The sequence below is a fragment of the Mobula birostris genome, chromosome 8 (assembly GCF_030028105.1).
Source record: "Mobula birostris isolate sMobBir1 chromosome 8, sMobBir1.hap1, whole genome shotgun sequence".
Classification (NCBI taxonomy): Eukaryota; Metazoa; Chordata; class Chondrichthyes; order Myliobatiformes; family Myliobatidae; genus Mobula; species Mobula birostris.
The window spans coordinates 50246279-50371805 of NC_092377.1; the positions used below are offsets into that span (position 1 = coordinate 50246279).

Genomic DNA, 125527 nt, shown 5'->3' on the forward strand with positions numbered 1-125527 from the left:
TGGCAGTACAGGTAGCTAGGATAGTGGAAGTGGCATGCTGGAAGCATGCATTCATTAGTAAGGGCAAAGAGTGACAGAGCTGGGACAACTTGGTACAACTTAGTAAAACACCGGATAGACCACAGCTGAAATTTTGCATGCAGTTCTAGCCACACTCCAGAAAGGGTGAGAGTACAACAGAGAGGGTGCCTGGAGTGAAAGATTACAGTTATGAGGAGAGACAAGAAAGGCTGGGCTGCTTCATTGCAGCAGAGGGGATGGAGGCTGATAGACATTTATAGTAATGAGAGAGACATATATAGAAAGATTCTTTACCATACAGGGAAGATTACAAGAACAGGTGAAAAAGTAGTTGATTTGGGGGGGGGGGGGGGGGTAATGTGTGGGGAAGAGACTGAAGTAAGTAAGTAAAATATCATTCAGTTTGCAAGAAAGCAAATTTCAGATAATCACACACCAGGCCTATACATCTCATCCTTATATAACATCCACTTAATTTTCCTTAACAACTGAACTTCTGTCAATCAGCTAAATATGCAAACTGATAGTTAAAGAACATTCAGCAATGAGTGAATATTAACTAACTGAGTACTCACCTTTATACAGAGAGCACTGTTGACCAAGGCCTTCCTTCCATGGTAATTCACTGCAGGCCACAGTCACTTTATATCTTTACCAAGTACTCGGTATCCTGCTCCAGAAGAAAATGCTTTACCTCAAACACTACCTGACTTCTATAAAACAAATAAAAGAAAGTGAGGTTAAGAGGGAGAAAGCTGTCTGTCTGTATCTTGTTTTACAGCAGTTAGCATCCAGCTTAATGGTGCATTACCACCACAACAGGGAGAAAACCTCATTGCCTTGTAAATTTATACCATCTGTTAATGGTTGTTATCATAATTACCTTCACCTGTGCCTTTCTGAGTCAATTACATCTTGTGGCCAAGGAATGCCCCACTTGTTTTTCCAACATCAACACTATCATAAACAGAGAGTCCATTTTCCTATTCATTCGCTCAATCATTAAACAAGTAATACAGATAACATTCTTACCACCCAGAATGGATTCTTAGGAATAAAAACGTTATTGGGATCTGAGACAGTCCATCAAATTGAGCGTGAGGTATTAGATCTCCAAATTAGATCTGGAGATGATGTTGTCCAGAAGGTTCTTAGGAATTCAAGAATGAGGCACAGATTGCAGCTGTTTTATTTGATGTTTGTCATCTGACAGGTCTGCCTGTACAAACAAGCAAGAAGTAATAAAGGAACTTGAGCTTTTCTTTTAAAATGCAAACCTATTTAGATAAGAAACCAGAGAACAAATATGGTCTGATTCCTACTTCAACTTTGCAAAGAAGCTACTGAAGTGTAGGATCAAATGTATGACAAGTTACTAGAAATTTACAGACAAATGGGTGATTATACAAACACTAAACAAGTGTAAAGAAAGCTAAAACTACAAGGGAGAGCACAATAAAAACAGTCTGGATCCTAATCCAACACTGTAGTAAGAGGAATCAGGTAGTTCATTATCTAAATGTAGAGAAGTTTAAGACGTATTCTAGTGCATGAATTACAAAAAGTTAAGTAGATCCAACAACTATTAGAGAAGGTTATCATCATATTGGCTTCCATTTTAAAAGGGATGGATTTAAAGTATAGGGTGGTTTGCAGTGTGTTAATGAGACCATACCTGGAATATTGTGCGCAGTGTTGGACCTCTCACTAACCAAGGCCTTTGCAACATTGGAGGCAGTCCAAAGAAGATCAACCAGGCTGACTCCTGGAGTGAAGAGTTCTCTTGTCAAGAAGGACCAGGCAGCTTGGGTCTGTATTCCTTGGAGTTTAGAAGTAAGAGGAGTGACCCTATTCAAACGTACAAGATCCCGGGAGTGTTTCACAGGATAGATGTTGAGACGTTTTCACTAGTGAGGAAATCTCAAAGGAAAAAGACAACAAAGTTAAGGGACGCTCATTTAAAACTGACGTGCATAGAAATGTCTCCCCTGAGGGTGGTAGAGTACAGATTATAAACTGTATTCAGGTGGAAATAGATAAATATTTATAAAATCAATTAATTTAAGGTTTTTGGAGAACTGGCACGGGGAGGAGACATTCCCATTCTGACATGTCTATCCACGGCCTCCTCTACTGTAAAGATGAAGCCACACTCAGGTTGGAGGAACAACACCTTATATTCCGTCTGGGTAGCCTCCAACCTGATGGCATGAACATCGACTTCTCTAACTTCTGCTAATGCCCCACCTCCCCCTCGTACCCCATCGGTTATTTTTTTCATGCACACATTCTTTCTCTCACTCTCCTTTTTCTCCCTCTGTCCCTCTCACTATACCCCTTGCCCATCCTCTGGGTTCGCCCCCCCTTTTCCTTCTCCCCCGGACCTCCTGTCCCATGATCCTCTCGTATCCTCTTTGCCAATCACCTGTCCAGCTATTGGCTCCATCCCTCCCCCTCCTGTCTTCTCCTATCATTTTGGATCTCCCCCTCCCCCTCCAACTTTCAAATCTCTTACTAACTCTTCCTTCAGTTAGTCCTGACAAAGGGTCTCGGCCCGAAACATCGACTGCACCTCTTCCTACAGATGCTGCCTGGCCTGCTGCATTCACCAGCAACTTTGATGTATGTTGCCCATTGTCAGAATGTTTGGATGTGGCCCACATACAGAGATAGACACTGGGGCAGGTTGACAGTTCACTGATTTTTATCAGAATTGTTGCAGGATTTAAAGGAAAAGTAGAATAATAAACACTAGGCCAACAGGACCGTTAACTAAAATTATCAAACTGAAAATTAAATGCCAACACTGCAGCTGAAAGCAATACCTAAATAATAACATGAGAAACCTTCCAGATTCTGGAAATATAATGCAACGCACACAAAATGCTGGCGGAACTCAGCAGGTCAGGCTGTATGGGGACTGAACTTCCTTGGGGTGGTCAAGGCCTGGGGATTGTAAATTACTGAGAAGATCGAGGTCATGACAAGTGTCGCGGATGTAGGTGGGAAGGTCTGTACCGAGGGGGATAGAATGGAATCGAGTACTAAATAGTAAATGGTAAGTGAATATTACTCCTTTCCAGTGTCAGTCGAAGCGGTAGTCCTCTTTCCTAGTGCAGGATGAGGATAAGCAGAGAGCATAACATTGCTGTGGTTTTGGACAAGTCTCAACAAGATTACAATGAAAAGAAGGGAGTTAAATACTGCCATAATGAAACAGTAGGTAGCTGGGATGTGCATGCTCACAAGCACAATTGCCGAACCTGTTGTGCAGCCTGCCTGCCGGGGCATATAGACCCCACAGCAGAGTCCATGGTTGTGATACCCATGGTTTCACGTGACCCTGATCTGGGGGCTAAGCAGCTGCTACACGTTGCTTATGGGTGGCTTGCAGGGACAAGCAGAGCATCCATTGTTCAAGCAGCTTCAGCCATTGTTGGAGTGGACCAGTGTTGGACTGGGGAGGCTTTGACTCATCAGGCTTTGGCAAGGTACGTATCTGGTAAGTTTCTTCATCATTCTTCCTTTGTTGGTACATAGTTAGTGCAGTGAGAACGGTTCCAGGTCCTGTGTTGTGTTCTTTGTGTGAGATACAGGAATTCTGGGAGACCTATAGCCTCTCAGATAAGCACATCTGCACCAGTGCAGCTCCTCACAGAAAGCGTTAAGGAACTGGAGCTGCAGTTCGATGACCTTCAGTTCACACGGCAAACTTGAGAGATGATAGATCGGAGCTACAGGAAGGTGATCAGCCCTAATTAGTAGGAGGCAGCTACATGGGTGACTGTCAGGAGAGAGAAAGGAAATGGGCAGCCAGCACAGAGCATCCCTGTGGCCCTTCCCATCAATAATAAGTATCTCACTTTGGATACTGTGGTGGGGGCGGGGTGGGGGGGAACTACCGGGAGAAGCTGCAGCAATCAGATCTCTAGCACTGAGATCTGGTGCTGTGGCTCAGAAAGGACTGCCGTAGTGATAGGGGACTCCATAGTTAGAGGAGTAGAGATAAGATTCTGTGGACGCAATAGAGACACCTGGAGCGTATGTTTCCACCGAGGTGCCAGGGTCAGAGACGTCTCTGATCGAGTCCACAGCATTCTAAAGAGGTTGGGTGAGCAGTCTTGGTGTATATTGGCACCAATGACATAGGTAGGAAAAGGGAGGAGGTCCTGAAGACAGAATCTAAGGAGTTAGGTCAAAAGCTGAAAAGCAGGACATCCAAGGTACTAATATCTGGATTGCTGCTTGTGCCACATGCCAGTGATGGCAGAATAGGATGATTTGCCAGATGAATATGTGGCTGAGGAATTGGTGCAGGGTGTTGGGTTTCAGATTTCTGGATCATTGGGATCGCTTCTGGAGAAGGTAGAATCGTTGTCTGCAGAGTTAAGGAACTGCAAGGGTAAAAAGACCCTGATGGGGGTTATATACAGGCCTCTGAACAGGAGCGCCTTGTAAGGCATTATGATGACAGACAACCCAACAAACCCTATACTTCCGGAGCCAGGAGTGCTCAGGAACTCTGTGGAACACCCAGATCCTGGCCTAGACAGGCAGTATGAAGATGCAACCTCAAACCCCACAGGGAGGGTTGAGTCCGACAGGGGGGCCAAGCGAACTGTGCTTCTTTTGCATTGTAAGGTAAAAACAATCATCTCAACCTTCGACGCAAACACCATCCGCCTCTTGCCTCGATGCACAGAGTTGGCATCACAGGCAAGCAGATACGAGATCTCCATCCTGGGGATCCAAAAACACCGTCATGTACACCCTGATGAAGAGGTAAGGTTCACAGAGGTAGAGGGAATGCACCTCATCAACTCGTTTGCATGGAGAGAGCCGACAGCGATGTCAGCACAAGATGGAGTAGGGCTGATGTTGAACCACAAGGCGAAGGAGGCACTGAGGGGCGTAGTCTCAGTCAGTGACAGAATCCTTACTGCGGAATTTGACGGAAACCCGACGACCTCTGTCATCATGTTACTCCCCGCACAACTGCAGCGAGGAGTAGGAGGTGGAGGCCTTCTACAGTAAACTTCACAAAGCTGTCATTTCAATACCGGCACATAACTTCCTGGCTGTGCTCGGCGATTTTAATGCCCAGGTCGGACTGGAAGATGTTGCATACTCATACCAAGACTTTACTAACAGAAATGGACAATATCTCATTGATTTCATCCAGGAACATAGACTCATTGCTACCAACACACAATTCAAGAAGTGAGCTGGTAAACTGTGGACATAAGAAAACAGAGCCTCCATTTACAGGAAACAGCTCAACTACATCCTCCTAAGAACAAAATGGCGTAATTGGGTGATCAGCACAGAAGCATACAGCACCTTCAACTCGGTCAGTTCTGACCACAGAGAAGTGTCAATGCAAGTGAGACTGAGCCTGCGGCAACCCAAAGCCACAAGTCCCAACGAGAAGATAGACTGGAAGGCATTCTCCTCGCCACCTATTCGTCAAGCCCAGTACACACTGGACAGCGGGGAGGAAGAGACTGCCACCGACCGCTATCAACGGCTCATAGATGTACACACAGATGCAACAAAGAGTTTGCCTACTGTGAAGCGAATCAAGAAGAGCCGGATCTCAAAACATCCTGACGTCGTCGCAGCAAGAAGTGTGGTCAATGCTTGTCATGCCGAACTTAGAAGGAGCGAAACAGAAGAGCTAAGAGACAAGTTCAAGACAGAAAAGAAGAATCTCTTTGCCACCTACGACCGACTGAAGGAAGAGGAACTAGCTGAGAGGATTAGAGAGGTAGCGGCTGCTAATGAAGACAAGCAGCATGGAGAAGCATGGCGCCTAGTCAGCGAGATCAGTTGACGGAAGAAGTCCCCGTCAGGTCAAATAGGTGGTAAAACAGAAAAGGACCTGTCCTGACACGGTTTACCCACTTGAAGAACCTGTTGGGAAGCCTTCCAATGATCACAGAAAAAGAAGAAGACACACCCATGATACTAACGCAAGTCAACATCGATGACGGCCCATTCACCATTGAGGAACTGAAGAAGGCTAAATATGTACTCAAACAGGGCAGGAGTGCTGGACCAGATGGGATACCACCAGAGTTCCTGCAGAACTGTGACCTGGACGACGTCTTGCTGGACATATGTAATACGGCACTAATGAAAGGCGACAAACCAGAACAGTGGTCACTCTCAAACATCATCCCAGTCCCCAAGTCTGGATCCCTCACAAAGACAGATAACTACCGCGGTATCAGCTTGACCTGCAGCTTATCAAAGCTATACAATTTGATGATCTTGAACAGGATTTGCACCGTCATTGACCCTAAGCTAAGATTCAATCAGAATGGTTTTCGGCAGAAGCGCACAACAGTAATGCAAATACTTGCTCTCCGTAGAATCATCAAGGAAGTCAAGAAGAACAACCTACCAGCTGTGCTTACTTTCATCAATTTTCACAAAGTTTTTGACTCCATTCTTCGAGGTAAAATGCTGAAGATCCTGAAAGCTTATGGAGTACCAAACCGTCTACTGAGAGCAATAGAGTCCAGCTATACCCCTCCTCACAGTCCCTCACACTGCTCTCTTCACTATACCTCTTCCCCACACGAAACCACCACTGTGGGCTTCACAGCTGAAGAGGTGAGAAGACAGCTGAAACGTCTCAACCCAAGAAAGGCTGCAGGACCGGATGGTGTCAGTACCAGGGTGCTCAAAGCCTGTGCCCCTCAGCTATGTGGAGTACTTCGCCATGTATTCAACCTGAGCCTGAGGCTCCGGAGGGTTCCTGTACTGTGGAAGACGTCCTGCCTCGTCCCTGTGCCGAAGACGCCGCGCCCCAGTGGCCTCAATGACTACAGACCGGTGGCATTGACCTCCCACATCATGAAGACTCTGGAGAGACTTGTTCTGGAGCTGCTCCGGCCTATGGTCAGGCCACACTTGGATCCCCTCCAGTTTGCCTACCAGCCCCGACTAGGGGTTGAGGATGCCATCGTCTACCTGCTGAACCGTGTCTACGCCCACCAGGACAAGCCAGCGAGCACTGTGAGGGTCACGTTTTTTGACTTCTCCAGTGCGTTCAACACCATCCACCCTGCTCTGCTGGGGGAGAAGCTGACAGCGATGCAGGTGGATGCTTCCCTGGTGTCATGGATTCTTGATTACCTGACTGGCAGACCACAGTACGTGTGCTTGCAACACTGTGAGTCCGACAGAGTGATCAGCAGCACTGGGGCTCCACAGAGGACTGTCTTGTCTCCCTTTCTCTTCACAATTTACACCTCGGACTTCAACTACTGCACAGAGTCTTGTTATCTTCAGAAGTTTTCGGATGACTCTGCCATAGTTGGATGCATCAGCAAGGGAGATGAGGCTGAGTACAGGGCTACGGTAGGAAACTTTGTCACATGGTGTGAGCAGAATTATCTGCAGCTTAATGTGAAAAAGACTAAGGAGCTGGTGGTAGATCTGAGGAGAGCTAAGGTACCGGTGACCCCTGTTTCCATCCAGGGGGTCAGTGTGGACATGGTGGAGGATTACAAATACCTGGGGATACGAGTTGACAATAAACTGGACTGGTCAAAGAACACTGAGGCTGTCTACAAGAAGGGTCAGAGCCGTCTCTATTTCCTGAGGAGACTGAGGACCTTTAACATCTGCCGGACGATGCTGAGGATGTTCTACGAGTCTGTGGTGGCCAGTGCTATCATGTTTGCTGTTATGTGCTGGGGCAGCAGGCTGAGGGTAGCAGACACCAACAGAATCAACAAACTCATTCGTAAGGCCAGTGATGTTGTGGGGATGGAACTGGACTCTCATGGTGGTGTCTGAAAAGAGGATGCTGTCTAAGTTGCATGCCATCTTGGTCAATGTTTCCCATCCACTACATGATGTACTGGGTGGGCACAGGAGTACATTCAGCCAGAGACTCATTCCACCGAGATGCAACACAGAGCGTCATAGGAAGTCATTCCTGTCTGTGGCCATCAAACTTTACAACTCCTCCCTTGGAGGGTCAGACACCCTGAGCCAATAGGCTGGTCCTGGACTTATTTCATAATTTACTGGCATAATTTACATATTACTATTTAACTATTTATGGTTTTATTACTATTTATTATTTATGGTGCAACTGTAATGAAAACCAATTTCCCCTGGGATCAATAAAGTATGACTATGACTATACCAAAACCATGGTGAAAGTTGTATCATCAGACGGAGAAACAGCAGTGTTCGAACTCCTAGCTGGTGTGCTGCAAGGAGACACTCTGGTACCCTACATCTTTATAATCGTCCTTGATTACGCTCTGCGTCAAGCTACCAAAGATCATGACAAGCTTGGTTTTACCATAAAACCAGGACGAACCAAAAGGGTCAGACCAGTTATGCTCACAGATCTCGATTTTGCAGATGACATAGTCCTGCTCTCTGACCAGATGGAGGAAGCACAGCAGCTACTGACAAAAGTGGAAATTGAGTGCAATAAAGTTGGACTTCACCTAAACGCTAAAAAGACAGTGTACATGGTGTTTAACTGTGACAAAGGTACTCTCAAGACTGTAAAGAATGATACCATTAAGAAAGGCTTTGACGACAAGTACCTCGGGTCAAGAATGATGAGTTTGGAGAAGGACATAAAGATACGGAGGGTGCTGGTGTGGAGGGCTATGAACGACATGAAGGAAATCCGGAAGTCGAACCTGACCAGAACCTGAAAAGAGGATCATCATAGCAGTCATAGATTCCATTCTCACGTACGGTTGCGAGATGTGGACACTCACCAAGACTATGTGAAAGTCTCTAGATGGTTGTATACACGATTGCTCTGGATGGCTCTTGACGTGAGTTGGCAACAGCACATAATGAACGTTGAGCTCTATGACGACCTACCGATGCTCACCACTAAAATCAAGGTGAGAAGACTGCAACTAGCGGGGCACTGTCTACACCACCCCGAGCTACCTGCCAGCCTAGTCATCATATGGGAGCCCAAACACGGGAGGATGAACCCTGGGTGCCCTCCCAAGACTATGGTCAACACGCTCCTAGAAGACAGCGGCACGGCTAATGTAGATGAACTGAACACGCTGATGAGGGAGAGGGAAAAGTGGAGAGTCCGTCATCGTGCCCAACGCCGGCCCCCTAGGCCTGAGTCGACGTAGTAGTAGTAGTAGTAGTAGTAGTAGTAGTAGTAGTAGTAGTAGAAGAACAGGAGCCAGGATGTTGGTTGTAAATTACAAGGGAAGATAGAAAAGAAAATGCATGTCAAAAGGGTAATGTTACGATAGTCATGGGGGATATCAATATGCAGGTAGATTAGGAAAATCAGATTGGTGCTGATTTTGGATCCTAAGAGAGAGGATCTGTAGGGTGCCTATGAGATGGCTTTTTAGAGCAGTTTGTGGTTGAGCCCAATAGGGGATCAGCTATTCTGGAATGGGTGTTGTGTAATAAACTGGATTTGATTAGGGGGCTTAAGGTAAATGAATCCTTCGGAGGCAGTGATCATAATATGATAGAATTCATCCTGCAATTTGAGAGGGAGAAACTGGAGTCAGATGTCAGTATCACAGTGGAGTAAGGGGAATTAGAGGAACATGAGAAAGGAGCTGGCCAAAGTCGATTGGAAGGAGACAGTAGCGGGATGATGACAGAGCAGCAATGGCTGGAGTTTCTGGGAGCAATTTGGAAGGCATAGGATAGATATATCCCAAAGATGAAGTGGTATTCCAATGGCAGGATGACACAACCGTGGCGGACAAGAGAAGTCAAAGTCAGCATAAAAGCAAAAGAGAGGGCATATAATAGATTAGATTAGATTATTAGATTATGAGGACACACAGTCCTCTTTTATTGTCATTTAGTAATGCATACATTAAGAAATGATACAATATTCCTCCGGTGTGATATCACAGAAACACAGGACAGACCAAGACTGAAAAACTGACAAAAACCACATAATTATAACATATAGTTACAACAGTGCAAGCAATACCATAACTTGATGAAGAACAGGCCATAGGCACGGTAAAAAAAGTTCAAAGTCTCTCGAAAGTCCCACATCTCACGCAGACGGGAGAAGGAAGAAAACTCCCCCTGCCATGCCCGACCACAGTCCGACTCTGAGTAGTCTGAAAACTTGAAGCCTCTGACCAGTCCTCCGACACCGAGCACCGTCTCTGCTGAGTGCTTCGACTCCAGCCCTGGCCGCCAGCAGCAGGCAAAGCTGAGGATTTGGGGCCTTCCTTCCAGAGATTCTCGATCGCACAGTAGCAGCGGCAGTGAACCGGGCATTTCAGAAGTTTCTCCAGATGTTCCTCCGTGCTTCTCACAGCTGTCTCCACCAAATCAGAATTGTGCACGGCCCCTATTTAACAAATACGATATCATTTCACCAGAGAGGCTAGGCGTGCTGTGTTGCGCCGCCATCTTCTCCTCCCGCCATCTAATAGAGCAAAATTATTAGGAAGTTAGAGGATTGGGAAGCTTTTAAGCTTCCACTAATGCCCCACCTCCTCCTCGTACCCCATCCATTATTTATTTATATACACACATTCTTTTTCTCTCTCTCCTTTTTCTCCCTCTGTCCCTCTCACTATACCCCTTGCCCATCCTCTGGTTTTTCCCCCCTCCCCCTTTTCTTTCTCCCTTGGCCTCCTGTCCCATGATCCTCTCATATCCCTTGTGCCAATCACCTGTCCAGCTCTTGGCTCCATCCCTCCCCCTCCTGTCTTCTCCTATCATTTTGGATCTCCCCCTCCCCCTCCCCCTCCCCCTCCCACTTTCAAATCTCTTTCTAGCTCTTCTTTCAGTTAGTCCTGACGAAGGCTCTCAGCCCAAAATGACGACTGTACCTCTTCCTAGAGATGCTGCCTGGCCTGCTGCGTTCACCAGCAACTTTGATGTGTGTTGCTTGAATTTCCAGCGTCTGCAGATTTCCTCGTGTTTGCGAAATTATAGGCAAGTTAGCCTGACCTCAGTGGTTGGGAAGATGTTGAAGTCGATTGTCATGGATGAGGTTTTGAAGTTCTTGGAGGCACATGATAAAATTGAGCCAAAGCCAGCATGGTTTCCTTAAAGAAAAATCTTGCCTGACAAATCTGTTGAAATTCTTTAAGGAAATAACAAGCAGGATAGACAAAGGAAAATCAGTGGATGTTGTGTATTAAGATCTTCAGAAGGCCTTTGACAAGGTGCTTTGCAAGGTAAGAGCCCATGATATTAGAGGGAATATACTAGCAAGAATACAGCATTGGCTGATTGGCAGGAGGCAAAGAGTGGGAATGAAGGGAGACTTTTCTGATTGGCTGCTGGTGACTAGTATTGTTTTGCAGGAGTTGGTATTGGGTTTGCTCTTTTTACATTATATATCAATGATTTGGATGACAGAATTGATGGATTTTTGGCCAAGTTTGCTGACGATAAGAAGATGATGGAGGGGCATGTAGTGTTGAAGAAGGAGGGAGGCTGCAGAAGCACTTAGACAGATTAGGAGAACGGGCAAAGAAGTGGCAGATGGAATACAGTGTCCAGAAGTGTGTGGTCAGGCACTTTGGTGAAGGAATAAAAGTGTAGACTATTTTCTCTATGGGGAGAAAATTTAAAAATCTGATGTGCAAAGGGACTTGCGAATCCTCGTGCAAGATTCCCTAAGGGTTAACTTGCATGCTAAGTCAGTGGTGAGGAAGGCAAATGCAATATTATCATTAATTTCAAGAGGTTTAGAATATAAAATTAAGATGTAATGTTGAGGCTTTTAAAGGCATTGTTGAGACCTCACTTGGAGTATTGTGAACAATTTTGGGCCCCTTATATAAGAAAGATTCAAAGGAGGCTCACAAAAATGATTCCAGGATTGAAAGGCTTATCATAAATGAAGACGATCTATTTGAAGTTCTCCTCTGCTCTGCAGAGAGATTTCCATTGATCTCTTCAGCCTCATGGTTTATCCATACAGATGCAGGCCAATTTCCCAGCATTTTCCTTCTCTTTTAATTCCAGTCCTTTACTGATTTATTAGATGGTGTCTGTCAAAGATCAAAATGGTGACACATGATAATCCTCAAACATACCATGATCCCAGCCGGCAATAATCATAATTGCACATCCAATTCTATATTTTACTGCGGGAGTTACATGCCACTACATTATAAACTGAAATATGTTAGTCTGGACTGATTTGGAGCAGAGACACACTCTGGAAAGATCTCCTTATGCATCATTACAGCAATCAGTCCAGTTACTGATGAATGGCAAAAGTGCAACTAGACCAATTAGGGTCTTAACGAGGATTTGTTTTACTTTTCATATTTTATAGAATGGACATCAGTTTTACTTAAATCTATGTTCACTTCTGCATAAAAATTACCCAGCTTTTATATTTGCAATTGGTGTCATCTTACTGGGTCATTCAGCTGACCATGTAAAGGACAGAAATGACAAGAGAAATGCACAGAAGAATGTGCAAGATCTGCAGTACAAACAACAGACACATCGTTGAATCCTAGGAATGTCTTTTTGCAATAAGGTAAACTGCTGTCTCTACCACTGGGAAATTAAAACAATACCAGTTGTAGATCTGCAAATTGTGGTACATCACACTCAAAGAAAACCATGAGCAAACACAAATTAAAATCCAATCACAGTCCTTAGCATACTGAGCTGGATCAAGCTACATGTGGATTATCCCTCCTGAATTCCAATTCAAATCAAGGGGAATTTCAATCCTTGGTCTGACGGTTCCCTGTGTGACTGGGCTCCATATGGAATTCAACAATGAAGTGGAGCGACAGAAGTGAAGCAGCTGGCCTTGAGGGTATCCTGGGCATACAGGACCTCACAGGTAAATGCTTCTTGTAACCAAAGGCCACAACCAACACGAGTTTGCCCACTTAAAGTACATTGGCTGTATAATTAGAAAAATGCAACAATCTTCCTTTTTAATTTACAGCCTGCTTTACCTTCATGGAGATATATAGCATAGGAAGAGGTCATTAAATCCCTCTTGTCTATGCCAAGTTAAAAAATCTAGCCTAATTCCACTATCCACATCATGTTTATCAAATGCTTCTGATTCTATACCCCTTTCAAATTCTGAGTTTCAGACTGCCATGTTCCTCTGGGTGAACATATTGACTTCATAAATGCAAACACGAGGAGATCTGCAGATGCTGGAAATTCAAGCAAAACACACACAAAAATGCTGGTGAACGCAGCAGGCCAGGCAGCATCTATAGGAAGAGATCACTCCCCCTCCTGTCTTCTCCTATCATTTTGGATCTCCCCCTCCCCCCTCCCACTTTCAAATCTTACTATCTCTTCTTTCAGTTAGCCCTGACGAAGGGTCTCGGCCCGAAATGTCAACTGTACCTCTTCCTAGAGATGCTGCCTGGCCTGCTGTGTTCACCAACATTTTTTGTGTGTGTCGCTTGACTTCATAAATGCTTGATTAGTCTTAAAACTTAATGCTATATTATTTTACCAAGGGAAATATCTCTGTCCTAATAATTAAGCCTTAATTATACACAGCTCAATTAATTCTCTCCACGGCCTCCAAAGATTTAAAATTAACAACCACAGTCCAGTCAAACCTCTGTAATAATTATAATGCTATTGTCTGGCAAGATTCTCAAATCTTCCAATATTTTCTTTAGTATCACCCTAATCCTTTGAAAAGTGCTGTCTACAATTGTATATAGTATTCCAGTTAACCAGTAAGTAATGTTAATCTGGTTGTGATGTATCCTCCCTGTTCTTGTTTTCTATTCCCCAGACAATACAGGTCAACACTGGGTTATGAACACCCAGTTCAGGCACCCATACATCCAAATGGCTTGCATTGTATTATTAAATTCAGAAGTCCAACATACGTCCACACGTTCATTCCTACAAATGAAAGAACTTTCCCCACTCTCTCTCTCTCTCCCTTTGTTAGACCATAAGACATAGGAGCAGAAGTAGGCCATTCGGCCCATTGAGTCTGTTCCACCATTCAATCATGGGCTGATCCAATTCTTCCAGTCATCCACACTCCCCTGCTTTCTCCCCATACTCTTTGATGCCCTGGCTAATCAAGAACCTATCTATCTCTGCCTTAAATGCACCCAATGACTTGGCCTCCATAGTCACTCGTGGCAACAAATTCCACAGATTTACCACCCTCTGACTAAAGTAATTTCTCCACATCTCTGTTCTAAATGGACGTCCTTCAATCCTGAAGTTGTGCCCTCTTGTCTTGGACTCCCCTACCATGGGAAATAACTTTGCCATATCTAATCTGTTCAGGCCTTTTAACATTCAGAATGTTTCTATGAGATCCCCCCTCATTCTCCTGAACTCCAGGGAATACAGCCCAAGAGCTGCCAGATGTTCCTCATATGGTAACCCTTTCATTCGTGGAATCATTCTTGTGAATCTTCTCTGAACGCTCTCCAATGTCAGTATATCCTTTCTAAAATAAGGAGCCCAAAACTGCATACAATACTCCAAGTGTGGTCTCACAAGTGCCTTATAGAGCCTCAACTTCACATCCCTGCTCTAATATTCCATACCTCTAGAAATGAATGCCAACATTGCACTCACCTTCTTCACCACTGACTCAACCTGGAGGTTAACCTTTAGGGTATCCTGCGTAAGGACTCCCAAGTCCCTTTGCATCTCAGCATTTTGAATTCTCTCCCAATCTAAATAATAGTCTGCCCATTTATTTCTTCCACCAAAGTGCATGACCATACACTTTCCAACATTCTATTTCATTTGCCACTTCTTTGCCCATTCCCCTAAACTATCTAAGTCTTTCTATAGGTACTCTGTTTCCTCAACACTACTTGCTCTTCCACCTATCTTTATATCATCAGCAAATTTAGCCACGAATCCATTAATCCCACAGTCCAAATCATTGACATACATCATAAAAAGCAGCAGTCCCAATTCCCACCCCTGTGGAACTCCATTGGTAACTATCAGTCAGCCAGAATAGGATCCCTTTATTCCCACACTCTATTTTCTGCCAATCAGCCAATGCTCCACCCATGCTAGTAACACCCCTGTATTTCCATGGGATCTTACCATGCTTAGCAGCCTCATGTATGGCACCTTGTAAAAAGCCTCCAAGTACACCACATCGACTGCATCCCCTTCATCTACCCTGCTTGTAATTTCCTCAAAGAATTGCAGTAAATTTGTCAGGCAGGATTTTCCTTTCAGGAAACCATGCTGGCTTTGGCCTATCTTGTCATGTGCCTCCAGGTATTCCGTAATCTCATCCATAACTATCGATTCCAACAACTTTCCAACCACTGATGTCAGGCTAACAAGTCTATAGTTTCCTTTCTGCTGCCTCCCACCCTTCTTAAATAGTAATAATTCTCTGTTATCAGTCTTACGTGCTTTTGATGCCATTCATTACAATACTGCAGAGGTGTGTTTCTCAACATACAGTCAGATCAGTTTACAGATGTCTGTTAAAATGGAATCCATCCATTACCCAGGGAGAGCCTGTAAAGCCTTATTTCTTCTTGATAGACTTTAACTTCTTACTCTCTGGATATCATAAAAAGGAGAAAGCCAAAAGGTCAAATGGTTAAGAATTATATTCCCTATAATTCTTGTTTCTATTATAATCCAGAGATTTATCTAATCTTGAACATACTTAATGAGTCATCATTCACAGCTGATAAGGACAGGAAAAACTTTCTTACGCCTTAGGTGGATGATTCCTCGTTTAGAAAACACCTCCTAGTTCTAGATTCTATCACTAAGGAAATACCCTCTTTGAAAAACACTCTGAGAATTCCACGCTTCATTATTCCAAGCTCCAAAGTGTATAAACATTCAATCTGCCCAATTTGATTCTTTGGTAAGTCTTTCAGTCTATGAATGAATCTAGTTATGGAGTTGCACTTCATAGGCTATGTCCATACTACGCCGGATAATTTTGAAAACGCCGGTTTCGAGTAAAAACGACAGGCGTCCACGCTAAGCGTTTTGCAAAATATCTCCGTCCACATTAGGCGGATATTTGGGCGAATCTCCTCCTACTGGGCATGCGCAGGACACACAGAAAACAACCGAAGAGGGAGCGGTATACTTAGTGCGCGTTCGTCTAGTTACAGAGTAGAAAAACTTTAAAGGAATTGCTCTTGGCTCTCGTGCAGGACTTAAAACTTAAAAAAAAAACAAATACTGGAGCGTATGGAGGCAACCGACAGGGAGTTCACGGACAGTATGACCGCGCTGACGACGAACAGTGAAAAACTGACCAACTCTGTTGCATTAATAAAGCACCTTGTTAAAGGTATAAAACGTCTGCATCAGCGTTATCTTGTATTTCCATACAATGTTACATTAGGCTGTTACACATCTATTGTCAGAGAAGTACTTGCATAAATAGGTAAACCACCTTCATACAAGCAAGGACAGAAAACAGGGCAAAGTGAGTATATTCAGTAGGCTATGGGTCAAGGTATTTGGTGAGCACATTTCTAACCCTCATGGCTTCAGTCTCGTCCGTCTGTTCTGAAATTGTTAGGTAGTGGCGTTCAAGAAAACAACGAACATCTGTTCCGACACGTCATGACAGCGTTTTTAAATAGTCAAAAAAGCTCACTTTACAACTTAACTCTCACGCCGTTCACACCGACTGCGCGTTCTAACAGCTTGCGCAGTTCCAAGCAGAAGCAGAAAAAAGCATTGTTGTTCTGGTGTTGTCATGACAGTGTTTTTAAATCTCTCCGGTTACCCCGTACACACTACGCCGGATATTAAGCGTTTTCAGATTTATTCACTCTGGAGAGTGTTTTCGAAAATCTCCGTTTTCGGGGTCTGAAAACGCCGGCTCAGTGTGGACGGGAGGGCAAAACGAAGAGAAAAAGCTTTGTTTTCAAAATTTTCCGGCGTAGTTTAGGCGTACCCATAGAAACAGCCCCTTTGGCCTATCGCCTCTAGGCTGGCCATAATGCCTATTTATACTAATCTCATTTGCCTGCATTAATTCCATATGCTTTAATGTTTGGCTCATTCAAGTGCCTGTTCAGATGCCTCTTAAATGTTGTTACTGTTTCTGCCCCCACTACCACCTCCTGAGATTTGATTCCACATACTAACTCAGTGTAAAAATATTACCCCTTCATGCCTTCTCATTCTCACCTTAAACTCACCAGTTTTGGACACTCTACAATGGAAATAGACTCTGCACTTCCCATAATGTTATATAACTCCATTATGCCACCACAGCCTCTTTTGCTCCAGGGAAGACAGACTAGGTCCTTCAACCTCTCCTTGTAACTCAAGCCCTTTAGTCCTAATTGGCCATAAACCAGAAACTTCCAAACTCTTCCCCTTCATGTACCTATCCGAATGCCTCTTAAATGTTGTAGTTGTATCCACCTCAATTACTTCCTCCAGCAACTCATTCCAGTAACTCACTGCCCTCAATGTAAATAAGCTCTGTATGCTCAGTTTACTTTAAATCTCTCTCCTCATATCTTGTATCTGTGACCTCTGGGCTTTGGATTGCCCATCTCTGGGTGAAAGACTAAGAATGTCCATCTTATCCACACCCCTCGTGATTTTATAAACCTATGAAGTCTCCTCTCAGCACTCCAATGAATAAAGATCCATGGCTCAGGCCCTCCAGGCGAGGTATCATACTCTTAAATCTACTCTGTTCCCTCTCCAGCTTGACCATATCTTTCCGATAACAGGGTGAAAAAAACCTTACTCAATACTCCAAGGGTTGTCTCACCAGTGACTTATAACTGCAACATGATGTCCCTTCTCCTCAGCTTGTTGCCCTGACTGATGAAAGACAGCATGCTAAATGGCTTCTTCACCACCGTCTATTCGTGTGGCCACTTTCAGTAAACTGTGCACCCGTACTCCCAGGTCCCTCTCTTCCACAATGCATGTCAGTGCCCTGCCATTCATGCTATCAGTCCTACCTTTCTTTGAATGTCCAAAATGCATCACCTCACACTTATCTATGCAAATTGAAATCCATTTGCTGAAATGAAACTCACATCCTATTATTCCAATACCCATCTCTGATTTTGCTGTATGTACGTCCCTTAAATTTCAGTTATTTGGGGTCCTATTACATAATACCAAAGTGATCCAACCATATGATCTCACTGGATATTCCCCAGGATATCCCCTCTAAGCATTTCCATGATATTCTCCCTAATTATTAGTAAAACTCCCCCTCCTCTCCTACCTCCATATCTGTCACGTTGGAAGCATCAATACCCCAGAAGGTTGAGCTGCTTGTCCTGTTTCCATAATAACCACAATATCACAAGCCCTTGTGTTGATTCATGCTTTGAGGTCCATGATTTACCAGTGAGGCTCTTGCATTTTGTTTAGTCCATCAATCCTTTCATGCTCCATGCATTGGTCCTGTCTGGCCTGTTGACTAGACTTGCTTGTTTTAAGTTCTATCTTCATCTTTCTCTCTGATACATGACTATTTTGGGTCCCACATCCTTTGTTAGACTGGTTTAAACTTTCCCAAGCAACATTAGCAAACCTTGTCACAGGATATTGGTTCCCTCCAGTTCAGACGCAACCTGACACTTTTGAACAAGACAGCCCTGCTCTAGAAGAGACACCAATGATCTAAATAACTGAAGTCCTTCAACCTGCACTAGGGTCTTTTGTCAAATGCTCATTTGCCATATCCTCACTAGTGTGAGAGGTACAGAGAGCAATCCTCAGAGTAGAACCTGGACGTTCTGCCCTTCAAATTTCGGCCTGATCCCCTATATTCACTATGGAGGACCTTATCACTCTTCCTGCCCTTGTAGCTGGTACCAATATATTTCATGTCTTCTACCAGTTCACCCTCTTCTTTCAGAAAGTCTTGTGCCTGCTCAGAGACACTGTTGACATGGGCAACAGGGTAAGAACACATCATCCTGGAATCTGCTCAAAGACACAGATCCCACCCCTACCTCCCACCAATCTAGTGAACTTTCTCTGCAATGACTCCTCAGATAAAACTGTACACAGTTCTTTCAGTTTGACTCCATCAAAGTCCTGCACATCTGACCAAAAGGTCCTTACTTCTGCATTCTATCCCCTTTACAATAAAAGCTAATTACTTTCTGTAGTTATAAGCCAGATTTCCTGTTTTCTTTGGGGGTTCTGTGGACAAGAATCCTAAAATCCCCATATTATTTTTACACTTCTCAGTATTACCATGTCTTGTTTATTCTAACTAAATACAGTACCTATTTTTTTTTCTGGAATTAAATCCTTTCAAGATTTGTGTGCCCTCCAAACCTACCCACAGATATTTTCCTATAGAGCACAGCCTTCTGTCAGTGATACAGAAACAAAAGCTGACGTCACTTCTCTTAATCATGGCTTTTACTTTTAGCAAAGTTTTTCATAGATGTCACAAAAATTGAAACAGCACTAAGTTCTGCTGAACCCTTTCCCATTACTTAGATGCTCTATTCATCGTTACCCTTTGCCTTGTCCATCAATGCAATATGGGACCCCTCATCCCTTTCACTTGAGTACACTGCCCTGTGGGATCTTGCAAAAAATCTCATGTCGTCTACACCAAGCACATGACTCTCCTTGGCTGCTTTTTAATACTCGAGTTAGAGATGACCTTTCCTTCATGAAACCATTTTAACAACTTTGATAATCTGCACTTTCCAAGTAACAATTTCTTCTGTTTCTGTCTTCACTGTTGTTAGGCTGACCTGCCTATCATTATTTATGCTCCTTCACCCTATACAAATGATATCATTCCTTCATAGGCTGCAGGCTAAACTTCTGGAAGACAAAAGCCTTTCACAAACTTTCTCCAATTGCAAAACTTCATCTCCTGGCAATCAAGATGGACAACACAATCATAAGAGATTCTGCAGATGCTGGAAATGTTGAGCAATGCACGCAAAATGCCAGAGGACTCAGGAAGTCAGGCATCATTTATGGAGGTTTTGGGCCGAGATTCTTCATCAAGACTTGACACACTTAAAACTGCATGACACACTATTCAATCCATCATCATCTGCAAGGTCTTCAGTTGCCTCTGGAAAAGTATTCAAAAATCAAGACTTCAGATCCAACACTAGGCTATGGTCTACAGCAGAAATGAATCCAACATTAATAAACCAGTCTGATGGACAACAATTCTCTGTGGAAAAGCCAGCTACAGAGACCCCTCGCCTGTTCCTTGATGTGGGGTGCAAGTCCACAGCTCTGAGAAAGTTGTAGCACAAGTATAAAGTGTGGTAAAAGTTGAGTAAAGCGCAGGGTTTCTGTTTCTCTTCCCACACGTGCTACCTGATCTGCTGACATTTCCAGTATTATCTGTTTCTATTTTATTTTGCCCTTCCAACAGAGGTCTTAATGTAATGAAAATTCCTCTCTCTCTCTATACTGTACATCTCTCTTTCAGTTAGCAAGGTACTTAACACCCCATCCTCCCATGTTATTTCCCTATTATTGTACCACAGAAATTTGCAGAGATATTTGCAAACATCTTCTGCTTCTCTCTTTTCCATTCTGATTCCCATTACCTCTTCTCGTCTTCTCACCTGCCTATCGCCTCCATCTGGTGCCCCTCCACTGTCCTATCAGATTCCTTCTTCATTAGCCCTTCACCTTTCTACCTATCAGCTCCCAGTTTCTCACCTCCTCCCCGTCCCTCCCCCACCTCTTATTCTGGGTCCTTCCCCTTTAGTTTCCTGTCCTGATGAAGTCTTGGCCCAAAATATTGACTTTTTATTCCTTTCCATAGATGCTGTCTGACTTGCTGAGTTTCTTCAGGATTTTGTTTGTTATTACCTTGCATTTCTAGCATCTGCAGAATCTCTTGTTTGAGCAGATATTTGCTCTCTCATTACCCTTTTAATATATGTCACTATATCCTCTACAAATATTGACTTTAATGAATGTACACTGATTGGCTTAGCATGTATGGCCTGATCTCTAAATTGGTAAAACGACTTAATAAGGAAGTGTGTGTCACTGCTACAATTTAGGACCCTGCTTTTCACTCTCGTTAATAACTTATGCCTGCAGAATATCATTGTATTATTATGTCATTGCTAAAGTTATGGAGCATTTCCTCTGCCTATTCACTTCAGGAGTGGCTCTTCATCCTATCGCACTGCTCCCATTTCTGATCACCTTTGGAGAAGGCTTGTTCTGTAAATGACTGGGTTTTTATTCTGCCAACAGCTTACTTCCCATAGTAACAATGATATTTTGTCTTTATCTTTATGCAACACCTTCAACATGAATCTCTAAGTCTGAAATGACAATAATTGATTGGCTTAACCACAGTCCATGAATGAGACAATGGGAGCAGAGATCAACACTAAAGGGGGGGAAAAAAAACACATTCATGTGAAGTCAGGGGAGGGAGGAGAGAATGGATTAAGATGGAGACTGAAAAGAAAAAAGTTTTTTTTTGTGCTGATGCTAAGGATGATGATACCACTGCAACCAAAGATACATTGGAGTGGTCCATCAAAGATTTTGAAGAATTGCACAAGAAATGATGCACAGGAGGAAATAGGAGAATAACACTAAGGTACAGCTTTGTGACTAAGATCATCTCTCCACCTGATTGATCATGATAGGTGAAGTAAGAGAGTCATGGTATCTCCACGTGAACAACCTTTCAGTGGAAACTACACCACCAATGTAATCAATGAGAAAGGAAAGGATGTCCCTTTAAAACAAAGATACTATAGGCTAAGTGTGGAGAAGAGATATGATTAGTCTGCTCTCAGAAATGTTAGGTTGGGAGAATGGAATCGAAGATGTATTTGGTAGTGCTGCTTGGGTGGGTTTACCTTGTTGGTTCATTTAGAGAATTTCCAGGCTGTGGCTGTGATCTTACAGGATGAGGGAATGAACACAGGAATATGAAAGGAGAGAAATGAAGTGTCGTGACACTGGTGGAAACAGACTCAAGGACTTAATAGAGGAAGCCAACAGAACAAAAAGGAACTAAAAGTACTGTGTGTGTGTTTGCTGCATCACACAAAATACATGAAGAAGCCAACATCGAGCATCAATGAATCAATCAACAAATTGGAGAACAACTAAAAACAAAACAAGGCTCCTTGATGAAATGAGGCACAAGTATTCACTTCTGGATGTTTTTAATGCATTATTTTATTAATATCCTTTCTGTGCATATTGTAATACACAATAGTTGTAAAACAGTGAACACAATTAAGTACAAAGATTATCAAGAATTTTTGCAATTTAACATTGACAATAAACTGGTCAAAGGCTATTGTCAAATTCATGTTGTGAGATTAAAATCGTAAACAGCATACTTAATGATAACATGGCAGGGATAAAATGAGAACGTAGCTGTCAACTGTGCAGAACTTTTAAAAAATAAAGAATAATATTTAAATTCATATGCTTCAGATTTGTAGCATTAACTCTTTTACAAATTCACCCATTAAGTTGCTTGGAAAACAGATCCAGATTTGGCAAGCCCTCTCAAGAAATATTCCGTTCTGTCTCTTTGAATGTTCCCCGTTGAATTGCTACATGCCTGGATACAGCCCAACTCAAATTTATCCATCAATGTTTTGGATCTTTCAAGAGATTAACTTTCATAACTCTAAACCTCACAAGATACCGTCAACTAGGAGCATTAATAGCATATTTCACAGACAGCCAGTATTGGGTTGAGGAAGGAAATTTCAATTACTATCCCACTATCCCTCTAACCCCAAGGAAATAAAACTCAATTGTTCGAGTACAAATACGCTGATGGGATAACAATGTCGCTTTGCAAAGTCAAATACTGGAAAAGAGCACTTTTACAAATATTAGACAAACTCTACATCAGATACAAGACATTTTCTTCGTTGCAGTCTTTCCACAAATGGAAACATTAAGTTGTCCATCTTGTTAAATATATCTTTGTCTCCTGAGATCTTTCTGCTGCTCACTCCCAATTTCTATTAAAACCCAGGCCTCATGAGAAAAACCTGTAAATTGGAGGGTGGCCAATTCTCAGTGAAATTCAGAAGACGATGATTACTATTCATCTGGGTAAATGAATAAAAAGCTTAAACTGCTCTCAATTTTCTTTTCTGAAGGACTACTACCAGCCAGTTTTGTTCATTTAATAGATCTTATAAGTTTGCATTTTTTACAGACTTCTGCTGCCTGCACATGCTTCCAGATTGTCTTATTGTCTTTCCTGAACTGATTTTGAGGCAGCCATCCTCACACCAGTGTTGCAGGGTGGGATAGTATAAAGACCCATTTCAAGGCACCTAGGAACTAGGCATGAAGAGCGATCTAAACATCACTGCTGATTGCCAATTTACACAGGCCAGCAATCCCTGCAGATGAAAGACAAAGATAAGCCACTACTCCAAAAGTTCTGCCTGCTTACTTTTGTTTCAGGATTATTTTAGAAAACTAAAAGTTTATTCCAATAGGTTACTGAACTAAAATGGTACCTTCATTTCTCTCTCCACTGAGATGCTGCCTGATTCACTTCCAGTTTTTGTTTTATTGGTTTGCTTACATTCGGGATGAGGACTGATAGAGCCTACTCTGCTTAAATTTGGGTGTCATTAGTCTATGTTAACCAATTGCAAATACATAGGATGAAGTGTGCTGAATGACTGATGTGCAAGTGCAAGTACTTGGCATACAAAAACTAGACAGAAGTCATTCACAGTTGATGCAGGTGAGTTGTCACAATGTTTTCTGCACCCCTCAGCTTTCTCCTTATTTAATTGTACCATTGTCTTTTAATGCAGTCTCACTGCTGAGAACAGCACCCAGCTAAGATTGTACCTGGTGCAATTCCATTAAAGATTTCCACAGTAAACTTTAAATAATGGCAAAAATGGTCATATTGCTTCTAAACTAAAACCTATCTATTCCACCAACTGAGAGAAGACAGAGGCATATATAAACAAATAAACTTTTTTTCCTATTTGTTAAAACAGGAAACTTGATATTTGAGAACAACTTAAAAATAGCAGAATGTGATAGAACCTCACATCACATATACAATAGCCAAATATAAAGATGTTTTAGCAAGTTAGACTTACTGAACTTATTCTGTCATGTGTTGACGCTCTCAAAATTACAAGATAATAGTACAGAGATACCTGTAGAACTCAGCAACATTTTATTTCTGGTATCTGTGCGTTCGTACTGCACACTTACAATCAATAATGTGCATCTGATAGAACTAAAAGAAATTCAGACTAGCCCAAGAAACAACAATTAACAGTGAAACTAAAGTATACAAGCAAGGCCAATGCACTGACCACACAATTCAGTTCAATACTGTTTTTCTTTGTATTTAGATATAACCAAGATCCAACACGTTTACGTCAGTGCTCAACTAAAGTTAAAAATTGCCTCCTTACAGAAAATACAGGGAATATTGGAAAAAGTAATCACATCATTTAATGCATTTCATTGAAAAGATGTCAACATATCACCATCTGCTGTGCATATTCTATAATTTATCTTTTTTTAAAACTATTCTATACTATCCTTAATTAGCATAACGGTTTCCCATCCTGTTGAGCTTCTAGTTTCAAAATAAAGCAGTTTGTTCAAAATTCTGAGTTAAATATTTTGCTTAATAATTCATATTCATTTACAGTTTTCCTGCTGACCAGTTTCTAAATCAGCAGTTTAAAACTGTTGGCTTATTGAAACAGGGTATTTTATTTTAAATGTGGCCTCCATGGTGTCTAATTCCCCAGTAAAATGTTGAGAGGGCTATCCACAGCCTTCAACACAAACTGTATCATACTCGTCCAGTAGCACATACGGCATGAAAAAGAGTACGTATAGGAACAAGCCACAGTTTAACACCCCACTATATGTGTTCCCAGAAATGTATATGAAAACAGATAGCTCCTACCTCCCCCACAAAAAAAATAGGCAGAAGAGGGACTTAAACATAAACATTTCCTTGAATTTAGACTGTAATTCTTAAAAACTGTCAATTGACAATTCTTTTGCCAGTGTGATGTCAGAGATAATTATATTTTTAACTCATGGGGTACATTAATGTATCATACATGCTATCATACTCAGAGTCCTAACTAATCCAGTGTGTCTACCTTCGGACATCAAATATACATGTATATTCACATGCGTTTCCCTTTTTCCAAAGTGAGCTTTTTTTCCTGATCTGAATTGCCTCTGGAACAACGGAACTTGTCACTGGTGGCAGAATCCAGTGACAGGCAGCAAAACATCTGTCTATATGTCATGTCACAAGCCTATTAATTGAAACTTAAAACATTGAACTTAAATTAAATTAGACAAATCTGAACACTTTTTTTGTCTCAACTTTTGAAAATCAAGTCATAACTTCCAAATAACAAATTCAACAGCCATAAATATCCTGCTGAAACTTCAGACTCAGATTGATCGACACAATTAAAAATGATTTGCATCATATCATACAATCCGGTGATACTGTACCCACAAAAGTTGAATACACAGTAGAGGGTGTACAATAAATGATGCAGCCAGAATCTGAGTACAATAAAGGAACAGAGTAAATGTTAATCAAATGACCTGTACTTTCAACTAGTTTGTAAACTTATTTTTTTGCTGTTTCTAGTCCATTAAGTCAAGTCTTTCATAACATTTATTTAATGCTATGCAACAGCCTGGCTATTCTGTGACGTTACAGCTGTAATTCTTTACTAACTACGACTAGCAACTTCTTACCAAGTGCAAAATACTAACATGATTGGCTGTATCACCATATTTGGTCATTTCAACTAAACCATACTCAGATGTACTGCATTGTATGTACTAGAACTAGAATGAAACATTACTTCTGCTTTTATAACTATTTTACCAGTAACTATATAAATATTATTGACAATTAATGAACTGCACTCACTAGAATTTTAGATGCTTTAGACCATGCTTTAAAAGTGGCCTTTTAATTAATCACAAAACAAAATATTGAATAACTGCTTAGGGAAACAAACACTTCCCTCTGTCAACACCAGACAAAATTGTGGCAGCTCTGACAGGTTCCTCATCAGTGTAATAGGTAGATGTGGGCTTCTTCCATTGAGATTCATCTCTGGGCAACTTTTGCCATCTGAAGCAATGGTGAAAGATGTGACGTTTACTGCAATAGATTGAAATACTCTTCAGCAGTATCCCTCCAAAAGAGGACATCTGAGGATATGCAGCATAATTAAACAGTGCGGATGCTTAATGAACATGTAAACTCGTCAGAACCCTTAACATCAAGTTGCAGACTTGATGATGCGAACTAAATGTTTTAGACTTGAGTTTAAAAATCTCAGTGAACATGACAGGAAATGAATCCATTCTTCTTTTCTTTATCATCATTCAAGAAATATTGGTATTCACGCATGGATACTGACACAAACACTGGAGTTCATATCCTAATTCAATGTTTTAGTTTTCAAAATTCCTAGAGCCCCAAGCAATGATACAAATAGTACAGAACATTATACCACATGTAGCCAGAAAGAAATCCCATTAGTTGTACTAGGAAGAGCCAGAATGAGTCAAGGACCATAGGTCTGGAAGTCGCCACTGTCTGACCTTTGGTAGGTGGAAATGCTCCTGCAATTATAAAAGTATTTTAGTTCCACTAATAACATAGTAAATAAATGTATTATTCATTTAACTGTTATCCAATGAATAATCCACTTCAACAGCCAACATTCCTTCCTTCTGCCAATGAGGAGGTAAATGCTGCAAGAACTACAGCATTGACTATCCGATTCAATTTCTTCCCAAGATCCCTACATCATAAAAGCCAGTTATTTAGCCAATTTGATCCATTGCTTGATAAATGGCTCAGTTCTTTTCTACGTCATTTCTGGTGCCGAGGTCAACTCTAGGTGATTTGTCTGGTTTTATTTCCAAGAGGATGATCACAACTAGATGCTTTGCGAGGCCATTTCAGAGACAAGCACATTGCTGCAGGTCTGGAGTCACACAGGCCAGGCAAGGCAAGGAGGGCAATTTTGTACAATACCTTGGCCAGGACATATTTACAATATTATGGTTGAAGCAGGTACAGTGTTTAAAAACAACCTGGAAAGGTACATGATAGAGAGAAGGCTTAAGAGGAATATGGGGCAAATGGGACTAGTGAAGATGGGAATCTTGCATGGCATGGACTAGATGGGAACCTTGCCCAACATGGACTCAAGACACCTCCTGTAAAAGGCAGAAATTTACCAGCACCTTCAATACACAAACACAGTCTTGAGGAAAAGGATATTAGAAGATCAATTCACCATCCTGGCACAACAGATATCCCTGCCCTCCTGTGTGTGCCTGAGATCTGGACAACTTCTAGCAAACATTAAGGCCCTGGATAGATGCCACTGTTTCTACAATAATGCAGGTTTGCTGGATCTGTTGGGGAGGGTTTAAACTAGTTTGGCGGGGGGGTGGGGATCAGAATGTGAGTGCAGAGATTAGGGTAGAAGGACAAGGGCATGATGCTATGTGTTCTGAGTTGGTGAGGACGGACGGGCAGGGGACAAAACATAAATGTAGCCAGTCAGAGGGGTTGAAATGTGTCTATTTCAACGCTAGGAGTATAAGGAATAAAGGGGATGAACTTAGAGCATGGATCATCAGTACATGGAACTATGAAGTTGTGGCCGTTACTGAAACTTGGCTGGAGGAAGGGCAGGATTGGCAGATGCAGGTACCGGGGTTTAGGTGTTTTAAAAGGAACAGGATGGGAGGTAGAAAAGGCGGGGGGGGGGGGGATGTAGCATTACTGGTCAGAGATAGTATCACGGCTATAAAAAGGGAGGACGCTGCAGAGGGTGTGTTCACTGAGTCAGTGTGGGTGGAAGTCAGAAATAGGAAGGGATCAATCACTGTGCTGGGAGTAGTCCATAGGCCCCCAAATAGCCCTCGGGACACCGAGGAGCAGATAAGCAGGCAGATTTCAGAATGGTGCAGGAAATACAGGGTTGTAGTTATGGGTGATTTCAACTTCCCTCATATTGACTGGCACCTCCTGACTGCAAGGGGGATAGATGGGGCTGAATTTGTCAGGTGTGTTCAAGAAGGATTCCTGACACAGTATGTGGACTGGCTAATGAGAGGAGAGGCCATACTGGATCTAGTTCTGGGTAATGATCCTGGTCAGGTGGCAGACCTCTTGGTGGGGGAGCATTTTGGTGAGAGTGACCACAACTCCCTTAGCTTCAGCATAGCTATGGAAAAGGACAAAAACAGAAAATGGGGAAGTGCTTAACTGGGGAAGGGCTAACTATGAAGGTATGAGGCAGGAACTAGCGAGAGTAAATTGGAAACAGATGTTCAAGGGTGAAAGCACAGAAGTAATGTGGAGGAAGTTTAGGGACCACTTGTACGAGGTTCAGGATAGGTTTGTCCCACTGAGACAAGGAAGAAAGGGAACCGTGGCTGACGAAACACGTGAGGCAACTCGTCAAGAGGAAGAAGGAAGCATATGTTAGATATAAGAAGCAGGAAGCAGGAGGGGCTCATGAGAGATATACGGTAGGCAGGAAGAAGCTTAAGAAAGGACTTAGGAGAGCTCGAAGGGGGCATGAGAAGGCCTTGGCATGTAGGATTAAGGAGAACCGCAAGGTGTTCTATGTGTATGTGAAGAACAGAAGGATGACAAGAATGAAGGTGGGGCCACTAAAGGATGAAGAAGGCCACATGTGCCTGGAGGAGGAGGAGGTTGGGGAGGTCCTAAATGAATACTTTGCTTCAGTATTCACAAGTGAAAAGACACAATTTATTGATCCTGAGGGAAATTGAGTTTCGTTACAGCTGCACCAACCAAGAATAGAGCATAAACATAGAAATACAAAAACCACAAACAATCAAACAACAATATGCAAACTATGCCAGATGGAAATAAGTCCAGCACCAGCCTATTGGCTCAGGATGTCTGACCTTCCATGGGAGGAGCTGCAAAGTTGAAAAGGACCTTGATCAGGGTGAGGTCGAAATAGAACAGGCCTGTGTGCTGGACAATGTGGAGATTAAGGAAGAAGAAGTGTTGGATCTTCTTAAAAACATCAAGATTGATAAGTCCCCAGGGCCGGACGTGATATACCCCAGGTTACCCAAGGAAGTGAGAGAAGAGATCGCTGGAGCAGTAGCTATGATCTTTGAATCCTCTTTGGCTGCAGAGGAGGTGCCGGAGGATTGGAGAATGGTAAATGTAGTTCCCTTGTTTAAAAAAGGTAATAGGGAGAATCCTGGGAACTATAGACCGGCGAGTCTTACGTTGGTGGTCTGCAAACTATTGGAAAGGATCCTTAAGGATAGGATCTACGAGCATTTGGAGAAGTACAGTCTACTCAAGGATAGTCAACATGGCTTTGTGAAGGGAAGGTTGTGCCTCCCGAGCCTACTTGAGTTTTTGAAGAGGTAACAAAAGAAATTGATGAGGATACGGTGGTAGATGTGGTCTAAATGGATTTTAGCAAGGCATTTGACAAGGTCCCCTACGACAGACTCATCCAGAAAGTCATGAGGCATGGGATCAATGGAACCTTGGCTGTTTGGATAAAAAAAAACTGGGTTACAGGAAGAAAGCAGAGGGTAGTAGTGGAAGGAAAAAAGTATTCTTCCTGGAGGTCGGTGACTAGTGGAGTGCCGCAAGGATCTATCCTGGGACACCTGCTCTTTGTGATTTTTATAAATGACCTGGGTGAAGAGGTGGAAGGATGGGAGAGTAGGTTTGCGCACGACACGAAGATTGGATGGAGCTATAGGTTGTCGAAAGTTACAAAAGGATATAGACAGGATGTAGAGTTGGGCAGAAAAGTGGCAGATGGAGTTCAATCCAGATAAGTGTGAGTTGATGCATTTTGGAAGGACAAACCAGAAGGCTGAGTACAGGGTTAACGGTCGGTTACTTAAGAGTGTGGATGAACAGAGGGACCTTGGGGTTCAAATCCATACATCCCTCAAGGTCGCTGCACAGGTTGATAGGGTAGTTAAGAAGGCTTATGGGATGCTAGGCTTCATTAATAGGAGGACTGAGTTCAAGAGTAGAGAGGTCATGTTGCAACTCTACAAATCTCTGGTGAGACCACACTTAAGAGTATTGTCTTCAGTTCTGGTCACCTCATTATAGGAAGGATGTGGAAGCTATGGAGAGGGCGCAGAGGAGATTTACCAGGATGTTGCCTGGATTGGAAAACAAGTCTTATGAGGCAAGGTTAGCAGGAGCTGGGACTTTTCTCTTTGGAACGTAGAAGAATGAGAGGGGACTTGATAGAGGTCTACAAGATTATGAGAGGCATAGATAGGGTGGATAGCCAGTACCTGTTTCCCAGGGCACGAATAGCAAACACCAGAGGGCACATGTACAAAGTTAAGGGAGGGAAGTTTAGGGGAGACATCAGGGGTAAGTTTTTTTTGCACAGAGGGTTGTGGGTGCCTGGAATGACTTGCCAGGGATGGTGGTGGAGGCTAAAACATTAGGGGTATTTAAGAGCCTCTTGGACAGGCACATGGATGAAAGAAAAATAGAGGGTTACGGGGTAGTGTGGGTTTAGAACTTTTTTTAAAAAAAGGAATATATGGGTCGGCACAACATCGAAGGCCGAAGGACCTGTACTGTGCTGTAGTATTCTAGTGTCTAATCTTTGGTTCATTTGGAAGGATAAGCAAACTAACATCTATGTCCTTTCCCAGATCAAGATCCCCAGCACTTAGGCTCTAGTTACACTCAGTGTGCTATAGTGGACAGGCTATTCTACACACTTGCCTGACACAAGATTCTAGAAACAGGGTCTCTCTATTCCAGTTTCTCCCATGAAAGAGAATATCCACGTGGTCAGAGGAAAAGATTCAAAATCATGCTGAAGGTATCCCTGAAGAAATGCGACACCAGCACAGTGTTGAGAACCTCTGACCCAAGTACCACACAACCTCACAAAGCTGCACTCCCTTCCCACCCCATCGGTGAGTGAGCCAGGGGTCCCCTCTCTGGTCTCAGCATTCACAAATCCAGTGTGAAGCAAGTTGTGAGGAGATGCCAAAGGAGAAAACTCACCAATAACCTGATCATTAATATGAAGCTTTGTTTCTGTTTTTGCATTTTACTCCATTCCTCATTTCAGTAAGAGTCCGAATATGGACCAGAGGGTGGAACTCCAGAGGTGGAGGGGAAAGTGGCTGTGTATGATGTCCAGGCAGTATTTGACAACGTGTGGCATCAAACCTTGCTGTTAGAAATGAAATCAATGGGTTTTGAAGGGAAGACATTTTATAGAGCATCCAAAAATGCCGACTGGAGGTCACTGATCCCATGCTTGGGACAACGCTGCAGTCAGGCATGTGAGAAATATCCTAGGCCCAAGTCCTGCAAGTGCTTTAGTAAAGGGTTTTCTTTCATTGTAAGGTCAGAAAGAGAGACAGTAACTGGTGACTGTGTAACACCAGATTTCATTCACATTTTCTCAGGTGAGAAGACAGCTGAAACGTCTCAACCCAAGCAAGGCTGCAGAACCGGATGGTGTCAGTACCAGGGTGCTCAAAGCCTGTGCCCCTCAGCTATGTGGAGTACTTCGCCATGTATTCAACCTGAGCCTGAGGCTCCGGAGGGTTCCTGTACTGTGGAAGACGTCCTGCCTCGTCCCTGTGCCGAAGACGCCGCGCCCCAGCGGCCTCAATGACTACAGACCGGTGGCATTGACCTCCCACATCATGAAGACCCTGGAGAGACTTGTTCTGGAGCTGCTCCGGCCTATGGTCAGGCCACACTTAGATCCCCTCCAGTTCGCCTACCAGCCCCGACTAGGAGTTGAGGATGCTATTGTCTACCTGCTGAACCGTGTCTACGCCCACCTGGACAAGCCAGCGAGCACTGTGAGGGTCATGTTTTTTGACTTCTCCAGTGCGTTCAACACCATCCACCCTGCTCTGCTGGGGGAGAAGCTGACAGCGATGCAGGTGGATGCTTCCCTGGTATCATGGATTCTTGATTACCTGACTGGCAGACCACAGTACGTGTGCTTGCAACACTGTGTGTCCGGCAGAGTGATCAGCAGCACTGGGGCTCCACAGGGGACTGTCTTGTCTCCCATTCTCTTCACCATTTACACCTCGGACTTCAACTACTGCACAGAGTCTTGTCATCTTCAGAAGTTTTCGGATGACTCTGCCATAGTTGGATGCATCAGCAAGGGAGATGAGGCTGAGTACAGGGCTATGGTAGGAAACTTTGTCACATTGTGTGAGCAGAATTATCTGCAGCTTAATGTGAAAAAGACTAAGGAGCTGGTAGTAGACCTGAGGAGAGCTAAGGTACCGGTGACCCCTGTTTCCATCCAGGGGGTCAGTGTGGACATGGTGGAGGATTACAAATACCTGGGGATACGAGTTGACTATAAACTGGACTGGTCAAAGAACACTGAGGCTGTCTACAAGAAGGGTCAGAGCCGTCTCTATTCCCTGAGGAGACTGAGGTCCTTTAACATCTGCCGGACGATGCTGAGGATGTTCTACGAGCCTGTGGTGGCCAGTGCTATCATGTTTGCTGTTGTGTGCTGGGCAGCAGGCTGAGGGTAGCAGACACCAACAGAATCAACAAACTCATTTGTAAGGCCAGTGATGTTGTGGGGATGGAACTGAACTCTCTGACGGTGGTGTCTGAAAAGAGGATGCTGTCCAAGTTGCATGCCATCTTGGTCAATGTCTCCCATCCACTACATAACGTACTGGGTGGGCACAGGAGTACATTCAGCCAGAGACTCATTCCTCCGAGATGCAGCACAGAGCATCATAGGAAGTCATTCCTGCCTGTGGCCATCAAACTTTACAACTCCTCCCTTGGAGGGTCAGACACCCTGAGCTGATAGGCTGGTCCTGGATTTATTTCATAATTTACTGGCATAATTTACATATTACTATTTAACTATTTACGGTTCTATTACTATTTATTATTTATGGTGCAACTGTAACGAAAACCAATTTCCTCCGGGATCAATAAAGTATGACTATGACTATAAGATGGAGAATGTATGACTGCAGACTGCAAAATCTTAGCAACATCCAAGTATGGACTGAAAAATTGTAATCACGCCACAGAATTTCCAGGCAATAACCATCTCTGACAAGGAAATCCAAAACCTACACTTGACAAGGGCACTAATATTCCCAAGTTCCTAGGGAAGGCATCGTTGACCATAAACTTAATTGTGACTGCAACAGGGATTAGGGATTGTGTTTCCCACAGCACGTTGCTCATCCTTAACTCCCACATCAAGTACAAGGCACAAATGAGAAACTTGATGGAATACTATCCACTTTCCTAGCTCCAATAATGTTTAGGAACTCTATCCTAAACATTCACTCTCTCCACCATGAGTACATCTTGACTATAGTGTACACTAAGCAGTTCAGTTCGTTCACAAGCAGCTCACTACCCACAACCTCTTCCTCCCAAGAAGTCTAGGTAGCAGAGACACAGGCATATCATCTCCATCAGGCTCTCCCCCAAGGTGTACACCTCTTGTCTTGGCAACCTACGGCTGCTCATTAATTAGTATTGGATCTAATCTTTGATCTCTGTACCACTTTGGGGGTATTTTCACTAAAAAGACTGCTATAATTCAAGAGGCAGTTCACCTCCATCTCCTCAAGGGAATTCAGGTATGAGCAATGAAATGGCACCTTTGTTGGTGACATCTTCATCCAGCAAATTCATTAAAATCAAAGTCAAGGTATGTGTTTTTGTTCCAGAAGATGCAAGTAAAATAACTTTAACAGCAGCAGTATTTAAAACCTCAGTATTCAATGTAGTTCACATGGAGTACTATAAATTACAGAAGGAAAGTTGCTGTCTTCCTTGTTTTTATAATAGCAACAAGATTCAGTGAGAAGCTGAACCTTTAAGACCAGATGGAATAAGCAAGTTTTGGATAATGGTTCTGCATGTTGATCACCTTTAATGTGGTTAAGTAATGTTTGCGACTGGAAGATGTAAAAACTGTGTGCAGGGGTGCTTGCTAAAACTAACGGAGCCAGGTCCAAGTCTACAAATTGTCTGTACGACAATGAGTGCTTTGGTTATGCAGCAACAACAATATAATGTTGAATATAAAAGCCTTGCCAGAGCAGGGAATTCTATGTCAAGTTCCTATTCCACATAAGGAATATTAGAAGGTGCAGGAAAGGACAACTAATTATGCCTAGTCTTGACGGTCTAGCTGTAAGGAATTCATGCCTCAAGAAAAAATCAAACTTAAACTTCTGGAGTAACTGAGAACACCTTACCTGTTTCATAAAAGTGTGCCAGGAGTTCCTCTTTTTCTACAAATCGTTGATAGAGCCAGCTGGTAAGTGCCTCACTCTCTACAGGAACATCTTTAATAGGATAGATCCTGTAGGAGAAAAAAAAAAGGTTGGCAGATTGCTCTTTACTAACAAGAAGCAAAAGTAACACAGGTATTTCTTTTTACAACTGCAATTATATGAGACCAATGTAATGGCATTCCTCCTGCAATAAACAAGCAGACCCCAGAATGTGTGCTCCCAGAACAAGAAATAAGAAAAATCTCAAACATTTTCCCAGTTTTAATGGAAAGGCTGTTGCGTCCCCACCATCAACTTCTGGTATCAATATTAATTCACTGTATTCTGAGTTCAAGGTAATGATATTATCTCATACAACAGCAGCATCACCAGGCCATATTCAAAGCTTAGCTTTATTTGTCATATGAACATCAAAACATAGAGTGAAATGTGTTGTTTGCATCAATGTCCAACACAGTTTGAGATATGCTGGGGGCAGTCCACAAATATTGCCATGTTCCCGACGTCAACACTGCAAGCCTACGTCAGACTAACCCTAACCTGTACACTTTTAGAGTGTGGGAGGAAACCGGAGAACCTGGATAAAACTCATGCAGTCACAGGAAAAATGTACAAATTCCTTAAGGGAACTGAACTCCAGTCTTACAGCTGATGCTGTAAAGCATTACAGTAACCACTTTGCTAACATGCCACCCAATTTATAACCATCTATTCCCAGTCTTAATCACAGGATACAATCCCTGAATTATCTGTCCAACCTCATTGTCGGAATATCAGGAATGATTTAATAAAAAACACTATAATCATACAATGAATAAAAAACCTGTATTTGTGAATAATTAGCAGATTAACACTTCGCAAAACTGCTGTGTTGAAGACTGTTTTGTGTGGGGGGGGAGTGAGTGGAACAGAGAGAAGGTGAATTGATAAAGGACTTTACACATAGTCCCAAAACATGTCAGATGCACTAATATTATCACATGGTGGTACTCAAGCCAAAAGATGAAGTGGCTGGTAAAAACAAACCGAATCAGAGATAGCATGACAACCACAAAAGGAGAAGTACCAGCCTTTTTTATGAAAAAGCTGCATATTGGAACTGTGGCTTGCGATCAAAAAGACACTAGCGTGCGACGTGCATGAATCCAAAATGTGGCTGAGAATGGAATTGAAAGCATTGTTTTCTATGCTAATAACCAAAACGGTGGTGCTCATTTTTAGCTCCATAAAAATGAGGATCGATCCGGGAATGGATATGAGACAAACCATCTGAAAACAGAGAGAGGAAAGAGCTGATGAGGGATGGGAGAGTGTCAGAGTTGGATGTCATCAGCATACATACGAAATCTGGTCTCTCAAGTTACCAAAGGGTAGTCAGTATGTAACTCAGAGTGCAATGAAATTTCTTGCTTAAGTATGGCTTAGAATAAAGATGGTAATAATAAATATAGCATTGAGTGCAAAAGAATGAATCAGAATCAGAATCAGATTCAGTATCATTGGCACGTTGTGAAATTTGTTAACGTTACGGCAGCAGTACAATACAAAATAATAGAGAGAAAACTGGATTAAAATGTGTGTATTTTACATATATATATATATATATATACATATATATTATATATGTCTAAAATAGTTAAATTAAATAAGCAGTGCAAAAGATTAGAAATAAGAAAGTAGTGAGGTAGTGGCAGTGTTCATGGTTCAATGCCCATTCAGAAACCAGATGGCAGAGGGGAAAAAATGCCATAGTTGTGCAATAGGAAAAGGTGGAATAAAAGATATGAGACCATGGCAGCATCAAGAGAAATAGAGAAAACTACAAATTTCACGACCTATGCCGATGATATTAAACCCGATTCTGATTCTGAGAAACATTGATGCAAAGGATAAAGCTCTGTGGGATTCCAGAGCAGCGACTGTAAGCGACGCCGCCACTACAGGTTCCAGCTACAAACAAGCGCATGGAAGATGGCCTAGAGGAGGAAAGGAGAGCAGTAACTGTAGAGACTGAATATGACACAGTACCGATGGGACAACAGGTAATTTATCATCTGGTTTCAGTGCTGGGGAATTACAATCCTTGGGGATTTAGTGGGCAGGTACCCACAAGGAAAGGGTCGATAGGTTGAGCTTATTCTCACTGGAAAATAGGAAATTGAAGGTGGGTTCACAAAATTATAGGGCAGAGGGGAGAACAGATAGAATAGAGATCTCCCCAGAGATAGTTTAGAATTAGAAGGCATAGGTTCAGGGTGAGAGGGGAAAAATTTAAAAGAGATCTGATGAGTACATTTTTCTACATAGAGGGTGCTGACGAGCTGCCAGAAGTGGTAGAAGCAAGTAGAATTACAAATTAAATTTGGACAGGTACTTAGTTAGGGATCCAGGGCCAAATGCAAGACAATAGGATTGGTACAGATTAGAAAATTGGTTGGCATGGAAATGGTGGGCCAAAGGAACCCTTTTGATATCTTTACTGATTTAGTATTGGTAGATGTACCGAGACACAGTGAGAAGCTTGTTTTACATACCGCTCATACAGATCAGATCATGACACCCTGCACTGAGGTACAGCAAGGTAAAACAATGTGGAATAAAGCGCAACAGCTACAGAGAAAGTACAGTACAGGTAAACAAAATGGCGCAAGATCATAACAAGGGAGGTTGGTAAAGTCACGAACCCAACTTATCATACTGGGGAACCATTTAACAGTCTTATAACAGTGGGGTAGAAGCTGCCCTTGAACCTGGTGGTACATGATGAGAAAGCGTTTGGGGTGGATGGGGCCTTTGATTATTCTGCCTGCTTTACCGAGGCAGCAAGAAGTCCATGGAGGGCAGGCTGATTTCTATGATGTGCTGTGCTGAGCTGTGTTGTCAGCTCTGCAGTTTCTTGTAGTCACGTGTGCAGTAGCTACCATACCAAGCAGTTATGTATCAAGATAGAATGCTTCCCATAGTGCACTGGTAAGGGTTGAGGAGGGCATGCCCAATTTCTTTAGCTTTCTGAGGAAGCAGAGGCAATGGTGAGTTTCCTTGACCGTAGGTTGGTTTGACTAAAGCAGGCTATTGGTGATGTTCACACTGTACTGTATGATTCTACAAACGTAACCAATTGTGACTATGCCATTCAATCCATCTGGTCCATTTTCTGGCTCCCAGCAGAGCAATCGTGCCCGTCTCACTTCCCCTTTACATTTAATTGGTAATTCTGCAATTTAAGTCACTCTCACACACCCAACAATTTCTTGTCTTTTTTGTTATTACCTGCACTAGGTGGCATTTTACAGAGGTTAATTAACTCATCAGTACACCTTCAGAATGTGGGATGTGTACGTTATTCATGTAAGTGCCAAATTCAGTAGTGAACCCAGGCCCCATGTGCTACAAGTCAGCAGCACCACCTGCTGCATCTCCATACTGACGGCAGGCATTTTAAACTGAAGTCACAATGGCAAGAGGATCTAAGTGAAGCGCTCAATTTCATAGTAAGATTATACAAGACAGTACTTTATTAATGGGAATACCCTGGACATTGTTTTTTGCTGCTTCAAGACCAGTTAAATAATGAGATAAACATTATCTCCATAAGAAAATTAATTGTCTACAAAGGATTTTCTCAATTTATAATTCTCAACTTCAGCGCACGTAATTCTCATTACTGAATGGAATGAATTAAGTGTTTTATGGTAACTAAAATACTCAATATGTAAACAGATGGAGAGAGTCATTCTGACCTCAGTCTTGAATGTGATGTTGAACAAAGTCCAGTTTGTATTTTATTCATAATCAATTGTTTTTCTTTTTAAGCTGTTAAAACCCAAGTACAAAGTCAAATAAATTCTTAAACAGATGAAAGAAAATATTAAACATTAAAAAAAAGTAGGCATAAATTATACAGTTCAAACTTTTGAATAGTGTAGAAATTTGTTTTCAGGTCTAGTGGATTTTTTTTTTTTGCGGCAAATCCAGGAACCAATTCATGCACATTTATGGTGACAGGACAGTGCAGAAATCCTCCTTGTGACAGGGCAGTGTGGAAATCTTCCTCCCCATGTTTGAATCCGCCAAGTAGAGCTTCAGGTTAGCCATTCCTGCATTGTAACGAATAAGCACACTGCTATTTTCCCCTCATGTATGTTATGCATCTTAATGAACATTGAAACTAACCAAAAATCATGCCCTAACAGGGAAATCATAATATAGAAGCCAATCTTTCAAAAAAAAAATCTGACTACAGAATTATTCAACAAAACACAGTGCAATGCTGGATGCAAAACACTGGTCAGAATTATATGCATTTTATTCAATGTAGCACCTTGGCATAAAGAGTATTCCTTCTTGCGGAGATGTAACATAGAATTCACTGTTACTAGATGTGTTCTGAGTTGGTGAGGACGGACGGGCAGAGGACAAAACATAAATGTAGCCAGTTAGAAGGTTGAAATGTGTCTATTTCAACGCTAGGAGTATAAGGAATAAAGGGGATGAACTTAGAGCATGATCAGTGTGTGGAACTACAACTATGATGTTGTGGCTGTTCCTGAAACTTGGCTGGAGGAAGAGCAGGATTGACTGATACGGGAACTGGGGTTTAGGTGTTTTAAAAGGAATAGGATGGGAGGTAGAAAAGGGGAGGGGAGAGTTGCAATACTGGTCAGGGATAGTATCACGGCTATAGAAAGGGAGGACGCTGCAGGGGGAGTGACCACTGAGTCAGTGTGGGTGGAAGTCAGAAATAGGAAGGGATCAATCACTGTGCTGGGAGTAGTCCATATGCTCCCAAATAGCCTTCGGGACACCGAGGAGCAGATAAGCAGGCAGATTTCAGAATGGTGCAGGAAATACAGGGTTGTAGTTATGGGCGATTTCAACTTCCCTCATATTGACTGGCACCTCCTGACTGCAAGGGGTATAGATGGGGCTGAATTTGTCAGGTATGTTCAAGAAGGATTCCTGACACAGTATGTGGACCAGCCGACGAGAGGAGAGACCATACTGGATCTAGTTCTGGGTAATGATCCTGGTCAGGTGGCAGACCTCTTGGTGGAGGAGCATTTTGGTGAGAGTGACCACAATTCCCTTTATATTTAACTACTTATGGTTTTATTACTATTTATTATTTATGGTGCAACTGTAATGAAAACCAATTTCCCGCAGGATCAATAAAGTATGACTATGACTATTAGGTTCAGCATAGCTATGGAAAAGGATAAAAACAGACAAAATGGGGAAGTGCTTAACTGGGGAAGGGCTAAACATGAAGGTATGAGGCAGGGACTAGCGAGAGTAAATTTGGAAACAGATGTTCAAGGGTGAAAGCACAGAAGTAATGTGGAGGAAGTTTGGGGACCACTTGTGCTGGGTTCAGGATAGGTTTGTCCCACTGAGACAAGGAAAAAATGGTAGGAAAAGGGAACCGTGGCTGACGAAACATGAGGCAACACGTCAAGAGGAAGAAGGAAGCATATGTTAGATATAAGAAGCAGGAAGCGCTCATGAGAAATATAGGGTAGCCAGGAAGAAGCTTAAGAAAGGACTTAGGAGAGCTCGAAGGGGGCATGAGAAGGCCTTGGCATGTAGGATTAAGGAGAACCGCAAGGTGTTCTATGTATATGTGAAGAACAGAAGGATGACAAGAATGAAGGTGGGGCCACTAAAGGATGAAGAAGGCAACATGTGCCTGGAGGTGGAGGAGGTTGGGGAGGTCCTAAATTAATACTTTGCTTCAGTATTCACAAGTGAAAAGGACCTTGATCAGGGTGAGGTCAAAATAGAACAGGCCTGTGTGCTGGACGAAGTGGAGATTAAGAAAGAAGTAGTATTGGATCTTCTTAAAAACATCAAGATTGATAAGTCCCCAGGGCCGGATGTGATATACCCCAGATTGCTGTGGGAAGTGAGAGAAGAGATTGCTGGAGCAGTAGCTATGATCTTTGAATCCTCTTTGGCTGCAGGGGAGGTGCTGGAGGATTGGAGAATGGCAAATATAGTTCCCTTGTTTAAAAAAGGTAATAGGGAGAATCCTGGGAACTATAGACCAGCGAGTCTTACGTCGGTGGTCTGCAACTATTGGAAAGAATTCTTAAGGATAGGATCTACGAGTATTTGGAGAAGTACTGTCTATTCAAGGATAGTCAACATGGCTTTGAGAAGGGAAGGTCGTGCCTCACAAGCCTAATTGAGTTTTTTTGAAGAGGTAACAAAAGAAATTGACGAGGATAGGGTGGTATATGTGGTCTACATGGATTTTAGCAAGGCATTTGACAAGGTCCCGCACCAGAGACTCATCCAGAAAGTCATGAGGCATGGGATCAGTGGAACTTTGACTGTTTGGATAAAAAAAATTGGCTTACCGGAAGAAGGCAGAGGGTAGTAGTAGAAGGAAAGTATTCTGCTTGGAGGTCGGTGACTAGTGGGGTGCCACAAGGATCTTTGTGATTTTTATAAATGACCTGGATGAAGAGGCTGAAGGATGGGAGAGTAGATTTGCGCACGACACGAAGATTGGAGGAGTTGTGGATGGACCTGTAGGTTATCAAAAGTTACAAGAGGATATAGACAAGATGTAGAGTTGGGCAGAAAAGTGGCAGATGGAGTTCAATCTGGATAAGTGTGAGTTGATGCATTTTGGAAGGACAAACCAGAAGGCTGAGTACAGGGTTAACAGTCGGTTACTTAAGAGTGTGGATGAACAGAGGGACCTTGGGTTCAAATCCATACATCCCTCAAGGTCACTGCACAGGTTGATAGGATAGTTAAGAAGGCCTATGGGATGCTAGGCTTCATTAATAGGGGGATTGAGTTCAAGAATAGAGAGGTCATGTTGCAACTCTACAAATCTCTGGTGAGACCACACTTAAAGAGTATTGTCTTCAGTTCTGGTCACCTCATTATAGGAAGGAAGTGGAGTCCGTGGAGAGGGTGCAGAGGAGATTTACCAGGATGTTGCCTGGATTGGAAAACAAGTCTTATAAGGCAAGGTTAGCAGAGGTGGGATTTTTCTCTTTGGAGCATAGAAGGATGAGAGGGGACTTGATAGAGGTCTACAAGATTATGAGAGGCACAGATAGGGTGGATAGCCAGTACCTGTTTCCCAGGGCACGAATAGCAAACACCAGAGGGCACACGTACAAAGTTAAGGGAGCGGTTTAGGGGAGATATCAGGGGTAAGTTAGTTAGTCTTCTTTTAAAACACAGAGGGTTGTGAGTGCCTGGAATGACCTGGATGGTGGTGGAGGCTAAAATATTAGGGGTATTTAAGAGCCTCTTGGACAGGCACATGGATGAAAGAAAAATAGAGGGTTACGGGGTAGTGTGGGTTTAGAACTTTTTTTAAAAAAAGGAATATATGGGTCAGCACAACATCAAAGGCTGAAGGGCCTGTACTGTGCTGTAGTATTCTAGTGTCTAGTGTCTAATGCTTTGCTTCATTATTCACCAGTGAGAGGGACCCTGGCATTTGTGAAGATAGTGAAAAACAGACCGATATGCTGGAATATGTCAATGTTAGGAAAGAGGATGTGCTGGAGCTTTTGTAAAACTTTACGACAGACACAACCCTGGAGTTACTACAGGAAACCAGGCAAGAGATTGCTGTGCCTATGGTGATTATCTTTGCATCCTCACTGGCCACAGGAGTATTACCAGATGGTTGGAGGGTGGCAAATATTATTCCTTTGTTCAATACAAAGTGTAGAGACAACCCTGGAAATTAGGGAGCAGTGAGTCTTAAATCAGTGGTGGGCAAATTATTGGAGAAGACTGGATTTACAAGCATTTGGAGAAGCACAGTCTGATTTGAGATCGTCAACATGGTTTTTTTCCCTGAGGGGCAGGTCATGCCTCACAAGGCCGATTGAATTCTTTGAGGACATGACAAAGCACATTGATGAAGGCAGAGCACTGCTCTTCATACATATAGACTTTAGTAGGCCGATTCAGAAAGCCAGGAGACATGGGACCCAGGAAACCTTGGGTGCATAGAGACAGAATTGGCTCGCCCATAAAAGACAAGGGTGGAGTGTATTCTGCTTGGAGGTCAGTGACCAGTGATGCTCTGCAGGGATCTGTTCTGGGATCCTTGCGCTCCGTGATTTTTTGTAAATGACTTGGATGAGGAAGTGGAATGGTGGGCGAATGAGTTGACACAAAGGTTGAAGGAGTTGTGGATAGTGTAGAAAGTTTTTGTAGGTTACGAAAAGGCATTGACAGGATGCAGAGATGGGTCAAGAGGTGACAGAAGGAGTTCAACCCAGAAAAGTGTGAAGTAATTCACTTTGGAAGGTTGAATGTGAAGGTAGAATACAGAGTTAATGGTAGGATTCTTGTCACTGGAGATGAAGAGGGATCTTGGGGACCACATTCAAATACCCCTTAACGTGCCGTGCAAGTTGATAGGGTGGTTAAAAAGGTACATGGTGTGCTGCTGGCCTTCAATAGTTGGGAGATTGAGCCACAAGGTAATGGTGCAGCTCTAGAAAACTCCTTACAGCATTTGGAATATTGTGTTCAGTTCTGATTGTCTCAATATAGGGAGGATGTGGAAGCTTTAGAGAGGGTGCAGAGGAGGTTTACAAGAATGCTTCCTGGATTAAGGAGCGTGTCTTATGAGGATAGGTTGAGCAAGCTAAATCTTTTCTCTCTGGAGAGAAGACTATTAGAAATTATTTGATAGAGGTGTACAAGATGATAAGAGGCATATATTGAATGGATAGCCAGAGACTTTTCCCCAGGGCAGAAATTACTAATATGAGGGGACATAATTTTAAGGTGATTGGAGGAAAGTATAGGAGGGAATGTGAGAAGTAAACTTCTGTGTTTGTTTTTATTTTTAAAAGAGTGATGAGGACGTGGAATGCCCTGCCAGGGGTTGATGGTGGTAGAGGCAGATACATCAGGGTCACTGAAGAAACTCTTAAGGTAGGTACATGAATGATAGAGAAATGGAGGGCAATATGGCAGAGAAAGGCTAGACTGATGTTAGAACAGGTAAAAGGTCAGCAAGTCATTGTTGGCTGATAGTCCTCCACTGTTCTATGTTCTAAACTTCATCCGAAAACATAAGCATGGAGCTCGAGGCATTTGAGCTATTTGATTTGGCTGAAATAAAGTCAGAAGAAATTACAATAATGAAAATGCTGCTCTGGAAATTAATGGCCACAAAGTGGAGTGGAAACAAAACTAATTCTGGAGTGGTGGAAAACTGAAATTAAAAAAAGATAAACATACTCAGCAGTTCTGGGAGAATCTGTCGTGGAGTGGACAAAATGAAGTTGATGTTAATTTTGGCCCAGAGTAGATTCATTCACAGAATGACATTTCCGTCTTGGTAGGGGTTAAAAGGTTGACCTTCTATAAAAGCTGGCCAGCCCTGAGACTTGTTATCTCAAACTGCAGAACTCAACATTAAGTCCTGAAGGATGTGGCTGTCCTCCATGGAAGATAAGGTGTAGTTCTCAGCTTATGATGGGCAACAATGGAATAGTGCAAGAGACCAAGACTGAATGAGAATGGAATGGAGAATTAACTTCAGAGGAACTCCTGCTGACTGAATGAATGGAGGAGTTTCACAAGAGAACCACCCAAACTGCATTTGTTTTCTCCTACCGACCACATTGTAGGATCTAAAACTGCTACTTTAAATTGGATCAACAACAGGAATTCTGCAGATGCTGGAAATTCAAGCAACACACATCAAAGTTGCTGGTGAACGCAGCAGGCCAGGCAGCATCTCTAGGAAGAGGTGCAGTATCTGCTCTCGGGATGAGGCTTTTCATTCTAGGACGAGGGAGATGTCTTCATTCTTTAAAGAAAGGGGCTTCCCTTCCTCCACTATCAATTCTGCTCTTAAACGCATCTCCCCCATTTCACGTACATCTGCTCTCACTCCATCCTCCCGCCACCCCACTAGGAATAGGGTTCCCCTGGTCCTCACCTACCACCCCACCAGCCTCCGGGTCCAACATATTATTCTCCGTAACTTCCACCACCTCCAACGGGATCCCACCACTAAGCACATCTTTCCCTCCCCCCCTCTCTCTGCATTCCGCAGGGATCGCTCCCTACACAACTCCCTTGTCCATTCGTCCCTCCCATCCCTCCCCACTGATCTCCCTCCTGGCACTTATCCGTGTAAGCGGAACAAGTGCCACACATGCCCTTACACTTCCTCCCTTACCACCATTCAGGGCCCCAAACAGTCCTTCCAGGTGAGGCAACACTTCACCTGTGAGTCGACTGGGGTGATATACTGCGTCCGGTGCTCCCGATGTGGCCTTTTATATATTGGCGAGACCCGACACAGACTGGGAGACTGCTTTGCTGAACATCTACGCTCTGTCCGCCAGAGAAAGCAGGATCTCCCAGTGGCCACACATTTTAATTCCACATCCCATTCTGACATGTCTATCCACGGCCTCCTCTACTGTAAATATGAAGCCACACTCAGGTTGGAGGAACAACACCTTATATTCGTCTGGGTAGCCTCCAACCTGATGGCATGAACATCGACTTCTCTAACTTCCGCTAGGCCCCACCTCCCCCTCGTACCCCATCTGTTACTTATTTTTATGCACACATTCTTTCTCTCACTCTCCTTTTTCTCCCTCTGTCCCTCTGAATATACCTCTTGCCCATCCTCTGGGTCGCCCCCCCCCTTGTCTTTCTTCCCGAACCTCCTGTCCCATAATCCTCTCGTATCTCCTTTTGCCTATCACCTGTCCAGCTCTTGGCTCCATCCCTCCCCCTCCTGTCTTCTCCTATCATTTTGGATCTCCCCCTCCCCCTCCAACTTTCAAATCCCTTACTCACTCTTCCTTCAGTTAGTCCTGACGAAGGGTCTCGGCCTGAAACGTCGACTGCACCTCTTCCTAGAGATGCTGCCTGGCCTGCTGCGTTCACCAGCAACTTTGATGTGTATTACTTTAAATTGGATGCTCAGATGAATTGTTCACTTAGGACAAGAGCTCCCAACCTGGGGTCCACAGAATCCTCAGTTAATGGTAAGGCTCTGAGCCATAAAAAAAAGTTGGAAACCCCTGACTCAGGATATTTTGGGTCCTGGATGGTGGGAAGGGAAGGGATAAATGGCGGTATTGCACCTCCTGCTATTACATAGAAAGTGTCGTGAGGATTGGGTGCTGGAAAGATGCACAAGTAAACGATCGAGTAAGAGAGAATATTTAAAGGGGAAAGGAGTGGGAAATGTGTTCAGGTGCAGCAACACATTGAAAGTGGCAGCATCATGAAGGATGCTCCATTAAAAGTGGAGGCCTCATAATATGTAGGGCTGGGGATAAGAGGAACTCCATTCCTCTTGTGCAAGACAACAAAAGGTGACAGCAGAAAAGTTCAAGTTTATTGTCATCATTCACACCAAGGTGCATAACATATTACATACACCTCACACACGTAACATTTGAAGTAATATTACCACTGGTAAATTAATAAATAATAAGGAGCATTTGCAAAACAAGTTAAAAGGTACTGGCCTTTCACGCATGATGAGACCTGGGTTGTAGCAGGAAGTTCAGTAGTCTTACAGCCTGGAGGAAGAAGCTGTTTCCCATCTCCCGTCTGATGGTAGGGGGTCAAAGGGATTGTGGGATGGACGGGAGACATCATTGACAATGCTAAGGGCCCTGTGTATGAGGTGTTCCTGCTAAATATCTCTGATAGGTGGAAGAGAGACCCCGATGATCCTTGCAAACCTTTCCAGGGATTTACAGTCAGGTGCCTTACAATTTCTGTGCCAGACGGTGATGTAGCTGGGCAGAACACTCTCAAAGGTGCCCCTGTAAAGGTTGGTTAGAATGGGGCAAGAAGAGTGAGAGATACATTTGCCTCAATTTTCTCGGGAAGTGGAGACGCTGCCCTGCTTTCTTGACTGAAGAGGTGGCGTTGAGGGACCAGGTGAGATCATCCATCATGTGCACTCTCAGAAACTTGGTGATCCTTACTCTCTCCACGGATGATCCGTCTATGTGCTCTGAGGAGTGGTCAGCCTGCACCTTTCCAAAGTTCACAATCATCTCTTTCGTCTTGTTCACGTTGACACTCAAGCTGCTGAGCTCACACCATCCTTACCGGCTGCTCAACCTCCTTTCTGTACGCCATCACATCGTCGTCGCAGGTGAGGCCAACCACTTGTGTCATCAGTAAACTTGATGATTGGGCTTGAACTAGATCCAGCAGTACAGTTATACATCAGCCACTCCAACAGCAGCGAGCTGAGCATACAGCCCGCGGGGGGGGGGGGGGGGGGGGGAGTGGACGGTGAGCGCGATGCAGCTAGAGATGCTTCTGACTGTGGCCTTTCTGTCAAGTCGTCCAGGATCTAGTTACAGCGAGAGGTACTGAGACCCAAAGAGGAGAGTTTAGCCACCAGCTTCTGAGGGACGATTGTATTTCATGCTGAGCTAAGGTCGATAAAGAGCAATGGAGCTCATGTACAAATTCAGCACCTCAGGTACAAATTTCCAGGTGGGATAGAACAGAGTGGAGTGCAGAGGTTATGGCATCATCAGTGCACTGATGGGATTTAAAGCAATCCATAACCAGCACTACAGTATTTTGAGGTCAGTGCCAATGGATGATAGTTGTTGCGGCAGATTACCGTCACCCGCTTGAGCACTGGGATGATGGTGTCTACCTTGAAGCCCAAGCGGAAAGTGGACTGCTCCAAAGAGATGTCTGATAGAACCTCTTAACTGGGCTGGTACCAGGTACTTTATCAGGTCCCACAGCTATATGTGCATTGACCCTGGCAATCAACTGTGGCCAGACAGAGTGCCTGGTCCTCGGGGATGGGGGAGAAGAGGGCCTTCCTTGTTGGCACATCGTTCCGTGCATCAAACTGAGCATAAGAGGCATTCAGCTTATCAGAAAGAGAAGTGTTACTGCTGTTGACATGCAGGGTGGACTTTTAGTCTGTTATAGTCTGAATGCCCAGCCACATTTGCCTCATATCTCTAGTGTCACAGAAATGGCTGCATATTTTCTGTGAATAATCCTGTTTTGCCTTCCTGATTGTGTGGAAAGTGCAGCTCTTGCTGACCTTATCACCGATCTGCTCCTTAGCCATGCCCAGACCTCTGCTGTCAGCCATGGCTTCCGATTTACCCTCACAAAATCAGATCAAATTTAATTATCATTCAATCATAATAGATACAGTAAACAGTGTGAAAACAAACATTGCACATTCAAAATAGCGAGCAAAGAAGCATGATCACACAAAAAATATACATATTCCAAGACCCTCAGCGACATGCCCTGCAGTCTCCTGGCAGTGCACAGACGCACGCATTCCATCTGTCAAACACAGGACGGTAGCATCGACGGGACAGGCCGAGTACGGATGCCACGCTCCACTGTTTCCTCACCTGGTCTGTAGCAGTAAGGCAAGTCTGTGGCTTGGGGCCCAGTCCTCACTACAGCTGAGGCTACACAGCTTCCAGGTCATCTGATGCACCACCAGACAAGGGTAACAGGCCTGCAGCAACTTATGTTTTCACTGTGCAATAGAGTCTTGCGATCGCAAGTGAAATGTTTGAGACAATCTCCCACGGTTATACTGCACACTGCCTTTGCACACTATGGATGCCTATGCATAGCAGGCAGCAACACGGTCTGCGGCTGCTCTGACACCCCGACCCGCTCCTCCAATCAATGAGCAGCTCACTGATGGCGTATCCCTGAAGTACCCCAAGTTCTTGAAGTAGAATTGTCTTGCAATAGTAAAAGAACATTTAACAAAGAAAGAAAACACATAGACGTGTTTAGCAACTGTGGCGTCCTCAGTGCATTTCTCTATATAACCAGTCAGAAATTGTGTATGTTCAATGATATTAACACAATGGCCATAGGTAGCCGTATCCCTGAACATGCACCAGTCTGTTTTCAAAGCAGTCTTGTAATGCTGAGGTTGCTCCTTCTGTCCAGGTCTTCATCTCCCTTTTTAACTGATTTAACTTATTTAATCAGAGGCCGTATGCAGAATTAGCAGAACAACTAAGTGGCCAGACCATGCAAGGTGAGAACTGGGAACAGCTTTGTGTGCACCAGGAACATTGGCATAAACCCAGTCTAATGTGTTCTCACCTCTGGTAGCAAAGTCTCAACACGCTGAAAGAATTTAGGCAGGACAATTTTTAAGTTAACATGTTTGGCGCCGCCAGCAACAAGAAAGATCGGGGCGTGTGAGTTTGCAAGTCTCTGATGGTGCCGGAGAGTTCACACAGCACTTCCCCAGTATTTGCATGAGGGAGGGGGTGGGGGATGTATACAGCCACAATTACAATAGCAGTGACCCCCTTGGTAAATAGAAGAGCCTACAACTTCACCGGTAAGTACTCTACCATAGGGGAACAGTGGGTCATCACTAGCGGAGTATTCACGCTCCAGTTCCCATGAATGTAGATACATACGCCTCATACGTTTCCGTCAGGATGAGTGCACTGCAGTCCTTCATCTCACACTGATTCAGTCTCAGACACAGGGAATCTGGTTTAATTTCTTGCAATCAAACACCTGAAAGCAGAGTCATTGGGACAGCTGGCCGGCTGGGCTTCACCTTTAGTCTTGTACAAGAGCAGTGTGCTTTCCACACATTTGTTTTCATTCTGCCGGCATCTCGCCCGGCTGGCTGCAGCAGGTGACAACACGGAACACACAAGTCCATGCTATGCAGGAATCAGGATGGGAGGTGTTGTCAAGAAATCTACAGAAACCTGCAGATATTAATCACTACCCCCAAGATGGAGATAGAGAATGCAAAAAAAAAAAAGAAAGTCGGAGATGGACTACAGAGAAACTGTCAGCAAAAGTGATGACACTTTCAAGTTCAATACAAGAGTAGGAAGCAGCTGATACAGATCATCAATGTACCATCGATGGATCGAGAGAGAAGTGCCCGAGTAGGGCTGAAAGAGCAACTCTTCCACTTGTACCGAAAAAAGGCAGGCACAGCTTGGATTCATTCAGAGTAACACTCTGATATGGAGTAAGTGAAAGAAGCTAAAAGGACAGATTGTTCTTAATAACCCACGCCCAAAAGTTAAAAATATCTTATTTCTTACTTTGCCAAGTTCATTAACCTTGAATCTGAGCCCTGTGGTTCTCTCCAAAAATGTAACCTAGCTTGGTTTTCTGGTTTTGCTTTATGTACTTGTGGATTTGGATTATCTGGAATATAAATCTATTATTTGCCAATCCGAAGAGAGTATGCAAGTATCATTAAAATTGCCTTCCCCAAAAGACAATTTTTTTCAACATTCTTAGGTCAAGACGACCAAAGCAAATGCCAATTTTATGATCTGAATGGGTCTTGTATCTATACCCTTCTTAAAAAGGTTACAGTCTGTCAGTTTTCTATAAAGCACTGAATCACTGAACAGGCTCCCCTTGCACACTACTCAGCAAACATGTCATCCCAAATTACAGATGCCTATATTTCATCAATCCACAATTATTAAGTGCTAACTGAATGACATTACAGTTTTGAATTAGAAGAACCTACCTGTAGTGAACATGTGTGATGGTTGGTTCTCTGTAACCAATGATCCACGTCTGAATGTCTATTGGCTTTGCTTTATGATAGGCAATGGTAATGTCTATGACCCACTGGAGACCTTTGTGTTTGGCCACTACATAAGATAGAGATAAGGAAAAAAAACTTAAAATCAAGAAAATTTACATTATTACTGCTGTGCACGTCTTTGTGAAATCACTAAGATAGTGGGAATGCTCATGTATTCTGGATATTTTTATCCAAAATAAAAATGATTAAGCCTGTATCAAACCATAGTCAGAGCTGGCTGCATTAAATGCCAAGTTATGTGTGTAGAGTTCTGCCCTTTAAGTTAGTATAAATAACATTATTTCATTTGGTTGGGAAATTATGCTAGTTGTGAAATTCCTTATTGAAATACTTGCAAAGGCTTGTAGGGGATTGTCAAGTTTACCCATTTCCCAGATGCAGAGAACACCAAAATTAGTCAATTAAGAAAAAGACATATCAGCATTGCAATTATGAGCGGCTTTATTAGATACAGCACAGATTAGTGAAAAGTAATCCACATTTGTGTAGGGCTGGAGACCCCAGTGTTAAAACAGACAAGAGAAGTTTCTATATTTAAAGTACATTATCAATACTTGTGTAATCTTACCTTTGAATTTGAGAATTATGATAAACAAGAAAAAAAACTATTGCTCGATCCACTCTGCTTCATACAGTTGCGATATATCTTTTGCCCCACAAGACATTACTTTATGGCAATTCAAACATCTTACATTATAAGTACATTTATTTTAAACAATATATGCAGTACATAACTCTGAAATTAGTCTTCCCACAGACAGTCACAAAACAAAGAACCATGGAACCAACTTGTTCAAAGAAAGACAAACTTCAACCCCGGCCCCACTCCAAAAAAAAATTTGTATAAATGGAAACCAAAAAAAAGAGCGAAAACACAGAATACGAAAACACAAAATCAGAAATTTCTAGAATTAATTCAAACTCTCAAAAAGCCATGGTAAAATTTTAAACAACAGGAATTCTGCAGATGCTGGAAATTCAAGCAACACACATAAAAGTTGCTGGTGAACGCAGCAGGCCAGGCAGCATCTCTAGGAAGAGGTGCAGTCGACGTTTCAGGCCGAGTCCTGATGAAGGGTCCTGACTGAAACGTCGACTGCACCTCTTCCTAGAGATGCTGCCTGGCCTGCTGCGTTCACCAGCAACTTTTATGTGTGTTGCATAAAATTTTAAAAGTTATTCTTAGTCAGGATCTCTGATTTAAGACAGTAGTTTCATAACCTCCACACTAATATATTCCAGGTATTAGTAAAAGAAAGAAAAATATAATTAAGTTGCAACTATAAATCAAAGTTTCACGGAGAAAAATGTAACTTTCCTTTAAAATATTCTGTTATTATAGCCACATAACTTGTTCAGGTAATATAATAATCAATGCAGTAAAGTATAATTATATTCCTCCACTCTGCATACAACATTGTTGCAGCAGTTACATGGAGCAAGTACATATTTAGTCTGCTTTTCCAAGCACCCTTAATCAAGCAATTTGTATTACATGTAGAAAATAGAAAGCAACGTCAGCATCATCATAACATTTTTTAAAAATATACAATTGCTGACTTTCCTTCTAAAGTTCGAACTGCAGAAAGTACCAACTCAGTGGCTTTGAAAACCCATACAAGCTATACTAGAGAGTGACAGAACTCAGTTTTACTCAGTAGTTCAGTCTGTCTATTTAAAAGTAGTAAAGCTTTCTGAATTGTGGGTTCAAATTCAATGCCTAAAATATGATCTCAGTCAATGCAACTAATGAAATGCTGTAATTGTGTTACGCAGATGTCAACAGAGGACAGTTGGCTGCAAAACCAATTAACCAGCTTGCCAACACTTACCATTGTCTGACTGCAACACTTTGAGATCACCTACAAATCATTGTGTCTTTGGGCAGAAACCAGAAGGGCTTAAGGCATGGTCTCAGGCAACTGCCAAATGTCTCAAACACTTTTAATATAAGTCCATAAAAGTTTTTGTTCGCATCACCCTTAGAGGCAGTGGACAATATGCATTTCCATCGAGCAAAATAAAGGGATAAGCCTTCTATTTCGCCATTCATCTATTTCCCTGGATTGGCCCCTATGAAGATTTACTAGCAACTACTACTGTAACCTCTCTAATTGGAGGTCACATGAATGCAAGTCAGTGGTACCTCATCGACTTTGTGTTGTCAGATGGGCCCTACTACTGGTGGTGCAGGCATGTGAAATAAAATCCCAAGTTGTAGCCTACCTCATCTTCTGCCTTCTCTCGCCCTTCTAATCTCCAGTTTTCTCCTCACCTTCCATTACCAAAACCCATCTCCAGCCTCTTCCCAGATAGCAACCCCCATAACCCATCTGCCTCCCTGCAGCATGTCCCTGCCACCAGCCTCTCCTCAGTAATCCTCTGTCACTCCCAGCACCGTGACGGTTCAGTGTGTAAAGTTCAGTAACAGAAAAACAAGTCAATTACTAACTTCTTGAGATAACGTTCTTACATTAATAATTTTTATCTTTAACAGACAGCATTGAAGCTAATCAAACATGCCACTCAGGGACCTGTGCTAATATTATTCTGTGACCGCATGTGCTGGATTGTAACTATACGTACTGTGTGTGGCTAGATGTCCCATGCTTTACACCTTGGCCCAAGTGAAACAACTTTTCACTTAGCTGAATAAATGTGTGTGGTTGAATGACAAGAAAATTGAACTTCAACTTGAAGTATATCAAAATTAAAGGGGAGGCGGGTCTTCAGTTGGGTAAAGGAACCAAGGACTGGTAAATGTATTCAATCCAGGTAAGTAGATTTTTGGGTAGTCAGACAAGGCAGGATTTGTACAGTGAATGCTGTGGAACAGAGGGATCTACAGTCAGAATTCTTGCACTTACTCTTTTTTGGGAACTGTTAAAAGCACACAAGATGGTGAAGAAGGCCTTTCTCATGCTGGCCTTCATCAATAAGGGCAATGAGTATGACAGACTGGACATTATGTTGTAGTGGTACAGATGTTGGTGAGGCTGCACCTAGAAAACGGGGGACAGTTTTGGTCACATATATAAAAACTGGAAAGCAGGCAAAGGAAATCTACAAAGATGTTGCCAGAACTTAAGACCCTGAATTAGAGGGGATGGGCAGGCTAGACTTTATTCCGTGAAGTACAGGAAACTGAGAAGTGACGTGATTGAGGTGTATAAAATCATGAAAGGCATTGGTAAGGTGAATACACGCAGTCTTATTCTCGGGGAAATGGAACCAAAATCTAGAGGGTATGCAGATTTATAAGGGATCTGAGGGGCAACTGCTTCATACAAAGGGTGGTACGGTACGTACATGGAATAAGCTGTCAGAGAAAGTAGTGAGGCAAGTACAATAGCAATGTTAAAAAATATTTGAATAAATATATGGATAAAGTTTAGAGGGATATGAGCCAAGTGCGGGTAAATGGGCACGTTGGACAAAATGGGCTGAATGCCTGTTCCTGTGCTATACTACAGTGTGACTATAAAATGAACTATATGTTACTGATCAGTTATATGATGTTGTATAAAAAGCAAGCAAGCTTGGTCTTGCATTTGTCATCGCAGAAGGCACATTTTTGGGTTTTCCCTCTGCATTTGAGCTGCATCAAGCTGCAGCGTTCTGTTTGCAGCATAAAAAGCAGCAGTGCCTTTCTTTACAACCATCCTGAGGGAGGGACTGTCGCTGTCCTGCCGGGTACTGAGCTCCATGACTGGGACATGGCCAAAATAAAGGACTATTGTCAGGTTGGTATGCAACTTTGTAGCTGGTGGTATCCTTGTCCTTCTTGGTGGCAGAAAACGCGAGTTGGAGAGGTGCTTTCAGGAGTGGTCCAGGCAAGAGACTGCTGCCCAATTTGTCAGATACACAATGCAGCCACCCTGCATCAGTGATGGAGGTAATGACTACTTGGTGAAATTTAGGGGCAGACCATTCCGAGGGGTGGGGGGGGGGGGCTGCTTTTTGCTGAATGACACTGAGTTACTTGAGGGTAGAAAGTACTCCTTCATGATCCCAATCAGAGCTCGGACCATGGGGTGTCAGGAGGCAAGTGGCTCTCTGCAAGATTCCCAGCCTCCGACCTGTTGTCATATGATATTGACGTGGCTGGGCAGCTGAATTTCTGACCCTCACGAGGCTGAGTGTGGGGAATTTGGCGATGCCATGGTCATCTGGCAGGCACTCTCTTGTTGGAAGTGGTTGTTATCTGGTACGCTTGCAGCACCAACATTACTTGCTCCTGTTAACCACTGTTTGTGCAAATGTAGGTGTAAACCACATCACCAGATCTTGCTTTCTTGTGAAATTGGACACAGTAACACAAACCTCCATGCAGACACTTGAAGACTGTGACAAAGTAAAATTAGTTATCCCGCAATATTAATGCGATCACCAAGTCTCTTCAATACTGCACTACGTAAACAAGTCTTTAGGTAATTCACTGGCCAGAATGTAGGATCAATGCCAATAACTTAGTGTTGCAGCAAAACTCACAAGATGAAACTTTTTCATGTTGCATGTTTATAAAATGTACCTGTGTTGGACCATAGGACATTGGAATGCAATTAGGCCATTTGGCCCATCAGGTCTGTTATGTCATTTGATCATCAGAGATTTATTTTCCCACTCGACCCTATTACCTGGCCTTCTCCCAATAACTTTCAATGCCATTACTAATTATGTACTCATCTCCGCTTTAAATATACCCAAGCATTTGGCCTCCACGGCTGTCTGTGGCAATAAATTCCACAGATTCACCACCCTCTGGCTAAATAAAATCCTCCTCATCTTTGTTCTAAAGGGTCACCTTTCTATTCCGAAGCTGTGCCCTCTAGTCCTAAACTCCCCTAATATAGGAAATATCTTCTTTACATCCACTCACTCTAAGCTTTTCAATATTTAATAGGTTTCAATGAGATCACCCTTCATTTTTGTAAACTCCAGTGAGTACAGGCACAGAGCCAACAAACACTCTGTGTACATTAACCACACGGTCATTTCATAAATCTCCTTTGGACCCTCTGCAACGCTGGCACGTGCTTTCTTTGATATGGGGCCCAGAACTGCTCATAATACTACAAATGCGGCCTGACCGATGCCTGATAGAGCCTCAGCTGATAGAGAAAACAAAGATGTGAGAACAGGAACAGAAAACACTAAAACGATGATGTTACTAACAAAATATATTTAAAACTGCCGATTGAATGTCATGAACATAAACCCAAGTTAAAATTATTTTCAGAACAATTGATTTATTATTTATTGTTAATACTTAATTCTTCTCTTCACAGAAAAGAAAGAAAATAGATGACTGTGCCCTGGGACAAAATAGCAAAACATGCTAGTTTCAGAATCTAAGGAAATGCACTTTATATAAGTAAAACTTCTTTTTCTGTATTATCTGACACTCAACTGGGCAAACAGAGATAAACTACACTTGCTAAGCATTGAGATTATGAAGAATTTACAGTAAATAAGATGGAATATAGTCTTAAATTTGTAAGTGCAGTGGGTGAGGGTGTGGGGAAAAATTTGTTTTAAGACCGTAAGATAGTGGGAGCAGAATTAAACCATACGGCCCATTGAGATTGCTCTGCCATTTTATCATAGCTGATCCAATTTTCCTCTCAGCCTCAAAGTCCTCCCTTCTTCCTGTATCCCTCCTTGCCCTATTTTGGCATGCATTTTCCATCTCCCATTGCAATTTGTAGGCAACATCCTTACTACTGTTCAGGGGGTGGGGTGCATACAACTCCCAAAGTCTTTATACCCTTGCAGTTCCTTAGCTCTATCCACAATGATTATCACCTTCCGACCCTATGTCATCTCTTTTTAGTGACTTGATTTCATTTTTTTGCCAGAGCATCGCCACCCCCTATCGTTTCAATACAATGTGTATCTCTGGATATTAAGCTCCCAGCTATAGTCTTTCAGGCATGAAGCTGTGATGCCTACAACATCATAGCTGCCAATCTGCAACTCTGTTGCAAGGTCATCTACCTTATCCTGTATACTGCGCGCATTCAAATACAACACTTTCAGTCCTATATTCACACTTCTCAATTTTGATTCCTAACTTTGTCTGAGGTCTTACCAACATTGCCTCCATAGCCTACTTCTCCACTAACTGCTCTGGCACTCTGGTTCCCATCCCCATGAAACCTCAGTTTAAACCCCACCGTGCAGCATTAACAAACCATCCTGCTAGGATATTAGTCCCCCTCTAGCTGAGGTGCAAACAGTCCCTTGTCTACAGGTCCCACCTTCCCTCAAAGAGAGACCAATGATTTGAAAGTTTTACGCCCTCCCTCCTACACCAACTCCCTAGCCACGTAATAAACTGTATAATCTTACTAGTTCTAGTCTCACTAGCACGTGGCATGGGTAGCAATCCTGAGATCACAACGCTGGAGGTCCTGCCCCTAACTCCCTGAACTTGCCGTGCAGAATCTTGTCACTCATCCTAACCAGGCCATTGATACCTACATAGCTGTTCACACTCCTACCTAAGAATGCTCAGGACTTGATCTGAGATAGCCTGGACCCTGGCACCCATGAGACAACATACCCCCTGGGAATCTTGTTCTCGCCCACAGAACCTCCTAACGATCCCCTATCACCACAACATGCCTCTTCTTTCCCCCTTCCCATTTGAATCACTGACGCTGACTCAGTGCCAGAGACCTGACCACTGAGACTTTCCTGTTAGGTCATTTCCACCCCCCCCACACCGACAGTATCCAAAATGATATACCTGTTGTCGAGGGGTACTCTGCACTGGCTCCTTAACCCCTTTCCCCTTCCTGACTGTCACCCAATATCCTGCATCCTGCACCTTGGGTGTACCTACTTCTCTATATGTCCTATCTATCAAATGACAAAATTATGTCAGCAATACTTTTTAAATATTATGTTTATGCCATAGCTCAGATGTAGCTATTGACCGAATATGGGGATTGACTGGCATCTTGACATTTCTTCACAATGTCATTTGTAGGATTGACATTGAGGCTTTGATCAAGTATGCTATCTTACAAATATGGCCATGCTCTCTTCTCACTGCTGCCATCAGGAAGGTGGTACAGGAGCCTCAGGACCCCCATCACCAAAGTTCAGGAACAGTTACTACCAGTCAACCATCATCAAGCTCTTGAACCAGAGGGGATAACTTCACTCTCCCCGTCACTGAACTGCTCCCACAACCTATGGACCCACTCTCAGTGACCCTTCACCTCGTGTTCTCGATTGATTCTTTTTAATCTATTTCTTTCTTTCTCTCTCTCTCGTATTTACACAGTTCATTGCCTTTTGCACATTGGCAGCACGTCTGTTCTGCTGGGTGTGACATCTCATTGATTCTATTGTACTTCTTGGATTTACAAGCCATGCCTGTAAGAAACCGAATATCAGAGTTGTATATGATGACATAAGGAATTTACTTTCAAGCTTGAGCTCCGGCTACTTCAGGCCAGTCTTTTCTTGTAAGGTTGAAATGCTGTGATTCAGCAAAGTTGCCTGTTTCTGAGCTATATGTAGTGCTCTGCGACTCTATGATTCAGAAAATGAAGCATGTCAAATCTGTTCAATGAAAGCCAAAAAGCTCTTGCTGCTGTAACATCGCACAGGTCAAAGCAAGCTGAACATGACTCTCTGTTACTTCAACAGCAATCGAACTTCCTCCCTTTCGTTTTGGATTGTCTAATGTTCAAATGCCTACAATTTGAGAATCACAGCAGATACATCTTTATCACATTATCACAGTGTATTTTATTTGTAGAAATGCATCCATTTATCTTAAATGCAGTCACTGTCTCTGCTTTATCATTCATTTGTGGCAAATTTTTTTCATAATCTGATAACAATTTGTCTTAGAATCTTTCCAGTTACCTATTCTAATGCGAAACCAGCACTTGTACACTTTCTCAGTTTCATACGCAAGTACAAATATATTTTCTTGTGTATACACAACCAATTCATATTTTTAAAGTTTCCTCCAGTATACAGTCTAAAATGTTTGAAGTCATTCAGCAAATTATGTCCCATTCACATGACCTGATGATATCCTTTTTAAACACTATATTCAAACTTACAAAATCACCTCACCTCCATTTTACTTCTCCGTAACTTCTGCAAACATTATTGCCAACAAGTACTTCTCACGGCATAGTGAACACCATTACTAAAGGCCAGTCTGGTAAGAGGGGAAGCCAATGTTGTTTGGAAACCTACCAAGATGTGCCATGGAGTTTTCAGTGTACAGTGAGCAACTGAATCCCCATCCGATACCAACCTGACCAGTCTGTGTTTGTCAAGTGGGATTGTACTGTTTGAGTGGGTTAATTGGCAACTGCTGGAGGGAGATGGTGGGTATGTAGAAATTCCAGCATTGGGGAGGAGGTAAATTTAGCAAATCCTTACGTAAACCAGACCTGTTCCACAATACAATTCTATACAGACTTTTTAGTTGAAACATCCAACTCCTCTCCCTCACCCCCTCCCAAAGAGGCGTTCAATATTACAGATATTATTAGTCAAAAAGAGTACAAGTTTATGCAAACAATCATTTTAGCATTTTAAATAGGGCCAGCCCTTTCCCTTGGAGAATGGCAGCTATCCAACTGCTGCCCTCTTCTTCCCTCTCCACCATAGTTCATTTTGGGGGAAGAGGGATTAAAATTACTTTCAGCACTACTTCCAAGTTACCCTGTGCAAAATTGTTGACTCATTAATCCATCTCCTCCTCCTCACTGAATCACAACTATACAAAAAAAAACCCATTCAATAAATCTAAGGAAAGGTCTTCATTGATAAGATTATCCAACAGGACTGAAATCTCCTCTCTGAAATGGACCTTTAATATCAAAATTATCACTACCCACATTCTAAAAATGATTTCTAATGCTGGACCCAGAATTTTATTTTTCCAGCATAACACATTACATGAAATATCTGCAACTGATAGCATGGACTGTAACCCAGCTAACAGCAAGCCAGTCATCAAGTAACTATTGCTATTGTCAGCAACAGACACAAAATGCTGGAAGAACTCGACAAGTCAGGCTGCATCCATGGAAGGGAATAAACAGTTGATTTTTTTGGGCAAACCATTTCATTTGGACTGAAAGGAAAGGGGCAGAGCTAGAATAAGATGGGGGGAGAGAAGTACATGCAGGGAGAAGTGGATAGGTGGGGAGGGGAGATGAAGTAAGAAGCTGAAAGGTGATCAGCAGATGAGGTAAGGAGCCAAAGGAATCTAATAGGAGAGGACAGTGGACCAAGGAGAAAAAGGGAGGAAGAGGGGAACCACAGGGATGGACAGGTGAGAAGGGGTAAGAGGGTAACCAGAAAAGGGAATGGAAGAAGAGAGTAAGGGAAGTGACGGGAAGTAATTACTGGAAGTTAGAGAAATTGATGTTGATTCTATCTTCAGTTTGATACATACCTTGACCACTAGCATCACCAATTGCTCCATTTTCATGCTGTGCACACAGGGTTTGCAAGATCACTTCAGTAGCTCCCTGTCGAGGCAGAGTCACGTGTTTTAGAAATGGCAAGTTGTTCTTCTTTGCAAATAATTGGCTTGTTTCTCGCCTCTTCCGCAGGAAACCTCCTTCGGGAAACAATACAATCCACTTTCGGCCCCTGCTCCTGTAGTACTTTTCTAAGTGCTGCCGAAGAAGGATCAGCTGCTTGTCACGGTGAGCTTTACCCTAGAAAGTGCAGCAGAGAGTTTATAGGTGAAAGTTAATGAATCGAGGCCATTTGGCTCCATTACATGAAAAATTTTCCCTCCAGTAAAACTTAGACATTTCTTAATAACAAGAGTACAAACTTGCAAAAATCACAGCTATGATTGATGAAGCCATTTGCATTAGCCTTCCAAAATAAACCTCAAAGTTCAGTATTACTCAGATCTGTTATTAATAATTCCAATAATTTAATATCCCAAACACAAAGCAGCAATCTGTATTTATAACATTAAAATCAAGAACTTCCCAATTCTCAAATTTCAGTGGGAACTCAGTGGGTCAAGCAGCAGCGACAAAGGCAAAAGATGCACAGCAACCTTTCGGGTTGAGACCCTGCGTAAGTCCTGAAGCAGAGCGTTGACCCGAAATGTCGACTTAAACCATTTGTTGTCACAGTAGTTGCTGGACTCGCTGAGTTCTCAGTGTTTTGAGATACTTCCCCATATTCTAGCATATTTTATCTTTCTCAAATCTTTCACATTTTTTTTTTTTAAATGCAATGCTCCCTTTATTTTTTTCTTGACAGTACTCCCTGTGCATCAACAAAATAGTAGCAGGCGTCTCATGAAAATGATCAATAATGAGAGGCAACACATCCCTGGTCCAGCTTCAGCTGAAGATATTATTCTCTAGTTTCTGCAGAGGCTTGAACCTTTGTTCAGTATGCACTAGCTGAGCAATAAAGCTGGAGATAAGGCAACTCCTGTACAGCTCTGCACAAGGATAAAACTGAAACCTAACCCAGCTAGTCAACCCAAACCTGACCCAAGCACTTACAATCTCCCCCCCTCCACAAAAGGAACTTGCAAACAGGCAGAAAAAAAAAAATGACTTTTTAAATGTTGCACACACTCTGTTACTCATCAAGCCAAGGACATGTGGAGCACAGTGGATTCCGGTTAATTGAGACACAGTGGGACCAGTACATTTTGGCCCAATTAAGCAGCTGCTCTAATTAACCAAAGTTTCATGGAAATAGTTAAAAAGGTATATTAAAGACAAACTACTGTTTAACTGAGTAATAAATTATGTATTTAAATGAAATACAGAACAAATAGAACACTACCAATACGCCAACAGTACTAGAAAACATATTATTTCCTAATAATTATTGACAGAGAAATTCATCCAGTGTACCCTATGTTCTTTTGATTGATTGTAAAGAAACATATCAGTGCAGACACCTAGTGTCTGCCTGAATTGCCTTCATGTTTTCAAAAATTGCATACTCCAAATCTTCATTTTCATTGTAATGTTCAAGATGATTGTCAATAGCTTCAATCTCTTCATAGTTCATAACTTGAAGTAGAAAATCGTTTCATTCTCACTCCCAGCCGTTTCTGACATCTCCAAGCCTGAATACTTGAAACCGCAGTGAGCAAAACAGTTCTGAATTGTCTCCCTGCTTATTTGTCTGTAACTGTCAGTGACCAAGATCACTGCTTTTTGACACAAACACATGCAACTGATGTTATTTAAAAACTGTTCAGTCCAAACACGGGTGTCTAATGGCCATGACAAGTACGCGTGACTCTCACTGGTAGAAACTGTTCCACACATCTCCGGTTAAGTGGCATAGTGACCCAAATAAACAAAGGGAATCCCGTCTATTTTCTCAATTAGATGTTGTTCTTTAAAAGTTGTCCCAAATAAATGGCTGCCCTGATTAACCATTGGCCCAATTACCAGAATCCACTTTAGTAATAAAGAAAGGCTCCTGACTTGAACAAAGAACACGCTGACTGACCTGAAACAAAATGGAAATATTTTAGACTAGACATCCACATCAAACAGTCAAAAAACAAACACGTTTGGGTCAGATGGCCCAGCTCAAAACAGCCAGTAGACCAACAACTGCAGAAGCAGAGTAATGAATGAAGAGCAGTTTCTTTGATGCACTTTGGATGGAACCCAATTACAATATTTTATTACCATTAGCTTACTATAGTCTACAAATATCAACAAGAACACAAATCACACCACTCACAGTGCATGATCCATCCTGTGACAGCAAGGAAATTGTAACTGTGATCAGGAAGTTACAATTCTGATTACTAATGAATTTAATTAGGCATCACTCATGCCGTGCTTGTGATGCTGGGGCTGCAAGTGAGCTTTCCACCGCACCTGGCGTACATCCATGCAGTTCTGCACGACAGTAAATGTGACTTTGATGCTGACCAGAGACCATCAGTCATCAGGAGAACACAAAGGAAAACAATCATTCGCTTAGGTAAAGGTCTTGCCGAATCAATTAATTTTGTCAAAAACAACAGGCCATCTGCTGGCTTTTCAGCATTTTATTTGATGTTAATTGATCTGTATTTCAGTGCTTTTAACCAACTCTTCAAAACACATTGCATATATTTGTATTGCAAACAAAATGCTCGCCAATTGTGTCTTGAAAATTTTGAATGGCCTCTATAACTATTGTATTTTGATAAAATCTCAGATTTCCACAACCCTGATTCCATTATTGACTGGTCCAGGCCTGATTTTAAGATTTTAGCCCTTCCTTTATCTTGCATTAAGGGAATCTGATTACTAACAGTGAAGAGGCAAGCAAGAAAATTCTAAGAGGAAAATTACAATGATAGATAAACTAATCTGAAGGTTTTACAACAGCTTTCTCAAATATTTTTATAACATTATTTTCAGATTGAAATTAGGTTAGAGTATTTTCTCTATATTCACCAGTTCAACTATGATTATTCCATCAGTTATAATTGAAGCACCAACAAAATTATGTTTCCACTAACAAAGAAAACCAACTATTTCTTTCTGATGCAAATCCACTTCCATAAATCCTTTGTCATCTTCACAATGAACCTAACGGCTGAACATCACCTACCATCATGCAGAATACATACAACCCGGCAGCTCTTGTTCACATCGCCAAAATTCAAGAAACCTTTCAGCCTGAGAAGTTCCACACATCAAAGTTGCTGGTGACCACAGCAGGCCAGGCAGCATCTCTAGGAAGAGGTACAGTCGACATTTCAGGCAGAGACCCTTCGTCAGGGCTAACTGAAAGAAGAGCTAGTAAGAGATTTGAAAGTGGGAGGGGGAGGGGGAGATCCAAAATGATAGGAGAAGACAAGAGGGGGAGGGATGGAGCCAAGAGCTGGACAGGTGATTGGCAAAGGGGATATGAGAGGATCATGGGACAGGAGGCCCAGGGAGAAATACAAGGGGGGGGGGGAACCCAGAGGATGGGCAAGGGGTATAGTCAGAGGGAGAAAAAGGAGAGAGAGAGAAAGAATGTGTGTATAAAAATAAATAGCAGAGGGGGTATGAGGGGGAGGTGGGGCATTAGCGGAAGTTAGAGAAATCGATGTTCATGCCATCAGGTTGGAGGCTACCCAGACGGAATATAAGGTGTTGTTCCTCCAACCTGAGAGTGGCTTCATCTTTACAGTAGAGGAGGCAGTGGATAGACATGTCAGAATGGGAATGGGATGTGGAATTAAAATGTGTGGCCACTGGGAGATCCTGTTTTCTCTGGCGGACAGAGCGCAGGTGTTCAGCAAAGTGGTCTCCCAGTCTGCGTCAGGTCTCGCCAATATATAGAAGGCCACATCGGGAGCACCGGACGCAGTATATCACCCCAGCCTACTCACAGGTGAAGTGTCGCCTCACTTGGAAGGACTGTCTGGGGCCCTGAATGGTGGTAAGGGAGGAAGTGTAAGGTCATGTCATGTGTAACACTTGTTCTGCTTACAAGGATAAGTGCCAGGAGGGAGATCAGTGGGGAGGGATGGGGGGGACGAATGGACAAGGGAGTCGCATAGGGAGCGATCCCTGCGGAAAGCAGAGAGATTGGGGGAGGGAAAGATGTGCTTAGTGGTGAGATCCCGTTGGAGGTGGCGGAAGTTACGGAGAATAATATGTTGGACCCGGAGGCTGGTGGGGTGGTAGGTGAGGACCAGGGGAACCCTATCCCTAGTGGGGTGGTGGGAGGATGGAGTGAGAGCAGATGTATGTGAAATGGGGGAGATGCGTTTGAGAGCAGAGTTGATAGTGGAGGAAGGGAAGCCCCCTTTCTTTAAAAAAGGAGGACATCTCCCTTGTCCTGGAATGAAAAGCCTCATCCTGAGAGCAGATGCGGTGGAGACGGAGGAATTGCGAGAAGGGGATGGCATTTTTGCAAGAGACAGGGTGAGAAGAGGAATAGTCCAGATAGCTGTGAGAGTCAGTAGGCTTATAGTAGACATCAGTGGATAAGCTGTCTCCAGAGATAGAGACAGAAAGATCTAGAAAGGGGAGGGAAGTGTCGGAAATGGACCAGGTAAACTTGAGGGCAGGGTGAAAGTTGGAGGCAAAGTTAATAAAGTCAACGAGCTCAGCATGCGTGCAGGAAGCAGCGCCAATGCAGTCGTCGATGTAGCGAAGGAAAAGTGGGGGACAGATACCAGAATAGGCACGGAACATAGATTGTTCCACAAAGCCAACAAAAAGGCAGGCATAGCTAGGACCCATACGGGTGCCCGTAGCTACACCTTTAGTTTGGAGGAAGTGGGAGGAGCCAAAGGAGAAATTATTAAGAGTAAACCAGCAACTTTGATGTGTGTTGCTTGAATTTCCAGCATCTGCAGAATTCCTATTATTAGCCTGAGAAGTTCCTTGACTTACCAATTGCTTACAGCTCCTTTTTATAATTATTTTTATACTTCAAATTTCCACCAACTTCTATCTTGCTCAGAGGTTTCAAGATTCAGGTTTGGAAATGCCAGAAACGGCCAGGAGTTAAAATGAGATGCTTTCACTCCTTCAATAAGTTAGGAACTATGAAGAATTTGAAGTCTAATTGCTTTGAATGTTACAATGAAATTTAAGATTTGGAGGATGCAAGCGTTGAAAACATTGTATAAGGGAAGTTCAAGTTGATCATTTTCCCTGAATAACATCATTTGCTACATTTTAAAAATAACTGGTCAGCTGCATGTGTTCAAGGACAATCTGGTTCAGAAATATAAAATAGTGTGGATAATGAAAGTGGGCTGTTGAAGCAGCTCAATTGGGTCAGGCAGCATCTGTGGAAGGAAATGGACAGTCAACAGATTGGGATGAGACCACTCATCTGAGCTGGACTTCCAGATGATGGATACTGATCAACTGTCCATTTCCCTTCATAGATGTAGCCTGATCTCTGGAGTTTCCACCTGCTTGTTGTTCTAATCCAAATGTAACACCTGCAGTCTCTTGCGTCTGTGTAAGATGATGTGGTTGCCAATTAATGATACAAACACGTATCCACAGTTAGTCATCCATCATAATGACAGTATTTTAGTTCAAATAAAAACTGTTAATTTACAAGACAAAATGGAAATGATGTAAATACTCAGCAGGTCAGCTGGAATAGATATTTTGATGGCACCATAAATCTGACATAATCATGACCAGTCTATACATGAGCACTTCCGAACTGCTTAGTACCCGACCCAAATCCAATAAATAAGTCAGGTCGTGTTGGACAGGGGTTCAGTGACCAGATTTCAGTCTTTCTCGTGGATAGACCTTGCAGCTTAATAGTACAAGCTTAAGTTTATCTGATGCAGGAGTGCATTCACCAATCTACATAACTTTATAACTCTTATTACACATATTCCAGTATAATTTTCATAACTGTACAAGCAAAATGCTCCACAGTGAGGAGAGGCTCTTTATTTAAAACTTCGAATAACCATAAACATTTGTGCAACTAATTAACAAGAGACGTATTTCTCTCACCTGCTTAATAAAGAAGTCCCCATGGATGAGTGAAACGATACCAAAGTTTGTAAACTTAAAAATATATTCCATTAGCCACATCATGTGGCAAACTACCTGTTGGATGAAGAAAAACAGACAGTTCAGTATCACAAAATAATGGCTGTGGAGGACAATTGCTGGAAATAGTCAGTAAATCAGAGGATATTGGGACAAAGGGTTTAAAGTTCCCAGAAGGAGCTACTTTGAAAGTGTAAACTAATTAGGAATCCTATGAGGATAAATGCAACAATCTATTTACTTGCTCAACAGCAACCACTTCTAATGTATTTTCCTATATAAATCATATGCAGTCCCAAAGGATAGTTTAAGTTTTCCCACTGGCACCTCTAGAAACAAAGCCTGTTTCTTGTTCTACCACCGCATGTCCGTTCACTAGCACCATTGATTATGCTGTCAAAAAAAAACCCTTTTTCACCTTCCATTACTTTTCAGATCAGCCATTTTGTCTTTTTTTTAAACTTTGTCTTTTTTTTTTTAAAAACCCAACCTTTCCCCAACTTTGTAACTACTGAAAACTGGGTTTCATCTAATAAGGAATGGTGTTTTACTCCATGTTGATAATGTCCCGTTCAATATTTCTGGTATTTTTTGTTTTACCAAAACCCTTCTCACATTCCAGCTGGTCTAATCTGGTGATATACTTCCAGCAAGACAAAGTTAATCTAAAAATACTAGTCTGGAAATTAAATGGAAAGAGGAGAATTATTGAGGAAGCCAAAAGGTTTTAATGCTCTAGAAAACAATGAAGAGTAGAAAGACATTGCTTATATCAAAATTGGAAGGGCAAGAGGGCGAGAAAAAATATAAGGGCAGTTATTGAGAATGTGAGGAGACTAAAGTAGGATTACATAAAATGGAGGTGCTTGGTAATAAGTGAGGACTCAGTGAGTTAAAGGGTCTGTTTTCTTGGTGCATGACAAACTCAATTTAAGTACAGTACCTCTTAACAATGGCATTTATCTGATAATATGCCATTAATCAGGTGTGTTTGACCGTCAAAATGCAAGGTAAATCCAATCCATCCAATCTCCACTATATAAATACTTATTTTGTTCACATTTACTGATCTCGCAAAGACAACAGATTTCACACCGTACAAATCAGTGATGATAAACCTGAACCTGACTGGTTCTACATTTTGAAAGGCAGTGATACACTCTCCGACAAGTGGCCAATATTCCTCACCCATCTGATCTTGTATATGATGAAGAATCCAGACACCCTTTGGGTTGTTATGTGCTGATGCATTCACACAGAATACCCAGCCTGTTACAATAAACACATGATTCATCAAGTTAACTTCAAAGTCAATGCTGACATGCCACTTTATTAATTGTAGCAGATTACACAGAAGCTGCCAACTTGAACATCAGTGAGAGGGGCTCAGAGTCCATCTTGTTGGAAAGGGCTAGTTCTTTGCACTTGTGGTAATCTTCACCAATAAATCTCATCCAGTCATATGTGCCAATTAATCCTTGACTGCAATGTTGAAACTTTAGAAAAATCGGATCTTTTGTGGGGATAACTTGGTAAGCTTTCTTGTTAGCTTTAAGAGTGAAGTAACACAAGCATGAAAAAACACCAGACGGAACGGTCCTGTTATTATTGCACATCAAATTGATTTCCCAGACTTACAGTAAATAATGTTTCACTTCATTCAACAACAACAATTAAAAGGATGCACAAGCAAGAGTGAAGATCAATACATTCTCTTGTAAATACTGATAATTTTTGCTGGAGATTATATGGTCATTGTTAATGCAGCCTGCCAAAAGAATTAGACCACAAGACTATAAAACACAGGAGCAGAATTAGGCCATTCAGCCCATTGAGTCTGCTCCACCATTTCATCATGGCTGATCCCGGATCCCATTCAACCCCACACACCTGCCCTCTCTCTACATCCCCTGATGCCCCAATCAATCAGGAATCTATCAACTTCCGCTTTGAATATATCCATGGACTTGGTCTCCACAGCAGTTGGTAGCAGACCATTAAACAGATTCACCACTCATTGGCTAAAAAAAAAATCCTCCTTACTTCTGTTCTAAATGGCTGCCCCTCAATTTTGAGGCTGTGTGCTCTAGTTCTGGGTACCCCCACCAGAGGAAACATCCTCTCCACATGCAGTGTTGCTCGTCCTTTCAATATTCGGAAGGTTTCAATGAGGTCCCCACACATTCTACTATACTCCAGTGAGTACAGGCCCAAAGATGTCAAATGCTCCTCATACGTTAACCCCGTCATTCCCGGAATCATCCTCGTGACAATTGTGAAAAGTTGGCCATAGATTGGAACTTAAGAGTAACAGGAAACAATATAATGTGATATTTAACTATGTTAAACCTCTTGTTCAATGATCACGAAAAATTCTCATGAAAAACCCATCCTGAAAAGCAATTTCATCAGTTACTCTAACATTCAGCAGCTTTTCAACAAAGCAGCTTAAATGAACAGGAAAGGCAGTGTCAAGTTAACTAACCTGATGCTTCACCGAGCATTAAAATACTTCCACCACTGAGATTTACAGGTCATATCCGAGGATAAAACTTAAGCAATGGAGAACCCAGAAAAACTTAATGCAATTACATAACAAGGTGAAGTCTTTAACAAAAAAAAACACTGACTAAAAGTAGAAGATATACTTTTTATACACCTCAGACCTTGTGGAAAGCTAATGCAGAAATTGCAGGGGCTTTGGCAGAGGTAATTAAAACATCCTTTGCCACAGGTCAGGTGCTGGAGGACTGAAGGATTGCTAATGTTGTTCCATTGTCCAGAAAGGAACCAAGAATAAGTTGGGAAACTTTAGGCCAGTGAGCCTAAAGTCAGTAGCAGGTAAGCTATTGCAAGGCATTCTGTGGAACCAGATATACAAGTATTTGGATAGACAGGGCCTGATTAGGGACAGTCAACATGGCATTGTGCATGGCGGGTCATGTCTAACCAATATTATAGAAGTTTTTTGAGGAAGTTACCAGGAAGGTTGATGAAGGAAAGGCAGGGGATGTTGTCTACATGGACTTCAGCAAGGCCTTTGTTGAAGTCCTGCATGGGAGATTGGTCAAGAACATTCAGGATGAGGTAGTAAACTAGATTAGACATTGGCTTTGTGGCAGAAGCCAGAGTGGCAGTAGATGGTTGTCTCTCTGACTGGAGGCCTGTGACTAGCGGTGCCCCACAGGGGTTAGTGCTGGGTTAGTTGTTTGTCATCTATATCAATCATCTGGATGATAATGCGGTAAACAGGATCAGCAAATTTGTGGATGACACCAAGACTGGGGGTGTAGTGGATGCTAGGAAAACTACCAAAACTTGCAGCGGGATCTGGACCAGCCAGAGGAAAAAAAATAAATTAATTTAAAAAAAAAAAAAAAAATCGGGCTGAAAAATGGCAGATGGGAGTTTAATGCAGACAAGTGTGAGGTGTTGCACTTCGGCATGACCAACCAGGATAGGACTTGAACGGTGAGCGCTAGGGGACTAGAGAAACGGTAGAACAAAGGTATCTGGGAATAGAGGTCCATAATTCCTTGAACATAGTGTCACAGATAAATAGGGTCATGAAGAGGGCTCTTGGCACATTAGCCTCATAAATCACTGTATTGAGTACAGGAGTTAGGATGTTATTTGAAATTGTAGACCAGTTTGGTAAGGCTGAATGTGGAATATTGTGTGCAGTTTTGGTCACCAGCCTACAGAAAAGATGTAAACAAATTTGAAAGCGTACAGAGAAATTTTACAAGGATGTTGCCAGGACTTGAGAACCTGAGTTATCAGGAAAGGTTGAACACGTTTCGACTTTATTCCCTTGAGTGCAGGGAAATGAGGGGGAGATTTGAAAATTATGAGAGACATAGATAGGGTAAATGCAAGAAGGCATTTCCCACTGTGGTTGGGTGAAACTAGAACTAGGGGTCATAGGTTAAGGGTAAAATATTTAAGGGAAATCCATGAGGGAAACTCTTCGCTGTGACTATGACTTTATGTAAAGCAACAACAATCTGTGTTTGTGCTGCCTTTGAGAATCATGGTCAAGAATTTTATGGAGGCAAACTAAAAAGGACGACATTGCGGTATAATACGAGCAGGAATAGAAACATACACAGAAAATAGGTGCAGGCCATTCGGCCCTTCGAGCCTGCACCGCCATTTATTATGATCATGGCTGATCATCCAACTCGGAACACCGCCCCAGCCTTCCCTCCATACCCCCTGATCCCCATAGCCACAAGGGCCATATCTAACTCCCTCTTAAATATAGCCAATGAACTGGCCTCAACTGTTTCCTGTGGCAGAGAATTCCACAGATTCACCACTCTCTGTGTGAAGAAGTTTTTCCTAATCTCGGTCCTAAAAGGCTTCCCCTCTATCCTCAAACTGTGGCCCCTCGTTCTGGACTTCCCCAACATCGGGAACAATCTTCCTGCATCTAGCCTGTCCAATCCCTTTAGGATCTTATACGTTTCAATCAGATCCCCCCTCAATCTTCTAAATTCCAACGAGTACAAGCCCAGTTCATCCAGTCTTTCTTCATATGAAAGTCCTGCCATCCAGGAATCAATTTGGTGAACCTTCTTTGTACTCCCTCTATGGCAAGGATGTCTTTCCTCAGATTAGGGGACCAAAACTGCACACAATACTCCAGGTGTGGTCTCACCAAGGCCTTGTACAACTGCAGTAGTACCTCCCTGCTCCTGTACTCGAATCCTCTTGCTATAAATGCCAGCATACCATTCGCCTTTTTCACCGCCTGCTGTACCTGCATGCCCACTTTCAATGACTGGTGTATAATGACACCCAGGTCTCGTTGCACCTCCCCTTTTCCTAATCGGCCACCATTCAGATAATAATCTGTTTTCCTATTTTTGCCACCAAAGTGGATAACTTCACATTTATCCACATTAAATTGCATCTGCCATGAATTTGCCCACTCACCCAACCTATCCAAGTCACTCTGCATCCTCCTCACAGCTAACACTGCCACCCAGCTTCGTGTCATCCGCAAACTTGGAGATGCTGCATTTAATTCCCTCATCCAAGTCATTAATATATATTGTAAACAACTGAGGTCCCAGCACTGAGCCTTGCGGTACCCCACTAGTCACCGCCTGCCATTCTGAAAAGGTCCCGTTTATTCCCACTCTTTGCTTCCTGTCTGCTAACCAACTCTCCACCCACACCAATACCTTACCCGCAATACCGTGTGCTTTAAGTTTGCACACTAATCTCCTGTGTGGGACCTTGTCAAAAGCCTTCTGAAAATCCAAATATACCACATCCACTGGTTCTCCCCTATCCACTCTACTAGTTACATCCTCAAAAAATTCTATGAGATTCGTCAGACATGATTTTCCTTTCACAAATCCATGCTGACTTTGTCCGATCATTTCACCGCTTTCCAAATGTGCTGTTATCACATCCTTGATAACTGACTCCAGCAGTTTCCCCACCACCGACGTTAGGCTAACCGGTCTATAATTCCCCGGTTTCTCTCTCCCTCCTTTTTTAAAAAGTGGAGTTACATTAGCCACCCTCCAATCCTCAGGAACTAGTCCAGAATCATTGACGAGCTCACAGAAATGGGTTTAGAACCTTACCGTTCCTTTGTCTTGCAGGCACATCATGAGGGTGCAGACATCACCTGTCGCCTGATGGTTCACCAAGACTACCGTTTCATCTTCGGTAACTGATTTTACATCATCTCCCCATTCAACCACTAGGAAAGAAAGAAACTTGTAGCAAAAAATGTCCACAGAAAAGTGACCATTCAATCTAGACAAGTCATACAGTGTTCTCACTTCTCTCTGCCTAACCTTGTCAATGATTCTTCAAACAAGCAGTTGAGGAAAAGAATTCATCATGTTTCAGTTCGGTAAACATGATTTCACTTGGACTTGCGTTCCTCCAACGCACTGGTTTCCTTCTAAATGACACTGACTGCAGCACACGATGTGATAACAGGCCATCAAAACCAGAGACAAGAAAATCCGCAGATGCTGGAAATCCAAGCAACACACGCACACAAAATGCTGGAGAAACTCAGCAGGCCAGGCAGCAAAGAGAAAAGAGTAAACAGTTGATGTTTTGGGCTGAGACCCTTCTTCAGGACTGTAAGACATTAGGTCCTGAGGAAGGGTCTCACCCCAAAACTCCCACTGTTTACGCTTCTCCACAGATGCAGGCTGGCCCCCTGGTATCACAATCAGGTTTAATGTCACTGGCACGTCATGAAATTTGTTGTTTTGCAGCAGTACATTGCAATATGTAAAAATAAAAACTATGAATTACAAGTATATAAAAATTAAATTAAACAGGTACTGCAGAAAGAGAACAAAGAAAAGTGAGGTAGTGCACATAGATTCACTGTGCATTCAGAAACCTGATGGCTGAGGGGGAAGAAGCTGTTCCTGAAACATCGAGTGTCTTCAGGTTCCTGAACCTTCTCCTTGGTGATAGCAACGAGAAGAGGGCATGTCCGGGGTGATTGGAGTCCTTAATGATAAAATGCCACCTTTCTGAGGCTTCACTTTTTGAAGGTGTTCTGGATCCTGGGGAGGCTAATCCCCAGGATGGAGTTGGCTGAGCTTACAAGTTTCTGCCCCCCTTTCCAATCCTGTCCAGTGGCCTCTCCACAACAGACAGTGAAGCAACCAGTTAGAAAGCTCTCCATGGTACATCTGCAGAAACTTGAGTGTCATTGGTGACATACCAATTCTCCTCAAATTCCTGACTCTCTGCAAAGGTTTTATATATTTTTCTAAGCATTTTATTTTTCTCACAAGCACCCACCTAGTGAAATATCCTGTGTGAGAGGAAAACTGACAGGAACGAGAGATTACAGTAAAAACACTGTTTCTTTGTTTAAAGTTGCAGGGTGGTAACACTTTTCAAGGTCACCAATGAAATGATTCCAACTTGCTTTGAAGAGGTGAAAACTAAGTCATGATAAATTTTAGACAATTCTTGCTAAATCTGTAACTCTAAAGTATCTCTTTGATTGTTGATAGTTGCTTACTGCTCACAAATGTTGTGATAGAAGATGCTATCAGCAGGAACATGTTCCACAGAAGTTTCACAAATCTGCACCAGTTTTCCTTCATTAACGCAATTTTGTTTTCTCCCGATTATCATTTCTAGAATTATCACTGCAACAAAACTTAACTGGTGGGCAAATGTGTGTAACTTTTGTTACTTCCCAGTCATTTGTTACCACCATATAAGAGTACTGGAAAATTATGGGCAGCTCATCCAGGATTTCCACCTGCACGTGTCTGGAACTCACTCAAAGCACTTATTTATGTCAGACACTCTCACCAACCTCTACGGCTAACCTCTAAGTTTGAGAGTGCCACACCCTTCAAGTTTACTACACTTCCTGCCCCTTCCGAGACTCACTCACTTACTAACCTGAACTCACAGCATACACTATTCACAGAAACCCTGAACCTCCTTCATACCCATTGTGACTGCAGCTGCTATAGCAAGGGTCATGTACAAATATACACTGCATTTGTTTTTGTAAAATTATATACAGGAATGTAACTTTTGGTTCCAAGTAGGGGCCTTATATTTTCCTGAAGACCTACTCAGGCACGTTTCTTGACATGTTGTCTGATGACCTTCATGGAATAATGAATCAAACAAAAAAAAATGCCAAGTAAATTAATTAAGATGAGCAAAGGAATCACTGGAATGATTTTGGCTGTTTTTAATAAACCCTACATGGGTAAATGCACATGAAGCCAATTCATGGATAAGCCAAGTACTGCAAGTACCAATCATCAGAGGAGCCATAAATTACATAATCAAAACAGAAGTACATATTGTCCTTGAAGATGTCTCAATGTGTGGAAGATTTTGGTCCAAGTAGAAAATTCTGCCATGGACTTGGCCCAAAACACATACCTGCTCCTTTTACTTAGGCCCAATCCCAAACAAACAAAAGGAGACCAAATGTGAAATATAGAACTACTGACCTTGTGCCATATCATAAAAATATCCTGTCTGGCTACAGGAGGGGAAGTTGGGTCTTTTTTTTCTGAAAATTATTGTGCGGGGAATTGGTTTGAGGAAAGCCAGCAGTGCAATGAAAGCACTCCTCACTGACTTCAAAGAAAGCTACCCACAACGTAATCTACGGCTCTTTCCCAATATCAACCATACCAGACCTTCACCACCCAGCAACATTGAATAGCCTGAGTTGTCGTGAAGAACTCAAAGACAAAAGATGCTAAATTCAAAATTCAGTTAAAATAAAGATTTTGGTACATAAAGGACTAAGGTGGCTGAAATTTCAAACAAAAACTATTTTAAAGCACATAAAAACAAATGCACAAACCTTTACTCTTTATGCTCGAGGTTTGTTGAGTGATTAAGCTATGAAAACGAATGTGTCTTTGTAATGTCCTTCAGGCAATTCATAGGCTGAGCTGCAGGAAATGTCCATCTTACAGAAGGACAAGTTGTGTAGCTCAACGTACATTAAGAACCGACCTTGGAATCAACTTAAACTCATTTCTCAGTATACTCTTGTGATCAGATGTAAAAATTGCTCATGTCACTTACCGCAAATTCCTGAAGGTCATCCAGCCCCATAATGTAAATCTTAATTAAAAGGTTATTTCAGTTAGAGTGATAAAATAATTAATTTCAGAATCATCTTGACTAACACCTGAATTGCTAAGGCATTGAAGGCTACAGAGCTAATTGGTAAATGAGATTCCAGTACATTGAGCGACATAGAGTTGGTGGGACGGAAGGCCTGCTCTATGCTATAAAAGGTCCATGACACCACGTCTCTGAAGTTCCATCAAGAGGCGTATCAAAAGGCAAAAGGGATATCTGACTGAAGGGACATCTCACTGAACCATGCCATTCCTACGGGTCAGACTGCACCGCAGATGCTGAATGTAATTGTATGCAGTTCTTAAATTTTTTTAAAAAATGAACTATAAACTGCAATATGTCCTTTCGTGAACCAACTATCAGAACATTTGTTGTTTGAAGGAATTAGTGTCAGGAGCTAGACTAAATGTCTATTACAAGCAAAGGCCAAGACTGGAATGAGTGGTGTTGGAAGGAAAGAATAGAATGTGCAACGTAACCCACTACTATGAGTATGGAGAAGTCAGCAAATCAATTTGCTCCGTGGAGATAAACTATGCAGTTCTCCAGTTGCAGCCCTTTGGCTGGACTCTAGAATATACACAACTGATTAGATTACTGTATCAATACATCACAAGTTCTGGAAGTTAATTATAAAATAAAGAAAAACAGGCTCCAACACAACCTAGTAGCAGACTACTAACATCATAGCCGTCTTTCACAGCTTGAAGGTCATCTCACTGTTACAAGCAGTCAGGGTCCTGCTATTGTCTGCATTTAAAGAGACAGCAGACAGAATTCATTGACCGAAAAGAGGAAGCGACACCAAAAATAAATCATGCAGAACAAAAATTACTCAAGCATTTCCAGTGCTGCTTCTTGTACTGCAAGTTTTTCCAAAACAATCTGAATCAGACTGAACAATGCCTGATTTCCATATTAGCACATAGCACATAATTACATATTTTAAAAATAATCCCTTAGTTTATGAACTGTAGTTGAGCATAGTAAACTAGTTAAAAAGGATAATGGGACAGCAATCAATGATATAAAAAAACTTCTATTCAACATTGAATCTAGGAGCAAAGATATACCTGGGGAAAAAAATAAGGCACAGCAAAAGAGATTGGAAACATCCAATCTAATCCCCCGCCTTCATGCTTTTCCACTCTGTAATACTCATATCATACTGATAGACTTTTTTTTTTATTACAACTATCATTGCTGCTTTGTAGTTGGTAATTCAGCATTAATTGATGTTATTATTAGCAACATTTTAAAAAAATTGTATTTAATCTATTATTCTTGCATTACATTATAATCACATCAACTTTCCACAGTAGCTCCAAGGCTGCAACAATGAAAATTAAGTAGTGTACCCTATCCTGACAAAAGTGAGAGAGTCTGCTGAAATTTAACTATATTTGTTTTTCAACAGTTAGCTATACTATGAACTTTGAAAACACATGTGGCTTTACTACATTTCAGAAGTCAGAATATCAGGAAGCAGAATAATTGTCAGCAAACAAAAGCTCAAAGTAAAATTTATAATTGATATGTCATCATATTCAGCCCTGAAATATGATTTCTTGTGGGCACACTCAGTAAATCCAAGACCATAATAGAATCAATGAAAGACTGCACACAGTAGGAGACAAACGACCAACGTGCAAAAGACAGCAGACTATACAAAAGAAAAAAAATAATAATAAGCAATAAATATCAAGAACATGAGATGAAGAGTCTTTGAAAGGAGTCCACAGGTTGTGAGAACAGTTCACTAATGGGGCAAGTGAAGTTAGCCCCACTAGTTCAAGAATGTGATGGCTGAGGGGTAATAACTGTTCCTGAGCCTGGTGGTGAGAGTCCTGAGGCTCCTGTACCTTCTTGCTGAAGGTTAGCAGCAAGAGGAGAGCATGGCCTGGGTGGTAGGGATCCCTGATGATGGATGCTGCTTTCCTGTGACAGTGCACCGTGCAGATATGCTCAACGGTGGGGAGGATTTTACCCGTGATTGACTGGGCCATATCCACTACTTTTCCCGTCAAGGGCATTGTTTTTTCCATATGAGGCTGTGATGCAACCAGTCAACATACTCTTCACCACACATCTATAGACATTTGTCAAACTTTTAGATGTCATGCTGAGTCTTCACAAACTTCTAAGGAAGTAGAAGTGCTGCAGTGCTTTCTTTGTAATTGTATTTACGTGCTGGGCTGAGGACAGATCCTTCGAAATGATAATACCGAGGAATTTAAAGTTACTGACCCTCTCCAACTCTGATCCCTCGACGAGGACTGGCCCAAAGACCACAGTTTCCTTCTCCTGAAGTCAATAATCCGCTCCTTGGTCTTGCTGACATTGAGTAAGAGTTTGTTGTTGTGGGATTACTCAAACAAATATTCACTCTTCCTCCTGTACGCTGATTCATCACCATTTTTGATTTGGCCAACGACAGTGGTGTCGTCAGCAAATTTAAATATGGTCTTGGAGCTTTACTTAGCCACACAGTCATAAGTAGAGTGGGGGGGGCCAAGCACACAGCCTTGTGGTGCCCCTGAGCTGATGGAGATAGAGGAGGAGATGTTGCTGCCAATTCAAACTGACTGGGGTCAAATGAGGAAATAGAGAAACCAACTGCACAAGGAGGTATTGAGGCCAAGCTCCTGAAGCTTATTGGCTAGTTTTGAGGGGACGATAGTTTTGTATGCCAAGCTGCAGTTGATAAGGAGCATCTTGATATATGCATCTTTACTTGTCCAGGTGTTTCAGTGTTGAGTGAAAAGCCAAAGAACTTGTTGTGAACCAGAGGTGCCAGTCGACAAGTTGGAGCGGATCTTTATACCTTAAAAAATTGCAAAACAATGCACAAGACCAGATTCTAACCATGAATTAAAACACAATATATCTGATTTAAGAGAACAGCTTTAAAACTGCACAACAGAACCTCCTTTTCCTTGGTTCCCCAAATTAATTTAAAAAAATTCAACTTAGCTCAAGTTTTTGAACAATTAAATACATTTCTGCCTCAATGTAGTTTATTAAAATACAACTGGGGCTGAGATCCTGGTCAGTAGTAGCTGTAGTAAGATGCTCAGGTAGTAGAAAACTTTCCTGGAGAAAGTTTTCTCCATGACTATTAGAATGATCTATCTATTGGAACTCACCTAACCTTATTACATGAAACTATCAACAGCATTGTCCCTGAACCACACCAGCACTGTGCTTTAGGTAATTGGTACTTTTAGATTAGGAGAACACTCAGTCCTCTTTTATTGTCATTTAGAAATGCATACATGCATTAAGAAATGATACAATGTTTCTTCGGAGTGATATCACAGAAAACAGGACAAACCAAAGACTAACACTGACAGAACCACATAATTATAACATATAGTTACAGCAGTGTAAAGTAATACCATAATTTGATGAAGAACAAACCATGGGCACGGTAAATAAAATCTCAAAAGTCCCTGAGTCGATCAACTCCCGAGTCCCCAATAGCAGGCGGCAAAAGGGAGAAACTCCCTGCCATAAACCTCCAGGCACCGCCAACTTGCCGATGCCTTGGAAGCAGCCGACCACAGCCGACACTGAGTCTATCCATCCGAAAACTTCCAGCTTCTGACCAGCCTCTCCGATACAGCCTCCTGAGCGCCATCCTCTGCCGAGCGCCTTCGACCTCGCCCTGGCCACTGAAACACGCAAAGCCGAGGATTTCAGGGCCTTCTGCTCCGGAGATTCCGGTTACCACACAGTAGCAGTGGCAGCAAAGCGGGCATTTCAAAAGATTTCCAGATGTTCCTCCGTACTCTCACGTTTGTCTCCATCAAATCAGGATTGTGCACGGTCCCCTACTTGACAGATTACAGACATCACCACCGGAGTGGCTGCGCGCGCTGCCGTTGCGCCATCTTCTCCTCCGATACTGATAAACATCTTGTGACAGCAATGAGCCACACACTGGAAAGATTTTGTTCCTTTCAGCATGATTTGGGTGTATTCTTTTGGCAGGATGACTTCATACCATTTACTCATCTTCCCTCAGATTCTTCTGACAATTGAGACACATATTCAGGAAATTGCTACCGTGAATGCCTGGTCTACTCGACTTGAAAAATCTATGAAGCTGACAGTGGGTGCACAAGCTGAGAAACTGACATTCTCTAACATGAATATTCCTTCCCTTCCTTCATCAGCATACTCCTCGCATAAAAACATTCGTCCTCCCATAAAGCAGCATTTAAAATAGTTTTATAGGCTTAAACATAACAGAATTTTTCAGAAGTATTTAAAAGATACCATGCAACCACGGAGGGGACAATAAACTAGATAATGCTGATGGGGTGAAGTTTAATTGAGAGGAGGCTACACTACACAAAAATTGGCACAGACCAACTCGGGCCCAAGAGTCAGTTTCAATGCAAAAAATTCTATAACCAATACAAGAACAAGAAACTGGCCTTAATATGAAGATAGGTGGAGGGGCAGGCAGTGTTGAGGAAACAAGTAGGCTGCAGAAGGATTTAGACACATTAGGAGACTGGGAAAGAAAGTAGCAAAAGAAATACAATGTTGGAAAATGAATGGTCATGCACTTTGGTAGTAGAAATAAACGTGTGGACTATTTTCTAAATGGGAAGAAAATCCAAAAATCTGAGATGCAATGGGACTTAGGAGTCCTTGTGCAGAACACCCTAAAGTTAACTTACAGGTAGAGTCAGTGGTGAGGAAGGCAAATGCAATGTTAGCATTTGTTTCAAGAGGTCTAGAATACAAGAGCAAGGTTGTGATACTGAGGCTTTATAAGGCACCAGTGAGGCCTCACCTTGAGTATTGTGAACAGTTTTGGGCCCCTCATCTTAGAAAAGATGTGGTCCTGATGAAGGGTTCCGGCCCGAAACATTGACCGATCTTTTCCACGGATGCTGCCCGACCTGCTGATTTCCTCCAGCGTGTTGTGAGTGTTGCTGGTATTGGAGAGGGTCCAGAGGAGGTTCACAAGGATGATTCCAGGAATGAAAAGGTTATCATAAGAGGAACATTTGATGGCTCTGGGTGTGTACTTGCTGGAATTCAGAAGAATGAGAGGGATCTCATTGAAACCTTTTGAATATTGAAAGGCCTAGACAGAGTAGATGTGGAAAGGATGTTTCCCATGGTGGGAGAGTCTAGGACAAGAGGGTGCAGACTGAGGATAGAGGGGCACCCTTTCAAAACAGAGATGTGGAGAGATTTCTTTAGCCAAAGGGTGGTGAATTTTAAGGCAGAGATTGATATGTTCTTGATTGGACATTTCATCAAAGGTTACGGGGAGAAGGCCGGGAACTGGGGGTGGGGAGGAGGGGAAAAAAAAAGGATCAGCCATGACTGAATGGCGGAGCAGACTCGATGGGCCAGATGGCTTAATAATGCACCTATGTCTTATGGTCTTAATAGCATTAATGAGTAAGTTTTCCAGAAAAAACAATTAAAGATAAAAACACCCAAGTATTATTAAAAGATTAATTTAAAAGAGTGATATTAATTTTCTTCATGACTGCAGTTCTCAAAGTATAAAGTGCAAATATCATGATGAATCAGAAAATAATGGGGAAAGAAAGCTCTGGTCGTGGAAGGGAAGCGTCAACCTATGCTTGGTGGTTGGTCAGAAAGAGCAACTTGCTTTTCAATTTTTAGTGGAGGTTTAATTTACTCTCACTGCGGGCTTGGAGAGTACAGCCTAGTTTGTCTTGCAAGATGAACTTGGATGGCACAGGACTATATTATTACTGCTATGTAACCCGGGTTCAATCCCACCACATTCTTTCCCCATGTGCCTGTGGGTTTCCTCTCACATTCCAAAGTCACGTGTCAGTAGGTGAACTGGTCACATAGGTGTAATTAGGCAGTGCGGGCTAACTCTCCTGTTACGTGTTGCATCTCTAAATAACTCCTGATCATTGAAGTGGACTTTGATAAAGATTAACGATTTCTATTCTGTAGAGACAAGTGCTAAAGTTTCATTCACAGTTTATATAAATTGTTCTGAATTCCTTATTTTTACTTATTTCCCACTAACAATTTCCAATTTTTCCAACTCATGACTTATTAGCAAGTAGAGAAGTTAATTTCTATTGTTGGATTGGTGTCTGTACAAAACAAACATTTCATTGCTGACCTTCACATTACACATTGCATGAGATCACTGTCCCGTTGTTTTAAGAAGTCTTTAAGTGCAGTATTCATGACACTTTTTAACAAAACAGCATGAGGATTACTCCAGGTACTGTACTTTGCACCTGTCACAATGCTGGGCATTGTTCCATTGGATTAATCATTAGACTAGTAATATCACACAGTATAAAAAGTATCAGTAATTGTAAACTACTATTATTCTCTCTAAATCTTACAAATAACAGGTGCTTCTGATCGACTGATCCTACAGGAGCAACCTTTCAATTACACATCCTTCAATACTAATATGATCGCAGGCAGCTACACACCTTCCCCCTCTTTTTAACTGGCCTCAAATGTCTAGAGTCTCTTTACAGAGAATAAAAGGTCAGAATGAAGCACTGTGCACCTTTCGCTTCAAATTTGCCATAGTATGAAACGTACATCAGCATTCTATAGATGATTGATAAATGGGATCAAGTTCACACAGCAACGGGTAACATTTACATTGTATCTACCACTGGGAAGCAGAGTTAACGTGTGTGACGTAGAAAACAATCAACGTAAAGCCAGAAAGGAAAAGGAGACCATTCCACAAGCACAACAGACCAAAATAATAAAGTTACAAAACTGCAAAGATAAAAGGGAAAAAAAAAATCAGATTATGAAAATATTAAAAAATAAATGTCAAGTACTGTTATAGCAGGCAAGTGAACAAACTATTAAAATGTCAAATGGGATGTGGACAAGCAACAAAAGTTATTTAAGTTACTGAGATACTTCCCCCCTTGAAATCACAATTAATTAATAGTATTGTTGAATTATTGGAGGTAACCAGCTGAAATGCCAGGTGAGGTACTTTTGTCTGCTTGTCTACAATCACGGAACACAAGCCCTCGGCCCAAGTTAACTTCAGACATAACCTGTGAAAGTGGTTACATGCACAGCACCACAGTTAAAATTACATATGGTGCCAGCACTCAAAAATCAGAAAGTAAATGGCATAATGGCTATTACATAAAGCACAGAGCCTATCAATAGCCGTGGATAATGTCTGAGAAAGCATACGGAGGACCAACCAGCTAAACACTTAGTATGGTGGTATGGCAACTTGAAGCAGGCTTATGTTATTGTGGTCTTGCTTCATAAATTTACTGGAGTTGTTCAAGAAAATATGGAGCTCATGACAGGGAATCTTCTGAAAGAAAAAAAATTTTGCTTGCAAATTCTACCTCCTGCTCAACATTAGCAGTCTTTGCATATTTTTGCTATGGCCATCTTTGATCAAATTAAATAGTTCATAAATTATATCATTCAAATCTGTATTGCATTATACTAATCCTTCATGTAATATTGGAATATTCTTCAGCTTTTCAGGAAAAAGAGATGTTTATATAAATCTGTTCAATCAGGAGAAGCTACTGGTTTAACTAGTTGACTCTGCTCGAGGTTAGGTAAATGGGTCACCATTAATAATAGGAGGGAAACAGAAAGTTCAGACACTGTACTTACCAGGACATTGTGGAAAGTTGCCAAGTAGCACTCCCACATCAAAACCATGGAAACAGAGTGGAGTGCAGCTCTGAGCAATATATTAATGTGCAAAAACAAAACCTGAAAAATCTTAAAAAGGATAAATAAATCTGAACAAAGTCTTGACTAATGTTCACCACTTACGCATTCCCTAACTAATTTTAGTAACAAGGAATTAATGAAAAGATACTTTGCTACTCCTTTCGGTTAGAAAAGCATTTTGGTCAGCAATAATGTAGAATCACCTTCTGCCAACAACAACTACTAACAAGAAACTCTTGAATCAAGAGGAAAACATTTGCTCAAACAATGTATATAAAGCTCAGTCTTACTAGGTACCAAAGGACAAGACAAAGACATCAAAACTGGAAGGAAGCCAGTGCAGTCTAGCAACGATGGGTAGCAGACAGGATTTGACATGCAAAGTAGTTTTCATATCCTCTGGAATTCACAGAAGACACCAGCCAGAAGAGCACTGGTTTAGTGCAAGTGTACGAATGTAAAGTTCATGGGTTGAAATAAGGACCAGGACCAGAAAACACCTTAATGTGAAAGCAAGCAGTTTTGGTATCGAAAGCTGAAACTGGAATGGAAGATAAGAAGTTGCAAACCATCTGATTCAATGTGATACGAATGTTAGGCAAGGATAGAGGGCTCCCAGTTGATTGAGGGAACTAAACTGTCAGACATAACTATTCAATATTTTTCCAGAAAAAATTTACCACTCACTACGACGGTTGGTAAAAAAGCAAACTGATAATGCAAAGGCAGTTGAGGGATCAAAATGCAGTGAAAGGGAAGAGCTTGACACCAATAAATCAATTTGTCTAAATGGTGTCACTGAAGGGCAATACCAAGAGGGCCTAGGATGAGACATGTTAGGGAAACTATGTAAGGAAGGACACCATTGAACTGGCTAATTATAAAAGCAAATGAAGCAAGGGCTGTCCAGCTGAGCCATGTACATAGAATAGTACAGCACAGTACAGGCCCTTCGGCCCACAATGTTGTGCTAACCCTCAAACCCTGCCTCCCATATAACCCCCCCTACCTTAAATTCCTCCATATAGCTGTCTAGTAGTCTCTTAAATTTCACTAGTGTACCTGCCTCCACCACTGGCTCAGGCAGTGCATTCCACGCACCAACCACTCTCTGAGTAAAAAACCTTCCTCTAATATCCCCCTTGAACTTCCCACCCCTTACCTTAAAGCCATGTCCTCTTGTATTGAGCAGTGGTGCCCTGGGGAAGGGGCGCTGGCTATCCACTCTATCTATTCCTATTATCTTGTACACCTCTATCATGTCTCCTCTCATCCTCCTTCTCTCCAAAGAATAAAGCCCTAGCTCCCTTAATCTCTGATCATAATCCATACTCTCTAAACCAGGCAGCATCCTGGTAAATCTCTTCTGTACCCTTTCCAATTCTTCCACATCCTTCCTATAGTGAGGTGACCAAAACTGGACACAGTACTCCAAGTGTGGCCTAACCAGAGTTTTATAGAGCTGCATCATTACCTCGCGACTCTTAAACTCTATCCCTCGACTTATGAAAGCTAACACCCCATAAGCTTTCTTAACTACCCTGTCCACCTGTGAGGCAACTTTCAGGGATCTGTGGACATGTACCCCCAGATCCCTCTGCTCCTCCACACTACCAAGTATCCTGCCATTTACTCTGTACTCTGCCTTGGAGTTTGTCCTTCCAAAGTGTACCACCTCACACTTCTCCGGGTTGAACTCCATCTGCTACTTCTCAGCCCACTTCTGCATCCTATCAATGTCTCTCTGCAATCTTCGACAATCCTCCACGCTATCCACAACACCACCAACCTTTGTGTCGTCTGCAAACTTGCCAACCCACCCTTCTACCCCCACATCCAGGTCGTTATTAAAAATCACGAAAAGTAGAGGTCCCAGAACAGATCCTTGTGGGACACCACTAGTCACAATCCTCCAATCCGAGTGTACTCCCTCCACCACCACCCTCTGCCTTCTGCAGGAAAGCCAATTCCGAATCCACCTGGCCAAACTTCCCTGGATCCCATGCCTTCTGACTTTCTGAATAAGCCTACCGTGTGGAACCTGGTCAAATGGAACAAAATTTTGGTTGAGAGAAGGAAGGCAGAAATAGGTGGCTTGATCATCTCGAGCTGTAGGTCGATATAAAACACAGCAGCAGAATTTGGCCGTTCAGTCCATCGAGTCTGCTCTGCCATTCAATAATGGCTGATTTAAATTTTCCCCTTCAATGCAGTTCTCCTACCTTTCTCCCATGCACCCTTACTAATCTAGAACCCATCCACCTCCACATCAAATATACCTAGTAACTTGGCCCCCCCACAGGATCTCTAGCCTCCACCCTCCAGCTAAGGAATTTCCTCCTGATCTCTGTTCTCCAGGGATAATCGTTTATGCTGAGCTTGTGCCCTCTGGTCCTAGACTCTCCCACTACATAAACATCCTCTTCAAACCCACTCTCTCCAGGACTTTCAATATCATGTAGGTTTCAATAAATTTCTGCACCCCCCCCCATCCCTTTTTAAAACTCTAGCAAGTACAGGTCTCCAGTCTTCAAACACATCTGTTAACTCTTATTTCTATGGTCACTCTTGTAAACCGCTTCTAGACCCTTTCCAAATTCAGCACCATCCTTCCTCAGAAATGAGGCCCAAGATGGCTCATGACAGACCAGATATGGTCTGACCAACACCTTTTAATGCCTGGACATTACATACTTGCTTTTACATTCTAGTTCTCTCGTAATTAATGTTAACATTGCATTTGCCTTCCTATCGATTCAAATCAGGAAATTAACGTTTTGGGGAATACTACAGTAGAACTCAAGTCTACTTGTACCTCTGATTTCTGAATTCTTTCCCCATTTAGAAGATAGTGTACATCTTTATTCCTTCCAAAGTTCATGACCATACACTTCACTATTTGTTATTCCATCTACCGCTTCTTTGCTCATTCTCTTAATCTGTCCAAGTCCTACTGCAGACTCCCTGCCCCTCATCTGCAAACCTGGCTACAAAGCCATCAATTCAGTTACCCACATCATTAATGGACAACCTGAAAATCAGCTGACCCAACATCAACATCTTTGCCTCCTGCCAGTCAGCCAGTCTTCTGTCCATACTAGCATCTTTCCTGTAATACCATGGGCTCTTATCATCTTCACAGCCTCAAGTGCAACACCTTGTCAAAGGACTGCTGAAAATCCAAGTAACCAACATCCATTGACTCTCCTTTATCCATCCTGCCTGGTATTTCCTCAAATAATTCCAACAGATTTGTCAGGCAAGATTTCCCCTCAAGAAAACCATGCTGACATCAACTTTATCATGTGCCTCTAAGTAACAAAAGCCTCATCCTTAATAATGGACTCCAAAATCATACCAACAACTGAAGTCAGGCTAACTGTCCTATAATTTACAGCTTTTTGCCTCTCACTCTTCTTAAAGAGTGGAATGATATTTGCAATTTTACAGTGTTCCCAAACCATTTCATAATCTAGTGATGATTGAAAGATCATTACCAGTTCCTCCATAATCTCATTCAGTTCCCTCTTTCAGAACCCTGGGGTGTAGTCCATCTGATCCAGGTGACTTATCCAGCTTCAGACCTTTCAGCTTCCCTCGGTGGTAATGACTACCTGCACCTCTGTCTCCAAACCTCTTGAATTTCTGGCATGTTGCCGGTGTCTTCCACAGCAGACTGATGAAAATACTTATTTGGTTCACCTTTGTTTCCACGTCATTTTCCAGCAGGCCAAAGTCCACCCTGACCTCTCTTTTACTTTTTATATACCTGGAAAAAAAACCTTCTGGTATCCTCCTTTATAATTGCTTTCTAGCTTATCTTTACATTTCATCTTTCTTCTGCTTATTGCTTTATTTGTTGCCTTCTGTCGATTCTTAAAAGCTTCCCACTCTTTGAACTTTTTTTTTGCAATATTGTATGCCCTCTCTTTTCATTTTTGCTGTCTTTTGACTTCCCTGGTCAGTCACAGTTGTGTCTTCCTCCCTTTAGAATGCTTTTTCTTTTTCAGGATGAAGTGATCTTGCAACTTCTGAATTACTCCCAGAAACTGCTGCCGCCACTGCCCTACTGTTATCCCTGCTGGGGTCCCTTTCCAATCAATTTTGGCCAGCTCCTCTCTCATGTCTCAGGCGTTAACATTACGCAACTGTAGTACCGATAATTTCTGATTTTAGTTTCTCTCTCTCAAGCTGCAAGGTGAATTCTATCATATTATGATCACTGTCTCCCAAGAGTTTCTTCACCTTAAACTCCCTAATCAAATCTGGTTCACTGTCAAGCTTATTGTAATTTAACTATATACATGAATACCATCAAACAAGACGTTTCTCTAAACCAGGGTGTAAAGCACTGTAGTATACATAATACATAATATAAATTATGAAAGTAAAGAGGAAATCTACAGATGGAGTACACATTAAAAAGCAAACTTAAGTGCATAAATTAAATATTGTAAGGTACAGAACAATGCAGCAGGGAGTTCAGAAACCTAATACCCTGAGGGAAGAAACTGCATCCCATCCTGACCATTCTCATTTTTATGCATCAGAGTGTCCTGCCTGATGGTAGAAGGTCATCGAGGATGGTGGATGATGGGTGGGATCTCTAATAATACTAAGGGCGTTGTGTATGCAGTGATCCTGATAAATGTCCGAGATAGATGGTTGGGAGACCCCTGTGATCCTGTCAGCCATTCTCACAGTCCTTTGTAGGGACTTCTGGTCCGATGCTTGACTGCTCCCATACTAGATGGAGATGCAACTTGCCAGGATGCTCTCAACGGTGCTCCCGTAAAACACAGTTAATATGGAGGAAGAGCCTCCCTTTCCTCAATCTCCTTAGGAAGTGGAAATACTGCTGTGCTTTCTTGTTCAGGGTGGTGATATTAAGGGACCAGGTGACGTCGTCCGTGATGTGAACGCCCAGGAACCTGATTCACTTAACTCTCTCTACGGAGGAGTCATGCATTCACAGAGGCAGATGCTTCAGCTGCACGTTCCAGAAGTCCACAATGATTTTCTCAAGTCTTCTCCGTGTTCAGACTTAGGCTGCTGTTCTCACTCAGTCCACCAGCTGCTCCATTTCCTCTCTGTATTCCGATTTATTATTATTGTTGATGACAGCATCTACTGTTGTGTTATCCACAAACCCGGTATTTTGGTTTGAGCTGAATCCTGCGACACAGTCGTGCGTCAGCAGTGTGGACAGCAGCAGGCTGAGCACACAGCCCTGGGGAGCACATGCTCAGCGTAACAGGACTAGATGCTTTGCTGTCCACATGGACTGACTGTAGACTTTATGTTAAGAAATCCAGGATCCAGTTGCAGAGGGAGGTGTTGAGGCCCAGCGAGGACAATTTCCTCACCGGAGTTAAAAGCCAAAATGAAGTACAGCAGCCTGGCATACAAGACCCCATTTTCCAGGTGAGACAAGGCAGAGGCTATTGCATTGTCAGTGGGTCGATTCGAGCGATAAGCGAACTGGAAAGGGTCCAATATAGCCCGAAGAATGAATGGAGAGGTGAGCAAAGGCAAAGCTGATTCGAGGGATGAGTAGTTCTGGTGCACTGCAAAGCCAGAACGGACGTGTTCAAGATGCTTTCGGAATCGGGGATGCGGTTGGAGTGAGCGATTTGAAGGAGTCAGGGTGGAGGAGTTTTGATGCCCGTCCACCTAAACTGAGTACGAGGTTGAATCGATCTAAGTGCAGGGCCGATTTGGAAAGGTCATGAACGGCTTCAGGCTGGGCGAGGGTCTAGCCCTGGAGCATATCACTGGGCGGTGAGGTCTAGGGCTGGAGTGTATCGCTGCACCAGGGCTCAGGTCCCAATGTGAGGCATGATGTGGTGTTTGGATATTTAAATGCCGGTCCAGATAGACAGGAATTGCAGGGTGTCAGGACTGGAGGTAAGGGTCAGGCTGATTTCACTCACTCTCCTGTGATGGTCACTCCTCTCTCCGTAGCACTGAGGCTCCAATTCTGCTCTGGCTCCAGCTCCTACGTGCTTCGTGTCTGCGAGTTTTGCAGCGATTTGCCCGCTACGATGAACTGAAACCAAGGCTTGGGCCTACTCTGGCAGCATTGGGATACGGGTTTATGGACTCAATTTGGTTCAGACTGCCGTTGCTTGCTTCTATTATTGAATGATTTGTTCCCTCCCCCCTTTCTCTGCATATCGGGTGTAGGTCTTCCTTTTTTTAAAATTTGGTTCTTCAGGGTTTCTTGTTTTTTGGCTGCCCGTAAGCAGATGAATCTCAAGGTTGTATAATTTACACATACTTTGATAATAAATGTACTTTGAACTTTAAATGAAGCTTTATTGTGTTCCATAATAGTTGATGTTAATGCCACTGAACAATAGTAATTTAGGCAGGTTACTGTCACTTTCATTGATGGTTGCTGCCTTGAAAGTGGATTGTTCCAGAGAGTTGTTGAGTATATCAATCATCATCTCAGTTAACTGGGCTGCACAGTCTTTCAGAACCTGACCTGGTCTAATTTCAGGCTCCGCAGCCTTGCATGGGTTGACTCTGGCCATGGTCCTTCTCATCCCAGTTTCAACCAGACAAGCGTCCGCTCCCCTGGGGGGGTGGGGGGTGGGGAAGAGTGCCGGCCTCACCGGCACTTTGTTCTGTGCACCAAACCGGGCATAAAAGACATTCAGCCTGCTAGCCTGGTCACTAGCACACAGGGTAGTCTGTAAGCTTCTGAATTCCCTGCCACATGTGCCTCATGTCTCTGGCACGGCAGAAGTGGCTGTAAATTCTCTGAGGATGCTCCCATTCTGCCTTCCTGAAGCAGTGGGAAAGCACAGTTCTTTCTTCCCTGAGAACGGTCACATGGCCTGACCTCAAGGCAGCATCATGATCCCTGAGCCACGCACGTCACCTAACCCAATGGTCTTCTACGCTTGACCACAAGCTGCTCTAAAAAAGAAAAGCCATCTCATAGGTATTCTACAAACACCTTCTCTTGGGACCCAGCCTGATCTAAGCTGATTTTCTTTGTCAACCTGCATATTGAAGTTCCCCACAATGATGTAACATTGACTTTCTTACATGTCTTGTCTATCTCCGGTTGTCATTTGTACCTCACATCCTGGCTTGTATACAAATTCCATTGGGGTATCTTTCCCTTACAGTGTCTTAACGCTAGCAACAAAGATTCTACATCTTGCCAAGGATTGATTTTATTTTCCAGTAGAGCCATTGCCCATCTGCCAGTCATTTCAATAGGATGTGTAGTTCAGTTGTGATCTTCTTTCAGGCATGACTCTCTGAAGACTACAATGTGTTACTTGGCAATTTCTAATTGCGCTACAAGTTCATCTATACTGTGTCCGCTATTCACCACCCCTCTTCTCAAATTTGTCTCTATGTTGTTTGAAGTTAAATTCTTACCCCTTTCTAAGCGTTGTCTTTTTCTGTGGATGAGTGCGATGAAGGTGGATAGAAAAAATAGTTGCACTTTGAAAGAAAAAGTGTAAAAGAAAATCAATACTGCTTTAAAAATTGTTTAATGAATATGGCATCCTCCAGCAACAATGCTGTTCATTTTCCATTCCCAATCGCCCTGAATCAAAATCACAACTTGGTATTAAACACATTGAAAAGACAGGTGGGTTTCCCTCTCCAAATCCGAGTAAAGTAGTTGGGTTTTCCTACAGTAAATTATTTTTTATTGCTCTTAGTTACTTGACCACTTCAAAAGAATGAAGCTGCAGTTACACAACAGACTAAGATAAAAATAAAAAAACCACAAAGATAAAGGAAAAAAAAAATGAGATTTGGAAAACAATGTCAAGCATATAGTCATGGCAAGCATGCGAACGAACTACTGAAATGTCAAATGGAATGATACTCAATTTAATTATTTGAAATTATATCTTTCAGTTGTCATAGTGAGATTCAAGCTTTATGTATCTGGTTCAATAGGCCAGTAACAACCACTACACCATTGTGCCTGAAATAGTCCAATAAAAATAATGCATGTGGCTTTAAGCCACAGGAGTACAAGCAGGTAGGCCATTCAGCTCGTCAAATCTGCTCTGCAATTCGATGACTAATTTATTATTTCTCTCAACCCCAAGTCAAGTGACATTAGAATGTCATTGAATGCTGCCAACTTAACATCTTTTTTTTGCATTTAATATCTTACAATTTTATAAGGCTACAGACATACAGGATTAGTACCACTGCTGTTACGTTGAACTATATGTCAGATGTGAAAACAGGTCGTGCTGTTTCAGGACCTACAACATTAACCTGTTTCTCTCACCACATGTGCTATTTGACTCGCTGAGTATTTCAAACATTTTAATTGTGTTTACAATTACCATGCGCCTGAAGTTTTGCTAAAATGGCTAAATCTTCATTTTTCTCCACAACTGACTGTCAGCTTAATGATTTGTCCAGGCCCACGGGGAACTGGGAAGATAAAGAGTAATGTAGGATCACCTTCTTTATACCTCATTGTGGCATTTCCAAATTCTTGGATTACAATCAGCCAACAAAAAGATGTGCCAAACTGAATAAGCAAAAAGCAGGGAAATAAAACAAAGCAAGAAATTCCATGTACCTAATCAGACCGGGAATAACAGCAGTGACAAAGCCTGGATATAGTAGCAGTGTTTGGATTTTTACATCCTCACCTGTTTTTCTTCTTAATTTATGAATATATTTTCATTATTCAAAAAGAATAAGATTCCAAGGAGAAATTACTATGGGTAAGGTGGTATTGTTCATTATAGAAAAACTACCTTTCACCCATTGCTTAGAAATTTACTTCTTACAAAAAAAAACAACTTACAAGTAATGATTGCTTACTGAAGCCTCTGTACATTTCTCCACATTTCATTTTAAAGTGTCAAGTTAAGATTCTGAGTGGACTGGATATTGTTTAGTTTTGTTTCTCCACTTGAGCACAAAAAAACCTGAAAATATTCTCCCTGCCTTTCGATCATACTACATTACTATCGAATAAATTAATGGACCAAACTATCACTGAACCTTCCAAATAACAGAATAAATAAGGGCTGGTTTGAGAAGTTCAAAAACAAGTCCGTTTGCTATCCTTTTACTGATAACCAGTTTCAGTTCAGATACAACCATTATATAGACATCAAAATGTGCTTCATTTAGCAGTGCAGGATCTACACACAATTCCCAAAATCTTACCTGTGTATCCTGCTGTCCAGCCCCAGGAGGACACCATAGCCAGTAGCCATTTGAACATTATTCCTTCTATACGCCAGAACAGTTTACTGTTTAGTAATTTCAGAGGCTGAAGGGCTAATAAATACAAAACATAGGATGGAATGGCAACCAAATTGTTGATGACCATAAAAGCAAATCGGATTGTCCCTTTCACCAATATCCAGCTGCTATACAGTATTTCTTTCTGAGTTATTGCCATGCTTCTACTGTTGCTGTCCGGCCCTGTAAAACAATGACAGACATTTGTACAAAATTAAAAATATTATAAATTATGCAAAAACATAAGAGGCTTGATAATAAGTTTTAAATGTCCTGTAATTGCCTGACAGATTAGAATAGGACTGGTGATATCAGGCAAAGGAACTGCTGCTAAGAGTACTGATATCCAAAATATGTAAAAGCTGGTCTTAAAATTTAAAAACACATTTGCAATTAGTCTATAAAATAATTGTTCAATCTTTCAATACTGAACTTTACTAAGTAAAATTCAGCTGCTGTAGATTCTTAAGTGACAAATGGGAGCAAAGCAACGGTTATTCAAATCAGAACCAAAATTATACCACGCAATAATCTCCTCGAAATAAACATGGCACCTTTATCTGGCATACCAATCCATTATTTGAGTGGGATCTGCAGCTAAGAAGTATTGAAGCAATACTGTTGACTGACAGTTGCACAAAACTGCAGGGGAGCTCCCTCTGAACACTGCAAAATATTTAAGCTGAACGCAGACAAGTGTACTCACTTTCTGAAACATTAAAGTTTATGAAGTTCTTTGGAAAAGGCCACTGAAGCGTTTTAAACTTGCATTGAAATAGTCTGGAATTAGCCATGGCCAAACACCGTGATACTGAGGGACATTGGCAGAAGAGACAAAGTGTCCCTTAGGGACAAAGGGACAGGGTTAGGTCCGAGACCAGGAGAACTTCGAGAGCGTAGGAAGTATTTTCAAATTCGCCTTTGCGAAGGGCGGCACATTGTCAGACATCAGGGGCACTGAAGGTGACGATCAATTGGCTTGGAAGCAGTCAGTGCAATTTTAAGTCAACATGCCAAGGTGCAAACAATGAACCCTTATCTTAAAATTAAATATTAAACATTAAATATTAATCTCTCTACTAATATTTGTTTTGAAACCGCAAAAAGCCATATCCTATGTACACTGACAATAACGAGAAGTAAGGTGATTTGTGGAAAGTAATGCTAACATTATTTTATCAGACGGAAGTATCAAATGCTCACTTGGGGAAAGCACCTTCGAAAAAGACTTGCAACGAAGGCTTAAGCGGCGTAGATTTGGAAAAAGTCCACGCCCAAACTGAGTTGCTACTTTTTAAAATTTCTATTTTCTTAAGATCGGTGTTAAAACAACATAACTCGAATTACAAAAGACAAAAATAAAACATGGACTAAGTTCACAGTTTCAGCCTGTATGCACAGCGAACCTTTCAATTACACGTTCAAAGGTGCACTTTACCCCTTGTCACGACTGCAAATTAATTTACTTGATTAATAATTAGTGATAAATTTTCCCCCCAGATTTCATTTGGGAAATGTGACTAAACAGCACCTAAATTAGAATATCTGAACCCTCATTCAAAGAGATGTTTTAAAGACAATCTTACCTATGTTGTTTGTGGACCAGTATATGTAAATTGGTTTGAGATAGATGAAGGAAACAGAAAGGACGCCGGACGGTTACTATTGTGGTAGCTGGGGGTTCATGGACTGATCGCCCGGGCTGTTACTCATAGATATAACGAGGATAAGCAGCGGCTGCCTGGAGCCACAGGGCCAAGAAGCTGGTTTCCTTACTCATGTCCTGACAAGAATGATAAAACATGAAATGAATACAAATAAACCATCCGGTGTTAATTCGTTCGCAATGATCCTATCTAACAAGTGGCTAATTGGCCCTTCCCTTACTCACGACCGTTCCCAGTTTTGCAAAAATATACTTCAAGTCTATTATATCTACTTTCAAGCCGATCAAGTACATCATTAAGCCGCCACTGTTTCATTCTTGCACCTTCCAATATGTAAAAAGATACAAATAATCTCGCGATAGTGATCTCACGATTCACCCAAGGCAACGATATAAAACGATTCAGTTCGTCCCCAATGCGAGAAATTTGAAAAAAAGACAGGAAACTCCTTTTTCAAAACCACCCAGTTGTTTCAATGTCTAGAGATTTTTGCCCCCCACTACCCAAATTGAGGGAAGTAGCCGGCTAAATGACACACATCAGATGGGAATCACGTGGCTGGCAGATCCTGGCCCTGCAGCACGCCGTGTCCGCTCGGCTCGGCGCTGCGCACTCACCGCTCCACGTTCCCGAACCTCGAACCCCGAGACATTCCACTCTCAGAACGTTCTCCTTGTCTCCCCGGCCTTCACGTAAGCAGCCATAGTTGCATGCCCCACCTCTCTCTGCACGCAATACGCGCAACGTCAGGCGTGCCTCCGAGCCGTGTTCGGGCACAAAGGAGGAGGGCACGGGAGGAACTGAGTACGTCTAAATCTAAAAAAATAATTACAAACTCCAAGGCCACTGCCATCTGGAGCAACTTATTCTGTCCTCGCAAACGGAACACCGCAGGTTTACGGAGCAATTAGCATCAAGTAATGCCAGTCACGGTGAAAACCAATACGAGGTATTGCCCCATTAAATGTTTAAAATCATTGGGGATCACAAGTTAAAACTCTGTCTGGTTTTGCAGACGGAGACACAATATGTCTGGATATTGTTTCGTGAAACTTCCCCAGGTTTGAAAGAAACAGAAAAATGCACTAGGTAAAGTTATACTAGAGGAACTCAAACAGGAGAAAATCTGCAGAATCTGGAAATTCAAGCAACACACATTTAAAAAATGCTGGTGATTTACATAATTTACGTATTATTTAATTATTTATGGTTTTATATTGCTATATTTATACTCTTCTTCGTTGGTGCAACTCTAACGAAACCCAATTACCCTCGGGATCAATAAAATATGACTATCTGAACGCAGCAGGCCAGACAGCATCAAGAGGAAGAGGTACAGTCACGTTTCGGGCCAAGACCCTTCATCCTGACGAAGGGTCTCGGCTGGAAATGTCGACTGTACCTCTTCCTATAGATGCTGCCTGGCCTGCGTTCAGCATTTTTTGTGTGTGTTACTGGAGGAACTCAGTGGATTTGCATATTTTTTCAATAGGTACATTTAATGTAAGAGAAATGTATACAATATGCATCCTGAAATTCTCTTTCTTCACAAACATCCATAAAAACAGAGGAATGCCCCAAAGAAAAAATGACAGAACCCCTCAGTTCCCCCCTCCCATGCACAAGCAGCAGCAAGGCAATGACCCCCCCTCCCCACCAGCAAAAAAGCATCTGCACCCCCCCCTCCACTGAGCACTCACGTGTGCAGCAAAGCATCAATAAAGATATAGACTTGCAGTACCCCAAAGTCTACTCATTCACCCGGTAGTTTGACATACCACATCTCTCCTTAATAAGGGGAAAAGAGGTGTCCCCGTTTCTCAGCGAGAGGGGAGACATAACAAAACAATTCGCTCAACACGCTGGAGGAACTCAGCAGGTCGAGCAGCAATCTACAGTACGAGCTGCTGAGTTCCTCCAGTGTGTTGTGCATGTTGCTTTGACCCCAGCATCTGCAGAGTATTTTGTGAAAACAATTCACTGATTTATGGGGGGGTTTTGCCCCCACAAAAGCTGCTTGACTTGCTGAATTTTTCCGAGCAGCTTTTTTTTTGCTCCAGATTCCAGCATCTGCAGTCCTTTTGTCAATGATAGAAATATTCTGTAGAATAGGTTGCTCTTGTGGAGTAAGAACACTGATGCTTGGCAACACTTAAATGCTAATGCTATTTAAACAGGTGTTAAAATCTCATTGTTTTGAGTATATTGGTTGTATAAATCATCGATAGAATATGCACCAATAAAGAGAGGTAGCCAGGCGCAGAACATACAATAGTACTGCACAGTACAGGCCCTTCGGCCCACAATGTTGTGCTGACCCTCAAACCTTGCCTCCCATATAACCCCCCCTACCTTAAATTCCTCCTGTCTAGTAGTCTCTTGAACTTCACTAGTGTATCTGACTCGGGCAGTGCATTCCACGCACCAACCACTCTGAGTAAAAAAACCTTCCTCTAATATCCCCCTTGAACTTCCCACCCCTTACCTTAAAGCCATGTCCTCTTGCATTGAGCAGTGGTGCCCTGGGGAAGAGGCACTGGCTCTCCACTCTTATCTATTCCTCTTAATATCTTGTATATCTCTATCGTATCTCCTCTCATCCTCCTTCTCTCCAAAGGGTAAAGCCCTAGCCCTTAATCTCTGATCATAATGCATACTCTCTAAACCAGGCAGCATCCTGGTAAATCTCCTCTGTACCCTTTCCAATGCATCCACATCCTTCCTCTATTGAGGCGATCAGAACTGGACACAGTACTCCAAGTGTGGCCTAACCAGTGTTTTATAGAGCTGCATTATTACCTCACGACTCTTAAACTCTATCCCTCGGCTTATGAAACCTAACACCCCATAAGCTTTCTTAACTACCCTGTCTACCTGTGAGGCAACTTTCAGGGATCTGTGGACACGTACCCCCAGATCCCTCTGCTCCTCCACACTACCAAGTATCCTGCCATTTACTTTGTACTCTGCCTTGGAGTTTGTCCTTCCAAAGCACCACCTCACACTTCTCCAGGTTGAATTCCATCTGCCACTTCTCAGCTGGCTTCTGCATCTTATCAATGTCTCTCTGCAATCTTCGACAATCCTCTACACTATCCACAACACCACCAACCTTTGTGTCGTCTGCAAACTTGCCAACCCATCCTACTACCACCACGTTCAGGTCGTTAATAAAAATCACAAATAGTAGAGGTCCCAGAACCGATCCTTGTGGGACACCACTAGTCACAACCCTCCAATCCGAATGTACTCCCTCCACCACGACCCTCTGCTTTCTGCAGGCAAGCCAATTCTGAATCCACCTGGCCAAACTTCCCTGGATCCCATGCCTTCTGACTTTCTGAATAAGCCTACCATGTGGAACCTTGTCAAATGCCTTACTAAAATCCATATAGATCACATCCACTGCACTACCCTCATCTATATGCTTGGTCATCTCCTCAAAGAACTCTATCAGGCTTGTTAGACACGATCTGCCCTTCACAAAGCCATGCTGACTGTCCCTGATCAGACCATGATTCTCTAAATGCCCATCGATCCTATCCCTAAGGATCTTTTCCAACAGCATTCCCACGACAGACATAAAGCTCACTGGTCTATAATTACCCGGACTATCTCTACTACCTTTTTTGAACAAGGGGACAACATTCGCCACCCTCCAATCTTCCGGTACCATTCCCGTGGACAATGAGGACATAAATATCATAGCTGGAGGCTCAGCAATCTCTTCCCTTGCCTCGTGGAGCAGCCTGGGGAATATTCCATCAGGCCCCAAGGACTTATCCGTCCTAAAGTATTTTAACAACTCTAACACCTCCTCTCCCTTAATATCAATATGCTCCAGAACATCAACCTCACTCATATTGTCCTCACTGTCATCAAGTTCCCTCTCATTGGTGAATACTGAAGAGAAGTATTCATTGAGGACCTCACTCACTTCCACAGCCTCCAAGCACATCTTCCCACCTTTATCTCTAATCGGTCCTAAAAGCCTTAGAGTGCATCTCATTCCAGAACTGTTTGTTCATGTTGGAAAATAATGGATTGAATTATTAAAAAATGCCATCCCCTTCTCGCAATTCCTCCGTCTCCGCCGCATCTGCTCTCAGGATGAGGCTTTTCATTCCAGGACGAGGGAGATGTCCTCCATTTTTAAAGAAACAGGCTTCCCTTCCTCCACCATCAACTCTGCACAAACGCATCTCCCCCATTTCATGCACATCTGCTCTCTCTCCATCCTTCCATCACCCCACTAGGAATAGGGTTCCCCTGGTCCTCACTTACCACCCCACCAGCCTCTGAGTCCAACATATTATTCTCCATAACTTCCGCCACCTCCAATGGGATCCCACCATTAAGCACATCTTTCCCTCCCCCTGCTCTCTGCTTTCCGCAGGGATTGCTCCCTAAGCGACTCCCTTGTCCATTTGTCCCTTCCATCCCTCCCCACTGATCTCTCTCCTGGCACTTATCCTTGTAAGCGGAACAAGTGCTAAACATACCCTTACACTTCCTCCCTTCCTTCCATTCAGGGCCCCAGACAGTCCTTCCAGGTGAGGTAACACTTCACCTGTGAGTCGGCTGGGGTGATATACTGTGTCTGGTGCTCCCGATGTGGCCTTCTGTGAGACCTGACGCAGACTGGGAGATCGTTTTGCTGAATACCTACGCTCTGTCCTCCAGAGAAAGCAGGATCTCCCAGTGGCCACACATTTTAATTCCACATCCCATTCCCATTCTGATATGTCTATCCACGGCCTCCTCTACTGTAAAGATGAAGCCACACTCAGGTTGGAGGAACAACACCTTATATTCCGTCTGGGTAGCCTCCAACTTGATGGCATGAACATGGACTTCTCTAATTTCTGCTAATGCCCCACCTCCCCCTTGTACCCCATCCGTTATTTATTTATATACACACATTCTTTCTCTCTCTCTCCTTTTTCTCCCTCTGTCCCTCTGACTATACCCCTTGCCCATCCTCTGGGTTTTTCCCCCCTTCCCCCTTTTCCTTCTCCCTGGGCCTCCTGTCCCATGATCCTCTCATATCCCTTTTGCCAGTCACCTGTCCAGCTCTTGGCTCCATCCCTCCCCCTCCTGTCTTCTCCTATCATTTTGGATCTCCCACTCCCCCTCCTACTTTAAAATCTCTTACTAGCTCTTCCTTCAGTTAGTCCTGACGAAGGGTCTTGGCCCGAAACATCGACTGTACCTCTTCCTAGAGATGCTGCCTGGCCTGCTGCGTTCACCAGCAACTTTGATGTGTGTTGCTTGAATTTCCAGCATCTGCAGAATTCCTCGTGTTTACGATTGAATTATTATGTTATTAATCTGCTCCAAGTTCGAGGCATTGTTGGTGGCTCAGTTGTATAAGGGTGAAGGCGCAAGAGTACATGGGCAACAGTGGTACTGTACTTGACTTTTAGTGAGGGGTACTTAGAAACACTTCTTCAGGCATAGATGTGAATGCACAAACGTGTTCTCTCCAGGTCAGTGATGGCAAGGAATGGTTGCAGGTCATCCTAGTGGAGAAGGATAGAGAGATTGAATTTGTTGTTCATATTAGTACTAAAATGAGGAATGAGAGGCCCTGCAACTTGAATTTGGGGAGCTATTTAGCAGAAATAAAGACCTCTGAGGTTATAATTTCTGGATTACTTCCTGTGCCATGCCTCCATGCATATAGGAATAAGAATAGGAATATAGGAATAAGGTCAGATGCAGGTGTCGCTGAAAAGGATGTGCAGGAGAGAGTGCTCGGGATCTTTATTGGGGAAGTCGGATTCTGTACAAGCTGGACAGGATACACCTAAATTTGAATCATTACATGAAATTTTGCTGAAGCTGGTGGTGAGGGGTTAAGATAATTTGACAGCAGAATGGGAAACTGAATAGGACTGGGATAGAGGGTGAGGAACAGACAAACATAAAGTAAAACTGAGCCAATTGGGAAATGGTGAGACCTACTGGAATGCAAAGGGGGAAGAGGTCACTTAAATAAAGTAGTTAGGAGGGAGAAATGGCACCACCATCAAGATTAAGGAAAATCACAAATTATTTTGTAACTTTATAACAGTAACAGGTGTTCAGGGAAAGAGTAAGATCTACTAAGAACCAAAGTAGCAATTTGTGCGTAGAACCCGAGGATGTAGTTGAGGACTTAAATTTGATTTAATGTCACAAAGTGAGGACTTACCTTTGATTTGACAGTTCCGGGCCTGTACTCGTTGGAGCCCAGAAGAAAGAGGGAGGAGGCATCTTATTCAAACATAGTGAATATTGAAGAGCTTATATAGAGTGAACATGGAGAGGGCATAGCCCCAGAAATGAAGGATGTCCTTTAGAACAGCCATTCTCAATGGGGGCCATATGACCCCCTTGGGGGCCCTGGCACATTTGAAGGGGGCCACTGACTGAAAACTGTGAGAAGGGGAGCCTCAAGAGTTTATGGGGGCCCTGGTAACTGAACCGATGAAATACCCAAGCAGCAACCTTCATTGGAATCAATAGTTTCCCTCCTATTTATAATAATCTTTCCAACACACCGTTTAAATTTGGCGCACCTGGTTAATTCATTGCTTAAGATCCTCCCACACAGTCTCACTTCAGAGTCAGTCGTGAATCAGTCTGCACCGGGTCAACGTATTCAGTCAAGGGTTCTCGCATCCATTATCGCCATACGTCATTCTCTGAAGATCAGCTTGTCTTGCTAGGCCTTTTTTAGCCTAGTAACTTTAAAGTATATGGGTTTGGATATATTATACGTTAAGGTAGGTTGTGAAAAGTGTTTATTACTGCATATGAAGTCACCAAAAAAAAATCCCTGGCTCCAGGTGACAGTATCTTTTGTCAGTAATGTATCTGTATTTTGCGCGCTTATTCCCAAGTCAAAAACGTTTAGGCAGCCTTCCTAAACCATTTCCCAGTCAATGTTGTCAATTTAGCTAGAAAAAAAATAGCATATAATAGAATATAATTGCTTGTGTAACTGATGGTGCCACTTCTGTGGTTGGTTGATACGGAGGATTCATCGCCCATCTAAAAAGAGTTATACCTTCTGTCATTCACAGGGAGCACCTAGTAGCACTTAGGAGCACCTAGGAGCACTTAGGAGGGCACCTCAGTTGTTGTAAAGGCTGTAAACTTCATCAAATCCCATGCCCTTCAGGATTGTCTTTTCTGGCAGCTGTGTGAAGAAAATGATGAAGACTTCTGGATGCTGCTGCTGCATACCGAGGTGAGGTGGCTTTCCAAGGGAAACTGTCTTCAACGTTTTATTACACTCTGGGACACCAGTTTCCTTCATGTCTGATAAAGAGCATGGAGAAAGACTCGTTGATGCTAAGGTAGACATATTTTATCTGGCAGATATCTTACAGAAACTTAATTTGTTAAACAAGACTTCACAGGCCAAAAACAGTAACCTCGTAGATTGTAAGGAAGCCATTGTTTCTTTCCTTAAGAAACTCGAAGTCTATTGCCACAATATGGGACGTCAGGAATTTTTACAATTTCCAGACCTGAAGACAATCGCAGAGGCACTGAAGGACGATGACCTTACCATTTATGTGAAACATCTCAAGCAGATACACAAGGATATGCAAGAAAGGTTTAATGACCTGTTAAACCTCGATATCCCAGATTGGATTTTGAATCCATTTGAAGTTCAACCCACCCAAGATGAGGCGGAAATTCAAGAGAGTTTGATTGATCTTCAGAATGACATAATTGCACGTCATCAGTTCAGTCAGTTTCAAAAAGTTTTTTGGATCAAGAGTGATCTGCCGAATAAATTTCCAACACTGTGGGAAAAAGCCCAAAGATTTTTTATTGCCTTTCCCTCAACATATTTGGTTGAGAGCGGATTCTGCAAGGTAGTTTCCTTGACAAAATCCAGGAACAGAATTGATATCGCAACAAGAGGTGACCTCCGACTGTCATTGTCTAATTTGGAGCCTGGTATCGTGAAACTTGCAGAAAAGCACAAAGCTCAAGGATCGCATTAGGCCTGATAGATGTTTAAATTCATACAGTCTTTTTTTAAGTTTTGTTCAGTATGTCGGAATGTTCAAGTTTTCTTGGTGTTCAATAATAAATGATTTTCTGTCTATCTGTTTGTGTTGTATCCCTGTTTGAACGGGGGGCCCTGGAACTTGAGAAGAGCTCCTAAGGGGGCTGTGGCCAAAAAACGGTTGGGAATCACTGCTTTAGAACATGGATGAGAAGGAACTTTAGCCAGAGGATGGTAAATCTGTGGAATTCATTGCCATGGACAGCTGTGGAGGGAAAACCATTGTAGTTATTTGAAGTGGAGTTTGATAGGTTCTTGATTAATAAAGACATCAAAGGTTATGGGGAGAAGGCAGGAGAATGGGGTTGAGACGGAAGTTAGCTATGATCAAATGGCAGAGCAGGCTGAATGGCCTAATTCTGCTCCTGTGTCTTATGGTCTTTTGTCTTAACTGAAAGCCTCTCATCTGTATTCCATGTGTAGAAAGACATCATAGTTGGAGCCTGGACATGGGGGCCTGAGATACAAGGAGCAGTTGTCTGGAATATAGGAGATGGAGCGGTGGGTGACTTGACAGTGGATTCCGGTGAATTGGGACACATTAGAACCAGTACAATTTGGTCCAACTAAGCGGCTATGCCATTTAGCTGCAAATAGGCTAAAAAGGTATATATAAAAAAACAAACTACTGTTTACCTGAGTAACAAATTATATATTTAAATGAAATACAGAACAAATACAGAAATGCAGAACGGTAGTCCAACGCCCCCCCCCCCCCCCAAAGCACCTTCATACTTGGGCACTATGATGTACTTTCCAGTGTCTCCAGAGTGTAAAAGCATGTCTACCAAATGCTAACATGAGAAAAATGATTCTGCTTTAAATTTAATTTGTCTTTGAACCTAGCCTACATGTACACTGTGCAGCAGCTTCGATATCAATGTGATCCTTGAGCTTGATGGTTTTGGGCAAGAGTTGAAATATCTGGTTCAAGTTCTGACGGCAAAGGCCTTAAGTCCCCAAGAGTAGCAATGTCCAAGTGGTTTCTGTTTTTTGTGAGTATGTGAATCACTGCACTGAATAAATAATATAAAAGGTATATAAAAGATCATGAAGGGCATAGACAGGTAGAAAGTGCAGTCTTTTTCCACAGAGTAGGTGCTTTAAGTAAGAGTGCAAAGGCTTACTATTTTTTCAGTCAAAGGGTGTTGTGCATCTGGCAATAGTGATTACGGTGGGCACATTAACAACATTGAAAAGCCATCTAGATAAGTACATAGTTAAGAGAAGTTTAGAAAGCTATGGTCCTAACAGGCAGATGGGACAGTGATCATGGACAGGTTTGAACAAAGGGCCTGTTTACATGCTGTGTAATTCTAATTTAGGGAAGGGATGGTAGAATTTTCAAACAAATTGCCATTGTCAAGGACAAGACAATTTAATTTCTTAGCAGGCTTAGGGGTGGATAAATCCCCTGGATGTGATGAGGTGTGTCTCAGGTTGCTGTGGATGGCAAGGAAGGTGATTGTCAGAGACCATACAGGAATTTTCAAATATTCTCTCGCCTTACAAGAGTTGCCAGATAACTGGAATACAGCAAATGTAGTATTTTTATTCAAGAAAGACAGCAGGTAAAATTTTGTGAGATCTTTGACAATGTCTCACATGTAAGATGATTTCAAGATAGGATTGACAAATTGGATCCAAAGCTGTCTTGGTGAGGGGACCATAGGATGATGGATGAATGCTGACTATGGTTCTTTGCAGGAATGGGATCCACTCTCGAGGTTTCACAACTGGCCGTCGTTCGGCATGCCATAGGGCCGGCCTAAGAGCTCTGCTCACCTTCGGAGGACTGAGTTTTCGTGGCTCTGGAGACGGCAGGATTGGAGGTCAGTGCCTGAGCAGAAGACCAGTGTATCGTGGGAAATGCAAGATCTGAGGCTGTGTGCACAGAGACCCAAGACCTTTGGGCACAATGCTCAGAAAAGGTGACACAACGGACTTCTAACATCGTAAACCAGCGAGTTGTTTGTTATGTATCCCCTCTTGCTGTGGAACAGAGATACCTCTTTGGGGCACTCAAAGAGGGATTGTTGCTTGCTGCCGCTTACGTGCAGGAGGGAGGGAAGCTGGGGGGGTGGACTTTGTCATTCATTCTTTGGGGCACTCCTCCGTTTTCGTGGATGGTTGCGAAGAAAAAGCATTTCAGGATGTATATTGTATACCTTTCTCTGACATTAAATGTACCTTTGAAGGTTGTTTTTACAATTAGATGACAGGAACCAGTGGTGTATCACATGTCAATATTTGTTATATACATTAAACATCTGGATGTGAATGTTAAAGATACAGTGGTATGCAAAAGATTGGGCACTCCTGGTCAAAATTTCTGTTATTGTGAATAGCTAAGCGAGTAAAAGATGAACTGATTTCCAAAAGGCATAAAGTTAAAGATGACACATTTCTTTAATATTTTAAGTAAGATTACTTTTTAATTTCCATCTTTTACAGTTTCAAAATAACAAAAAAGGAAAAGGGCCTGAAGCAAAAGTTTGGGCACCCTGCGTGGTCGGTACTTAGTAACACCCCCTTTGGCAAGTATCACAGCTTGTAAACACTTTCTGTAGCCAGCTAAGAGTCTTTCAATTCTTGTTTGGGGGATTTTTGCCCATTCTTCCTTGCAAAAGGCTTCTAGTTGTGTGACATTCTTGGGCCGTCTTGCATGCACTGCTCTTTTGAGGTCTATCCACTGATTTTCAATGATGTTTAGGTCGGGGGACTGTGAGGGCCATGGCAAAACCTTCAGCTTGCGCCTCTTGAGGTAGTCCATTGTGGATTTTGAGGTGAGCTGAGGCTCGTTATCCTGTTGTAGAAGCCATCCTCATTTTTATCTTCAGCTTTTTTACAAACTGTGTGATGTTTGCTTCCAGAATTTGCTGGTATTTAATTGAATTCATTCTTCCCTCTACTAGTGAAATGTTCCCCATGCCATTGGCTGCAACACAAGCCCAAAGCATAATCGATCTACCCCCATGCTTAACAGCTGGAGGGATGTTCTTTTCATGAAATTCTGTATCCTTTTTCCTCCAAACATACCTTTGCTCATTGCGGCCAAATAGTTCTATTTTAACTTCATCAGTCCACAGGACTTGTTTCCAAAATGTATCAGGCTTGTTTAGATGTTCCTTTCCAAACCTCTGACGCTGAATTTTGTGGTGAGGACGCAGGAAAGGTTTTCTTCTGATGACTCTTCTATGAAGGTCATATTTGTGCTGGTGTCGCTGCACAGTAGAACAGTGCACCACCATTCCAGAGTCTGCTAAATCTTCCTGAAGGTCTTTTGCAGTCAAACAGGGGTTTTGATTTGCCTTTCCAGCAATCCTACAAGCTGTTCTCTCGGAAAGTTATCTTGGTCTTCCAGACCTCAACTTGACCTCCACCCTTCCTGTTAACTGCCATTTCTTAAATACATTACAAATTGAGGAAACGGCTACCTGAAAACGCTTTGCTATCTTCCTATAGCCTTCTCCTGCTTTGTGGGCATCATTTGTTTTAATTTTCAGAGTGCTAGGTAGCTGCTTAGAGGAGCCCATGGCTGCTGATTGTTGGGACAAGGTTTAAAGAGTCAGGGTATTTATAAAGCTTTGAAATTTGCATCACCTGGCCTTTCTAACAATGACTGTGAACAAGCCATAGCCCTAACAAGCTATTTAACATCTGAGACCTTGGTGAAAGTTATCTGAGAGCTCAAATCTCTTGGGGTGCCCAATCTTTTGCATGGTGTTCCTTTCCTTTTTTTCACTCTAAAATTGTACAAAACAAAAATAATACAATAATAATAAAATATTGAACAGAATGTTTCATCTTTAACTTTATGACTTTTGGAGACCAGTTCATCTTCTACTCGTTTAACTATTCACAGTAACAGAAATTTTGACCAGGGTGCCTAAACTTTTGCATATCACTGCATGATTAGTACATCTGATGATGACGTGAAGATTAGTAGTTATTATTGATTGTGAGAAGGGTAGTCTTTGGCTATATAATAATCGGTAAACAGCTGATAAAATGGTCAGAGAAATGGCATGTGGAATTTAATCCTAAAGAATGTGAGATGATGTATCTCATAAAGTTAGGATGTATACAGTGAACAATAGGTTCCTTGGAAATACTTAGGAACAAAAGGACCTTATTTACGTGTCCTAGAATCCTAGAAGATTGCTACACAGTTGGATAAGGTGGTAAAGAATGCAAAAACAATATTTGACTTCATATAACATATGAAACCTTATGATTCATGAGACATAGGAGCAGAATTAGTCTACTTGGCCCGTCAAGTCTGCTCTGCCATTTGATCATGTTTGATTTATTATCCCTCTCAACTTCATTCTCCTGCCTTCTCCCTGTAAACTTTGACAACTTTACTGATCAAGAACCTATCAACCTCCATTTCAAGTATACTCAATGACTTGGCCTCCACAGCTGTCTGTGGGGCCATCAAACACTCCTCATGTTAACCCTTTCATTCCTGGGATCATTCTCGAAAACCTCCTCTGTACTTTCTCCAGTGCCAATGCATCCTTTGTTAGATATGGGGCTTAAAACAGCTCCAAGCAACACACACAAAATGCTGGAGGAACTCAACAGGCCAGCCAATATCTATGGGAAAAAGTGCAGTCAACGTTTCGGGCTGAAAGCCTTTGGCAGGGCTGGAGGAAAAAATGCTGAGGAGTAGATTGAAAAGGTGGGGACAGGGGATGGAGAAACACAAGGTGATAGGTAAAACCTGAAGGGGGGGCGGATGAAGTAAAGAGCTGGGAAGTTGATTGGTGAAAGAGGCAGAAGGCCGTGGAAGAAAGAAAAGGCGGGAGGAGCGTCAGAGGGAGGTGATGGGCGGGCAAGGAGATAAGGTGAGAGGGGAAAAAGGGGATGGAAGATGGTGAAGGAAAGGGGGGTGGGCACATTACTGGAAGTCTGAGAAATCAATGTTCATGTCTTCAGGTTGGAAGCTACCGAAACAGAAAATAAGGTGTTGTTCCTCCAACCTAAGTGTGGTCTCATCACGACAGTGGAGGAGGGCATGGATAGACATATTGAAATGGGAATGGGAAGTGGAATTAAAATTGGTGGCCACTGGGAGATCCCACTTTTTCTGGTGGATGGAGCATGGGTGCTCGGCGAAGCAGTCTCCCAATCTACGTTGGGTCTCAGCGATATACAGGAGGCTATACCGGGAGCACCAGACACAGTATATGACCCCATCAGACTTGCAGGTGAAGTGTCGCCTCACCTGGAAGGACTGTTTAGGGCCCTGAATGGTAGTGAGGGAGGAGGTGTAGAGACAAGGGTAGCACTTGTTCTGTTTGCGAGGATAGGTGCTAGGAGGGAGATCAGTGGGGAGGGCAAAGTGGACAAGGGAGTCATATATGGAGGAATCCCTGCAGAAAGCAGGAAGTGGGAGGGAGGGAAAGATGTCCTGTTGGAGATGGCGGAAGTTTTGGAGAATTACGTACTGGTGGGGTGGTAGGTGAGGACAAGAGGAACCCTGTCCTTGTGGGATGGCGGAAAGATGGGGTATGAACAGATGTGTGTGAAATGGAAGAGATCTGGTTGAGGGCAGCGTTGATCATGGAGGAGACGGGAAGCCCTTTTCTGTGAAGAAAGAGGGCATCTCTTTCATTCTAGATTGAAAAGCCTCATCCTGAGAACAGATGAGGCAGAGACGTAGGAATTGATGGTAGAGGATGGTGTTTTTACAAGTAACAGGGTGTGAAGAGGTATTGTCCAGGTAGATGTGAGGATCTGTAGGTTTAAAATAGATCTGGATAAGCTGTCTCCGGAAATTGAGACAGTGAGATCAAGAAAGGGGAGGGAGGTGTCAGAAATGGACCAGGTAAATTTGAGGGCAGGGTGGAAGTTGGAGGCAAAGTGGATGAAGTTGACAAGTTCAGCATGGGTGCAGGAAGCAGCACCAATGCAGTCGTCAATGTAGCAGTGGATAAGTGTGGGGCGGTCATCAGCATAGGCGTAGCCTGTTCAATGTCGCTGACAAACAGGCAGGCGTAGCTGGGACCCATGCGAGTGCCCTTTTGTTTGTGGGAAGTGGGAGTAGCCAAAGGAGAAATTATTTAGAGTGAGGACAAGTTCTGCTAGCCGGAGGAGAGTGGTGGTGGTGGGAAACTGGTTAGGTCTGGTGTCCAGAAAGAAACAAAGAGCTTTGAGGCTTTCCTGGTGGAGGAATTCCACGTCCGATTCCCATTCTGATATGTCTAACCATGGCCTCCTCCACTGTTGTGATGAGCCCACACTTAGGTTGGAGGAGCAACGCCTTATGTTCTGTTTGGGTTGCCTCCAACCTGATGTCATAAATATCGATTTCTCAAACTTCTGGTATGCCCCCCACCCTCCTCCCCTTTACCATTACCATCCCCATCCCCTTTTCCCTCTCTCACTCTATTTCCTTGCCCACCTATCGCCTCCCTCTGATGCTCCTCCCTCCCTTTTTTTCCTTCCATGGCCTTCTGTCTCTTTCACCAATCAACTTCCCAGCTCTTTACTTTATCCCTCCCCCTTCAGGTTTCATTTACCACCTTGTACTTCTCTCTCCCTTCCTCCCACCTTTTAAATCTACTCCTCAGCCTTTTTTCTCCTGTCCTGCTGAAGGGTTTCGCCTGAAACGTCAACTACTCTTTTCCATAGGAGCTGCCTGGCCTGCTGAGTTCCTCCAGCATTTTGTGCGTGTTGCTTCTTTACGTAACGTTAGTTTGGTCACAGGTCAAGTCCTGTGTCCAGTTCTGCACGTGACAGGAAGAGTGCAATTGAACTTTATCACCAGCATCACTAGTCTGTCTGCCGTTCAAGGAAGCTGGAGGCCACCTGTGAACACGTGAAAAGAGAAATGCAAAAGCCACGGAAACCAATTTGCAGAGGAAAACAAGACTTTGGAGTCTGATTTATTTATTAGTGGTGTTAAGAGTGGTGGGATTCCATCACTAACCAGCAGTAACTTATTAAAATTGCCCTGATGACATAATAATGCTGATAATATTGTTTTCTCTCATGATGTAAGGTCTCGTAATGCAATAAATTACTGAAAGTCTTGAACTGAAGTAAATAGATAAAGAACAAAATGCTGTTTCTAGCAATCTGAAATAAATCCAGAATGCGCTGGAAATAATTTGCAGGCTAGACAGCATAAGTGGAAAGAAGCATTTAACATTTTGGTCAGTGACCTGACCTGAATCATCAAATTGTTTCCATGACAGAAACAGTTAGGAAAGGTAGTTCTGGAAATTATCAGCATTATGTGGGAACTAATCAAATGTCTAATCATAATATAGTTATGGAAAACAAAGGGGCAAGTACTAGGAGTGAGGTTGGTGATCATATTGAGATATTCCAATTGCAAACCACATTAAATACGTATCTCAAACAAGAGAAAATCTGCAGACGTTGGAAATACAAGCAACACACACAAAACGCTGGAGGAACTCAGCAGGCCAAGAACTGTCTATGGAATAAAGTACAGTCGACGTTTCGGGCCGAGACCCATTGGCAGGACTGGAGTAAAAGTCCTGCCAAAGAGTTTAGGCCTGAAGTGTTGACTGTACTGTTTTCCGTAAATGCTGCCTGCCCTGCTGAGTTCCTCCAGCATTTTGTGTGTGCTGTTAAATGTGTATTTCTAAATTTTGTTTCAATGAGTGTCATGAAGTCATAGCAATAACCATCAATATCATTGAAACTTTATGTAGACAAAAAGAAGCTAATAATTGCAGTTTTAAAGTTTAAACCTCTGAAATCATTAGACAAATGTCCACTTAGAGAGTTGATATTCTAATTTTGCTTGTTAAACCAAATTTATCTAATTAAAGCAAAATTAGAATTTCTGTTCACTAGTTGAGAGTTCTGTATTTTATGGTTTATGACTTATTAATCTAGTTCATTTGTGGAAAACCCTGCAAACAGATCGTTGTTTGCATTGTAGTATTATCTGTAAGGTTTTGGTTGGGCAAGAACCCAATTAGAATTGAATAAACAAGTAGAATTTGGTTTATCTTCTTGAACATAGCTGAGGTGATTATGGAAAAGAAATTCTATGATACACAAAGAAACTTGCTTATCAGAACAGTTTAGTCGGTACTGTGAATCTGAGGAAAACATTCTGAGATGAATCAAGATCAGCCTTTTGAACTGAAAGGAGCAAAAAATGCACATTTGCAAATCCAGACTTTTCCTTCTGTTTCCTACAAGGAGGAATATTATGAAAAGCTCTACAGAGAGAGAAAAAATAGAACTTATCAAAAATAAAAATAACTGAGGTTCTAATATAGACTCATTGATTAACCTGAGTTATTAACCCTTTGCTCTCATCACAGACTGTGATAACAGACACAGTATTAATATTCGGCATCTGCAGTTCTTCTGCTCTGAGAAAACACCAGACAATGGATAAGAGGAGTATAAATATCATTATCAAGACTGATCATCCAATTCAATGTCCTGTTTCTGTTTTGATCTCTTTATTTCATGCTCAGTATTTATTGCTATTCATTTTTGTTATCTGTGTTTGCACAGGTTGTTTACAGTTTACAGATCCTGTTTATAGTTACAGTTCTTTTTTTTTGGCAATGCCTGCGTGCGTGCGAGTCTGTGCATCTGCGTGTGCGTGCGTGCGTCTGTGATGATGTCTTTTTCATGGCTTTTTACAAGGCGCGGAACGAGAGAGAGAGAGGGAGAGAGACTGTGTGGCGCACCACTCCTCACACAGACATTTTTTTGCAGTATTTTCCCTTTACTTTACGAGGTCGAGTTGCGATCTCGACACTCAACCCGGCACGGATGGAAGGCGTACTCGGGAGTGGACCCGACTGGTTTCAAACCCAGGAACCTCTGTTCCTGGGTCCAGCACCGATGTCATTGCTCCACCTGCCTGCCAGCCCTATAGTTACAGTTCTATAGATTTGCTAAATATGCCCACAGAAAAATAACCTTTGGGTTGTTGAATTGAATTGACTTTATTACTTGCATTCTTCAAATACATGAGGAGTAAAAATTTTTACGTTACGCCTTCGTCTAAATGTGTAATGTGCAATTATAGTAATTTATAACAAATATTATGTACAATAGGATAGTCAATATAACATAGAAATAGTTGTGTCAGTATGAATTAATCAGTCTGATGGCCTGGTGGAAGAAGCTGCCCCGGAGCCTGTTGGTCCTGGCTTTTATGCTGCGGTACCATTTCCCAGATGGTAGCAGCTGGAACAGTTTGTGGTTAGGGTGACTCGGGTCTCCAATGATCCCTTGGACCGTTTTTACACACCTGTCCTTGTAAATGTCCTGAATCGTGGTAAGTTCACATCTACAGATGCACTGGGCTGTCCACACCACTCTCTGCAGAGTCCTGCGACTGAGGGAAGTCCAGTTCCCATATCAGGCAGTGATGCAGCCAGTCAGGATGTTCTTGATTGTGCCCCTATAGAAAGTTCTTAGAACTTGATAGGCCATACCAAACTTCTTCAACCGTCTTGAGGTGAAAGAGGTGCTGTTGTGCCTTTTTCACCACACAGCCAGTATCTACAGACCACATGAGATCCTCAGTGATGTTTTTGCCGAGGAACTTAAAGCTGTTCACCCTCTCAACCCCAGATCCATTGATGCCATTTAGCCATTTGAACGATACCGGACATCTGCTTGAATATTTTTAGTGAATTGGCCTTGACATTTTTTTGTGGTGGACAATTCCATGGGTTCACAGTTCTTCAAGGGAAGACAATTTTCCTTATCTCAATCCTAAATGACTATCCCTTATCCTGTGGCCATTCATTCTGGATGTGTCCAGTATCAGGAATATCCTTCCTTCAATCTAGTCTGCCCAGTCCCATTAAGTTTCATGTCTCCTTTCATTCTCATAAGCTCCAAAGAATATTAGCCCAATCATTCCAGTCTCTCTTAATACATCAGTCCTGCCATCCCAGGAGTCAGTATAGTGAACCTTTCCAATGAACTCTCTGCATTGCAAGAATATCTGTCCATGCATAAGAAAGCCAAGCCTCCACTCAGTACACAAGGTCTATTCTCGTCAAGGGCCCTGAAGGATTGCAATAAAAAAACTTTCTTGTTTCTGTGCTCAAATTATCTTACTTAATTGCCTAAACACAAGGGATTCTGCAGATGATACAATTTTTGAGCAACACACATAAGATTCTAGAGGAGCTCAGCAAGTGAGGCAGCATCTATGGAGGGAAATCTGATGAAGGCTCTCAATCAAACGTCGACTGTTCATTCCACTCCATAGATGCTGCCTGATCTGTCCAGTTCCTTCAGCATTTCGTGTGCACTGCTTAATTGCCTGCTGCATTTTCATGCTTACTTTCATCCACTGATACACAAGGGTACCTAGTTCTCATTGTGACTCTCTTTCCTAATCTGTTGCCAGGTAGGTAACAATCTGCCCTCCCATAAAGTGAGTAACTTCACGTTATCCAAATTATGCTGCACGTATCCATGCAATAGGTTGTCACAGCTGAGGATGGCAGAAATCCCACCTCTCCTGGAAGTTCCGGGAGTCTCCCGCATATCGTTAGTGGCTCCCTGACACCCGGAAATTATATACAATATCCTGGAAATAGATTTTTTGAGAAGGAGACCAAGCATCCTGATTGGCCTCTCTTCCTGCTAAGAGTGGTCCCCACCACCAGGCCATGAGGAAACTATATGATTTGGCAATATTAAACGATATGAGTCAGCTGCGCCTTTCCTCATTCCCTGTCACGCACTGTTGAATTTTAATGCACGCAAGGTCATCAGTGACCCAAGACGTGTAAAGGAATGGGTCCGTGACCCATTTGTGAATGTCCCCGGTGAATCATCCGTGTCAGCGCGGGAAAAAGATCAACTCCTCGAGCTTGCAAATGACGGTGGACTGAAAAGTATGTTTGACTTAACATCTCTGCCGGCATTCTGGGTCAAAGTCAAGGCTGAATATCCTGAGATAGCCACGGAAGCACTGAAAACGTTGCTTCCATTTCCAACATATCTCTGTGAAGCGGAATTTTCTGCAATGAATGCAAGGAAAAATAAATTGCGGAATAGATTGGACACAAGGAACCCCTTTCAAGTATCTCTGTCTCCCCTCACCCCTCGATGGGACTGTCTTGTTGCAGGAAAACAAGCCCAGGGCTCCCACTGATTCAGCGATATTGGTGTGTTGCAATGATTTTATGTGTTCATATGGGGAAAATATGCACTGTGTGTTTAATATCCAAATGTTACTTAAAATATTATGATGCGATTGACTTATCACCTATATTCTGGTTGTGACTAACACCCCCGCCCCCAGTCGACTGGTCCGCAAGAATATTGTCAATATTAAACCGGTCTGCGGTGCAAAAACGATTGCGGACCCCTGCTAAGTAGACCTATCAGTTTTCTCTGTGGGCGGGCTTTACAGTCGACCTCAAAAATAATGACAGTGTTGCTCGCTGCACTGTTTGCAACAGTGACTTTTCTATTGCCCATGGTGGGTTAAAATGTAAAAGACATGTTGAGGTGAGTTTAACAGGTGTCATTCGTTCATTAGCATGGCTAACGTTATTTAAACTAGCTGGCTGGCTGCTAAGGAGCTACGCTTTTGATGTCCTATGTGATGAGGCCAAACTCCCTGTAGACTTGCTTAAAGTTGTAATAGAATAAACATGATAATATAATATAAGCACATATTTTAATGTCACATTTTCTGCATATACCCAACTTGGTTTACAGATTAGACAAAATCACTAAACAAAGTATTACATACACCCTCGGAGGTCGACCGTGGGGGGGCGGGGGGCAGGGGTGCTACCTCCCTGAAATGAGCTTTTGTAGGGTGGGATATCTGGGATGGTGGTGGGGATAAGCTCCCACTACCTATAAAGTGTTCCAAATGGTGTGTGACTCTAACAGCCTCTGACAACCAAGTCCAACCCTTGGCCTTCACGTGTGGCTTAGCTACTAGGCTCGGCAGAACTGTTTCTACCGACAAGAGAAGGGGCAAAGGTGGACCACTGGCACCTCAAAACCGGTTGCTTTGGGCAGGTGGGGCTCATCAGCCTTGGATGGCAACCTCCCGGGAGAAGGAAATCTCTGATTTTAAACCAACGCTGCCTTGTGGCCATACCCACCCATGGGTAAGGCTTCAGGAGTAAACCCTGAGGAAGAAATCTGGAGCTGGGGTCCCTAAGGCAGTTTGATGTTGTTTACAACTTCACTCTGGCAACCTCTGAGATAATACTGGTGCCAAGCTGTATCGGTGCTTGCCCTTCCCTTGGACTACATCAGTGACGTGGAGAGGGGGATCCCACTGCATGGGCAACAGCCGGTTCTTCAAACCTCCCCGCCCAGGCTTGTGCCCTGGAGAGGACACAGTCCACCAGAGGCGCAAACCCATGAGCCCTGGGATTGACGGCTGCCTACTACCCACGCAATAAACACTCATTCAACCACTCCAAATCGCATTGGAGACTCTCCTCTTCCTTCTCCACCCTCATCCAACTTCTGTGTCACCCACAAACTTAGAGATGCTATATCTGATTCCCTCGTCTAAATCTGTGAATAACTCAGGTTCAAAACAAAACTTAAAATAAATTATTATCATGGTACATATGTATATGTCACCATGAGATCCACTTGCTTGCGGGCATGCACAGTAAGTGCAAAGGAACACAACAGAGTCAATGAAGAACTGCACACAATGGAGAGAGGCAAACAACCAATGTGCAAAAGTCAACGAATTGTGCAAATATATATAAAAAAATAAATAAACAAGTAATAATAGTGAGAACATGAGTGCTTGAAAGTGAGTGCATAGGTGTGGAATGAGTACCGTGTGAGGTGAGTGAATGTATCCACTCTGGTTCAGCAGCCTCACGGTTGAGAAGTATGTGGGAAGTGAGAAGTGTGTGGGACCTAAGTGAGAAGTATGCGAGAAGTGTGTGGGACCTAAGGCCCCTGTACGTCCTTCCCGATTGCAGCTGTGAGAAGTCAGAGTGGCCAGGATGCTGGGGATGCTTCACGGTGATGCTGCTTTCCTGTGACAGCAGTCATTGTAGAGCAATGAAACCTTTTGTACCTCAACAGCCACATCAGGCCACTTGGAAATAAACCCATGCTACTGTTTAATATCTGTCTACTTGTTCTCCTTCCATCATCCTCAACCTAATGTATTATAATTCTGCACACAAATCTCTTATGTGGAATCTTGTCAAAAAGTCTATTCTATTGCTCTTTCCAAGATGCTCTTACATTTTCCCACTTCTGATGTCAGGCTAACTGGCCTATGAGACCCTGTTTTACTTTCCCTCCTTTCCAAGTAGTGGGATTGGATAAACTATCTTCATTTAAACGTGCATTAATCCAACTATGAATTGCTCAGTCATGGTGCTCATAATACACAGAGAATACTGGATACAAAAAGGCTTCAGGGTAAACTGAATATGGCTAAACTTACTAACCGGGAAAGGACGTGGTAGATGGAATATAATATGTGAGATGATTACACTCAGGGAAGGAAAGCAGGGTACTTTTTAAATTATGAAAAATCGAGACATATGTTGTTTTCCAATAGTCAACTTATTGTTTAATGAAATTGTAGAGATTTTAAGTAATATTTTAGTCCACTCCCTTTGGCAATGTTATGATCCTTGATGGAGACACAAGAAACTGCACATACTTGAATCTGGAGCAATAAACAATCTGCTGGAGGAACTCAGCAGATTGAACAACATCAACAAGGAGTGGGGAGGGTCAATTGTCTATGTTTCAGATTGAAATATTGCATCAGGACTAAAAGTGCAGATAGCTAGTACATAAAACTATAAGACATAGGAGAAGAATTAAGCCTTTTGGCCCATCGAGTCTGCCCTGCCATTTCATCATGGCTGATCTATTTTCCTCTCAGCTCCATTCTCCTGCCTTTGTCCCGTAACCTTTCACACCCTGACTAATCAAGAACCTATCAACCTCTGCTTTAAATATACTCAGTGATTTGACCTCCACAGCCGTCTGCAGCAATGAATTCCACAGATCCACAGCTAAAGAAATTCCTCCTTATCTCCGTTCTAAATGGACATGGGAGGTTATGCCCACTGGTCCTAGACACCCAACTATAGAAAACATACTGTCCTCATCCACTCTATCTAGGCCTTTCAACATTTGGTAGGTAATGAGATCCTTCTTCTAAATTCAAGCGAGTACAGGCCCTTGGCCATCAAACACTCCTCATATGACATGCTTTTCATTCCCGGAATCATTTTTGTGAACCTCCTTTGAACATTTTCCAATGTCAGTACAAAGAGGAGATTGGCGAGGCAAAGGACACTCACCTCTCATCTAATGATTCCCATTATCACCTTCTTTACTTATCGGATTCAAGCGCTGAAGCCTTTGTGTCCCAGATTATCACCCTGTGAGCTATTTCTACCTTCACTCTCCCCCCCCCCACCTAATTCCATTTGCCTCTTTATTCTTTGTCTGTCCCCTATCATTCACCTGGCTCGCTCTGCCAACTCCACCGCTCCCTTCCTCCTACCTGCCTCAATCACTCATCACCTTTCACCCCTTCTCACTCACCTCTAGCCCTTGTCTCACCACACTCCTCTCCTCTTTATACTGGTTACCTTCCCTCCCCTCAAAACTCTTAGTATTGATGTAAGCTTTTGACCCTGAAACAATGACACAAATGTTACTTGATATTCTGATTACCTCCAGCAGGATGTTTCTTGCTTACAAAACCTAATTATTGTTCATCCAGCAACCAGGGCGAAGTTCACCACTTTTGAGAGCCTTTGATATCTCTGTCAATTTGGGCTACTCCTGAATCAAGTGTTATAAGATTGTTTCATTAGTTGTCTCACAGCCAAACATACTTAAATGTAACACACACAAAATGCTGGAGGAGCTCAGCAGGCCAGGTAGCATCTATGTAAAAAAGTACAGTCGACGTTTCAGGCCGAGATCCTTCAGCATTTTGTGTCTGTTGCATGGATGTTCAGCATCGGCAGATTATCTCTTTTTGATACTTAAATGTACCGTTTTTATATATTGGTGTGGGATTTTGAATTCTGTTGAATTTTGATCTCTATGTGTCACTGGGGATCATGAAGTTGTTTTGGATAGGTGAGCGTTATTGTGCAGAGCTATAGGGGCCATAACTGTGGCTTCAACCATGTCTTTCTCTTATATACTCAAGCTATGCAGGCTTCACAGGTTTACTGTTGTCGCCTATATGGAGGTACAGTGTTTCATAGAAACATAGAAACATAGAAAATAGGTGCAGGAGTAGGCCATTCGACCCTTCGAGCCTGAACCGCCATTCAGTATGATCATGGCTGATCATCCAACTCAGAACCCTGTACCTGCCTTCTCGCCACACCTCCCCTTTAACCACAACGCCCTCTTAAATAAAGCCAATGAACTGGCCTCAACTGTTTCCTGTGGCAGAGAATTTCACAGATTCACCACTCTCCGTGTGAAGAAGTTTTTCCTCATCTCGGTCCTAAAAGGCTTCCCCTTTATCCTTAAACTGTGACCCCTCGTTCTGGACTTCCCCAACATCGGGAACAATCTTCCTGCATCTAGCCTGTCCAATCCCTTTAGAATTTTATACGTTTCAATAAGATCACCCCTCAATCTTCTAAATTCCAGCGAGTATAAGCCTAGTCGATCCAGCCTTTCTTCATATGAAAGTCCTGCCATCCCAGGAATCAATCTGGTGAACCTTCTTTGTACTTCCTCTAGGCAAGAATGGCTTTCCTCAAGTTAGGGGACCAAAACTGCACACAATACTCCAGGTGTGATCTCACTAAGGCCTTGTACAACTGCAGTAGTACCTCCCTGCTCCTGTACTCGAATTCTCTTGCTATGAATGCCAGTATACCATTCGCCTTTTTCACTGCCTGCTGTACCTGTATGCCCACTTTCAATAACTGGTGTACAATGACACCCAGGTTTCGTTGCACCTCCCCTTTTCCTAATCGGCCACCATTCAGATAATAATCTGTTTTCCTGTTTTTGCCACCAAAGTGGATAACTTCACATTTATCCACATTAAATTGCATCTGCCATGAATTTGCCCACTCACCTAACCTATCCAAGTCACCCTGCATCCTCAGCATCCTCCTCACAGCTAACACTGCCGCCCAGCTTCGTGTCATCTGCAAACTTGGAGATGCTGCATTTAATTCCCTCGTCTAAGTCATTAATATATATTGTAAACAACTGGGGTCCCAGTACTGAGCCTTGCGGTACCCCACTAGTCACTGCCTGCCATTCTGAAAAGGTCCTGTTTATTCCCACTCTTTGCTTCCTGTCTGCCAACCAATTCTCTATCCACATCAATACCATACCCCCAATACCGTGTGCTTTAAGTTTGTACACTAATCTCCTGTGTGGGACCTTGTCAAAAGCCTTTTGAAAATCCAAATATACCACATCCACTGGTTCTCCCCTATCCACTCTACTAGTTACATCCTCAAAAAATTCTATGAGATTCGTCAGACATGATTTTCCTTTCACAAATCCATGCTCACTTTGACCGATGATTTCACCGCTTTCCAAATGTGCTGTTACCACATCTTTGATAACTGACTCTAGCATTTTCTCCACCACCGATGTTAGGCTAACCGGTCTATAATTCCCCAGTTTCCATTCATCCATGTGGATCCTTACAAACATAAATACATTGAGCTTGTACAAAGGGAAAAGCAATAACAGGATGCAGAATAGAGTGCTACAGTGCCAGTGAAAGTGCGTTGCAGATAGACAAGTAAGGTGCAAGAGCCACAACCAAGTAAGTTGAGAGATCAAGAGTTCCCATTTATCATACGAGGGTCCACAAGCTGAGCCAGTATCTCATTGTTCATCCCAGGTTGTCCTTGAGAAGGTGGTACTGTAGTGGTGAGCATCCTTCCCACTACGCTGCAGTGCTGAAGTTGGGCAACACACACAAAATGCTGGAGGAACTCAGCGGGCCAGGCAGCTTCCATGAAAAAAGTACAGTCTGCTTTGTGTGTGTTGCTTAGATTTCCAGCATCTACAGGTTTTCATAGTCAATGTCATAGTCATAGTCATACTTTATTGATCCCGGGGGAAATTGGATTTTTGTTTTCTCTTGTTTCTGAAGTGTGGGCAGACCCAGTACGTTGTTAGAGAGGGAGCTCTTGAAATTCGAGCCAATGATGGTGAAGAAATGGCAATATATTTCAAAGTATGGACAATGTGTGGCTCGAAGGGCATTTTCCAGATGATGGTGTCCCCATGCTTTTGTTTACTTGTCCTTCTAGCTGTTGAAAGTTCTGGGTTTTGACAACAAACTGTGCAAATAATAATTTAAAAAAATAAAATAATTAAGTAATAAATAGTGAGAATATTAAGATGAAGAGTCCTTGAAAGTGAGTCCATACATTGTGGGGACAGTTCAGTGTTTGGGTGAGAGAAGTGAGCCCTTCTGGTTTAGGAGCTTGAAGTTGAGGGGTAATAACTGTTCCTGAGGCCCCTGTGCCTCCTTCCTGATGACAGCAGCGAGAAAAGAGAGCATGTCCTGGGTGCGGGGAAGGGTTGGTGGGTCCGTGATGAATGTTGCTTTCTTGTTGCAGCTCTCCATTTAGATATGCTTCATGGTGGAGAGAGCTTTACCTGTGAAGCCGTGGGCTATATCCACTACTTCTTATAGGCTGTTCCAGTCAAGGGTAGATGGTTACTCCTGTTCAGTTTCCTTATCTTCAGGGCCTTCTCACTTTTGTATTAAGGGTTATTTTTCTCAACAAACCAAGTAACCATGGAAACCTGAGAGTGTAAAAAATGTAGTATCTCTTGGCAACAAAGGACAGGAACACTTGCTTTCGTTTTCAGGGAAACCAGAGGGTTGTACAGTGCTTCTGCAGAGAAATTTGCTCTCACAGTGGCCATAATGTTTAGAAGGAGCAGGCAAACGTCTGTAGAAATAGATGTTAATGATGTGGTTACAATCAAAAGGCAGGAAGGTAACTTCTGCAGGGGTGACCTTGATACACAGATACTAAACTGAAACATGATGAGTGTATAATGGGATCTGTGTGCAAGGACTCAAATGAGATAGCAATCACAGGGTTGTGCCTTTGAAGAGTTCTCCTGTGTACCATCAATTAAACTGTTATTCACGATAAATCAATCTCTGGTGTAGGCAATCTGTTGCCTGAAGGGGAGTTGGCTCCAGACACAAGAAAGGACTTGTTTCTCGTTTGTATTGCAGGTCTCCTTTCTTGGGGGGGGGGAGGGGGAGGGGGGAATGTACTGTGAAGGTCATCAATAGAATCATCAAAGGTGGCTAACTTGTAATGCAAAATAAAATTGCTCCTTTTTCAGGTTTGCAAGGCAGAGGGATCTGCAGCTGGAAGAAGCACAAGAAGTCACCTTGAGCCTGGCCCATATGCAACATCAGACAATGAACTGATGAAGAGGGGTCTCAGCCCAAAACGTCGACTGTTCACTTCCTGCCGGATGAGTTCCTCCAGTATTGTGTGCCTGTTGCATTGAACTGATGAGTGATTTTAAGTGTCAGTCAAACTGTTTTTGCATTGAGAAATTGGAAATTAAAGAAAAGCTTAATGTTGAATTAGAAATTTAACACTGCTCTCAGTACGTATTTCATTATAACCATGTAACTCCCAGGGAACAAAAGGGTTAACATGGATTAGTGGTAGTTAGCATCCCACTGATCCCACCTGAAGCCTCTGCAAGTGACTGATGAGATCCTGGACCTTCAAGGGCCAAGTGACTTTAGGGCATGAAGCTATACTTTTCAGGTGTTCCATTATCCAAGCTAGTCCACAGTTTCACTCAGGTAACAATCTGCAGTTCCACTCGTCACAGCTGGATTTGAACAACAATTTACACAATCGTCTATAATTCTGCTTGGCTTTATCAGTTTCACACATTAGTCTGCAATGTTGCTGTTTGGTTTCAGAAGTTGGTTGCTATTTTCACTTTAGCCTCAGACTTTTATGCACATCAGTAGCATTCAATGCATTGTCATCTCCTGTTTTATCAGCTTTTAATACCAAAACTACACGTTCCATTTTGACTGCCAAAGGAAATTTGAAGGAACAACAACAGAACAGATCCTTTATTCTATGGCCACAATTTTACTTACTTCCTTTGTGTATAGGATGGCACCTCATTAACCCATCATTATTTACCGTTGGCTCACCTAGTGAGAATATTTGGTTTAGTATTGTAACATTTTTGTACCATAGTTAAAGACCATAAGATAAGATCATAAGACATAGGAGCAGAATTAGGCCATTTGGCCCATTGAGTCTGCGCTGCCATTTTATCATGGCTGATCCAATTCCCTCTCAGCCCCAATCTCCTGCCTTCTCCCTGTAACCTTTCATGCCCTCTGACTAATCAGGAACCTATCAACCTCTGCCTTAAATATATCCAAAGACTTGGCCTCCACAGCCTCCTGTGGCAACAAATTCCACAGATTCACCACTCCCTGGCTAAAGAAATTCCTTCCTCATCTCCATTCTGAAAGAACAGCCCTCTATTCTGAATCTGCGTCCTCTGGTCCTTGACTCCCCAACCACGGGAAACATTCTCTCCACGTCTACTCTATCAAGGTCTTTCAACATTCGATATGTTTCAGTGAGATCTCCCCTCATTATTCTGAATTCCAGTAAGTACAGGCCCAGACTCATCAAACATTCCTCACATGATAAGCCTTTCAATCCCGGAATCATTTTTGTGAACTTTCTTTGAATCGTCTCCAATGTCAGCATATCGTTTCTTAGATAAGGGGCCAAAAAATGCTCACAATACTTCGTGAGGCCTCACTAATGCCTTATAAATTCTCAACATTACATCTTTGCTTCTATATTCTAGTCCTCTCAAAATGAATACTAACATCACATTTGCCCTCCTCACCATCAACTCAACCTGCAAATTGACCTTTAGGAAATCCTGCATGAGGACTCCCAAGTCTCTTTGCATGTCAGATTTTTGAATTTTCTCTCCATTTAGAAAATAGTCTGTGCATTAATTTCTTCTACCAAAGTACATGACCGTACATTTCCCAACACTGTATTCCATCTTCCACTTTTTTTGTCCGTTCGCTTCTCTGTTTTCTCAATACTACCTCCCCCTCCACCTATCTCTGTATCATCTGCAGTACCTTCCAGACTCACAACCACTACCATCTAGAAGGACGAGAACAACAGATATCTGTGAACACCGCCACTTGGAAATTCTCCTCCAAGTCACTCACCATCCTGACTTGGAAACATATCGCCATTCCTTCATTGTTGTTGAGTAAAAATCATGGAATTCCCTCCCTCACAGCACTGTGGGTGTACTTACACCTCAAAGACTGCAGTGGTTCAAGAAGGCAGTTCATCACCACCTTCTCAAGGGCAACTAGGCTGGCTTAGCTGGCAAAACCCACATCCCATAAATTAATAAATTTTTGAAAAAATTCTTGGCCACAAAGCCATCAATTCAGTCATCCAAATCATTGACGTATAACATTAAAGGAAGCAGGCCCAACACTGACCCCTATGGAATACCACTAGTCACTGGCAGGCAACCAGAAAAGGCTCTCTTTATTCCCAATCTTTGCTCCCTGCCAATCAGGCAATGCTGGTTGCTGAGATATGGTTATCATCATAAATATTTTTCTGTTCTTGTTTGAGATGGTATATGAGGCCAGAAAAAAAAACACATTACCATTTAAGTGTCAGATCATTGTTTTCCACTCATTTGTTTTGATATGAAAACATTACTAGATTAAAGAAATCCTGATCAAAGTTTGCTGACCTGAAACATTAACTCCGCTTCTCTTTCCTTAAATGCTGAGAACCTTTTGCTTTAATTTAGTAAATTAGAATAGTTCTGTGTAAGGACAGTTTTATGTTGTCAAATTCAATCAAGATACTCAAATAAATTTTGTCCAAGGTCACTGGATCCAGCAGTTTGGGGTGTCAATGAAATATTTGGAATGAGAAAAAGTTAATGTTTCCGGCCCAAGAATTATTGCCAGAACTGGGAAAGAGAAAATAAGTTAGTTTTCAATAGTAAAGAAGGAGGAGGACAGGTAGAACAAATTCACTTAAATTAAGCTATTGTAATGCAGATACAGTTCTAAATAGAATTCAGCAGCCTTCGTAAAATGCTAGTAAAACCCGAGGTACTTGTTTATAGATGGTATTAAAAACTTGGAGGGCAGAAATAAACAGATTGTCAAAAAATGTAAATGACCTTTAATGTAAAAACACTGCTCCACATTCCTGATCAATATTTTACCAGCTATTTTAATTCTTTATCTTCTGGGTATTGACCCTCTTGTAAGCAAGAACAATTTCTCTCTTTTTGTTCTGTAAAAAAAAACCATGATTTGATCCCCTTCTAAACTTTTTTGTTCTCCAGTTTATCATCAAGACTGAAGTTACTGTCCGAGTTGGCATTACTTTCATAAAAGTTAGTGAGCGAGGATACAGGAGGTGGGGGGGGGGGGGTGGAGTGACTGTAAGTATAAGTTCAAAGTAAATGTGTTAACAAAGTACATATGTGATTCCTTTTCTTGTTGGTATACTCAATAAATTCAAAAACTGTAATAGAATTAATGAAAGACCACATCAACAGGCTGGACAACCAGTGTACAAAAGACAACAAACTGTGCATATATTATATAACATATAATAAAGAAATCATAATAAGAATAAATAAAAAAAACAATAAATATCAAGAACATAAGATGAAGAATCATTGAAAGTGAGTCCATAGGTTATGAGAACAGTTCAGCGAAGTTATTCCCTCTGGTTCAAGAGCCTGATGGTTGATGGGTAATAACTGTTCCTAAACCTGGTTCTGAGGCTCCTGTATCTTCTTCCTGATGGCAGCAACAAGAAGAGAGCAAGAGCTGGGTGGTGGGGGTGCCTGATGATGGACACAGCTTTCCTGAGATCATACTTTGTGTAGATGTGCTCAATGATGGGATGGCCTTATCTGTAAAGGACTGGGCCATATCCATGAGTTTTTGAAGGATTTTTCCATTGAAGTTTGTTGGTGTCTCCATACCAGGCTGTGATGCAGCCAGTCAGTACACTCTCCACCACACATGTATAGAAGATTGTCGAAATTTTAGATGTCATGTTGAGTCTTTGCAAACTTTTAAGGATAGAGAGGCACTGCCGTGCTCTCTTCATCGTTGCATTTACGTGCTGGGCCCAGGACAGGTCCTCTGAAATAACAACACTGAGGAATTTAAAGTTCCTGACCCTCCCCACCTCTGATCCCTGAATTAGGACTGTGTCATGGACCTCCATTTTCCTCCTCCTGGAGTCAATAATCAACTCTTTGGTCCTCCTGACACTGGGTGAGAGGTTGTTGTTGTGCACCACGCAGTCTGATCTTCAATCTCCTGCAGATATGTTGATTTGTCATCACCTTTGGTTTGGCCAACAACAGTGGTGTCTTCAGCAAACTCAAATGCGACATTGAAATTCGCCACACAGTCATAAGTGTAAATCGAGTAGAGTAGGGGGATAAGAACACAGCTTTCTGGTGCACCTGTGCTGATGGAGATTGTGGAGCAGAAGTTGTTGCCGATCTGAACTGACAAGTGAGGAAAGTGAGGATCATTTTGCACGAGGAGTTAATGAGACCAAGGTCTTGAAGCTTGTTGACTATCTTGAAATCTTGACAAATGAAATTTACGTGATAGTAAAATATAAAAAGGAAGCAAAGTGTCTCCATAGGGATATGGATATGTTAAATGGGTGGCATTGTGATGGCATGGTGGCACAGCTGGTAAAGCTCCCGCCTCACAACCCTTGTGGCCCGCGGCCCATGTTAAATGTTGAGCTCCATCACAGTCTGTGTGGAATCTGCATATTCGCACTGAGACCTTTGGATGCTCTTGTTTCTTCCCACGTCCTAAAGACATGTGAGTCTGTAAATTAACTCTGTGAGTATTCCCTAGTGTGGAGGTGGGTTCTACAATCTCAGGGCAGTTGGTAGAAAGGAGAATAAAGCGAGATTATTTTTGGAAGTCTTGCTACAATGTAATAGAACTTTAGTGAAATAATTTCTGGTACATTGTAAAATTTGGTCATCTTACTGAAGGAAGGATCGCCATTCTTTTATGTGTCAAGATAAAAAATCATGAGATTGATTCTGCAGATGAGATGCTTGTGCTGTGAGAAAAGATTAAGTAGATATATATTCTCTGGTGTGTCAAAGTTATCATAAAGCATAGAGCACAGAAGTATGACCACCATGTATATTCCAACCATCAAGTACCTGTCTATACTAATCCCAATTATCAGACTTGATTCATAGCCTACTAAACCTTAGTAATTAAAATGCTGTGGACTAAGGCACCATGGTGAAAAAAAATCTTAACTATCCACCCCCCCATCTTTCCCTCTCTTAATCTAACATATCTTTATCAGCAACCCCCACCCCCTAACTTTGTCTCAGTTCCAAGGGAAGCAAACCCAGTCTGTCTATTCTCTCCTCATAAATGAAACATTCCATACTGGGTGAATCTACTTTGCACCCTCTCCAATGCCATCACAGCTTTTCATTTTGACAGTAATGAGAACTGCTCTCAGTTTTCCAACTGTGACCTAACCAATGTTTTATGAAGTTGTACGAAGACCTCCTTAGATTTCCATTCAATCCTTCAGCTATTAAAAGACTCTACTCATAGATCTACTATTCATGGTGTATGTCTTAGATTTACTTGATCCCCAAAATGCATCATCTTATGAATATCAGAGTATATTTCATCTGCCCAACTTACCAAGTAATCATTATCATTCTGATACCCAACTCTACTTTCCTCACTACCTTACTAGAGCATATAAAATTCTTTATGGATTTTGGTTCAGAGTTAAGGACTGATAAAAAGGGTATGTTTCTTCAGTATAGAAACAAGTAAAAGTTGAATTTATACTTTTCTGAGGGCTCCAGTTGTTCAGTCACTGAGATTTTCAATACAGCAAGATTGTGGTTTTCAAATTCAATATTCCAAGAACTTAATCTGCTCTCACTAAAGCGCTAGCAAAATTGGCTACAGTATATTACCCCTTAATATAGGTTAGTGGCAAAAAGAAAGGGGAGTTGATGAGTGTGTGTGAGAGAACAAGTTTTGGAGGTTCAGAGGAAGGAGAGGGCATGGATCTAACTGGTTCCATCACCACCTGGGATGGAGGGGCCACTGCACAGGATCAGAAAAAGCTGCAGAAAGTTGTAAGCTCAGCCAGCTCCATCATGAGCACTAGCTTCCCCAGCATCGAGGATACCTTCAAAAGGCAATGCTTCAAGAAGGTGGCATCCATTATGAAGGGCCCCCATCACTCAGGACATGCCCTCTTCTCATTGCTACCATCGAGGAGGTACAGGGACCTGAAGACACACACTCAACATTTAAGTAACAGCTTTTTCCCTTTCTCCATTGGATATCTGAATGGACATTGAGCCCATGAACACTACCTCCTGAACAAGGGAACATTTGCAGATGCTGGAAATCAAAGTAATACGCACAAAATGCAGGAGTCTGGTAGGAGAAGACTGAAGTGTAAGGGAAGGAGAACCAAAGGGAGGTGATGGGCAGGTAAGGAGATAAGGTGAGCAAGGGAAATGGATATGGGGAATGGTAAAGGAGGGGTGGGGGCAACTGCCAGAAGTTTGAGAAATCAATGTTCATGCAATCAGGTTAGAGGCTACCCAAATGGAATATAAAGTGCTGCTCCTCTAACCTGAGTGTGGCCTTATTGCAGCAGTGGAGGAGGCCATGGACTGTCGGAATGGG

At 42.5% G+C, this 125527-nt stretch overlaps 1 protein-coding gene and 2 long non-coding RNA genes across 3 annotated transcripts; 1 reads left to right on the forward strand and 2 right to left on the reverse strand.

The window, feature by feature from the left end:
• Nucleotides 1–9899: 9899 nt before the first annotated feature.
• LOC140202190 (uncharacterized) lies at nucleotides 9900–16666 on the reverse strand. Its single transcript, XR_011887027.1, has 3 exons — nucleotides 16607–16666; nucleotides 15384–15540; nucleotides 9900–10444 (listed from the first exon to the last, which is right to left on the reverse strand). It is a non-coding gene; the product is annotated as an uncharacterized lncRNA (long non-coding RNA).
• Nucleotides 16667–22120: 5454 nt separating this feature from the next.
• On the reverse strand, nucleotides 22121–93457 carry lpgat1 (lysophosphatidylglycerol acyltransferase 1). The gene is made up of 9 exons (XM_072265177.1): nucleotides 93302–93457; nucleotides 92604–92800; nucleotides 90940–91200; nucleotides 71025–71143; nucleotides 65383–65478; nucleotides 59346–59613; nucleotides 49826–49952; nucleotides 34267–34373; nucleotides 22121–26592 (listed from the first exon to the last, which is right to left on the reverse strand). Exons 3-9 carry the CDS (start codon nucleotides 91175–91177, stop codon nucleotides 26438–26440), a joined length of 1110 nt encoding a protein of 369 aa, XP_072121278.1. The 5' UTR covers nucleotides 91178–91200; nucleotides 92604–92800; nucleotides 93302–93457; the 3' UTR covers nucleotides 22121–26437.
• Nucleotides 93458–93459: 2 nt separating this feature from the next.
• Nucleotides 93460–119248, forward strand: LOC140201307 (uncharacterized). The gene is made up of 3 exons (XR_011886836.1): nucleotides 93460–93633; nucleotides 102463–102587; nucleotides 119077–119248. It is a non-coding gene; the product is annotated as an uncharacterized lncRNA (long non-coding RNA).
• The last annotated feature ends 6279 nt before the right edge of the window (nucleotides 119249–125527 follow it).

What these genes read in the sequence shown, in the direction of transcription:
- lpgat1 (XM_072265177.1), bottom strand. Translation starts at nt 91,177, where the DNA reads ATGGCAATAACTCAGAAAGAAATACTGTATAGCAGCTGGATATTGGTG. An exon ending in TGGTGATGCTAGTGGTCAAG is followed by an intron (nt 49,953 to 59,345) that starts GTATGTATCAAA and finishes TATCTTATGTAG; the next exon opens with TGGCCAAACACAAAGGTCTC. An exon ending in GGCACACTTTTATGAAACAG is followed by an intron (nt 26,593 to 34,266) that starts GTAAGGTGTTCT and finishes TTATAATTGCAG; the next exon opens with GAGCATTTCCACCTACCAAA.